Genomic DNA, 114,942 nt, shown 5'->3' with positions numbered 1-114,942 from the left:
CTGGTCTTGCTGTGGCAGATAACAGACATTCAACAGATTTCTTTTCCATATCCTGATCAAAAACAGGTGCATGCAGCCAAGTCATGAAAGAGCAATGAAAAATGCAGTGGACCAGTACATGCAAAGGTCCTAGGCCTGGATTTCCTCTGCCTTCTCTAGGTCTTCACTCTTCTCTCCTGCATTGCTACTTCCTTGCTTTGTGGGATCACTCCAGTCCACAGACAGATATTCTCTGGTGTGGTAGGCAGCCACCAAGATGGCCTTTAATTAGCCTTGTCTTCTGGTATTCATACCCTTTGTTAGCCCCCTCCCCTAAGTTGGCAACTCTAAGTTGGCTAGATTTAGTGACATGCTTGTAGCAAACAGATGGTGGCAGAGGGGATGGGCTATCCCTTCCAAGACTAGATTATAAAAAGATTGTGACTTGCCTTGAACATTTTCTCTAACTCTCTTGCTCTGAGGGAAGTCGGCTGCCATATTATGAGCTGCCTATGGCCCTATGGAGTAGCTTACAGTCATAGTCAATCTAACGGCCTACGGAGAAGCAAACCACACCACGTGAGTGAGCTAGGAAGCAGGTCTTTCCCAGGTCAGACCTTCATATGAGACCACAGTTCTGGCTAAGATCCTAAATGCAACCTCATGAGAGGCCTGAAGCCAGAGACATCCCCCAAGCCACACTCAAAATTCTTGACCCACAGAAATTGTGAGATAACAAAATTTTGTTGTTTTAAGCTGCTAAGTTTTGGAATAATTTGTTACATAGCAGTAGATAATGTATCTTGTTTCTCCTATCTTTGAAGGAGGATGAGGGCATTAGTGCTGAGCCTGGGGCCTGGGGTAGGGTGTGGGGGGGATGTAGGATGGTAGGGTTGATTGGGTCTGGAGTTAGGGGAGATTTTATTCTTCTTGGTTGTCCCGTGCTCCACTTGAGTTAGTGCTAGAAATCTTTTTAATAAAAATATTTTATTATATATACTTTACATAATAACAACAAAATAAACTTCTGTGTACCCACCACCTCATTCACTATTTTTGTTTTGTTAAATATTTAATCCTGTTGAAGGAATGTTTATAGTACAGTTTATGTACAGTTTAAAGAATAAAAACAATATAAGGATACCTATTTAAGAAAAAGAACATCATTGTTACTTTGGAAATCCCCCGTGTACCTGTCCCTGTCCCTTTCCCTTTCCCTTAGGAAAAACCAATATTCTGAATTTTGTACTTAGTTTTCCATTGATTCCCTTTATAAACCTGACTGTACAGTATGGTGGTCACTAGTGACAGGTGACAATTTAAGTTTAAATTTAAATTAAATTAAAATTTAGTTCCTCAGTCATGTTAGCCCTGTAGTTAGTGGTTACCATATTGGACAGCATGTTTAGTTTTGCATGTTTTTAAACTTTATATCAGTTGAATCATGCAGTTCATTTTCTTTTGCATCTAGTTTTGTTTCATTCAGTATTGCGTGCTCAGCATTCATTCATGTGGTTATTTATAACTGTAATTCATTTATTTTTACCATATGCATGGTGTGAATATGCCATGATGTATTTATCCACATTGGAATCTATTACTGATGAACATTTGAACTGTTTCCAGAGTTTTGCTCTTACAACTGCTACTATTATGGATGTGAGCATGAGTTTCTCTGGACTATATACCAGGTTAGGACTGCTGACTCTTACAGAATATACACCATCACCTACTCTAAATAATGCCAAATAGTTTTCTGAAATGTTATAACAACATACTGTCCAACTAGCAGCACGTAAACGTTCCCATTATTTATATTATCATCTATGCTTTTTAATTTTTTACGAATCTTGTTGGTATGAATTGAGAACTCATGGTTTCAATCTGCATTTTCCTGACTTTAAATGAGTTTGAGTATTTGAATATCTTTTCATATATTACCTACTTAGGTCTTTTATGTGTTTATCTTTGTCTTATGCATTTCATTAATGCAGCCACTCATCTTTTACTGTTTCCATAGTTTTGCCTTTTTCAGAATACCGTATAATACATACCTACAGTATGTAGCCTTTTCAGATTGGTTTCTTTTACTTAGTAATATGCATTTAACATTCCTCCATGTCTTTTCTTGTTTTAATATTTATTTTATTTCTTTACTTTATTTATTTTTTTGGCTGTGTTGGGTCTTAGTTGCGGCATGCGGGGTCTTCGTTGTGGCGCTCGGGCTTCTCTCTAGTTGCGGCGTGGGTATTTTTCTCTCTCTAGTTATGGCGTGCGGGTTCCAGAGTGCCTGGGCTCTGTAGTTTGCAGCACGTGGGCTCTCTTGTTGAGGCACGTGAGCTCAGTAGTTGTGGTGTGCGGGCTTAGTTGCCCCGCAGCATGTGGGATCTTATTTTTTTTATTATTATTATGTTTTTTTGTGGTACGTGGGTCTCTCACTGTTGTGGCCTCTCCCGTTGTGGAGCACAGGCTCCGGACGCGCAGGCTCAGCGGCCATGGCTCACGGGCCCTGCCGCTCCGCGGCATGTGGGATCTTCCTGGGTCGGGACACGAATTCGTGTCCCCAGCATCGGCAGGCGGACTCTCAACCACTGCGCCACCAGGGAAGCCCAGCATGTGGGATCTTAGTTCCCCGACCAGGGATCGAACCCTGCATTGGAAGGAGCATTCTTTACCACTGGACCACCAGGGAAGTCCGCCTCCACGTCTTTTCATGGCTTAAGAGCTCATTTCTTTTTTGTGATCAATAATATTCCATTATCTGGATATACCACAGTTCATCCATTCACCTATTGAAGCACATCTTGGTTGCTTCCAAGTTTTGGCAGTTATGAATACATTTGCTGTAACATGTGTGTGCAGGTTTTTGGGTAAACATAAGTTTTCAGCTCCTTTGGTAAATACCAAACAGTGCAATTGCTGGATCATATGATAAGAGTATGTGTAGGGCTTCCCTGGTGGCGCAGTGGTTGAGAGTCCACCTGCCGATGCAGGGGACACGGGTTCGTGCCCCGGTCTGGGAAGATCCCACATGCCGCGGAGCGGCTGGGCCCGTGAGCCATGGCCGCTGAGCCTGCGCGTCCGGAGCCTGTGCTCCACAACGGGAGAGCCCACGACAGTGAGAGGCCCGCGTACTGCAAAAAAAAAAAAAGAGTATGTTTAGTTTTGTAAGAAATTGCCAAACTGTCTTCCAAAGTGTCTGCACCACTTTTGCATTCCCAGTAGCAATGACTGAGAGTTCCTGTTCATGAGCATTTGGTGTTACAAATGTTTTGGGTTTTGGCTATTCTAATGGGTGTATTAGTGGTATCTCATTGTTTTAATTTGCATCTCCCTGATGACATGATGTGGATCATCTTTTCACATGTTTATTTGCCATCTATATATCTTATTGATGAGATGTCTATTAAGGTCTTTGGTCCATCTTTTTTTCTTTTATCTGTACGCGGGCCTCTCACCGTTGCGGCCTCCCCCATCACGGAGCACAGGCTCCGGATGCGCAGGCTAAGTGGCCATGGCTCACAGGCCCAGCCGCTCCGCGGCATGTGGGATCCTCCCAGACCGGGGCACGAACCTGTATCCCCTGCATTGGCAGGCGGACCCCCAACCACTGCGCCACCAGGGAAGCCCTGGCCCATCTTTTAATCAGGTTCTTATTGTTGAGTTTTAAGAGCTCTTTGTATTTTTTGGATAACAGTCCTCTATTAGATATGTCTTTTGCAAATATTTTTTCCCAGTCTGTGGCTTGCCTTTTTCTTTGTCTTTCACAGAGCAGAAACTTTTAGTTTTAATGAAGTCCAATTTATCAATTCTTTTTTTTATGGATCATACTTTTGGAGTCATTGACAAACCCAAGGTCATTTAGATTTTCTCCTATGTTATCTTCTAAGAGTTTTATACTTTTGTGTTTTACATTTAGGTCTGTGGTCCATTTTGAGTTAATTTTTGTGGAGGATATAAAGTCTGTGTCTAGATTCTTTTTTTTTTTTTTTTTAATGTGGATGTCCAGTTGTTCCAGCACCACTTATTTAAAATACTGTCTTTGCTCCATTGTATTGCCTTTGCTCCTTTGTTGAAGATCAGTTGACTGTATCCCTGTGGGTCTACTTCTGGGCGCTCTGTACTGTTCCATTGATCTATTTGTCTGTTCTTTTGCGAATATCACCCTGTCTTGATTACTGTAGCTCTGTGTTATGTCTTTTTTCTTAACTGTTTTTTTTCTTTTTGTCCACTCGGCATGTGGGATCATAGTTCCCTGACCAGGGGTCGAACCTGTGGCCCCTGCAGTGGAAGTGTGGTGTCTTAACCACTGGACCACCAGGGAAGTCCCACTATGGTATGTCTTGAAGTCAGGTACTGTCAGCTCTCCAGCTTTGTTCTTCTCCTTCAATATTGTGTTGTCTATTCTGAGTCTTTTTTCACTGTGTATAACCTTTAGAAGCAGTTTGTTGATGTCCACAAAATAACTTGCTGGGATTTTGATTGGGCTTGTATTGAATCTGTAGAGCAAGTTGGAAGAACTGCCATCCTGACAGTGTTGTCTTTCTATCCATTAACATGGAATACCTGTCCATTTAGTTAGTTCTTGTTTGATTTCTTTTATCAGTTTTGTAATTTTCCTCATATAGATCTTGTACATATTTTGTTAGATTTACACCTAAGTATTTCATTTTGGGGGGTGCTAATGTAAATAGTATTGTATTTTTAATTTCAAATTCCAGTTGTTCATTGCTGGTATATTCAAAAGAAATTGACTTTTGTATATTAACCTTGTATCCTGCAACCCTGCTGTAATCACTTATTAGTTCCAGGAGCTTCTTTGTCAAATCTTTTGGATTTTCTAATAGATTAACATATCATCTGTGAACAAAGACGATTTTATTTCTTCCTTCCCAATCTGTATACCTTTAATTTCCTTTTCTTATCTTATTGCATTAGGACTTGACAGTATGATGTTGAAAAGCAGTGGTGGGAATTCCCTGGCAGTCCATGGTTAGGACTTGGCGTTCATTGCCAGGGCCTGGGTTCAATCCCTGGTCGGGGAACTAAGATCCCACAAGCTGCACGGCGCAGCAAAGAAAAAAAAAAGTCCACTCTTACCAATTCTATTTAACATTATACTAGAAATCCTAGGCAGTACAGTAAAGCAAGATAAAGGCATACAGGGCTTCCCTGGTGGCACAGTGGTTAAGAATCCGCCTGCCGATGCAGGGGACACAGGTTCGAGCCTTGGTCTGGGAAGATCCCACATGCCACGGAGCAACTAAGCCCGTGCGCCACAGCTACTGAGTCTGCGCTCTGGAGCCCGCGAGCCACAACCACTGAGCCCATGCACCACAACTACTGAAGCCCACGTGCCTATAGCCCATGCTCCACAACAAGAGAAGACAATGAGAAGCCTGCACACCGCAACGAAGAGTAGCCCCTGCTTGCTGCAACTAGAGAAAGCCCATGTGCAGCAATGAAGACCCAACGCAGCCAAAAATAAATAAATAAAATAAATTTATTTAAAAAGTAAAGGCATACAGACTTTAAAGATATAAAACTGTCTCTATTCACAAATGCCACTGTCTCAATAGAACCCCTCCACCCCCAAGAAAATCTATTTTAAAAGCTCCTCGAACTAATAAGTGAATTTATAATAAGGTTACAGGACAAAATTCCTCTTTTTATATCTTAGCCAATAGTTGGAAACTGAAATTTAAACGTTTAAAATACCTATAAGAAAAAAGAAAAAGAAGTAGTAATTAGGTATAAATCTAACAAAATATGTGCATTGTCTCTGCCAAAAACTACAAAACACTGAAGAAAAAAAATCAAACACTAAATAAGTGGAAATATATTGTGTTTATGAATTGGATGAATACTGTTAAATGTCAGTTCTTCCCCAGTTGATCTGTGTATAGTTTTAACACAACCCCAGTCAAAATCCCAGCAGGACCTTCTTTTTTTTTTTTTTTTTTTTGCGGTACACGGGCCTCTCACTGTTGTGGCCTGTCCCGTTGCGGAGCACAGGCTCCGGACGCGCAGGCTCAGTGGCCATGGCTCACGGGCGCAGTCGCTCCGCGGCACATGGGATCTTCCCGGACCGGGGCACGAACCCGCGTCCCCTGCATCGGCAGGCGGACTCGCAACCACTGCGCCACCAGGGAAGCCCAGGACCTTCTTTTATAGATACGGACCAGCTGATTCTAAAATTCATATAGAAAGGCAAAGAAACTGGAATGGCCAAAACAATTTTAGGGGAAAAATAAAAGATAAAACTTGAAGAATTCATACCACCTGATTTCAAGACTTACTATGAAGCTACAGTAATCAAGACAGTGTGGTTTTGGTGAAAGGAGAGACACACATAGATCAATGGAACATAGTCTGTATGAAACCAGTCCTTTGAAAATTTTTTGAGACTTTACTGCCCAAATTATATGGTTCTATTTTCATAAATACTCTTATGTGTTATTTACAGTTGTATTTTATACATCAAATTTCACTGATTAAAAGATGTATGTTTTTTCACATTTAAACATCTCTGAAATCAGTATGCATCTGGCCACCAGTGGCATGGCGTAGTTTAACTGGCAGTGGCTTTTCTTTCTTAGTGGTACTTAAGATATAGCTTGCTTTACAATCAGCGGTGGCTTACAGTTGATGAAATTTAGTATGTTAGGTCAAGTTTTTTTATTGTTCAAGTCTTTGTACTGATGATTTTCCTGCTTTTTGTATCAATTATGAGAGAGGTATGCTAAATTCTACTAAGATTGTGAATTTTTCTTTCTCATTATATTTCCGCATTTTGCTTAACATCTTGACCCTGTATTATTGGGTGTATCCAAGTTTAGATGTGTTTTATCTTCCAAGTGAGTTAAATCATTTTTCATTTTATAGTGACCATCTTTGTCCAAAGTAATAATTTTTTCCTTTAAAGTCTATTTTGTTCAATATAAATATAGCTATACTGATGCTTTCTTTTGGCTAATATTTGGCTGGTATAACTTCTTCCATGCCTTTACTTTCAACCTTGCTGTATCCTTATATTTTAGATTTACCCCTTATATAAACAACATATAGCTGGATTTTGTTTTCTAATCCAATGTGACAATTTTTAATATTTAACTAATATCCAGTGCATTTTTATTTATTATCATTACTAATACACATAGATTTCTATAATTTTATTTTGGGCAATTTGTCCTGCCTGTTTCTTTTCTCTCCTTTCTTATCTTTTGGATTGATGAGTGTTTATTAATTAAAAAAAATTTTTTGGCAAGCATTTTTTCCAGATGTGATATTAAATTCTAAGAGTTGTCAGTTGGAAAAAATAATGCTCTAATGCTCAGGTTTTTTCCAAAACAAAGTATTGTTACCATAGCTAAAATCCTAAATTTTCTTTGGTCTGAATTAAGGTACCATTTATAAGCTTGTAAAAAAGGTACTACAGTCTGACATGTGTTATTTATGTATTCATACAATAAATATAAAAACATGGACTGGTTCCATCCTAAATTCATGATAGTGGTTTCCTTCAGGGAGGGAAATTGGAAGAGGGAAAGAAAGGTGAGGAATTTATCTGTACATCCTTCCTCTTCAGAAAATGATCTGAAGTAAAGGCAACAAAATGTTAACAGTTATTAATTATGGATTGTGCATGTACAGGATTTGATATGTTAAGTTCTGTAGTTTTCTATATTTTAAAAAGTTTGTAAAACTTCCGTGATTTTGAAATGGAGGTTGCCATCTAGTGGACACATTTAAATAGGACTTTTTTTTTTTTTTTTTTTTTTTGCGGTACGCGGGCCTCTCACTGTTGTGGCCTCTCCCGCTGCGGGGCACAGGCTCCAGACGCGCAGGCTCAGCGGCCATGGCTCACGGGCCCAGCCGCTCCGTGGCATGTGGGATCTTCCCGGACCGGGGCACGAACCCGTGTCCCCTGCATCGGTAGGCAGACTCTCAACCACTGCGCCACCAGGGAAGCCCTACATAGAACTTTTTAAACCTTTGATGTTGAGTGCAGAAAGATTCAATGAAAAAAGCTTTTCAGACTTTGTAACACATGCAAGACAGAAGGTACACTCTGGTGGCTAAGACCACAAACTTTGGAGTTGATCAGACCTAGGTCAGAACCCTAGTTTTGTTATTTACCATTTAACCTTAGGCAAAGTATCAAACCTCTCTGTGCCTTAGTGAGTTTGAACCCCAGACCCTCATTCATTTTAACAAACATTATAGAGCACTCCTTTAAACCAGGTGAGCACTGCCCTAGACTGTGGGGATACAGAAAAGCACAAAAGAGACAGAGTCTCCCCTTCACGTTTGATAAAGGAGTGTGTTGGGCGGGGATGTGCTACTATTTCATATTGAATGGTTAGAGGTTAGGCTTATATCTGAGATCCCTAGTTATTAATACTCACATAACTTTAGGTAAGTACCAATCTCACAGGATGACATTAATATCCAAGTTCCACAAGAGATATAACTCTGCCTTGTTTGTCACTCCTCCTAGTAATGCTTGGCATATAAAAGGCCTTCAATAAATATTTGCTGAATGAATGAATGTCATTACTTTTACAGTTTCTTATGCATAGTAGATATTCAATAAATACTAGATATTAAGGAAACAGTAAGGCTGTGTATGTTATATACATAGGTAACCCTAGATTTTTCTTTTTTTTCTTTTTTTGGCTGCACTGGGTCTTCATTGCTGAGTGCGGGCTTTCTCTAGTTGCGGTGAACAGGGGCTACTCTTCGTTGCGGTGCGCGGGCTTCTCATTGCAGTGGCTTCTGTTGTTGCGGAGCACAGGCTCTAGGCTTGTGGGCTTCAGTAGTTGCAGCACACGGGCTCAGTAGTTGCGGCACGTGAGCCCTAGAGCGCGTGGGCTTCAGTAGTTGCAGAATGTGGGCTTAGTAGCTGTGGCACACAGGCTTAGTTGCTCTGTGGCATGTGGAATGTTCCCGGACCAGGGCTCGAACCTGTGTCCCCTGTATTGGCAGGTAGATTCTTTTTTTTTTTTTTTTTTTTGTGGTACGTGGGCCTCTCACTGTTGTGGCCTCTCCCGTTGCGGAGCACAGGCTCCGGACGCACAGGCTCAGCGGCCATGGCTCACGGGCGCAGCTGCTCCGTGGCATGTGGGATCTTCCCGGACCGGGGCATGAACCCGTGTCCCCTGCATCGGCAGGCGGACTCTCAACCACTGCGCCACCAGGGAAGCCCATGTTGGAAGATTTTTTATCACAGTTTCAATTTCAGTGCTTGTGGTTGGTCTGTTCATATTTTCTCTTTTCCTGGTTCAGTCTTGGAAGGTTGTACTTTTCTAAGAATTTGTCCATTTCTTCCAGGTTGTCTATTTTATTGGCATATAGTTGCTTCTAGCAGTCTCTTATGATCCTTTGTATTTCTGTGGTGTCCATTGTAACTTTTTTTTTTTTTTTTTTGTGGTACACGGGCCTCTCACTGCTGTGGCCTCTCCTGTTGCGGAGCACAGGCTCCAGACGCGCAGGCTCAGTGGCCATGGCTCACAGGCCCAGCTGCTCCGCGGCATGTGGGATCTTCCCGGGCCGGGGCACGAACCCGTGTCCCCTGCATCAGCAGGTGGACTCTCAACCACTGCGCCACCGGGGAGCCCTGTAACTTCTCCTTTTTCATTTCTAATTTTATTGATTTGAGTCTTCTCCCTTTTTTTCTTGATGATTCTGGCTAATGGTTTATCAACTTAGTTTATCTTCTCAAAGAATGAGCTTTTAGCTTTTAGCTTTTTACTGATCTTTGCTGTTGTTTTCTACATTTCTTTTTCACTTATTTCTGCTCTCATCTTTTTGATTCCTTTCCTGCTATACTGTGTGTGGGGTTTTTTGTTTTGTTTTGGGGGTGTTTTTTTTTTTTTTGCTTTGTTTTTTGTTCTTTCTCTAATTGCTTTAGGTGTCAGGTTAGGTTGAGATTTTTCTTGTTTTTTGAGGTAGGATTGAATTGCTATAAACTTCCCTCTTAGAACTGCTTTTGCTGCATCCTGTAGGTTTTGGGTCATGTGTTTTCGTTGGCATTTGTTTCTAGGTATTTTTCGATCTCCTCTTTGATTTTTTCAGTGATCTCTTGGTTACTTAGTAGCGTATTGCTTAGCCTCTATTTGTTTGTGTTTTTTCACTTTATTTTCCTGTAGTTGATATCTAATCTCATAGTGTTGTAGTCAGAAATGATGCTTGATATGATTTCAATTTTCTTAAATTTACCAAGGCTTGATTTGTGACCCAAGATGTGATCTATCCTAGAGAATGTTCTGTGTGCACTTGAGAAGAAAATGTATTCTGCTACTTTTGGATGGAATGTCCTGAAGATATCAATTAAGTGCATCTGGTCTAGTGTGTCATTTAAGGCTGTGTTTCCTTATTTTCTGTCTGAATGATCTGCCCACTGGTGTAAGTGGGCTGTTAAAGTCCCCCACTATTATTGTGTGACTGTTGATTTCCCCTTTTATGGCTGTTAGCATTTGCCTTATGTATTGATGTGCTCCTATGTTGGGTGCATAAATATCTACAATTGTTATGTCTTTTTCTTAATCATTATGTAGTGTCCAAGGCATAATACATTTTAACTGGAGAAAAACACAGGTTTAACTAGTAACTTCAATATAATAACTGCTGAATGATTAAATGTATATGGTAAGATTTCCAAAGCTCTAAAACATGCCCATTCTTTATGCTCTATTCCAGCAGTCCCCAACCTTTCTGGCCTCAGGGACCGGTTTCGTGGAAGACAATTTTTCCACAGACCCTGGGGGGGATGGTTTTGGGATGATTCAAGCACATTACATTTATTGTGCACTGTATTTCTATTATTAATACATTGTAATACATGAAATAATTATACAACTCACCATAATGCAGAATCAGTGGGAGCCCTGAGCTTGTTTTCATTTGTCACTCACTGATAGGGTTTTGATATGAGTCTGCAAGCAGTTGATTTATTATGGTCTCTCTGCAGTCAGATCTGTCTGCTAATGATAATCTGTATTGGCAGCCACTCCCCAGCGCTAGTTTCTCTGCCTCAGCTCCACCTCAGATCATCAGGCATTAGATTCTCATAAGGAGCACGCAGACTAGATCCCTCACATGTGCAGTTCACATTAGGGTTTGTGCTCCTATGAGAATCTAATGCTGCCACACTAGATTCTGACAGGAGGCGGAGCTCAGGAGGTAATGTGAGTGATGGGGAGTGGCTGGAAATACAGATGAAGCTTCGCTCGCTGGCCCGCTCCTCACCTCCTGCTGTGTGGCCTGGTTCCCAACAGGCCATGGACCTGTACTGGTCCATGGCCTGGGGGTTGGGGACCCGTGCTCTGTTCAATAAAATTAAAGGGTTATCATATTTTATATGCTCAAGATGTGTTCCTGGGCAATAATGTATTTCCATCAATATAACAAATTAGTAAATTGATTATTTAAAATAGTAAATTGAACTAAGGAACTAATTTCTTTGGTCTGATGAATTTCTGAAGTCTAATAATTTCAGGTTTGTACTACAATCACCTTTAAAGTATCATAAGCCCCACACTGAATTCAAATTAGAAAAACATCTAGGAAGATAATTTGGTATGCATTTATGGAATCCTCAGTGGCTTGCCCATGCCTGTTACATATAGCTAAACTAGGTAACATTATCTAGTGAGCAAGGCCCTATACCAGCAATGTGTAGGCTGTGGAGAATTTACAAATATGTGTGGATGTCCAGTTGTTAAGGTACTAAGAGCTAGGCTACTGGAGCCAAACACAACACATACCCAATATATTATCTTTTAAAACACTCTGGATATAACCCACTGACCCCATACCGCCTAATATTCTTTAGCCTAATGGGTGACTATTTTGAGACTCAGGCTTTACACATGACAGGGATAGAAGTAATCCCACTGGTGATCAGACTTTATATTTCTTTACATAAACTGCTGCCAAGTCAACAAAATCCCATTTTAAAAGATGCTGTTAATGAAAAATTTTACTAGGATTAATCCCAAATTTATCTGTTAGGTGAAGATTTCTACATGACAGGCTCCTTAACCATGTCCTAAACACTTGTAGAACAAAATATTTAGCTATCTTCAGTTTGTTATAATTGGTTCTGACTGAATCAAAACATATAAACATATCCCCTTCTTAAAATAGGTAGTGTAGCCCAGATTTGTAAATTTATCCTCATTTTAAAACTAGAAATGCACTATAGTTAGTATAATTAAGACAATGGCTATCAGGAAGCTTGTCATTCGTATATCAAGCAATATATTTTACATTCGGCAAACTTAATTTTTATCAAATGTCCTTTAATTTCATAGACAACAATATGATACATATTGTATAAGAAGCACACAATAGTTTTGCAGTACAATTTCAAAGTGTATACAAATTGGAATACAGAGGTTAAACACTGGTGTGCTGACAGTATTTTTGAACTCTGGATAAACTGCATACAAAACTTACAATTCAAATATTAGCCAATCTGGAAACTTTACTTCCTATAATATAAAAATGATACTTTGAGATGCAAAATATTTTTTACTAACAAACTATATAAACATTTAAAATAATCATTAAAAACTCAACTTTAGAATTTATAAAGATTAGCTATAAAAATATATTGGCAGTCACATTTCTTATAAATGTACCATTCACTACATTACAAAATAGTCTCTCACATAAAATTGCCTTAGTAACTGTACTATTTTAGAATCTGATAAACCTCACATTAAACCAATGATAAAATCCTCTTGGAAAACTTTGGTATGCATCTTCAGAAGGTTTTTAAAATACTCTAACATCTCAAGGGCCTGTAAACATTCCATTCTATTAAAGCACAACAGAATAAGTAATGTATATTTAACTGCATACAGAATATAGAATCAAAAAACAATTTATTAAATATTTGTAGAAAATCACCATTCCCAGAGTAACCAAAAAACAAACCATTTAAAAGTATCAAGCTTTTAAACAATTCTCTTTCCATTCTGATAAAAAAATGTTACAAAAATCACCACACTCCATTCATGTACCTTAGATGCCTTTTAGGACAAGGCCTCAAAAATAGTTAACCCAGTCTCAAAAATCCTCTCAAGTCCAATAAACAAACTTTTAAAAACCCATTTAAGACCTGATGATAGAGCAAGTATACATAATCAGAACACATAGTTTATATATTTAGTTGTATATTAGCTTTTTTCTATTTGTAATTTAGAATTTATTGGCAGAAGTTGCACACACACACAATTGAAAATGGTAAATTTTAGGAAATGGTAAGAAATGCAAACCTATAGGGTAAATTGATTTATTTTTAAAAATCTGATTTATCAAATTTCATCTTATCTGCCATTTTTGGAATATGACAACTATTGTTATTTAGAAAATTTGAATTTGTGAAAGTTCATTTCTTGTTTCTTGAGTATGTTTAATTTTTACAGAGCTTCCAGTTGTGCCAGTAACCTCCTTGAGGTCTTTTTCCACTTTATCCTCTGTCACCAGATCTCTTGCATAAGATATTTATCTTTGAGTTGCAAAAGCCTAAATAAAAGCTTCATTTTTGACCTTTTAATTCATAAAACTCCACTAAAAAAGAAAAGAAATTCCGTCTAATTTTTAGGCAAGTCCACAAAATATGTTCTTTCTTAAGCATCAAACACTTTTATTAGAATAAAGATCCTTCAAAGTTTTCAGCTCTTCTATTAGAGTTTTATTTTGATTTTCCAGGACTGCAACTCGATTTTCCAGACATTTCACATATTCTTTCTTCTTTCTGCGACATTCTCGAGCAGCTTCTCTAAATGTAAGCATTAAAAAAACCAATGTTAGAAAAAAGTTCACATTCCTTAAATGGTAAATGCACTTCAGTAATCTTCCCTGGTCATCATTTTTTCCTCATTAAAAAAAATTAAGGTATAATCTATATACAGTGAAAAACACAATGATCTTCAGTGTAGAATTCAATCAGTTTTGGCAAATGCATATACCTGTATAACCCACCCACTCATCAAGACATACATTTTTATTGCCCCAGAAAGTTCCCTCATGCCCGTTCATCTCCCCAAGCAACTACTGTTTTGATTTTTATCACCATAGATGAAATTTTTCCTATTCTAGAACTTCAGATACCAGAGTCATACAGAATGTACTCTTGTGTCTCATCTCCTTTCACTCAGTATATTTTTGAGGTTTATCTGTGTTACTGTGCAGTGGTTTGTTCCTTTATATTGTTGGGCATATTCCACTGTATGAATATCATTACAATTTGTTGATCCATTCTCTTGGGCTGTTTTCTAGTTTTGGCTGCTATGCATGTTCTTATGCCAGTCTCTTTGTGAACATATGTCCCATTTCTCTTGGATAAATACCAAGAAATGAAATTTATGGGTCCTCTTATTCACTTTTGGCACATAGGCTCTCTAATTTTTATTTATTGAGTTTTAATTACAGACAGTGCTTTCATTCTCAGTTTTGTACATGTCCTGTTAGAATATTTCTATGGATTTACATTCAAGTTTTACATACATATAGAAGTAAAAAGTATTATTTTGAGTATTTTTTATACTATGGACTGTAGATATTATCTGCAACTTGCTTTTTTTACACATACTATTTTAATGATGTTTCTATTGATATACTGGTACACAGTTCTTTGCCATGTGGACATTTCATTGTTAATTAATTTTCACTTCCCTAACTACTAGTGTGATTGAGCATATTCTCAAAAATTTAACGGTCTTTCAGATCTGCTCTTACATAATTTGCCTGTTCATACCCTTTTCCATTCATACATTTTGCCCATTTTACAATTAGAAATTATTTGAAAGATGAACAACCTAAGAACTCTCAGTGCATTATACACAGTAACCCTTTATCTGTTTCTACATTATTTTCTAATCTACCACTTGATTTCTGATATTTTTATTTCTTAATGCAATAAATGCTCTTTTTTAAACTCTTTCTTGGCTTAGATTAAAATGTGATACACTATGTATTTCTCTCTAAATTTTATCTTAAAGATTTTATTGCTTAATTTTCACAGTTAAGTCTTTAATCCATCTGCAATTACTTCTGTATATGGTATAAAATAGGAGTCCAATTTAATTTTCCTCCAGATGTGGAGTTGTGTCAGTATCATTTCAAAAATATATTCAACATTTTTTCAGTTGGGTTGTACTTCTGATTAATTCAGAAGATCTTTATATTTTTTCAAACAAATCTGTTTGGTTTTGGTTAGATATGTTGCAAATATCTTCTATAGGTTTGAAGCTTATATTTTCATTCACTTTATCTTTTGATGAAAAGAAGTTACTCATTTTAATGAGGATTCATCAATTTTTCATGTTAATTATTTTGTGTTTATGTGTGTTGTTTTAAGGAATCTTCCTTATACTTGAAACCATGAGATTATACATTTTCATCTAAAAGTTTTTAAAATTTCATCTTTCATTCATTTAGTATGATTTTTGTGTATGGTGTGAGGAAGAAATCCAATATATTTTTTCACATATAACTAACTATCTTAGCACCATTTATTTGGAGTCCCTCCTTCCCCCAGTAATCTGCCCTACCAGGGTTTCATGTATTCACAGATCTGTTTCTGAGCTCCCTACTCTATTTCACTGGTGATTTTGTTTATCTCAATGCCAATATAACATGATTTGAATTACCACAGCTTTAAACAAAACTTGATATCTCCTCACCTTATTCTTGTCTGGAATATTTTGGCTGCTCTTGGCCCTTTACTCTTCTACAAATTTTAGTATCAACTTGTCAATTTCTTCAAACAACCTGTTTGGGTTTTGATTGGAACTGCATTGAATCTATGGATCAATTGGGGGGAAAAATAGTCATCTTTATAATACTGAGTTTCCATATCTATGGACATAGTATATTTCTCCATTTATTTAGATCTTCCTTAATGTCTTTCAAAAACATTTTACAATGTTTGTTTTCTGTAAATGTCCTGGACAGCTTTTGTTAGATTTATTCTCACATATTTTATTTATTGATAATATAAATGATATCTTTTAAATAATTATTTACCAAACTCTTTATTGATGATGTGAAGAAATACAGTTGATTTTTTTTTTTTTGCGGTATGCGGGCCTCTCACTGTTGTGGCCTCTCCTGCCGCGGAGCACAGGCTCCGGACGCGCAGGCTCAGCAGCCATGGCTCACGGGCCCAGCCGCTCCGCAGCATGTGGGATCTTCCCAGACCGGGGCATGAACCCGCGTCCCCTGCATCGGCAGGCAGACTCTCAACCACTGCACCACCAGGGAAGCCCTACAGTTGATTTTTGAAAACTGATTTTGTATCTAGTAAACTCATTACTTACAATAATTTTTCTCTAAGTCCATTTGGTTTTTTTTTTAAATCAAGCAATCGTATAAAAGATAGTAATAGTTTCTCTATTTTTTTCATTTAAATCCTTGTAATTTCCCCTCCCTTTTCCTGTTTTACTAAACTGGCAAGGGCTTCTGGTACAAATGTTGAAAAGAACTGGTTCTTTTTCAATTTCATATAGTTTGCAGATAGATCTTCCTGGATATTCTAAGCAGATGAATATATCTTTGCTAATAATAATAGTTTTATTTTTCCTCTCCAATTTTTATCATTTTTATAGTCTCTTGAGCTTTGATGATTTACAATGACATCCTTTTTTTAAAATACAAAAGACATACTTCTTTCCCTCTCTCCACTAGATTACTAAGACTTCACAAAACTTATTCTGTCGTCTGCTCTTTCTGCTGACTCTTGCTCCTGAAAGGCAGTGTGGGATTCCCTAAGACTTTGGACTCTAAAACTTGGACCCATGAATTTAAACCCTACCTCTATCAGTTACTAAGCAGTGTAACCTTGGTCAAGTAACAACTTCTCTAGGCCTCAGTTTCCTCATCTCAAAAAAATGGAAATAATTTTTTGTGACAGTTGCCTAAGGGGTTGGCACATATAATGGAGGCCTAATTCCTTGGGTAGTCTGATTTTTCAACTTATATTTGTTAGAACTCAATGTATGGGAATTCATTAGACCCTGTGTTGAAGTTGCTTTCTCCAATTGGGGGCACTAACGTTTTAAATTACAATTCTCAGCTTATGGATGTAGTACTTCTTGGGTCTTGACCTCGTGAAAAATAATCTGTGATCCAGTTCTCCAGCCTGCAGAGGCCCCAGGCTCTGTCCTGAGTCCCCTCTGCATACCAAAGCTATACCAATTACAAAGATCTGAATTTATCCCTAGGATATACAGGGGCTGCTTAAGTGCTTATTTAACATCATGGTCCTGGGCTTCTGGTTCGCATATCTAACCTCAATAGATTTCTCTTACTTTCTGCATGCTCATCCAGTCATTTAAAAGGATGGTTTTTATATTTCATCAAGCTTTTATTATGTAGCTGAGGTTACATTGTCAGAAAGAGAAGTCACACTCTAGTAATTTTTAACAAGCCTTTTGGGTTTCCTAGGTACACAATCATATCATCAGCAACAAGATACAATTCTTTTCTAATAATTTACATAACTTACTTCATTTACTTGTATTTGTTGGAACCTCCAAAACAACAGATGGTCCCTGCCTTGTTACCAAGTCATTTACAGTGATGCTTCCTCTTGTTTTTAGTAAAGAAACATTTTATCTTGAAGTAATGAAATGTATCCATCTGGTCCTTTTATGGTAATTTTTATTGCTCTAGAAAATTATCCTTTATTCTAATTTTCTAACTTACTGGAGAGGACCTGAAAATAGAACCTTATTATAATTTTAAAAATTTGTTGTATCTGTGGCTATTTACCCTTTTTTGTTTCTAATATAGTTTACTGGTGTCTTTTCTTTTCCCTTGAACACACTGCAGAAGGCTACCCATCATATTCTTTTTCTCAAAGAACTAGTGATTTTTAATGCCTGATGTATATGTAGTGCATATAGCAATGTTTAAAATACATTCAAAACAAACAAATGTTTCTGGGGGTTAAATGACTACTATATTTCATGATCAAAATTCATTTTTAAGAGCAATTCTGTATCCAGAAATATATTAGGTATTATGCAGAATCCTACTAATTCTTGCCTATTCTTACTCTGGTCAACAGCAAGCAGCAAATTATTATTTTCACTTAACTTTGTCATCTGAATAAGAACAAAATATATTGTTTGAAAAGTTTTGCTTAACAGTGCTATTCAAAGGACACAATAAAAATGGAAGAACTCTAGGTCATATATTAAATAAAGAAACTATGCAAAGGGACTCACTGATCCATTAGACATAATCTAAAACTCTTAAAATAATGTTGATATAATCCCCTCTCCTTGTTTCTAATATACAATCTCAGTTAATATCTGGTTATATTTTGAGATTTATAAAAACATTACCCATTCTGATAGTATAATTTTACTACCTACCTATTTTTCATCAACCTTATTTCTCTTTTCAGTTGGGGGTCATCTGTCTTAGTTGTCTGAGATGTAAGGGTTACGGGAGATGTCATCACCACGGTTTGTGGTAGCGAAGTAGCTGAAGGTGTGGTACGGATCTGATATGTCTGCATATCTCCTGATGCAGCTGTGTGGTCAAAAGAATGAGTTAATTTATAAGTGTCTTTGAAAGTACTTTGTGATGCTTTCCATAGATAGTTAAGCAAACTTACTTTGTACAACCACCTGGTTGCTGGGCACAAGTATTTGCTGTCCATCAGAGGTCTGTGCATACTGGAGAATTGTTGTACCTTGTTGAGTACTGCCTGAATTTGTCATGGTTAATGTCTGAAGCCCCTGTACTCCATCTGTGCCTGGACTGGCCAGCTGTAAGGCTCCATTTGGGGCAATGGCAACTTAAACCAAAGAGAGAACATAGCTAATATAAGGCTGTACAACACACTAATGACAAAGGATTGGCAAAAAAAAAAATTTGCTATTTATTAAAACAGGTTTAAATGCAATTCCACTTGATAACTGTTGACTACTTTGGGTGAGCTATATGTAAAACAAATAAAACGGCATTTCTTCAGAAAATTTTGTATTTCAGATGCACTAATCTTAAATTTAGTCTCAGACTGTACAATAACTGATTGGTCAGAACCCATTTGGGGCTCTATAGAGCATTCTATGCTAATTGTTAATGTTGTCACAGCAATTTTGGGCCATTAGAAGAGGCTACCACCGATGACAAACTTTTAAAGGAAAAATAAGTAGTAGGCAATATTAACATAGTTTGTAATTTTTATTTAAAAGCATTAAAAAGATTGTATTTTAAAATATTTTTGAATAGGTAAGTGTGCCTATGGAAGAAAATTCAAAAAGGATAAAAGGTTACATAAAGAAAAAGTAAATCCTCATACTATTTCTTAGCTCCACTCTCTAGTGGTGACCACTGTTTCTGATTACCCTTATCCTTTCCCTACTACCACACAACAAATATTCCCATATACTTTAATTTATAAAATGACTTTAGAAGTAAAGACATTAAAATTTTTTAGGGGCTTCCCTGGTGGCGCAGTGGTTGAGAGTCCGCCTGCCAATGCAGGGGACACGGGTTCGTGCCCCGATCCGGGAAGATCCCACATGCCGCGGAGCGGCTGGGCCCGTGAGCCATGGCCGCTGAGCCTGCGCGTCCGGAGCCTGTGCTCCGCAACGGGAGAGGCCACAGCAGTGAGAGGCCCGTGTACCGCAAAAAAATATATATATATTTTTTAGATTCAGAGATTTCTTTTAAACTTATACTAGGAATTACTTTCAATCTCCTTCCCTGCAACACACATTACATACATATATAAATATGTATATAAAAAGTCCCATTATCCCTATTTATTCCACTGTCCACTCCCCACCCCCCTCCTGAGGTAAACATTATTTTGGTGCACAACCTTCCTAATCTTTTCCTATGCTCACACAGATTGATATATAAATATCAAAATAGGTTTATTTACACACATTATAGATACACATCTTTTGATGTTAAATATATATGTTAATACAGAATATTTTCGTTTTTGCAACCTATCTTCCTGTACTTGCTTAACATGTGTATTTACCTGGTTGAATTTACTTCTTTGAAGAACTCAACTGTACTGTTCAATACAGTAGCCATGAGCCATGCGTGGCTATTTAAATTAACTAAAATTAAAAATGCAGTTCCTCAGTCTCACCAGCCACACGTCACGTGCTCAGTATTCACATAGTTTAGCAGCTACTGTACTAGACAATGCAAATACAGAACATTTGCATCGTCAAGTTCTACTGGATCATGCTGCCCTAAATATGACTTGTACTGTACTTACTTCAGTTGTAACATATGAAATATTAGCCCAAGTTTCTTTGTAGTTTTCATAATTCTAATTTTTAATGGGTTTAGAATAATAAACCATTTAATATATCATAACTTTTAACTTGCTAATATGCTGCCTTAAAAAATTTTTTTGGAAATAGCAATACATGTATATGATTAAAAAAAAAAATTCAGTTTTGTTTAAAATGAAAAGTGAACCTCCCAATTGCCTCTGCTCTCTGCTCCTAAGTTTCCTTCCTTGCAACCGCTATTCCCAGTTTCTTATGTGTCCTCACAGAAATATTCTACATATATTCTTAAAATCATAACACATTTTAATGAAAGCCTACATGCGCCAGGCCCTGTATGCCAGGGTTACAGTTGTGAACTTACATTCCTTGAGAACAGATCATAAATAAGCTAATCTATAATTATATACATTCTATAATTAAGCTACTATATTTTATGGCATTTATACGTAATTATAAAAAGTGAGGATGTAAGGCATGTGAGGATCTGGTGAAGAACGCGCAGGTAGTAGGGATGACACCTCCAAAGATCCTGAGGTAGAAACAAGCTTCATGTGTTAAGGAACAGCAAGAAAGTCTGTGTGGCCAGAATGGCATCAAGTGGTAGGAGATGAGATCAGAGTGGCAGGCAAAGCCAGATCCTGAATGTAATGCTTTGTGGGACCTATTCTAAAGTCACTGGAAGATTCTGAGCAAGAATGGTGTGATCTGACATTTTAAATAAATTGCTTTGGCTGAGATATGGAAAAGTATTAGAGCAAGAATGGAAGCAAGATGACCAATCGGATACTGCAGTAATTCAGATGAGAGAGTAGACTGAGGTGGTGGAGAGGATGACTGGAGATGGTGACAGGTGGTCAGATGGGACACCAATAAAACTTGAAGAACAGGGGTTAGGAGAGGAGGGAGAGATTATCTACAAACGGACACAGCACAAGTGAATTTCTTGGGGTGATGGAGTGTCTTGATTGTGGTGGTGCTTAGACAGCTCCATGCATTTGTCAAAACTCACAGACTTATACCCTAAAGTAAGTATTATCATTTACAAGCCGTGTATCACTTACAAGCTGTATGACTTCAGGGATATTATCTGACTCTAAGCCTCAGTTCCCTCATAAATTGATAACTGCCCACCTCACAACAAAGTTGTTGTAAGGAATAAATGAGATAATACTGAAAAAGAACTTTGCATTATTTCTGGCTCAAAATGTTATCCTTTAATAATCATCACTATTAAAGTATGACAGTTTACACACCACTTCTTCAAACAGAAAGGTTAGTTTTTGTGTGTCTATCGGGTGGGAAATTTATTCCTATACGTACTGTACTGTCCGGTGCTAGTCTGATAGATGGGAGTTGGAACAGACATAGAAGTGACAGTAGAAACTCCAGGATTTTCTCCGTCTCCTTTTCTGCCCCGTGTATCTTCAGAAGATAGGTCTTTCAAAATTTTTCTGTGAAAAATAGAGCTCTATTATTACTGTTGGTGATGAGGACAGCTTTACAAAGAAATTACTAAACCTTTTAAATCTCAGGTTAAAAATACAGTAATCTGGTAGACACCTAAACTCTTATGTCAAGGAATCCTTTGTTTAGCACATACTGTGTTTTAGCACAAACTAGACTTTGTTTATTAGCAGGCTGGTTATATTTTAGTTTATGACGACATGAAAAGAGACACTGAGCAAATACCCAGACAGAGTGCCTTTCAATATACAAGGCCCTTGTAGAGGTATAAAATGTCTCCTTCCCCTACAGGAGAGATGGCTCCATTGTGAGGTATTTCATTAATTAACAAAGTACTATTCATTTTCTAAATAGTGTCAGTGACCTTTATTAAAAAGATTAAATTTTGGACTTCCCTGGTGGTCCAGTAGTTCCAGTGGAACAATCCGTGCTTCCACTACAGAGGGCACAGTTCGATCCCTGGTTGGGGAACTAAGATCCTGCATGCCACGTGGTGTGGCCAAAAAATTAAAAAAAAAAAAAATACTACTATAAAGACTGGTGGTTGTCAAGGGGGAGTGAGGTGGGAGAGGGATGGATTGGGAGTTTGGGGTTAGCAGATGCAAACTGGTATATATGGAATGGATAAACAACAAGGTCCTACTGTATAGCACAGGGAACTATATTCAATATCCTGTGATAGACCATAAAGGAAAAGAATATGAAAAAGAAGGTATATATGTATGTATAACTGGGGGGAAAACCCCAGTTTTCCTAACTTTGATGGAAAGTACAAAAAAAATACTACTATAAAAATGCAGAGTTATCAGTGATAAATAAAATTGCTTATTTTAACAAGAAGTACATTTGATTCCACAGGCATCCCTCAGACTTGGTTAAAAAAAAAAGGGACTCATGGCAAGAATAAGGGGATGGAAAAAGATGCCTTGCTGAGAAGAAAGGTCTTCCAAAACACAGCTGGGGATGGAGGGAGCATAATTTTGTTTCTGGGGAAAAAAAGAAAAGGAAAAAAATGTTTACTCAAGAATTCTGTGTTTATTGTAGAAAAATCAGAAAACCTGAACTACTTGTGTGGAAACAATAATAAAAAAGAATCACAAAGGAAAAAAAAAAAAACCCTCAGCATTAAAAGGGATCTTTCTGTTATCTATGCTAACCTCCAGCCAGTGGAGGAATTCTCTAGCATTGCTAACAGCCTCTACTTCCAGGAATAATTCATCTACAACTTCCAAAAAGCAAACTATTCAATTTTTGGATGGTTAGAGCTCATCCTTATTTAGACTCAAAGCTAATTCCACCCAATGAAGCTAGAGAAAGTTAAGCTTTACCCTAATTGGGTTGGCCAAAAAGTTCATTCGGGTTTTTCATAACATCTCACAGGAAAACCCGAAAACCCGAATGAACTTTTTGGCCGACCCAATATATCCATGTCATTCTTTGCAATATTTGACAACTGCTACAGGTCTTCTTTATTGGAGGCCAAATAATTTTAGATCCTTCAGCTGTTCTCTTACCACACATTGAAGATCCTTCTCCAGCTTGGTCTCTTTACTCTGGACAGTCTTCCCAAAAAGACCTGCAAGTGTAGACTGTACTAACAGAAGTCCCACACAGAGAGCAGGAGAGGTGGCAGTCCTATAGGATTCTGTGTTAGCCATCTGTAGAATTGTCACAGTGGTTCCTAAACCTGCTTATGTACCAGAATCAGCTGGAGAGGTTTACTGAATTCAGATTCCCAACTGGTAACCCTAATGATTGAGTGGACAGAGCTCCAGAATCCATTTAACAAGCTGCCTGCATGGTCTTAAGCAGCCAGCCTCGCATGAGACTGTGGAATGCTGTGGCCATTTCTTTTTCAATTTTAAGTTATGAAACATTTTGAGCATAAAGAGAAGTACAGAAAATAAAACACCAATGTACCATGTACCAAGAACCATTAGATGGTATTTTGCCATGTTTGCTTTAGATATCTCATTTTTAATAGGAATTAACTTACGGATACACCAAAATGTCACTACCAATTCCTTTCCCTGCTCTTCTCCCCCCTCAAAGAGTACCATTATCTAAATTGTTGTTTACCATTCCCATATATATTACTTTATTTTTTACTATATTTTGAGATATTATTTGCCACTGTTTTGCATTCTTCCTCATCCTCCTGCCTCATTCTTGGAGAACCTTAGTCTTTTGGACTTCTCTTTATCTATATTCTTTCTAATGAGCTCATCTGTCCCATAGGCTTGAATACCTTGTGTATACTGATGACCCCTCAAATGATATTTCCTCAACTTCTCTCCTTAACTCGAAACTCCTATATCCAATTGTGTATTGAATACTTCCACTCAATAGGCACCTCAAACTTAATACATATCCTTCCACCGCCTGCAGTCTTACCCACGTCAGTAAATATCGACTGTTTTTCAAAAATTTTGGAGTCATTCTCTCTTTCTCACAACCTTTATCCAATTCATAAACAAATCCCATTGTCTCTATCTTGAAAATACATCCAGAATCTTACCCACCCTCATCACCTCCACTGCTACACCCCAGTCCATGCCACCGCCCTCTTGACTGAACAGTAGTAGCCTCTAACAGTTCCTCCTTTAGTCTACCCTTCCCTTGCTACATTCCATTCTCCACACCAATCATCAACAACCAGTCATCTTTTTAAAATGTCAGTCAGATCAAGTCACTCATCTGCAGTGGCTCCCTATCAGAATAAATGACACAGTCTACAAGGCCATAACTTGTCCCTGTGACCTCCCCAACCTCATCTCTGACCACTCTCCCCTTTATATTCACCATTCCCCCCATCTTGCTACCGGATTATCAATTTTACTAATTCTTTTTCCCCCAAAGAACCACCTTTCAGTTATATTATCTCTATTAGTTTTCTCTTTTCAAGTTCATTGACTTCTGCTCTATTTTTCTCCCCTGGCCGTGCCATGCATCTTGCAGGATCTTAGTTCCCCGGCCAGGGATCAAACCCGGGCCCCTGGCAATGGAAGTGCAGAGTCCTAACCACTGGACCACCAGGGAATTCCCTGATTTCTGCGCTTAATCTCTATTATTTCATTTCTCCTGCTTGCTTTGACCTTATTTTGTTTTTCCCCTAGTTTCTTAAAGTGTAAACTTGTTGATTTGAGACTTTCCTTCTTTTATAAGTTTTTATTTAATAAGGTAAATTTTCCTCTAATTATTTCCCACTGGTTGCAGCTCCAGATTTTGATATTTTCACTTTTCATTAAGTTCACAGTGCTTTCTAATTGCCCTTAAGATTTTCTGTTTGGTCCATGGATTATTTCTAAGTGCGTTAATTTCTGTATGTTTGGAGATTTTCCTGTTATCTTTCTTTTACTGGCTTCTAGTCTAATTCAAATATAAAAGAACTTTGCACAATTTCAATTCTTCTAAATTTGTTAAGGTTTGTTATGATCCAGGATGTGGTGTTTCTTGGTGAATGTTCTTTGTGCACGTGGATGAAGTGTTCTAAAAATGTCAGTTAGATCCGACTGGTTGATTGTATTGTTCAGTTGTTCTATAATCTTGCTGAATTTCTGGCTACAAGTTCTGTCGGATACTGAGGTAGGTGTACTCAAATTTTCAGCTATAACGGTGGATTTATTTTGCTTTCCAGTTCTGTAAGTTTTTGATACATGTATTATGAAGCTCTGTTGTTAGATGCGTACCTATTTAGGATTGTTATGTCTTCTTGGTGAACTGACTCCCTCTTTATCTCTGATAATCTTCTTTGCTCTTAAGTCTTATTTTGTTTGCTTTTGTTTTTTTTTTTTCAGTACGCGCGCTTCTCACTGTTGTGGCCTCTCCCGTTGTGGAGCACAGGCTCCGGACGCGCAGGCCCAGCGGCCATGGCTCACCGGCCTAGCCGCTTCGCGGCATGTGGGATCTTCCCGGACCGGAGCACGAACCTGTGTCTCCTGCATCGGCAGGCGGACTCTCAACCACTGCGCCACCAGGGAAGCCCTTAAGTCTTATTTTGTATGATATTAATATAGCCAATTTATATAGCAATAGTAGTAATGGCTTATAAGGTATGTATGTTCAGTATTTTGAAGAACTGCCAGATTGTTTCCACAGCCACTGCCCCCCTTACCAACACTTGTTATGGGTTTTTTGTTTGTTTTTGTTTTTTAGGCATCCTACTAGGTTTGAAGTCATATCTCATTATTTTGATTTGCATTAACCTAATGACAAATGATGTTGATCAGTTTTTCACATACTTATTGACCATTTGTATATCTTCTTTGGAGAAATGTTTATTCAAATCTTTTCTTCATTGTTTAACTGGGTTATTTGTCTTAACAACATTTAGTCTTCCAACTGATAAACATGTGATGTCTTTTTGTTTAGATTTTTAAAAAATGTCTCTCAACAAGGTTTTGTAGTTTTCAATACACAAGCATTATACTTCTGTTTTATATAATTTGAATTTATAAATTTAATTTCAAGTATTAAAGTATTTTATACATTTTATGTTATTTTAAATAGGACTGTTTTCTTAATTTTATTTTTGGATTGTTTATTGCTAGTGTATAGAAAACCAATTGATTTTGTATCCCACAACCCTGCTGAACTTATTTATTAGTTCTATTTTAGTGGATCCTTTGGGATTTTCTATATATGAGATCATTGTCGTCTGCAAACTTTTATTTCTTCCTTTCCAATATGCCTTTCATTTCATTTTCTTACCTGATTTCCTGAGTAAAATGTTAAGCAGAAATAGTGAGAGCAGACATCCACAGCCTTGTCTTGTGCCTGATCTTAGGGGGGAAAACATTCAGTCTTCCACCATTAAATATGATGTTAGCTCTGGGCTTTTGTAGATGCGCTTTATCAGGCTGAGGAAACTCCCATCTATTTGTTTGATGAGAATTTTTATCATTAAAGGGTACTGGATTTCATCAAATGCTTTTTTGTGTGTCTGTTCAGATGACTATAAGTTTTTTGTTTTTATTCTATAAATACGATGTATTACATTAATTGATTTTCAAATGTTAAACCAATTTTGCACTCGGATAAATCTTAATTATGGTGTATAATACCGTCTATATGTTGTTGTACTTGGTTTACTAATATTTTCTTGAGGATTTTTGTGTCTATTTATAATCTCTGTCTTTTAGTGAGTTTACGTCATGCTGTCTTAATATAACTACTGATATTGGTTGATCAACCATTTTATTATTTGCTATCTTTTAAAAAAATTCTGCATTCTTTTGGGTTAAGATTTTTCAAAACTCTAATATATCTATTGTGTATTTGACTAAATTTGTACAGTTTCTTTAGTAGCTGTTCTAGGTGTTACAGTATAGATGCCTAGTCTACTTATAGTCACTATTTTATCCCTTCAAGTGAACCTTAGAAACTTTACCACCATATTAAATCTCTTTATCCTCCCCCATTAATGTTATAGTTGTCTTACATATTAAAACTGCCTACACTGAAAACCCCATCAGACAGTGTCATTTTTTTCAACCATCAAACATATTTTAAAGAATTTAATAGGAGAGTAGTCCATTATATTTGCCCAGATCTTGCTGTTGCCTTTACTCATTCCTAACCTTCCAAGTTTCTTTTGGTCTTAACTTTCTTAGCAGTTATTTTAGAGCAAGTCTGCTGTCAATGATTTCTCTTAGTTTTCCTTTATCTGAGAATACTTAGTTCACCTCCATTTCTGAGGATTATTTTCACTAGATAGAGAATTCTGGATTAACAGTTTTCTTTAGCACTTTAAAAATGCTATTTCATTTCTTCTAGCTTGCACAGTTTTTGATGAGAAATCTATAATCATTCACATCATGCCCTTATAAGTAGTGTCATTTTTCTCTGGCTGCTCACAATATTTATGTATTTTTCAGCAGTTTGATTATGATACATGTCTGGGCAGGGATTTCTTTGCATTTTATCTATTTTAAGATTTGCTAAGCTTTTTCAATTTGTAGGTTTCACCGAATTTGGGAATATTTCAGCTATTATTTCTACAAGTATTTTTTCTGCAACATTTTTCTGTTCTATAACTCAAATGACACAGTTTAGATCTTTGGATATTGTCTCACAAGTCCCTGAGAACTAGTTACTTTTTCCAATCTCTATTCTTCAGATTGGATAATCTCCATTGAACTATCTTTGAAGTTGACTAACTCTTTATCTCTGTTCTCTTATTGAATCCGTCCAGTGAGGTTTTGTTTCTGTTAGTGTATTCAGCTCTTAAATTTCTATTTTGTTCTCTTTATAGCTTCTGTATTTTGCTAAGGGTTCCTATCTTTCCATTTCTTTCAAGAGAATTCACCCTTACTTGTTAGTTAGTTAGAACATTTCAGTAATAGCTCTTTTAAAGTTTTTGTCATATAATTCCAACATCTGGGTCATGTAGGAGATGGCATTTGCTTATAATCTTTTCCCTTACAAGTTAAGATTCTTCCAAGTTCTTTGTATGCCATGTAATGTTAGACATTTTCAATATTATATTAGACTCCTGTTTAAATCCTATGGAGAATTCTTGATATTCTTGTTTTAGCAGGCTATCAGCCTGGTTGTGTCCAAGTTGCAAGTTCTGACCAGCCTTCTGTGGGTCGAGGTTCCATCAATTTAGTTTTCAAAGACTATGCAGTGCTATTCAGATTTGGTCCATGTGTGTACCATGTTTGGAACTTGAGCTATGATCTGTCCTATGTATAGTTCAGTTCTCAAAGTCTGTATATGCTAGGAAAGTCCATTTTTATTCCTTATTTGCTAAAAATTTGAGTGGGTGCTGAATTTTATCAAATACTTTTCTGCATTTATTGAGTTCATTGTATATTGTTTCTGCTGATTCTCACTTACAATGGTTTATTTCTTTGTATGTTTGATGATTTGTGACTGTAAATTCATATTTGGTTGATCCTATCTTTGGTAATTCGGAAAGCTTAACTTGGGGAAACTTTGTTTCAGGCGCTCTAGCCTGCTGTAGGGATCTCAGCTTAACACAAAAATCTCAGGTTCGTAGTCCCTTCCTGCAGTAGACCTAAAGTAATGGGTGTACCTTGGTCTTCATGCTTGCTTCTGCTTCCCATTCTAGTTTCAGCTCGTGTATTTGTATGTATATGGTTTTATGTTTATTAGGGTAGGCTGATAAGACGTTTCTGTTATTTCCTATAAATGCACAATTCATTAACAAGTATTTATCTAGGAGCTAAATAACTGTTTTGTGCCAAAAGAGCCCCACTATTTGGAAATTAAACTTTTTATCTGTATTCTTTTGCCAGTTACCTCTAACAGTCTAAGGTAAGTCTAAAGGTAGTCGATGTAAGACTCCAGTAGACCATTCCTGTCTTATATATTTCTGCCTGATATATTTCTTTCCATTTGTTTTTAAACTACCCAAATTAATCAATCATTATTAGTATTATTCTAAAAAGTCAATGGTAACTTAAATGAATGTCTTGGTTCACCATTCTTTCTTATATTCACGTTCCTTTTGTTTGGTTTCATTTTCTTCTTCCTGACATGTACCCTTTAGTAATTTCTTAAATCAGTTTGAAATGATTTTAACTTCACCATTATTTATGAGTGATTGTTCAGGTGGGTATATAATTCCAGGCCAACTGTTACTTTCTCTTGGCATTTAAAGATTTTAGTCCATTGTCTTCTAATATTACCACTCAAAAATCTGTTGTCAGCCTAATGGTCACTCCTTTCTAGGTAATTTGTCTTTTCTCTGTGGAAGCTTTTAAGATCTTATTTTTATCTTTGGTGCCCTCCAGTTTTGCTTCATAAGATATATCTAGATGTAGGTTTAGATTAACTTACATGGTTGGAACCTTGCTTTCGAAGGCTGAGAAATTCATAATGGATTACTTTTTTTTTGGCCACACCGCGTGGTATGTGGGATCTTAGTTCCCTGACCAGGGATCAAACCCATGCTCCCTGCAGTGGAAGCACGGAGTCTTAACCACTGGACAGCCAGGTAAGTCCCTGGATTATTTTTTTATAGTTTCAAATTGAACTCATTTTAGTAGGCTTATTTTTCACCCCCCCCCCCCAAAAAATTCACAGACAAAATTTTTTTTGTGTATTCAGTAGAGTCCCAATTCCTTAACATGGTACCAAGGTTCTAAGTAATGTGGCTCCTGTTTACCTTTTCTTGCTAAACCACCCCTTCCTCCTTGTACCTTAAAATTGCCAATTCCCAGAACAGGCCAACCTCTTTGATATCATACAATCTACCTTTCATTACACACTGTTCCCTCAGCCTAAGAAGCTCTCTTCCTGCCTTACAAAACCCCTCCCTGCTCCTAGCTCTCAGAATTTATCAGATTGATGATGAACTAAATTACATCTTTTTTTTTTTTTTTTTTGCGGTACGCGGGCCTCTCACTGTTGTGGCCTCTCCCGCTGCGGAGCACAGGCTCTGGACGTGCAGGCTCAGCAGCCATGGCTCACGGGCCCAGCCGCTCTGCGGCGTGTGGGATCTTCCCAGACCGGGGCACGAACCCGTGTCCCCTGCATCGGCAGGCAGACTCTCAACCACTGTGCCACCAGGGAAGCCCTAAATTACATCTTTTATGAAGTCTTTCCTATTTCTTCCGTCAGGCAGGAATGAATACACCCTATAAAAAGTTCTCTCATAACATCGAAAACCTTACTGCATTTGTCTATGTGTTTCAAAAGAGCATTTCATCCTTTTCTGTCTCCCTTTCCTCCTACCATCTAGTCATCAGGTTTGGTCAGTTCTACCACAGAAGTGTCTCAGATCCAGCCATGCCAAAGATACCACACTACCTATATGAAAACACCCAGATTATTTCAAAAGCTTTCTGTCAGTTAGTTGTACTACTTCAGCTTCTGTTCATTCAACAAGTAATTATTAAGCATCTACTCTCATCTGGTCATTCTGCTAGGCCCTGAGGTGACAAAAAATAATAATGCACTGGCCATGCCCATAAATAAACTGGAATTCCAGTAGCATGAGATAAGTACTATAATAGGGGTTAGTAAAAAGATGCCACAGAAGAAAGACCTAACCTGGTCTTGGGAGGCTGAAGAAAAAGTAAACAGAGAAGGTTTCCAGGAGGAAATGAGGCCTAAAGTATGTGCAGAATGTAGAAGAATGTGTTTCAGCAAAGGGACACACACACAAGGGAAAGACAAAGGCTCAGAGCTAGGAAGCTAAGAAAGGGAACACGAAGTAGTTTAATTCTTTCATATTACTATTAAAGTTAGTAAATATGGATATCTAATACTTTGCCAGAAGATGAGTCTAAATTCCTCTTCAGCACAGCAACTTGGGCCCTTCAAAACCTTGCCCTCTCTTAACACTTCCCTTCCTATACAAACACATGCTCCTTCTTGATATAATTTGCTTTGCCAGCACCATTCCAACTCATATGGTAATATAACACATGCAGGGTTTGACACGAGTACTCACCTGTAAGATGGGCGCCGTGCTAGGATCCCGTGGGTTTTCTGTGAGGAGCCTATGCTGTCAGATGAGTCCTGAGACTCTTCACTTTCTGATAAAGATGATACCTGAAAAACAGAACTGGTTTTACTATGATGAACAAAGCAGGTAGAAAAAGAATTAAATTTAATTTTTACTTTCAGAAAAAATGATCTGTCTTCTGCCACCCAAATTCCTTTGTCATTAAATCTAAGGTCTAAAAGAAAGAAATAAAAGGAAAAGAGAAAGTTTATTTCAGGAGCCCAAACTAAAGGAACATACAACACAGCAGGCTTAGAACTAAGAAGAAAGTCTATCCCCCAAATAAAGCAATACTACTTCACTAGAGTTGTAAAGATCAGTCTCTATACTGATGCACATTATTCAGAGGTTTTCTTTTATCATTAATGCTGTCTGACTTGGATTTTGGACATGCTAACTTTGAAATGTTATCAGATATCCAACCAACATCTAATTATTAGATAATGAAATTGAGGAGACTGCTGAATATACAAGCCTGTGAGTCAGGGAAGGGGTCTGGGCGAGACATATATTGGAAGTCACAGCTCTTTAGATACTCCTTAAAGCCACAAGACTCAGTGAGCTCAATAAGGGGATAAACATAGGACAAAACCCAGGGACACTCTAGCAGTAAGAGGTTGGGAAGAACGGGAGGAACCAGCAAATGAGACCAAGAACAAGCCACCATGAGGAATAACTAAATGAGCAAGGTGTCCTTGGAAAACTAGCGAAAACAGTGTATCGAGGAAAAAAGAATAATCAACCATGTCAAATTCTGCTAGCAGGTGAAGTAAAACAAGGACTGAGAACAAGCATTAGATTTGGCAAAGTGGAGGTCACTGGCAAGGGCAGGTACAAACACATGCAACTTAAATATCTGTAATAATTAGCTGTATCTCACTTCACAGTTGAATGAGTTAATACATGTAAAGCACTTAGTGCACGGCACAGCGCAAGCACACAGTAAATGTTAACTCTTATTAATAATAAACCTATTAAAACTAGTTACTACAATAACCATATGCAAGTTTTAAGTTATAATATCTTACAATTGAGGAAACGAGTTATTTTCAATTTTTAAAATGTATTAAATTTCTCAGCATTTTTCTGAAGTTGCATTGTGACACCTGACTTCATCTTCATTAAAAAAAATAAACAAAACAGGCTTCTAGAACAGCCATAAATTCTCTACATTACTTACTCTCTACAGAAGGCCTTCCCCTAAACTATTTAGACTTAGATCTTAAATTTCCAGAGAAGCTTGTTTTACATTCTATAGTCTCCTTCAAAAACAAGTTCTAGTGTACTTCTACTTTTTTGTATCTTAAATCTTTGTCTTTAGATAGGAAAGAAAGATCACAATCTGTAATAATTAAGAAATAATCGCAGTAACAAATAATAAAGTAATAATTAAGGAAGATCTGTCACTTCTATATTTCCTCATGCACCACAGATACGCCATTTCTAATCTAAATATTAGCTGTTTTCCCTGTCTGTCCCTAAATTTACTCCAAAGCCTCCCACTGAACTCAACTCAAGTAAGAAAATCATTTCTAAAACTAAGAGATTCCTTATAACTAAGATCAAGTATTTCTCTTTAATAACAGCACTAATAAGAGTAAAATCTTCATATAAAAACTCAAAAATCCATGCAGCAGTCACCTTTCATATTGGAAAAAAAAACAAAAACAAAGACAAAAACAAAAAACACATAAAGATGCAGCTCTAGAGCTGACAACACTGCCAGACACTGTATACATTCAAGAGGAAAAAATGAGTTATACAGCTTTTCTTCCAGGATAGCTGCTTCTAAAAATGAGAGATAACCAAAGGCATTCTGAGACTCACAGGAGCCAGAAGATAAAATGGGGAGAAAGAGTAAAAAGAAAAGGAACCCAGGATGGCCTTTTCCTCCCTACTGTTATCAGGTGTAAATATGAAGGTAGATAGATGTAAATAAGAACTTCACTATGAGAGAACTTCTTTTATTTGATCACCATAGGGCATAAGGTAGGTACTTTCTTAGTTTGCTAAAATGCTCACATCATCACCCTTTCTTCAGAATTCTCTTTTTCATGAAGGATACCACTAGGATAAAAAGGTGCTTTCCCTTCAGAAAATCTTTCATTTCCTTAAATTCTAAGCAATAACTTCTTCCCAAAATTGCCTTATATTTTTACCGGGTAGTATATACATGAAGCTAGAAGTTCTAAAATCTAATTTCTAAGACAACTTTATTATCTTGTTTTACAATATTATAACTATAGCAACTTCAGTGTGTCCAGAAACTCAGGGTTCAAAAGTCCCCTCTCTCAACCACTAAGTCTTTGAATTTCTGTACCGTTTGCACGTGTGGTGGGTGAATTACAGAAGACTGAGCTGTCTGGATGACCCCCTGAACCTGTACTTGCTCTCCAGGAAGAGGTACAATTGTCACTGGCGCAGATCCTCTTAATGACATCTAAGAACAAATAAAAATTCAATTAACATAATATAATTATACCTGTGCACGTAAGAAAGCTGAGTTCTTAATACTGGAAAATACATTTCAGAGCTTATTATATTTAACCACATCTACTAATCACATATTAGGTATCTTCTGTGGGCAGGAGACTGCATTAGGGGGTTGAGAGTACAAACTAAACAAACAATAAGAGCTATAATATAAGCAGAGAAGTAGACAGCACTGTACTGTGGGAGCAAAGAAAGGGTGCTACTTCAGCTAGGTCTTGAAAGATATACAATTCCCTGAAGGTGTGCTTGGGGGACAGGGTTGGAAGGTATTTGGGGCAGAGGAACTGATTGTGTAAAAACATGGTGGCTCTTCAGAACATGTCATTCTGAAGATATCTGGTTAAAAAACAATTAAGAAATCAAGAATCAAAAAGTGAGAGAAATACCAACTTTGGGCAGTATCTTCAAAGAAAAATAAATTATAATTTCATGATTCAATTATTTACTTGAAATATTTTATTTCTGTGGAAAGTAGATGGGGTTTCATGGAAATACCACAATAAAATGCTAAACCAAGAAAAGCCCACCCGTCATCCTTCAAGACTCAGCTCAGGTTCTACCTATTCCAAGAAGCTTTCCCAGATATTTTCAGATCTCTCACCTTCCTCTAGACTATCCTGGTTCATACCATCCATCTTGGGCTTAAATCACAAAATAAAATCCAAGGCTGCTTCTCAAGTCCTGAAAATCACCTTTATGACTCTTTTCTGTGTTTGCATCAGGCCCCCAGAACAATGCCTTATTCCGTTTCATTGAAGGTTCTTTACCCTTTCCCAAGACTGGATTAAATTCCAGTCTCATTATCTCCCAAATGCCCAGGTCAGGGAAATATGTATATAAAACTTTATCCAAATATCAGAAAGGAAATGTAAAAAAACAGTACCTTTTAAAATCACACCTCCCCAAAATAAAATACTTAGGAATAAACCTGACCAAGGAGGTGAAAGACTTATACTCTGAGAACTATAAAACATTAATAAAGGAAACTGAAGATGATTCAAAGAAATGGAAAGATATCCCATGCTCCTGGATTGGAAGAATTAATTTGTTAAAATGGCCATACGACCGAAAGCAATCTAATGCGACCCCTATCAAATTACCCATGACATTTTTCACAGAACTAGAACAAATAATCCTAAAATTCATATGGAACCATAAAAGACCCAGAATTGCCAAAGCAATCCTGAAGAAAAAGAACAAAGCAGGAGGCATAACCCTCCCAGGCTTCAGACAGTACTACAAAGCTACAGTAATCAAGAGTGTGGTACTGGCACAAAGTCAGCCATATGGATCAATGGAACAGAATAGAGAGCCCAGAAATAAACCCACACACCTATGGTCAATTAATATTTGACAAAAGGGACTTCCCTGGTGGTCCAGTGGTTAAGACTCCAGGCTCCCAATGCAGGAGGCCTGGGTTCGATCCCTGGTCAGGGAACTAGATACCACATACGGCAACTAAAGATCCTGCATGTGGCAAGAAAGATCCCCTGCAACTAAGACCTGGCGCAGGACTTCCCTGGTGGCGCAGTGGTTAAGAATCCCCTTGCCAATGCAGAGGACATGGGTTTGAGCCCTGGTCCGGGAAGATCCCACATGCCGTGGAGCAACTAAGCCCGTGCGCCACAACTACTGAAGCCCATGCGCCTAGAGCCTGTGCTCTGCAACAAGAGAAGCCACCACAATGAGAAGCCCATGCACCTCAACAAAGAGTAGCCCCCGCTCGCTGCAACTAGACGAAGCCTGCACGCAGCAATGACGACCCAACGCAGCCATAAATAAATTAATTAATTAAAAAAAAAAAAACCTGGTGCAGCCAAATAAATAAATAAGTATTAAAAAGAAAAATCTTTGACAAAGGAGGCAAGAATATACAATGGGAAAGACAGTCTCTTCAGCAAGTAGTGCTAGGAAGGCTGGACAGCCACATATAAATCAATGAAGTTAGAACACACCCCCTCTCACCATACACAAAAATAAACTCAAAATGGCTTAAAGACTTAAACATAACACATGACACGGTAAAACTCCATGAGAACATAGGCAAAACATTCTCTGATATAAACTGTACCAATGTTTTCTTAGGTCAGTCTCCCAAGGCAATAAAAATAAAAACAAAAATAAACAAATGGGACCTAATCAAACTTACAAGCTTTTGCACAGCAAAGGAAACCATAAGCAAAACGAAAAGATAACCTAAGGAATGGGAGAAAATATTTGCAAATGATGTGACTGACAAAGGTTTACTTTCCAGAATATACAAACAGCTCATACAACTGAACAACAAAAAAGCAAACAACCTAATTGAAAATGGGCAGAAGACCTAAATACACATTTCTCCAAAGAAGAAACACAGATGGCCAATAGACACATGAAAAGATGCTCAACATCGGTAAGAGAGACATGCAAATCAAAATTACAATGAAGGGGAATTCCCTGGCTGCCCAGTGGTTAGGACTCTGTGCTTCCACTGCAGGGGACACGGGTTTGATCCCTGGTTGGGGAACTAAGATCCCACATGCCACATGGTGTGGCCAAAAAATGAGGTAGCAGCTCACACCAGTCAGAATGGCCATCATTTAAAAGTCTACAAATAACAAATGCTGGAAAGGGTGTGGAGAAAAGGGAACCCTCCTACACTGTTGATGGGAATGTAAGTTGGTGCAGCCACTGTGGAAAACAATATGGAGGTTCCTCAAAACTAAAAAACAGAATTAGCATATGGTTCTGCAATCCCACTCCTGGGCATATATCCAGACAAAACTTTAATTCAAAAAGATACATGCACCCCTATGTTCGTAGCAGCACTATTCACAATAGCCAAGACATGCAAAGAACCTAAGTGTCCATTGACAGATGAATGGTAAAGAGATGTGGTACATATAGACAATGGTATACTACTTAGCCATAAAAAAGAACAAAATAATGCCACTTGGAGCAACATGGATGCAAATAGATTATCATACTAAGTGAAGTAAATCAGAAAAAGACAAATACCATATGATGTCGCTTACATGTGGATATACGACACAAATGAACCTATGAAACAAACAGAATCGCAAACAGAACAGACTGGTGGCTGCCAAGGGGAGGGGCTGGGGGAGGGATGGAATGGGAGGTTGTGGTTAGCAGATATAAGCTTTTCTATATATAGAATGGATATACAACAAGGTATACAGTACAGCACAAAGAACTATATTCAATAGCCTATACCAAACCATAATGGAAAAGAATATATAAAAAATGTGTATATATATATATATATATATATATGTATAACTGAATCACTTGGCTGTACAGCAGTAATTAACAACACTGTAAATCAACTATACTTCAATTTAAAAAAACAAAACAAAACAAATAACAAAACAAACCAACCTTTATCCAGGTACTGAAACCTGCAGACTTTCAGCACAAACAACTCCATTCAACCTCCCTCACACACACTAAGAGACATGACCAAACTCTACCACAGCTTCTATCAGTTCAAGGCTGAGTCCCTAGGATGACCCAGCCTCCTTAAAATGCCTCCTAGAGAAAGCTCAATGCTGCCAAAATAATTAACTGTTTGTTCCAGCCAAAACCTGACTATAGGCCTTTGACCTCACTTTTCTTAGAGCACTTACTTTAGAAAACTTGCAGTTGTCAATCTCTGACCCTTGAGATAAACAAATCTTGTACAACCCAGAAATGTCTTTCTCAAGGACCTGGGAGTCATCCCTTCGCAATGCAGTTATCAAGAAGGATAGGGCCTTTGTCTACCAGTCTCTGTTGGAGGATGGGAGCCTAAATTTGATAAGCACCAATTAGCAAGTGGACACAAATGGCTGAATCACAGTGACCAACCTCTCCACCTAACATCTTCAGTACTTTTCCTTTAGCACACTCCAGCATTTTAAAAGGGACCCACCTTTTGTTTCAGCAGAGTTGAGCTCAATTTATGCTGGAGTCTCTCTTCCCTACTGCACTAGTCTGAATGAAATCTATCTTGCTGCCTTTAACAGGTGTCTGGCTCTGTTTCTCACTGACAGTATCCCAATATGGGGACACAGAAATTAATGAGTAAAAATAAACAGAATTCATGAATCTGAAGAGTCCAACTCTAGAGTCATCATTACACTCAGAGGTCCCCTTACTTTTCAGACCCTAACTAAAGCCACTCACTCAAATAATGAGGAGAGCTTGTGAGGGGGTTAATTTACATTTCTAAAAGGATAAAAGCAATCATTCCTCCAGAGTTTCTGGCAATCCTTGCCTTGTGATTTTGTGCAGACTGAGGATCTGGCAGGCAGAAAAGGAAAAACAGCACCAGATTTTGTTTTAGCTAGCAGTCATCACTTCCCCTTATTATCACTGTTCTAACCTCACAAAATGCTCATCACTCAGGGTCCCAAAGCCTGGTGTCTTCCCACTGCCACTCTCAAATGTGATCATCTAAACCCTGAGATCTTTCTCAAAGAAGGGAAAGAGGGACCTGCTGTTCCCCACCCCCCAATTTTAATCTGCAGTTGAAACACAGATGATTGCCTCCACCTGTTACTTTTCAGCGCTGTCTGAGCCTTCTGCAATGATAGAAATGTTCTAAATCTGCACTATCCAATACAGTAGTCAGTATCAAGCATTTGAAATGTGGCTAGTATGACTGAAAGACTGATTTTTAATTTTGTTTAACTGTAAGTAATTCAAATTAAAATTGAAATATCCACTTGTGGCTGCCATACCGAACAGTGCAGTCTGAGATCTTAGAGCTGTAGAATGTGCTAGTACACTATAGCACCACCCTCAGAACCCCTCTTAGGAGATGTTAGAAGAAGTAGAAAAGGATTTTTTTTGGAGCTGCTCTGATTAAATTGGGAGCTGTAGGACTAAGGCCCCCTGATTGCCTCTCACTCCACAGGGTAGCTGAGCTCACTCTTATTCAAGTGACTGGGCAAAAATTAGCATTCTCCTTAGCTCCCTAATTAGGGGATCCCTGGACCACAAACACTTGGGTGAGGGAGGGTGGGGAGTTAGTAGAGTGGCATGGGAAAAGAAACCTCTATTTAACAGAGTTTGAATCCAAAGTCTTCTAAATCCAGAAAGGCATACAGATTTTGGAGTCAGACAGGCTTGGGCTGATTTTTAGCTTAAGGAAATCATTTGCTGCTCTGTGATGCTAAACAAATTACTTAACTTCCCAGGACCTCAGTTTCCTCCTTTGTAAAAAAACTAATAATATCTTTTTCAGAGTTACAGTGAAAATTAAATAATAAGTTAAAAACAAAAGGGGTGTTAAAAAAATTGTGTACACACATACAATAAATAACAATTTAGAAAATTTAAACACTGAATGGTCATTTGATAATATTAAGGAATAATTTTTTTAGGTGTGTTAATGGTATTGTAGTTATGTTCTTTAAAGGAGTTCTTATATTTTAGAGATACATACTGAAATATTGAAGGCTGAAATGATACCTAGAATTTGCTTCAATATAATCCAGTTGGTGGTGGGTTAGGGGGGACAAGGAGCCGTGCTGAAACAGGGTGACGGGAACCATGATGGCTTAACCTAATAATCTCTTCTTCTGAATATGTTTGAAATTTTCTGTATTAAGTATTTTGAAAAATACAATACTGAACACAATAATGGCTGGTCCTGTGTCGCTCCAGAGCCCAGTGCTCTTTCCAAGACATCTTATCCCTCCTGGTACCACTGACTTTTAAAACCTCTCACACTCTGTATGTTCTCAATTTGCTTCCCACACAACAAGTTTATTTGTTTTGCCTTTTCATTTCAAGGAAAAAGGAAAAACAGACTGTTTTGACATTTGGAATGATTTTTTACTTACTTCAGTATCAACTATGGCAAACCCTTAAGCCCAGGGTATCCTGCACAGTTATTAATGGAGTGGAGCCGTTATTTCAAAATACAAATGAAAAATAAAATGAACCAGAGCTGTACATCTTTTAGTTTATTAATGTAAAGATAATTTAACTGTAATTTTGTGGTTTTAATTTTTTCGCCCCATAGTTAAGCCTACGCTGTACTTGCCCCAAAATGTCACTACTTCCTAGGTCTCAAAAGATTCAAATGATCCTTGGACAGAGAGGATTTATACATGGTAAACTGACCAAAGTAAAGAATTCATACTCAACAGCATGCTTTCAGGAAAGTGTATCTCCTATACTATTATTTACTTCTTATTTTTCTTTAAAGTATATATCTGCTTTTGTAAACTCAAAGTACTTAAAAAGAAAACCTTAGGGCTTCCCTGGTGGCACAGCGGTTGAGAGTCTTCCTGCTGATGCAGGGGACGTGGGTTCGTGCCCCGGTCCGGGAAGATCCCACATGCCACGGAGTGGCTAGGCCCGTGAGCCATGGCCCTTGAGCCTGTGCATCCGGAGCCTGTGCTCCGCAACGGGAGAGGCCACAACAGTGAGAGGCCCGCGTACTGCATTAAAAAAAAAAAAGAAAAAGAAAACCTTATTTCACTATGATAAATAGAAACTAGTATCACTTGCTGTAAGTATATGGTAACTATAAAAATAAATATAATGAAAACAATGCTGTTACTAAATATATTTTTTAACTTAAAAACAGGGTAAAATTTTAGATGCTTCATATTTCTTCACACTTCTCTGTCCTCTGCTTCTTATATTCTAAAGACTCTATAGATTCTAAATCACCAAGCCAAAATCTGAAGTACAGTGAGAACAAATAAAAGAGTAAACAAAATCACCTATCAAGGTAGATTTGAACTGCTCTCAAAGGAGAGGGGGGAATAAGAGGCCAGATTTTTCTCTAGGTAAAGATAGGGGACCTCCTATTAAGCTGGGACTTTCAAAGGGCCACATCATCAGGGTAAGGTAACAAAAGGAAAGTTGTCTAGGTATGGAGGAGGGAAGGGCTGAAGAAGATGTAACTAGCTCTCCAGCAGACTCAGAGCCCAATTAACATCACCTAGGTGGTACAAAAAGACAAAAAGAGCCTCAAACCCTGAAGGCGGTTCCCCAGGCACCTGGCAATAGTAAATTCTTTCTAGAGAAAGGCACACTCATCCTTGGCCACAAAAAATTCCCCCAGTTTGTCAAGATTAATGGACAGTAAAGAATAAAAAATAACCACAAGGCACCAGGAGCAAGATGCAAAAACAGCAGACAGCACAAGCAGACCCAAGTGATTTTTAGATATTGACATTATCAGACATTATGTTTACTATGTTTAAAGAAACAGCAGATTATGTTTCAAGACAAGCTTGAAAATGTCTTCAGTAAATAGAAAACTACGGTCGATTTGAAAAAGAACCAGATTTTCTAAAAATAAAGATATAATACTTGAAATTTTAAAAATCATTGTTCAGGGCTTCCCTGGTGGCGCAGTGGTTAAGAATCCGCCTGCCAATGCAGGGGACATGGGTTCGAGCCCTGGTCTGGGAAGATCCCACATGCCGCGGAGCAACTAAGACCGTGCGCCCCAACTACTGAGCCTGTGCTCTAGAGCCCGTGAGCCACAACTACCAAAGCCCATGTGCCTAGAGCCCATGCTCCGCAACAAGAGAAGCCACTGCAATGAGAAGCCCATGCACCGCAACGAAGAGCAGCCCCCACTCGCCACAACTAGAGAAAGCCCATGTGCAGCAACGAAGACCCAACACAGCCCCCCACCCCCAAAAAAAGTCATTGTTCAGATATACCAAACAAAGCTAAAGGGAAACTTAGTGAGCTGGATGACAGGTAAGAAGAAATTATCTGAACTGCAATACAGAGAGACAAACAGATGGAAAATATATGACAGGTTAAGAGATACAGAGAATAGAGTGAGAAGAACAAAGAGTAGGATACAGGCAAAATGTGAAGAGATAATGCCTGAAAGTGTTATAAAACTCACGACAGACACCAATCCATACATTCAAGAATCCTAGTAACTCCCATGTGGAATAAATAAAAAGAATTCTACACCTTGGGACTTCCCTGGTGGCGCAGTGGTTAAGAATCCACCTGCCAATGCAGGAGACACGGGTTCGATCCCTGGTCCAGGAAGATCCCACATGCTGCAGAGCAATTAAGCCCGTGCACCACAACTACAGAGCCTGTGCGCCACAACTACTGAGCCCGAGTGCCATAACTACTGAAACCCACATGCCTAGAGCCCGTGCTCCACAACAAGAGAAGCCACTGCAACAAAGAGCAGCCCCCACACAGCCAAAAAAAGAAAAAAGAAAAAAGAAAAGTCTACACCTAAACACAACACAGTGGAACCTACAAAACAACGAAAGGTAAAAAGAAGACTATAAAAGCACCCAAAAGAAAAAAAACAGATTATATTTAAAATAGCAACAGTCCTGTTTTAAGCTTACTTCTCAAAAGCAACGATGGAAGACAGAAGCCAGCAGAATATTTTGAATGTGCTAAAATATAACTTAGAATTCTATGCCCAGTGAAAATACCTTTTAAAAATGAAAATGAAATAGGTATTTTCAACAAATAAAAATAGAGCAGCAGACCTACATCAAAGTAAATTCCAAAGCAGTGGTTCTCAACCAGGAATGATTTTTGCCCCCCAGGGACATCTGGCAACACCTGGGGACATTTCGGGTTGTCATAATGGGGTGGGGTGGTTGGTACTGACATCTAGTGGGAAGAGGCCAGGGGTGCTGCTAAATATCCAACAATGTACAGTCCACCACAACAAAGAATTATCCAGCCCAAAATGCCTGTAGTGCTAAGGTTTTTCTAAAGCAAATACTTAAAGTAAAGAAAAGTAATCTCAAATGGAAGCTGAGACATGTAAGAAGGAATGAGGAGCAAAGAAATGATAAGTACGTGGGAAAAAAACAAATAATGATGAATACATAAAAGAATTATGATGTTTTACGGGATTAAAAGAGAAAAAGATAAAATTAAATCCTAACAACAGTGACAAGTTAGAGGATAAATGGGAAATAAATGTTTTAAAGTTACTGGAATGTTTGAGAGGAAAGGTATTAACTTTGGACTTTACTAAGTAGGCATGCTATAATTAGAAAAATCACTAAAAGTAGTAGCTGGGTTTATGTACAGTCCAAATTGATACAAGTGATGGCAGGATGGAATGAGAAGAAATAACTCAAAAGAAGACAAGAAAGGAGAGAAAAAGAAACATGGAACACGTGGATCAAAAAGTAAAAAATAAGATGGTATGTCTAAATTTATATGTATGAGTAATTATGTCAACTGTATATGGATCAAAGCTCTGTTAAAAGTCTAGAAGACTACAATGGAATACTATTCAGCCATAAAAAAGAATAAAATCTTGCCATCTGTGACAACATGGATGATCTTGAGGGCATTATGCTAAGTGAAATAAGTCAGACACAGAAAGACAAACACCACATGATCTCATTTATATGTGGTATAAACAACAACATCACAGAGAGACTGGTGTCTGCCAAAGGCAGGGGGTGAGCAAAAAGCACAAACTTCCACTTATAAAAACAATTACTGTACTGCCTATTTGAAACTTGCTCAGAGTATCTTTTAAAACTCCTCATCAGAAGGAGAAAAGTATTTCTAACTATGTGTGGTGAGGGATGTTAACTGGACTTACTGTGGTGATCATTTCCCAATGTACACAAATATTAAATTATATTGTACACATGAAATTAATACAATGTTGTATGTTAATTATACCTGAAACAAACACAACAAAACAAAAACCACAATGAGATACTGCAACACATTCATCAGAATGGTTACAACTTAAAGAAACTCACAATACCAATTTCGGGTACTTAAATGTATCAACAGTGCTCTCATATACTTCTGGTGGTGTTGTAAATTGGTGTAAGTTTATAAAATTGTTGGCAGTATCTACTATAACTGAACATTTGCATATCCTATGACCAATTCATGGGCAGCAGAGACATGTACAAGTGTGTACACTAAGCACAATTCACAATATCTAAAAACTGAGGGGAAAAAAGTCTAGGAAACTAGATCTTTTTTTTTTTTTTAAATCTAGTTATATACTGTTAACAAGAGATACACCTAAAACATAACCTAAGGACACAAAGTTTGAAAATAAAAGCACAGGAAAAAAAGATGCCATTAACATACTAAATTAAAGCCAAATTAGTATCAAATTAGACTCTAAAGTAAAAAGCATTTCTAGAAATAAAGACACAAAAGGGACAATTCTCCAGGAATATACAATTTTAAAATCTAGGGACTTCCCTGGTGGCGCAGGGGTTAAGAATCCGCCTGCCAATGCAGGGGACGCAGGTTCGAGCCCTGGTCTGGGAAGATCCCACATGCCGTGGAGCAACTAAGCCCGTGTGCTGCAACTACTGAAGCCCATGAGACTAGAGCCTGTGCTCCACAACAAGAGAAGCCACCGCAATAAGCATGCGCACCGCAATGAAGAGTGGCCCTTGCTTGCCACAACTAGAGAAAGCCCGTCCGCAGCAACAAAGACCCAACACAGCCAAAAAACAAACAAACAAACAAAACCAAACCCAGTAGAACTCTTTAAAAATAAATACATAAAATCTGCATTCATTTAATAACATAGCCTCATAGCACACTTTCAATCACACAGCATAAATTGAAGGACCACTAGGCAAAATCAGTCCACAATTATAATGGAAGATTAATGCAATGCTCTCAAATTAGTCATAGAACAAACAGACAAAAAGTGATAAAGATGCAGAATATTTAATAACATGACCAACAAAGCTGAACTAATAAATACACAGAACTCTGCATCTAAATGCAGAATATACCTTCTTTTCAAGAGCACAGTAAACATTTTAAAAAATTTATCACAGATTCTATGATAGCAAAGTTGTATTGCAAATTAGTTTCTAATTTATTAATTTTATGACCAAAATCACACACATTCTATTATTTCATGGGAAGAGATATCAAGAAACCACAAAATTGCTTCTCAAGAGAAAAACAGGGAATTCCCTGGCAGTCCAGTGACTAGGACTCGGTGTTTTCACTGCCGGGGCCTGGGTTCAATCCCTGGTTGGGGAACTAAGATCCTGCAAGCTGTATGGCACAGCCAAAAAGAAAAAAAGTACTCAAAATTATATCATTACTTAGAAAAATGCACTTAGTATGAAAATTCTGAGATACAAACTCAGTTTTCTTTTTTTTTTTTTGGCTGCACTACATGGCATGTGGGATCTTAGTTCCCCGACCAGGGATTGAACCCATGCCCCCTGCAGTGGAAGCGCAGAGTCCTAACCACTGGACTGCCAGGGAATTTCCTGAAACTCAGTATTTTTTTTAACAAATTCACCAAAGTTGGAGTCTTATTACCCTTAATGATAGAAACTTGCTGGTCATGCTTCCTCCAAATAGTTGTATGTGATATAATGTACCAAAGTTTCTTCTAAGGTTTAATCGTTCTTCTTAGTCCTTTTACCACAAAAACCTCCTTCATCAACAGAGAATGCTACTGTGTGTACTCATATTTGCTTTGAAAAAGCTCATGTATACTCAAGACCTCTTGGGTTTCCAACATTCAGACATTTTCAGTGACCTCACTAAGTCTATCAACACATTACAATACTATTTTGCTACTACGTACTATACTTCAGTTGTAGATTAGAACATTCACTCTATATTCTGCGGAACATTCATCTCTTACCACAGACTGTTAAGTGAGACCTCTCATGTTAAACCCCTCCATATATACTGATTAACTTAAAATTAAGAACCTTTTGGTCTATTAGTTCAGTCATTACTTTCTGTAATTTGGGGCTGTAATCTAATAGTTCCATAGGCCAAGTCCAGAGTATTATTAACACTACAGACACAGTTATTATAATAACTGTGATGTATCTAATGTCTACTATAGGTAAAATTTTTATTATAGCATGATATTTGTAAATTATATCTACTCTCACATCCCACTGAAGAAATTAGCTATTCCTTATAAATACATTTTCTCATACTTTCTCAAGCTAAGAGTCATTCCATTATAACAAAATATCTCATTTCACACTGTCTGCAAAATAAATGGATAGATGAAGAGAAAATCTAAGCTGTTCATAACTCTTAATCTGCTTTCAAAATGAAAGAATGCAAGTGAACCACTTTCTTACACCATATACAAAAATAAAAAAACAGATTAGACCTAAGTGCAAGATCTGAAACCATAAAACTCCTAGAGGAAAAGAGACAGTAAACTCTTTGACACTGGTCTTCGTAATAGTTTTTTGGATCTGTCTCCTCAGGCACGGGCAACAAAAGCAAAAATAAATAAATGGTACTTCATCAAACTTAAATACTTTTGCACAGCAAAAGACAATATCATCAAAACAAAAAGGCCGGACTTCCCTGGTGCACAGTGGTTAAGAATCCACCTGCCAATGCAGGGGACACGGGTTCAAGCCCTGGTCTGGGAAGATCCCACATGCTGTGGAGCAACTAAGCCAGTGTGCCACAACTACTGAACCTGAGCTCTAAAGCCTGTGAGCCACAACTACTGAGCCTGCATGCACAACTACTGAAGCCCGTGTGCCTAGAGCCTGTGCTCCACAGCAAGAGAAGCCACTGCAATGAGAAGCCCATGCACCACAACGAAGAGTAGCCCCCCACTATCCACAACTAAAGAAATCCTGCATGCAGCAATGAAGACCCAGTGCAGCCAAAAATAAATAAATTAACTAAAAAAAAAAGGCAACCTACTAAATGGGAGAAGATATTTGCAAATGATATATCCAATAAGGAGTTAATATCCAAAATATATAAGAACTCATACAACTCAATACCAAAAAAAACCCAAACAATCCAAATTTTAAAATAGGCAGAAGACCAGAATAGACATTTCCCCAAAAAGACATACAGGATCGCCAACAGACACATGAAAAGATGCTCAATATCACTAATCATTAGGGAGATGCAAACCAAAACCACAATGAGATATCACCTCACATCTATCAGAATAGCTATCATCAAAAAGACAACAAATAACAAGTGTTGGCAAGGATGTAAGGAAAGGAGAAACCCTCATGCACTGTTGTTGAGAATGTAAATTGGTACAAACACAATGGAAAGCAGTATGGAGGTTCCTCAAAAAATTAAAAATAGGACTACCATATGGCCCAGCAATTCCACTTCTGGGTATTTACCCAAAAAGAACAAAAACACTAGTTCAAAAAGAAATATGCACCCCTATGTTGATGGCAGCATTATTTACAACAGCCAAGATATGGAAGCAACCTAAGTGTCCTTCGATAGATGAATGGATAAAGAAGATGAGGTACGTACGTGTACACACACACACACACACACACACACACACAGGAATATTAGCCACAAAAAAGAATGAAATCTTGCCATTTGCAACAACGTGGATGGATCTAGAGGGTATTATGCTAAGTGAAGTGAGACAGAGAAAAACAAATACTATATGATTTTACTTATATGTGGAATCTATAAAAACAAATAAAATGAACAAACAAAAGATACAGACTCATAGAGGAGAACAAACAGGTCTGCCACAGGGAGGGGAATGAAAGGTTGGGCAAAATAGGTGAAGGGGATCAAGAGGTACAAACTTCCAGTTATAAAATCATATGATCACACCAACTGATACAGAAAAAGCATCTGATAATCTAACATCATTTCATGGGAAAAATAAAAAAACAAAAAACCTCTCAGAAAACTAGGAATAGAAGGGAACTTCCTCAATCTCACAAAGAGCATCTATACAAGACTTACAGCTAATGTCAGGTTTAATGATGAAAGAATGAATGCTTTCCCTTTGAAACTGGGAACAATGAAAGGATGTCCATTTTCACCACTTTATTCAAGATAATTCTGGAAGTTCTAGCTAGTGCAATAAGGCAAGAAAAAGAAAGAAAATGCATACAGATTGGAAAAGAAATAAAACCAACTCTATTTGCAGATGACACGACTATACATAAAAAATCCTAAGGAATATTAAAAACAAACAAAACCCCCCAAATCATCCCTCCTAGAACTAATAAGAGAGTTCAGCAATGTTGCAAGGTACAAGATCAATAAACAAAAATCAACTGCATTTCTATGTCCTTACAACAAACAAGTGAAATCAAAATTAATACAATATCATCTACAATAGCTCCAAAGAAAATATGCAATATTATTTACAACTGCTCCAAAGAAAATGAAATACTTAGGTGTAAGTCTAACAAAACATGTATGGGATCTGTATGTTGAAAATGACAATATGCTATGGAAAGAAATCAAAGGAGATTGAATAACTGGAAAGATTTACTATATTTGAGGACTGGAAGAGTCAACAAGATGTCAGTTTTCCCCAAACTGATCTACAGGTTTGCAGACATAGACAAGCTTATTCCAAAATTTATATGGAAAGGAAGAAGACCTAAAATAGCCAAAACAATTTTGAAAAAGAAGAATAAAATGTGAGGAATCATCTTCCTGATGTTAGGGCTTACTATAACATGGTAAGACAGTGTGGCACTGACAGAGGGACAGACATATAGATCAATGGAACATAACAGAAAACTCAGAAACAGACAAATACGCCCAAATGATTCTGACAAAGGTGCAAAAGCAATTCAGTGGAGGAGAGATACTCTTTTCAACAAATGGTGCTGTAGCAATTGTACATACATAACAAAACCCCTCAAATCTATACAAAAAATACCTTAAAATGAATTGTGGACTTAAATGTAAAACATAAAACTTTTAGGAAGAAACAGGGAAAAAAAATCTTTGAAATTTAGTTCTAGGCAAAGAGCTCTTAGATAACATCAGCACAATCCATAAAAGGAAAAATTTATAAATTGGACCTAATCAAAATTTAAAACCTTTAGCTCTGTGAAAGACCCTATTAAGCAAATGAAAAAGAAAAATTATTCTTCTATTCCCCATACGATTCATACTGGAAACATCGAAATAAATTCACCTAGATTTCTAACTCTCTATAGAAAAATCTTTCTTTTCTAAAAAGTAAAATCAATATGACCAAGCACATCCAAAACATTAGATAGATAATCACCAGGTAAGAAAGGATTACCAAAAACACTGGTGCGCAGGCGTGCACACACATTCTTAGCTTATCCCTGGACAAACCCTTGGGCTAAATTCTCATGTCAAAAATATGAATGGAATGAAAATCAATCTGTTTTAAAAGTGTTCTGGAGCCAAGCCTATTTGTTAATTTCTTAAATTATCCTCATTTATCATCATCCACTGCCTGGAGGCAACAAAGGACTGTGGTGATTATAAAGTCTGCAGTTGTAGTGGACACCATGATGCAACAGCCAGAGATCCCCTTTTCTCTGGTAAAAGACTTATTCCCCAGCTGCTGGAAGACAGCTGCTGACAGTGTTCAGTTGTCAGCCCTCTTTGGAATTGCCCTGTCTGATGAGAGTCACTCTGCCTGAGGTCACACATACCCCTTCCCGGGTCAGTCAAGATCCAATGCCTGGTGCATGCAGGAATATAAAGGCCTGGCTGGTCCCTTACCCCAATTCTGAAGAGCTATCTCAGCTTCTAATCTCCCTATAGGGTCAGTTGAGGTCTTCACTGAGACCGAATCAAAGTCCAACTTTTCCCTCTGTTCAATCCTGCTTCCTCTATTCCTTTCTTTCCCTTCCACAGGTGGCAATCCCAAGAGGACCTCCTAATAAACCTCCTGCATGCTAATGTCCATCGCACTGTCTGCTTCTCAGGAAACCCAAGCTGTAAGAGAAGTCAAACTGCTGGAATTCAAATCATGTCTCTAGCCTTACTAGTTGTGTGACCTCTAAAATGGGGATTAGAAAAGCACAGTAGGTTGGTAAGAGGTTTGAAGGCATTAAAACATGTAAAATGCTTACAATACACTTGGCACACAGTGGATACTCAATAAATGTTACCTATTACTATCAACATTGTTCTCCCCATTCACACATAGTTAAAGTACACAAGTTTCTCTACGGTATGAGAATTACTGAAAGTTAGGAGCTGGAAAAGACTTTACAGATCACCAAGTCTGATGCCTTTATTTCCAGATGCTGAACATCAAGTCTAAATAAGTGGGGACTTCCCTGGTGGCGCAGTGGTTAAGAATCCACCTGCCAATGTAGGGGACACTGGTTCGATCCCTGGTCTGAGAAGATCCCACATGCCTCGTGCACCACAACTACTGAGCCTGCGTTCTAGAGCCTACGAGCTGCAACTACTGAGCCCATGTGCCACGACTACTGAAGCCCACACACCTAGAGCCCATATTCTGCAACAAGAGAAGCCACCGTAATAAGAAGCCTGTGCACCGCAAGGAAGAGTAGCCCCCAATCGCCGCAACTAGGGAAAAGCCTGTGTGCAGCAACGAAGACCCAACGCAGCCAAAAATAAATAAATAAAACGAATTTTTTTTAAAAAGTGATTTAATAAATAAGTTAAGTGACTTAGTCAATGTTCCAGAGTCACTAAGTGACAAAACCAGGATTCAGACCAGGTCTTAAGCAAGGTTGCCTCTCAATCTATATATACTTTGCAATTAAATGAAATTCATCAAGTACTGAGTCCCTCCCCTTCACCTTCTTGCCATAATTGAACCTCTGCTCTCCTCTGGAGAACACTGCCTCTCTCCTGCACTCATACCATGAGCCTACAGACAGAGTGGGTATTTCCTTTGCTCTTCATTGCTACTTCCAGGCCACTGTCCCAAGTTCTACCTGAAAACTCCCAACTTTGAGGCTCAGAGCAGTAGACTGTCCTTGTGGCAGTCATGTCCCCTCATTTCTTTAAGACTTTAGCCCCAGGATCACTCTATTCTCTCCAATACTATTCCTGATATAATTTGTGGTGATTTCAGTATGCAACATCCAGTATCCTTCCATGTCTGGGCCAGTTTTTGATTCCTCTCCTCCAAAGCCCTGTCTTCTACCCTTCTTGGCCACCCACTCCCATTGTCATACCCTACAGGGTTTCTAAACAGGCATTTGGGGCAGGACAATTCTTCCACGTGCAGGAACATCCTGCTCAATGAAAAACATTTAGCATCTCTAAATTGCCCATTAAATGCCAGTGGCAACCACCATCCCTACCCCCCTACATATTTCTAGGCATCTCAGTGGGGAAGCAGTACCACTCCAGTTGAGAACTACTTACCTAAACCTTATCATTACCAATAACCCCTCCTATAATCTCAAATTCAAGTATCCCTCTCTCTGAGTACCACCTACTGCCAACTCACTACACCTCTACTATTTGGACTCTCAAGTTCTTGGACTCCACAGGAACTTATAATCCATCGAGTCTACTATCTTTTCCCTGCTCTTGACCCCATCAAGTCCCCACTTCTTCCTTATACAGCTTAAATTTCATGGTCCAGCATTATAATCACTGTATCACATAACCTTCAATGTCCTTGTCTTTTTTTGCTTTGCTGTAGTCTCTGGACTAAACAGCAAACTGTTAACTCACATACTCTACGCCTGTAACCTGTATGCAAGTACCTGAATCTGACTGGAGAAAGACACACAACTGAACTTCATGGTCACACTTTACATTCGTGATCAGTAACCTCAAGTGGACTGTTAATGCTCTCCAACAATCCTACTATATATCCCTAGTCCACTTACGTTCTCAAAACATTTTATCTGACTGAAAAACAAAGAAGCTATCAAAAGAAAACTTTCAGGGTATCTCATCCCCAATCTACCTACCTAACCTGTATTTGATTGCTTTCTTATTATGAATGAGGTACCTATGCTCATGTAAAATAAATTTTCCACTTGCAGACTAATGCTCATCCCCGCCTCTCCTGAAGGACATCATCCCAGATTGTCCTTTCTATATGTCCTGTGTCATCAAATATTATTGCATCACTCCCACTGGTATACAGACAGGCTGTTAATTCCTCCCATCATAAAAAGTAATAATAAAAATAAAACTTCCATGACTTATAAAACCCCCTCCAGCACTTCATTTTGTAGATCCCTTTGCAGCAAAACTCCTCTCTACTCATTTTCTCCCCTCTTTTCTTTTTCCCATGTTCTCTTAGATCTAATTAGATTTTTATCCCCACTTCGACTGAAAACAATTCTTGTCAAGGTTGTCAATGAACTCCATGTTGCCAAATACAGTCAACTCTTGTTATTTGTGGTTATGTTATATGAAGCTGCCATGTACACTGAATTAGCAAATGCTGAACCATTGTTCCTAGGGGAAATACAGGGTTAGGTTGCTGCAAGCCTCTGGGCACAATATTTTCATCAACCAGTTAACGTATAACCTTGTTTTAAGTGTGTTTCTGTTTAAAGACACCTTATTTAATACAGGCATACCTTGTTTTATTGCACTTCACTTTATTGTGCTTTGCAGATACTGCATTTTTTACAAATTGAAGGTCCGTGGCAATCTTGCTTAGAGCAAGTCTCACTGAAGGCACAGAAAGTTAGCACTTTTTAGGAATAAAGGTTTTTTTTTTCCCTTGGCCGCATGGCTTGTGGGATCTTAGTTCCCTGACCAGGTATTGAACCCAGGCCCTCAGCAGTGAAAGCTGGACCACCAGGGAATTCCAGCAATAAAGTATTTTCTAATTAAAGTATGTACATTGTTTAGACAGAATGCTGTGGCACATTTTTTTAATTTATTGATTGATTGCTGTGTTGGGTCTTCGTTTCTGTGCAAGGGCTTTCTCTAGTTGTGGCAAGCGGGGGGGCCACTCTTCATCGTGGTGTGCAGGCCTCTCACTGTCGTGGCCTCTCTTGTTGCGGAGCACAAGCTCCAGACGCGCAGGCTCAGTAGTTGTGGCTCACGGGCCTAGCTGCTCCGCGGCATGTGGGATCTTCCCAGACCAGGGCTCGAACCCGTGTCCCCTGCATTGGCAGGCAGATTCTCAACCACTACACCACCAGGGAAGCCCTATGGCACATTTTAATAGACTACAATATAGTATAAACATAACTTTTATATGTAGTGGAAAACAAAAAATTTGTGTGACTTGTTTTATTGCAATATTAGCTTTATTTTGGTAGTCTGGAATATAGTACTGTTAATTCATTAACATTGAACTTATGGCCAACAGCACTACAAGTCACACCTGAATGAAACTTATCTAACACATGTATTTTCTACATAAGGTACATCACAGCCTTCTTGCACTTAACACTTAAGCACTATGCTTAGAGGCCATTTTAAACAGCAACATCACCAACAAAAAGCACAATAATGTGAAAAACACAGCACTAACTAGACCACAAAAAGGAGAATTGTTTATAGTATGAGACCTAAAATTGTAAGACAGAGTATTGCATTGTTCGAGCTCAACTGAGAAAGTGACTCAAATTTTTCACTCCTCCACACATGTCCACTAATGACCACAAGAGTGCATACTGATTTTGGGGTTACAAATGAATTTTATCAAGTAGGTGAATTTGCAAATACAGAATCCTTGAGGGACTTCCCTGGCAGTCCAGTGGTTAAGACTGCACATTTCCACTGCAGGGGGTGCAAGTTTGATCCCTGGTCGGGGAACTAGGATCCTGCATGCCACAAGGTGCGGCCAAAAAAAAAAAAAAAAATCCTTGAATAATGAAGATAGACTATATAATAGTTACTGTTACTCTTCATTTGACCTATCAGCAGCATTTTACATAGTTGATCATCACCTCATTCCTAATTTCCATGATCCCCATTTCTCTTGATTTTCTTTTTACTCCTTTGGCCATCCCTCTTCAATCTCCCCAACCCCCAAATGTTGGAAAGTCCCAGAGTCAAATCCATTGACCTCATCTCTGACTACACTCACCCCCAGTAATGTCATGTAGTCCCATGACTTTAATTACACTTATGTTAAATATTTAGATATTGTCCCACAGCTCTCAGATGCTCTGTTCTGTTTTTCTCCCCACTTTTTTTTCTTTTTTCAGTTTGGATAATTTTTGTTGGCCTATCTTCAAGTTCACTGATTCTTTCCTCAGCTGTGTCAAACCTACTAATAAGCCCAAAAACATAATTCATCTATGTCACAATTTTTATTTCTAGCATTTCCATTTGACTCTTTCATACAGTTTCTATTCCTCTGCTGAAATTTACCTCCCGTTCATACATGTTGTCCACTTTTTCCACTACAGCCTTTAATATATTATTATTATTTTAAATTCACTATCTGATACTTCTAACAACTGAGTCATCCTGAGTCTACTGATCATTTTTACTTCTGACAGTGGGTGATTATTTCCTTGCTTTTTTGTATGTGCTTCATAATTTTTGCCTGAATGATGGACATCATGTGTAGTAAGATAGTAGAGACTGAGGAAACAGTATTCATGCCTAAAAATGGCGTGGTAGTTCTTCACTACTTCTTCTACTAGGCTTTTAGTGCAGGTGGTGGCTGGGGGAGGGATGAGTCAATCTATTCAGGAATTGAGCAGGGTTTGGGTTTTGTTATGATTACCTTAAGTACACTACCGGCTCTAAATTCCTCTAGTGTGACCTTCTGCTTAGGGTGGGGCCTGGTTTGCCAGAGGGTTTTTCTCAGTGATCCTGCTCCACCCTCAGCTTTAGGCTTTCTCTGTGCACCTGACCCAGAGTGTTTCTCCATACTCTTAGCCATCCCCAGGGATAAACTGCTATTGCTTTACTTGCTGGAGGAGCTGAGGGGAGACAGAGAAGTTGCTCTGTTATCCCGGCCTAGTCTCAGTCTCAGGAGGTAGGGCTTTCTCCAAGTAGTAGGAAAACTAATGGTCTGAACCCAGGAAAGTTTTCTGCCCTTCCCTCAGGGTTTATGGATTTTCTTTTTCTTTTCACTTCTACCCACACTGGAAAATGGGGTTTATTCCCTTCCCCCAGTGGCTTAAAGCTCTTTTCCACAGGGAAGAAGGGTCCAGGCAGGCCTGTACCACCTAGAGAGGCTTTCTCTTGTCTCCCTTGCTTCCCCTAATCTTTCTCATGAGCAACTCTTGGGGATCCCTGGAGTGGGTGTTACCTACCCTGTGTCTGCAGCTCCCAAGGGTTCTATGTTCTCATACTAGCCTACACTTAGACTTTAGCAATTCAATAAAAATTTAGCTAAATTCTTCTCTTTTTTTGACCATTTTTAATTTCTTTAATGTTGTATCTACTTTATTTATTTTTATTCTTGGCTGCATTGGGTCTTCGTTGCTGCCCACAGACTTTTTCTAGTTGCGGTGAGCGGGGGCTACTCTTCATTATGGTGTGCAGGCTTCTCATTGCGGTAGCTTCTCTTGTTGTGGAACATGGGCTCTAGGTGCGTGGGCTCCAGTAGTTGTGGCTCTCGGGCTCTATAGCGCAGGCTCAGTAGTTGTGGCACACAGGCTTAGTTGCTCTGCGGCATGTGGGATCTTCCCGGACCAGGGCTCGAACCCGTGTCCCCTGCATTGGCAGGTGGATTCTTAACCACTGTGCCACCGGCGAAGCCTCAATTTAGCTAAATTCTTATTTCCCCCTGTATGACAGCCCTGCCTTCTTCCTGTGCTCTGCTACTGCTACGGGTGAGCCATGCCCACATGCCACTACTAATTGTGTTGAAAGAAGTTATGATTTTTGTATATTATGGCTTACTCTTGTTTTACAGTGGGAGCAATATGCTTTCCAGCTTTCTACGTCCTAAATGGAAGCCAGAAATCACCCAATGAGTTTAAATACCACCTATATATCTACAATGCCTAAATTTACATTTCCAGTCTGGACCTCTCCCCTGGACTCCAGACCATATATATCCAACTATCTATTGGACAAATGTACTTGTATGGTTTGGCAGACAAATTCTAAGGTGGCCCCTATGGTCCCCACCTTCTGGTGTTCATGTCTTTGTGTAATCCTCTCCCCTTGAGTGTGGGACGGATCTGTGGCTTGCTTCTAACCAACAGAATAAGGCAAAGATGATGGGACGTCATCGCTGTGATTATGTCACATTTTATGGCTAAGGAATGGGCTATCATTCCCTTGATTATATTATATAAGACTCTGTCTTGTCAGCAGACTCACTCTCACTCTCCTGCTGAACTTAAAGTAGCAGGCTGCCATGCTGTGAACTACTTACTGGAGAGGGCCAGGTGGCAGCGAATTGCAGGCGACCTCTAAGAGCTGAGGGTGGCCTCCAGCTAAAAAAATTAAAGTTCTCAGTCCTACAGCTGCAATAAAATGAATTCTGCCAACAACCTGAGTGAGCTTAGAAGTGAATTCTTCTCCATTCTAGTCTCCAGATAAGCCAGCCCTAGCCAACATCTTGATTGCAGCTTGTGAAACTCTGAAGCACAGAACCCAACTAAGAGAAATTTTAGGATAATAAATGTGTGTTGTATTGTTTTAAGCCACTAAATTTGTGGTAATTTGTTTTGCAGCAAAGAAAACAAATAGTATCATAAATTTAACATGCCCAAAAGCTAAATTCCTGATTGCCAACATCTCCCCAAAAAGAAAAAAAAAAATATGCCAGTGTTGTCCATCTCAGTAAACAGCAACTCCATTCTTACTGTTATTCAAGTCAAGAACTGTAGAGTCAATCTTGACTCCTTTTTCCCTCTACACCTACATCCAATCCAAAAGCAAACACTGGGGGACTTCCTTCGTGGTGCAGTGGATAAGACTCTGTGCTCCCAATGCAGGGGACACAGGTTCGATCCCTTGTCAGGGAACTAGATCATCCCACATGCATGGTGCAACTAAGAGTTCGCATGCCACAACTAAAGAACCCACCTGCCACAACTAAGACCCGGTGAAACCAAATAAATAAATAATTTTTTTTTTTTTTTAAAAGCAAACACTGTTGGCTTCACAACCAAATTATATCCAGAATCTAACTTTATCTCACCACCACCACTAATACCACCTTGGTCCAAGCCACTACTGTCTCATGCACAATCAATGTAACAGCCTCCTAACTGGTTTTCCTACTTCCACTCTACAAAGCAGCCAGAGGAATCCTATTAAAATATCAAAGTGCTTTCTCTGTAAAATATCAGTCAAATCAGGTTTTTACTCAAAAACCACTCCCAAGGTTCCTTATCTCACCCAGATTAAAAGCCAGAAATCTTACAGTGGCATACAAGGCCTACATTATCTGGCACTCTCCCCTGCCATCCCAAACCTCTCTGCCTCATCTTGTATCCCTCTCCCCTCATTCATCCCTCTCCTACCACACTGGCTGCCCTGCTGTTCCTTAACCATGCCAAGCACATATCAGTCTCAGAGTTTACAGCTGTTGGTCCATATAATTGAAGAGGTATTTCCACAGATACGACTTCTCAGACCACCTTACATAAAAAGGCAAGTCCCCATCCCCATCAACAACCCCCTATTCCTCCTACCCTGCTTTATCAGCCTCCACAGCACATATTACGAACTGATACATTTTATTCTCCCCAACACTAGAATGTATGTTCCATGAGAGCTGAAACTTTTGTTCACTGTTATATCCCCACCTTATACTGAATGACTGAATAAATATTACTGTTATTAGATACTTCTTCCTTACAGAAGTTAGCGTCTAATAAAGCAGTCAAGCCACAAGAATTTGGATAGCAAGTCAGTGACATTATTTTTAAAAATCACTATAAAATTATTTACCGCCTAGAAATGTACTTATTCTATCTCTGTAAATATGCTTCTGAGGAAACCTGGAAAACATTCACATCTAACCAACATAACTGAAATGTGTAAGTAAGCCAACTGAATTAAAACATTTCTGTGAAGGGCCCTATTAACAGAAGGTAAATGAAAGACTCTATCATTGTTTTTCCAGTACCATCTAGGGAAGATATCATTATTCTTCACAGATATAGCCAAATAACAGAGAAGGATACATCAAGCTTGAAGGATTAATCCTTTAGTTGCTTGGTTCTCTAACTTTTTCATCTCAAGACCCTTTTATACTCTTAAAAATTACTAAGGACCCCAAAGAAATTTCATTTATGTCAGTTTTTAATCTAATACTTACATTTAAAATTTAAACAGAAAATCTAAAACTATTTAACAGTTCATTTAAAAACAGCAACTGGAGAAAGCCCGCGCACAGCAACAAAGACCCAACACAGCCAAAAATAAAATAAATAAATTTATAAAAAATAAAAAAATAAAAACAACAATCATAAATCCATTACATGTTAACATAAATGATATATTTTCACTAATATGACTAAATATACCCCCCCAAATTCGTGACAGAAATGACACTGTTTTACACTTCTGCAAATCTCCTTAATGTTTGAGTTAATAGAAAACAGTTGAATTCTCTTATCTGCTTCTACATTAAATATTTGCCATATGTGGTTTTGTTGAGGTATATGAAGAAAGTCTGGCCTCACTCAGGTATGTAGTCAGAAAAGGGGGGGGTGTTTTAATTGTTTTTCCAGATAACTATGGATATTCTCCTTTGAAACCACATTAAAACTTGACAGGTTGTAGTTTCTTAAAGGTTGTCTGCAATGTACAATTTGAACTCTGTGTATTCTGTTAACATTAAAATCCATTGGTGTATCTTGCATTCTGAATGGATCTTATACCATGCATGATTTTGTAACACAATTTTGTAACGAAAAAGTTGGTAGCTACTGGGAAGCTGTCAAGTTCATGATGGTGAATACAAGTTATCCAAAATTCTAATTTTTACTTGAAAGTTCAAATCCTGTCACTGGCAATACATAGTTTCAGTTGTTTTCCCTGAAGTGGGTCAGGTGCATGGATCAGACAATTTGAAATTTTAAAAATATCACCAGTTCCGCAATATGCATGTCTGTCAATTTAAATTCTCTAATGAATATGCCTATTTTCCAGTTCAGCAAAAAGATTTCCTTTATATCCACAATACATCTGTTGAATTGAAGATGGTTTGCCTCCTGAAACTATTAGTCTCTATTTCAAGTCAGCCCAAAGGGCCAAATAATTTTTCATTTGTCTTATGCAGCAACAAAATTAGTCTGAAAAAAAACCTAAAATAATCATGTACCGCATAAAATAAACTCTACCTCCCCAAGTTTTGAGAAGTATATACATGTTAAAACACTAAATATGCTGTAACAGAAAATAAAACTGAATGATCTTGACAAGATATTTAAATCAGATAATTCCTTCCTTCCATACATTTCAACATTTTACAGGTTTTTTTTTCTCTTTTGCTTGGTTCTTTTTTTGAACGTTAGTAATTGGTGATCTGCAACAACAGCTTAATCTGCATAACAAATATTCCTAACTGGCTCAATGTTTTGGCTGGTTCCTGCCTTACCTGTTGAGGAATATGAGAAATATGAGCTCCCTGAACTGTTGAACCAGACTGAGGTGCTGTCTCTGAAGCGTTATTCTTGTGAGAATCTTCCATAATCAACTGTAAGGGGAAAAAAAAAGTTAAAAGATGCTTTCTAACTTCATTTTCAAAAAATCTTAAGACATTTCTTTTCTTAATATGCATACTTTTTAAGAGGAACAAAACAGGCTTTTCTATACTAAGGGCTGAGCTCAATTATCCAGACTCATGTTTTCACACCTTTGCTCTGGGTGTGTAGTGACCTATGATAAGAGCTTTTAAAATGGAAAATAAAAAGTGCTACAGAATATGGATAGTATACTCTATAGTTGCTTAAAAATTGGTAACTTGGTTACCTCCACGGAAAAGAATTGGTAGCTACGGTACAGAGAGAGAAAAGAGATTTTCCTTTAAATTTTTTGAATTTTGATCCACATGAACATGTTTAAATTTAATAAATGGTATACATAAGATAGTCTTCTGTGCAGGAACACAAGCATTCTTTTCTTTTTTTTTTCCTTTAAATTAAAATAAATTTTTTTTTTTTAATTTATTTTTGGCTTTCTTGGGTCTTCGTTGCTGCGTGCGGGCTTTCTCTAGTTGCAGCAAGCGGGTGCTACTCTTCGTTGCGGTGCGCGGGCTTCTCATTGTGGTGGCTTCTCTTGTTGCGGAGCACAGGCTCTAGAGCGCAGGCTCAGTAGTTGTGGCGCACGGGTTTAGTTGCGTTGGCAGGCGGATTCTTAACCACCAGGGAAGCCCAAGCATTCTTTTCTACAGTCTACGGAACAGTTTTTCTTTTCTTTTCTTTTTTTGGCCTGCAACATGTGGGATCTTAGTTCCCGACCAGGGACTGAACCTGTGCCCCCTGCAGTGGAAGTGCGGAGTCTTAACCACTGGACTGCCAGGGAAGTCCCCTAGGGAACAGTTTCTAATTGCATACATAGTTTAATATAGAGAACTTATTGAGCAAAGGTTGAACAGAATAAATAAATAAATGAAACCATAACTAAGGAGTTTCTGAAGATCTAGATGATCTAGATAATCAATTGCAGGACATGTAGGCTGGGTAAGAATGAGAATAAATGGGTTATGAGAGATGGAATATGTCAAATAGGAGAACTACTTAGAAAGAGGCTGGTAAAAGATTTGGGTAGAATTTAAGGTTTTTCTAATTATGTGAAAAGACATAAAAAGAGAGAGGGCCGGCCAGCAAACAAATGAAAAGATGCTCAATTTCACTAATTATTAGGGAAATGCAAATCAAAACTACATTAAGATATCACCTCACACCCATTAGGATGGCTAATATTTTTTTTAAAAAAACCAGAAAGTAAGTGTTAGCAACGATGTGGAGAAACTGAAACATTTGTGCACTGTTGGTTGGGAGTGTAGAATGGTGCGGTCACTATGGAGAACAATATGGTGGTAACCCCAAAAATTAAAGATAGAATTACTATACGATCCAGCAATCCCATTTTGGGGTGTATATCCAAAAGAATTGAAAGCAGGGTCTTACAGAGATATTCGTACACCTATGTGCATAGAAGAATTATTAACAATAGCCAAAAGGTGGAAGCAACTCAAATATTCATCAGTGGATGAACGAATAAACAAAATGTGATATACACATACAATGGTATATTATTCAGCTTTAAAAAGAAAGGAAAGGAAATTGTGACACATGCTACAACATGAATGAACTTTGTGGACATACGTTAAGTAAAATAAACCAGTCACAAAAAGACAAATTCTGAATGCTTTCACTTATTTAAGGTACTTAGTAGTCAAACTGATAGAAACAGTAGAATGGTGCTTAATAGGGACTGGAGGGAGGGGAGATGGGTAGTTGTTTAATGGGTATGAATAAGTTCTGTATATTGGCGCCACAATAATGTAATGTACTTAACACTACTGAATTGTATACTTCAAAATGGTTATGATAGTAAATTTTATGTGTATTTTACCACAATTCAAAGAATTTTTAGAGAGAGAGGGGGCAACTAGGTACTTAGCCCTTAGCATCATTAATTTAATAATTGTGAAGTTTAAGCCTGCATATTCTTTCTTCTCTTTTTTTTTTTCCGTTTTGGACAGCAGAAAATAAATTCATTCTTAACTCTGGATTGATGCTACTGTTTTTAGCCATTGAGAAAAGGTATAAAATCACCTCAAACATAAAGTGTTTCTAATGCTTTTCCCTCTAAATATGTCATGAGCCTTTTTTTCTAACATGGAAAATATAGAACAGAAAGAAAAAGGATGATAAAAACTTAATTATAATATTGTCTAATTTATTTTCAGTCTTCTCTTTCCACAACTTTTAAAAAATCATAAACATACTGTACATACAATTTTGTATCCTGTTTTCATTTATCACAAATATTTTCTAGGTTTCAAATAGAAAAATATTTAAATGCTACATAATATTCCATCCAGTGAATGTACATAATTCACATTTTTTTACCAAACAAAACAATACTGAGATTAATATGTTTAGCATATAAAGCTTTTTCTGTAATTAAAATTATTTCCATAGGATATATTCTAAAAATGAGAATTACTTGGTTAAGGAGTATGAATATTTAAGGTTTTCTGAAAGAATTATAGTCCACCAGAAGCACATGAGAAAGCAATGGGAATTTTTTTTTTTTTTTTAAGAATTCAGGGTTTTTTTTTTAAAGTCTTTATTGAATTTGTTACAGTATTGCTTCTTATGTTTTGGTTTTTTGGCCCCGAGGTATGTGGGATCTTAGGTCCCTGACCAGGGATCGAACCTGCACCCATTGCATTGGAAGGTGAAGTCTTAACCGCTGGACCGCCAGGGAAGTCCAGTGAATTTTTTAGTCATGAGTAACCTGATAGATGGAAAATGGTACATTGTTTTACATTTCTTTAATTCTCTATTAGTTATGTGAGCTCTCTGTTCATATTATTTGTCCATCCATCTATCAGATCTTGTGTTTTCCTTATTACCCTATATTATTTCTTCATATACATTTTATTTCTTTCATTTTGATACAAATGTTTCCAGTATGATGTAACTATGATTTTAAAACTTTAAATTTTGACAAGTTCATCTAGTGTTTCCCTTGTTTGAACTGCTTTTAAGGGAACTGCTTGAACTGCTTTTAAGCTATATATAGTCCCTTCTTTAGGAAGAGTGCGGTGATTTTTAATCTGCACTAAGAGAAGTGTAATTCCAAAGACTAAACATACAGACAGCATCAAAGGTGGAATTTTATACTTTCTACATACTATCGCTACTGAAAATGCCTTTTTAAACACTCCATTTCAGAAGACATAAGAATATAGAGCAGAGAAAAAAGAAAAAAGATGTAGTGCTAAAGCACTGAAAGAAACTATAAAAGATTTTATAATACCTTGTTAAATTACTGAAAATGATACTTTTCTGTTTCACTGTGACTCACTGATTTTCCCCCATAAGAATATTATTAAGAAATTTTATAACTAATGGAAACTAACATCATCAACAAAACATCTGACATTTCATAGTAAAAGCCACTACAGTCAGCAAATAACACTTTGGACAATTACTACAACTATATTTCCTACAGAAAAGAAGACAGTCTATTTTCTGGGGTTTTTTTTTGCGGTACTCGGGCCTCCCACTGTTGTGGCCTCTCCCGTTGCGGAGCACAGGCTCCGGACGCGCAGGCTCAGCGGCCATGGCTCACGGGCCCAGCCGCTCCGTGGCATGTGGGATCTTCCCGGACCGGGGCACGAACCCGCGTCCCCTGCATCGGCAGGCGGACTCTCAACCATTGCGCCACCAGGGAAGCCCTCTATGATTTTTTTAAAGAGGAATTAACCAATAAGTTTTTTTTTCCAAAATGAAAGCAGCCTTTATACCTTCGTCTCATTATTAACAATACATACATAGTTTTTTAGTGATGTTATCAGAATGTAACCTTTATTTGCTTACTTTTTAAAGCTATTATTCCTAAAATTAAGGTTAAGATTAACAATCTGTTAAAAACTTGCTCAACACAGAATTTTATGCATACATTTTCTGTAAAAATAAAGTAAGCCCCAGGCAGCAGATGGAAGCTTAACATGAAACAATCCCAAGTTGGGCAGAATCACAAGTGGGCAGTGAAACACAGCTTCAAAAGTACCATCAATGGGGTAGTTCCCTGGCAGTCCAGTGGTTAGGACTCGGTGCTTTCACCGCCGTGGCCCCAGGGTTCAATCCCTGTTTGGGGAACTAAAATCTTGCAAGCCACACAGCGTGGCAAAAAAAAAAAAAAAGAATCGAACTGGATTTCAAATGAATAAAATAAACAGACTGAAAGAAGAAAAAAAAGTACCATCAATGGGAATGAATTTGGGGAGCTAAATCACAGCAGGCTGCGATCCTGCTGACATATGAAGAATGTTAAAGTAAAGGCATGGCACTTTTAAGAAAGCTTGTTAAGAAAGGAACATATGCTAGGCACTAAACTAAGAGTTCTTTATATATCATCACCTGGATTCTTTATTATTATGTTTTTGGATTCCCTATTTTAGAGATGTGTAAACTGAGGATCAAAGGAATTGCCATTTCTGTGGATCTCACAGTAAGATGTGAATGCAAGATCTGAAGCCAGAACTGTTTTAAGCCAAAATCCATGTTCTTTCATTCCACACTGCCCCTCTTCCAAGAATACCTTCACATCCCCAACTTGTCCACCTGGCAAACTCATTTTCAAAGTTTCATCCCAAGCATTATGTTCCCAACTGCTCTAGGTCCTTCCTTAATGCTTGTTCCACTGTGCCTTGCAGATATTTCTAATGAGGTTACTTAACATTCTGAACTGTGTTTATAGGCATGTCTGTTTTCCCCAGTCTTAAGGTGCCTAAGAACAGGGCCTCTATCTTGTGAATGTATGCTCTGTGCCCAGCAGACTGTCGCGTATGCAGTAAAATAGTAAACATCAACAAATACAGTTTTCTCATCTGATGAATGAAGAGGGTCTTAAGTTTCTCCACCTACAGATGATGTAGAAGCCTGCGGGCAAGAAGTCTCTTGCTCAACATTTCCACAACTTAACTCACAATCTCCCCTCAAAATTGCTATTAGTCATACTGAATTTGTTTCAGATCTTCAAATGTGCCTGCACTGCTTTCTCTCATCTTCAGGCTTTCACGTATGCTATTCCATCTGCCAGAAACACTATTCCTCTTCAAGCGGCCTATTCCTGTAAGTTATAGTTCCAGGCAAACTTTCATGACTCCTTTAGACTGGTCTAGGAGCTTTGGCTGTATCCCCACAGCACATGCTTCTCCCACCTTTCATGGCACTTATTATCACAGTATAGTAATGGCCTGTTTTCTGTCTCTCTACCAGAATGCAAGCTCTAGGGAGTCAAAGACCACTTCCTGTTCCCAATATAATACCTTGCACTTAACTACTGCTGAATAAATCAATGTGTTTAGTTGGGTTTACCTACTTAAAACTGATAGAAATAATGGTTAACAAAATATCTTTAGACAATTACTCCAGCCTAGCTTTAGGAACAGGAAAATTCAGGCACAACACCCTACTTTAGAGCTGAAAATTCATTAGTATAAATAAACGGGATGACATGTGAAAAAAAAAAAGCATTTTTTGAAGGTACTACCACCTACTGGTGATACAGTAGTACTGCACAGATGTAGCACAGACGAAGCCGAACCTTAAAGAACAACTGCAAATAACAGACCTAACATACTCGTCTTAGCAACACAGTAGTGATTCTAATTGAGACACCGAGTAAACTGCATATTATAAAGTCTATAGGAAAAACAGCATTTTAATAAAACTGCATATTTCTGTTGGTAATGACATTTTCAGGATAAAACGAATTTTGCGAACATAAGCAAACATAGTGTACAACCTCTTAACCACAAACGAGGCCAGTTTGACAGATGCTTGCCAAATCTATGCTGAATAAGCCTCAGAAACGTAAAGGCTCCCAATGACTATTTTAGCCCATTACGCCTCAAAAGCTGACAAAACAACTAGTGATTAACATCTACAATAATTGTAAAGAGATCAAGGGGGACGCTCCACGGCGTAGTTGACGCTATGAAATACCATGCTTACTTTTGTGATACAGGAGAAAATCAAAGAGAACGTTTGCTCAGTTTGATCGTCTGTCCGGGCGTAAACAGACGAGCTCTGTCACTCCACACTCCCCTTCCTCGCCTGCCGGCTGCACCTTTCCGTGATTGTTTAGGGTGTGTGTGATTATTCTACGTCTCCCCACTCGACAGGAAGCTCCCAGAGGATAAGGGCTGGCTCTGCCCACACGGCGAGTGTCCTGGGCCCCGCACCCCGAGGGCGCCCGGCGCGCTCTGCGGGGTCCCGGGCGGAGATAACCGGTCGCGGGCCGCGCTCGGCGGAAGACGCGCGGAGGCCAAGGCCACGCCGCCCTCCCCGCGGCTCCCGCCCCAACCCCGAGACCTTCGACGGAGGGCGCTCGCCTTGGGCCACAGAGCGGCGGCTTCAGAGGCGAAAGCCACCCTGCGGCAGGAGGTCTTCGGTTTATTTTTCATTGGGGGGGGCAGCAGGCGAGAGGGAGGAAGGAGGAGACCGTCGACTGAACGGGCACCGGGGGCCAAGGCAGGAGAACCGGAACCGCGGGCAGCCCCTCCCCCTTCCGCCGCGCGCCCTCCGCGCCCCTCCCCCACCTTGGCCGCCCCGCGCGACCCCCACCAGGCGCGCAACCCGGCTTGGCGTCCCCGCCGGCGCCGCGCCCCCGCGCCCTCCCCTTGCCCGGGGACAGGGGAGCCCGTCCCACCCCCGCCCCCCCGCTTACCTGTGGCTGCCGCCTCGCCGCTGACCGGGGCGGGAACTTCCACTCCCCCCTCCCAGGTGGATCCGAATTCACTACCCACTTCCCCACCCCCTCACTTGGCGGGGACGTGCCTCTTTCTCGGGGGTCAGGCGGGGCGGGGAGAATCAGTGTCACGTAACAGCTAACTGTCCTACGCTACCGTTTCCTCGGCAGTCAGGGCCGCCACTGGCGGCATGATCTACACCAGGCCGGGGGCGGGGGAGGGAAGGGGGGCAAAACTGAGCAACTTAGCGTGGGGGGTGAGGTTAGGGCCGTCCCTCCTTGCGAGCCGCCGTCCTACGTCACCGCGTTGCGCACGTGACGCGCCGCCATCTTGTTCCGGGGCACTCCGGGGTGGCGAGTTAGTATCGCGGAGGTGTTATTCTGGCGAGAGCGGGGCGTAACAGTTACCTGCGGTTCCTTTTTACTTCAGGAGCTCTGTCCCCACTCCCACACGTGTTTTCGGAGGCCAGCACCTGCTCGGGGTGTCAGGAGACCGCTCGGTGTGGGGCAGTTTTCTTCGGTTGGGGCGTCGCGCTCAGCCCCTACTTGCTGTGGCCTAGAGGTGTAGTCCTACCCGGCCTTGACCCACGCCTGACCTGCCCGCCTCTTGTAGACAGAGTGACTTGAAGCTTGAAGGCTTGTCCTCAGCTTTTCTTACCACCCAGACTAATGTTAATCCCGGAAATCTGCGTTAAGAGTTTTATCTTTCAACACACATGAAAGGATTAAAAAGCCACACCCACATGGTACTCGTAGGGTTAGTGTGTTAGTGGGATTTAAGTGTGTCACGCTGAAGCACAGATTTACCCCAGCTTTTAAACTAGAAAAAAGTTACGTACTATCGAGTGTCGTAAAATAAAATCACACCGTCATTTTAATACATTACAGAAACTTTAAAAAATATTATTTAATGTGTGTCTACCTTTATGGAGAAGGGATTATGCATTATTCTGAATTTTTTTTCTTTATTCATTTCCTTGCAAAATCTTTGATGGCTTTCTAGTGATAATAAACAACAAATGATAAACCTTTCAGTTTGCTCTTGATAGAAAGTTCCAGAATTTTTCTGAAATTTTACTAGTTTGAGATCTCCAAGTAAAACTGATTTAGTGGATAGAGCCGTTCCTGGTTTGACCTTTAGGGCCAGATAATGTGATTTAAAGCTCAAGAGTTACTCTGTGCCCGACTGTCCTAAGAACTCACTAATGTTTATCCGTTGTCGTTCACTGACTACCTATTAAAACCTACAATAGGCAACTGCCCTTACTTTACATTTTTGATTAGGCAAATCACCCAGCCTCTCTTAAGTGTCTCTTCTTATCAAAGTTGGGAAAAGTGTAATACTCATCCCATATCCCAACATTATTTAAAGAATCAAAATGTCATATATCACAGAAAAGCAAAGTGCCCTATAAAGGTAAGGTGTGGAGAAGAGATTCTCAGACATCGGCCTTTCATGATTAACAAAGTCCAGCGACAGTCGTTCTAGAATCCAGAATATTAATGGCTGGGAGGCTGGTTCTAAGTTTATTGTTCTTTTCTTGTTCGGTTGTTTCTTCCTTAGAAGGCAGAATGCTTAACAAATGTTGATCAGGACAAGAGGGATGGGGAGACTGAAAAACGTCATCAAAAGAAATTAAATTACCGAAACCTTCAAAATGTGCATGGACTGCTCCTTCTTTAGTTCCTCTTCCACCCATAAAGTATCTTAAGTCTAAATCAAATATTATGCTGTGCAACACTGCCACTCACAAGTATTTCCACCGGCCTTGTTTCTCATGGAAGTGTCACAAGCTGTACCTACTACTCTTCTGCAACTTGAGGAATAAATGAAGATGAAGAAAAAAAAAAGTCTTGGTTATGATGCACATAGTTCTATCCAAATAGTAAGAGTTTTAAAAACCAGATGGACAGTTCTTTGACTTCAGAAGGGAGGAAGTAGTGTGAAACAAAGAAATTTAACTTTCAATTACCTTTCAAAGGTAACTTTTAAAATAAACTGGTCAAGCCAGTGGTGACACCTCATGGGCTCTCCTGGAGTACTGTTTTCTAGTTAGGAGAGAGGGACATTATAATGAAACGGGTTTAACAATACTACCTATCCCATGGAGTTTTGTAGACTGAATGAGTTTAACATCTGTAAAGTTAGAGCCAATGCCTGACACAGAGTAAGCACTAAATAAATGTTGGATATTAGTATGGAAGATACTGCAATATAACTGCTGGAAACTTAGCTAAAAACATGAGTTGGCTGCACACCCTGAGAAGCCTCATGGGTTAACAAAAGGACTGAGCTGGAGTGGAGGACTTGAGAGCTGTGAAACAGTATCTGGAACAGGGTAGCTCTCAAAAGGCAGAAATTATTTAAAGCTAGTAAATGTAGGCTTTGTGGTCTAAAAATAGGCTTAATTTTTTTGCTGTTGTTTTGTCCTTTTTCAATACTCAAGTCTAAGCTCGCAGGAAAACCTAACTAAGGGGACTTCCCTGGTGGCACAGTGGTTAAGAATCTGCCTGCCAATGCAGGGGACATGGGTTCAGTCCCTGGTCTGGGAAGTTCCCATGTGCCACGGAGCAACTAAGCCTGTGCGCCACAACTTCTGAGCCTGTGCTCTACAGCCCGCGAGCCCCAGCTACTGAAGCCCGTACGCTCCAGGGCCTGCGTGCCACAACTACTGAAGCCCATGCCGCCTAGAGCCTATGCTCAGCAACAAGAGAAGCCACCGCAGTGAGAAGCCCGTGCACTGCAATGAAGAGTAGCCCCTGCTTACCGCAACTAGAGAAAGCCCACGTGCAGCAACAAAGACCCAATGCAGCCAAAAATTAAAAAATAAATACAAAAATTAAAAACCTAACTAAGGATAGGTCCTAAATGCCTGCAGGAATTGTATGAACTACAATCGTACTGTTTCAGCTAACACTCCTAAAACAGAGCTGTCCCAGATAACTTAGCTCTGAAACTTTGCTGCTTCATCTTAACTATGCTTGAATTGAACTCCTAGAGCTAGTCTGTGAGGCCCTTGGAGTAGTGGACAACTACAGGGCTGTCCATCTATCCCTCCTCCTTTTTATGGAAACTTCTCACAGTCATCCATATCTTACCAACAGTGGGCACCTGACCCAAGCTGGGCCATCAGAGTCTCCCCTATGGAAATTTGTCTTTGGACAAAAATTAGTCTTTCTCTAGTTAAATGATCCTAAAGCTTAGGAGCTTTGTAATGAGCCTCTTCCATCTGTGAATGATGCAGATGAGCTGAGAGCTACCCAGTGGCTTTGTAGGCCCCAGTTCTAGAACCTGCTGCCTGCCTCAGCCCTTAGGTTCCATGAGCCACCCTTTGTCATTCTAATGAATAGCACTTTTCTATTTAAACTGGCTTACTTTGATTGCTATTATTTCTAGAATCCTAACTAATACACCTGGATACAGGAGAAATTATTTCCATGTGACCTCTTCCCTTTCTGTGTACCTCACCACTACCCCTTAAATCCAACCTATCATTATTTCTTGCATTGTGAATTGCAGTAGACTCCTAGCTGGTTCCACTAGAAAAATCCTGCAATGGACAAGTACTAGTTATTGTGCTAGTTGGAGTGTATGCAATCAAATTATTTACCTTCAAGATTATGATTACAGAGTTGTAGCAAGACAGCTTGGAAATGAAATTCAGCTTACTGGAGGAAACTTCTTTATGTTGGTCAGAGCAGCCTGCAAGTATCATGCCGCTTTGTAAGCCCCCAGGTAGTGATGCTGAGTGAGGCTCAGAGGGCAGGATGGTCAAATTCTTATCCAGAAAAGGTAAGTCTATTCACATGAGAACAAATCACTAGCCCTTCTAGGATGGAGGAAGCCTAGTGTTGTCAACTTACTATCAAGTGGCCAATTAGTCTCCTAAATAAATAGTGCCACCTTGGGAGCTCAGTGTTGGTCTCTGTCAATACTTATGTGAAGATTCAGAGACAGCAGTAGCTACGTCAGCCTTGGTAAGTGGGAGTCCGTGCCGTTGGGCCTCTGCATAGCCTCCATCTCTACCGCTGTACCTATTCCATTCATGTGCTTATTGTGCCAATACTGAGATGGCCAGTATGTGGCTGACATCAACCAGCCACGTCATTCTGTCTATTAGGATGTTCAGTGTCTCTTCCATGGTGAATTCTTTTTCATGGGCATTGATATATGAAGCAAAGATCTTCATCACCTGCCTTCCCTCCCCTATATCCATCCATATACCTCTACTCCAGACCTTGCTGCAGCCAATCTTCCAGTCTTTTTCCTTTTAAGACACTGACCAACTGGCCAGGCCATTTGCCACTGCCCATGAGTTCATATATATTCTCACTTTGAGCCACTTCTCCTTCCACACAAAATGGGTGATCACATTAATATCTGCCAATTGGGAAGATTTCCACTGCAACTGCCTTTCAAAGTTACCCCTGAAAATGGTCAGAACCCACCTATAGCCAAACAGGCTTTTTACACCTGCTTCAGCTGGAGCCACCCCCATGCACCACTATGGCCATAGGTGTGAGCTGAGTGAAGAACACTTAGGTGCAACTGCAGTGGGTAACAGTGGGTTCTGGGTTGTCTCTGCACGCATATTGCTTGTGTCCTCCGATTCTGCTTAGGCTTGGTCCTAGGTGTAATGTTCCTGTCTTATGATGTCTTGGTGTTGGGCCCATCTGACTTTACGACTTGGTGCATTTGACAGAATCCAGTCAATGATGGCCAGTTCCAGATGCATAGTCACTTGGGGTCCCCTGGTCAAGTTTTCCGTCTCTATCATGGCCCAGTAGCACACCAGTCGCTATTTTCAAAAGGCTTACAATTCTCTGCTACAACTGGCATATTCTTGCTCCTGGATTTCAATAGCTTGCATTGTGATTCTCCTGCTGGGTCTTGCCATAAACTTCCCACTGCTTCTTTTTCCACGACTGTCACCTCCATGGAATCTGTAATATCATATGACTCCAAACCTTACTTAAAGCTGTCACCTGGTATTACTTTTTCATGGGCATTATTACTAGGCAGAGCAGTATTACTAGGCATAGAATGTATTGTCCCCAGAACCTGAAGAGGCCTGCTTACCAAAGAGTGTGCTTCCTTCTTTGAGAAAGGGGATGCAAGAATTTGTTTTTTTTCTGTCTTAGGGGATATGTCAGCACGCCCCTGACCACTAGACCTCTGAATCTTTCATAGAGTTTATTTCCCATCCTCTGGATTGCGTGCAGCTTACCAAGACCTTCAGTGTACTAACCACTTCTTGTTCTGTCTGTCTGATCAGAGTGATGTCAGGTAATGTAATTCTGGGGCAAAGCTATAAATGTATGTTCCTGTCCCTTCTATGTGAATGTGAACTACTTCTGATTCTTTAAAAAATTAAAAAAAATTTAGATATAATTGACATATAGCATTATGTTAGTTTTCAGATTCAATATATGTGTATATTACAAAATGATCACCACAATAAGTCTAGTTACCATCCATCACCACACATAGTTGCAAATTATTTTCCTTGTTATGAGAACTGATTCTCTTTCTTCATTGGAAGACAAAAAGACACATTTGTCAAATCAATGGCTACATACCATGTACCTGAGACCTTATTAATCTGATCTAGCAAAGATACAAGTACAACAGCTATAATTGGGTCTACTATCTGGTTGAATTTGCAGTAGTGCACTGCCATCCCCCAGGATCCAAGAATTTCTGCAGGGACCAGACTGGTGAATTTAAACAAGGACCAACGCCTCTGAATCTGACATTCTTATGAATGGCACTAATCTCCACCATTCCCCCCCGAGATGCAATATTAATATTGTTATTGTTTTATTAACTTGGCTGGGTTGGGGACAGTTTCAGAGGTTTTCCCATTTCTGGACTTTCAATTCTATTCCACTGATTGATAGGTCTATCCTTATGCCAGTATCACACTCTCCTTATTATAGCTTTGTAGTAGGTTTTGAAATATGGACGTGTAAGTACTCCAACTTAATTATTCTTCTCCAAGATTGTTTTGACTACTCTGAGTCCCTTACATTTCCAGATGAATTCTAGGATCACTCTATCCATTTCTGCAAAATAGTCAGCTGGGATTTTGATAGAGATTGCATTGAATCTGTAGATCGATTTGGGGAATATTGCCATCCTAACAATATTAAATCTTCCAATCCATAAACATGGGGATGACCTTCCGTTTGTTTAGGTCTTTAGTTTCTATCAATAATTTCATAGTTTTTAGTATACAAGTTTGTACTTTGGTTATAATAAGTAATATTTTATTCCTTTTGATGCTATTTTAAATAGAATTAAAAAATTTTTTTTATTTATTTATTTTTGGCTGCGTTGGGTCTTCATTGCTGCGCGCGGGCTTTCTCTAGTTGCAGCAAGCAGGGGCCACTCTTCGTTGCAGTGTGCAGGCTTCTCATCTTGCTGGCTTCTCTTGTGGAGCACGGGCTCTAGGCGTGTGGGCTTCAGTAGTTGTGGCATGTAGGCTCCAGTAGTTGTGGCTCGCGGGCTCTAGAGTGCAGGCTCAGTGGTCGTGGTGCATGGGCTTCGTTCCTCCACGGCATGTGGGATCTTCCCAGACCAGGGCTCGAACCCGTGTCCCCTTCATTGGCAGGCAGATTCTTAACCACTGAGCCATCAGGGAAGTCCTAGAATTGGTTTTTAAATTTCATTTTTGGAATGTTCGTGGCTAGTAAATAGAAATATCTTTTTTATTGATCTTGTATTCTGCAACCTTGCTGAACTTGTTTAATAGTTTGGGTGTGTGTATTCCTTAGGATTTCATATATACAAGTCATTTCATCTGGGACTAGAGATAGCCTTAATTTTTCTAGTTCAATCTGGATGCCTTTTGTTTCTTTTCCTTTCCTAATTGCCTTTTATTCAATGTTGAATAAAAGTGGTGAGAACAGACTTTCTTGCCTTGTTCCCAACCTTAGGGAGAAATCATCCTGTTTTTCACTATTAAGTGTGGTGTAAGCAGTGAATTTTTTTTATAGATGGTCTTTATCAGATTGAGGTTTCATCTTCATGTTTGAAGGATAGTCTGATGAGTTATAGAACTGGATAGCTTTTTTTTTCCTTCCAGCACTCTAAATATATCATTCTATGTTCTTGTGGCTTCTGTTATTACTAATGAGAAGTTAGCTATTAATTGTATCATTGTTCTCCTGTATATAATGTGTCACTTTCCCTTGGCTACTTTTAAGACTTTTGCTTTATTGAAGTTTAGCTGTTTGCCCTTGATCATGTTTAAGTGTGGTTTTCTATATACCACTTGGGGTTCCTGGAGTTTCTTCAGTTTGTAAATATATGTCTTTCCAAATATGGGGAGCTTTGCCACTATTTCTGCACATTTTTAAATTTTATTGTTTTGGCCGCACCGTGTGGCATGCGGGATCTTAGTTCCCTGACCAGGGAGTGAACCCATGCCCCCTGCATTGGGAGCACGGAGTCTTAATCACCAGACTGCCAGGGAAGTCCTCTGCACATATTTTTTTTTTTTTTTTTTTTGCGGTACGCGGGCCTCTCACTGTTGTGGTCTCTCCCGTTGCGGAGCACAGGCTCCGGACGCGCAGGCCCAGCGGCCATGGCTCACGGGCCCAGCCACTTCGCGGCACGTGGGATCTTCTCGGACCGGGGCACGAACCCATGTCCCCTGCATCGGCAGGCGGACTCTCAACCACTGCGCCACCAGGGAAGCCCTGCACATATTTTTTTATGTCCCATTCTCTTTCCCACCTGGAACTCCAAAGGACTCTAAAGCTTTCTTCATTATTTTTTTCTTCAGTCTTTTTTCTCTTTGTTCTTCAGACTGATAATCAGTCATCAAGTCCACTTATTCTTTTTAAAAAATAAATTTATTTTATTTATTTATTTTTGGCTGTGTTGGGTCTTTGTTGCTGCACGCAGCCTTTCTCTAGTTGTGGAGAGCAGGGGCTACTCTTTGTTGCGGTGCATGGGCTTATTATTGCAGTGGCTTTTGCTGCAGAGCACAGGCTCTAGGAGCGTGGGCTTCAGAAGTTGTGGCATGTGGGCTCAGTAGTTGTGGCGCATGGGCTTAGTTGCTCCGCGGCATGTGGGATCTTCCCGGACCAGGGCTCGAACCCGTGTCCCCTGCATTGGCAGGCAGATTCTCAACCACTGCACCACCCAGGGAAGCCCCGTTTATTCTTTATTATACCATCTTCAATCTGTTGTTAAGCTCATTAAGTTCCTCAATTTTTCATTTCAATATTGTACTTTTCAGTCCTAGAATTTCCATTTGATTCTTTTTTATAGTTCCTATTTCTCTGCTAGATTCCCTATCTGTTTATCCATTTGTGTATATTTTCCTTTAAGTCCCAGTATGTATGTGTGTATATATATATATATATATATATATATAATGGCTGATTTAAAGCTCTTGACTACTAATTGCAACATCTGAGTGATCTTGCAGTTGGTATCTATCAACTGATTTTCTTTTTCCTTAAGTATGAGTCATATTTTTCTGTTTCTTCAGATTTCTAGTAGTTTTATCATTGGGATGGATTATACTCTTTTACAGAGTGATTTTTATTCCAGAAGGCAGTTAATGTGAGAGGGCTTAACTTACCATCTCGTTTTCCTCTGTCATGGACAATGGCTGTAATCTCTGCTTAACTCTTTCAGCTTCTAGCTGATGCTCTGTTTCACCAGGAACTCTGGGTTTTTCTCCACATAATTTAGTTTAGCTATTAGTCAAAGATTCTGACAGATTCTATATGCAGATTTGGGGACTTACATCTTCTGAGGCTTTCTCCCTGCATAGATTTCTCACCTAACTACTCTCTGGCTGCTCTGCCAACCTGAAACTCTGTCCTTTTACACCTTAAGCCAATAGGGTGTGGCTCTCTACCACTTAAGCTATTTGGAGTTATGGGGATGTCCTCAGACACAAAGTCACAAACACACAAATGTCACCTATTGCATTTCATTTTTCAAATGTAGTTATTTCTATCTTTGGGAGGGTTAATCTGACCAAGTTAACTCCACCATTATCATAAACTAGAGACATATGCTATTGATATTTATATGTTTATCTTGTATTCAGCAATCTTGCTAAATTCCTATTTGTTTAAATTTGTAGATTCTCTTGTATTTTCAACACAGACTATCATACTGTCTACAAATATTAATGTTTTTCTTCCTTTATATCCAATTCATATAGCTCATTCTCTTTCCCCTAATTATGCTAGCTATAATATTAAGTACAATGCTGAATAGAAACAGTGATAGACAGTAAGCATCCTCAACATAATCTTGACTTTCATGGTAGTGCTTCTGAAGTATCACCATTAAGTATTTTTTACTGTAGTTTTGTAACAGATGATCTATCTATCAAAGAAGTCTTAATTTCTCTTTCTGCTATTCCATTGTTAGTTTATAGAAATGCAACAGATTTCTGTATATTAATTTTGTATCCTGAAACTTTACCGAATTCATTGATGAGATGTAGTAGTTTTCTGGTAGAGTCTTTAGGATTTTCTATGTATAGTATCATGTCATCTGCAAACAGGAAACTATCCTATTTACCATCACATCAAAAAGAATAAAACACCGAAGAATAAACCTACCTAAGGAGGCAAAAGTCCTGTACTCTGAAAACTAGAAGACGCTGCTTAAAGAAATTGAAGACAACACAAACAGACGGAAATATATACCATGTTCTTGGATTGGAAGAATCAATACTATTGAAATGACCATACTACCAAGGCAATCTATAGATTCAGTGCAATCCCTATCAAATTCCAAAGGCATTTTCCACAGAACTAAAACAAAAAAATGTTTATTATTTTTTTTTAATTAAAAAAAATTTTTTTTGGTCACGCCATGCAGCTTGCTGGATCTTAGTTCCCTGACCAGGGATTGAACCCAGGCCCACTTCAGTGAAAGCGCTGAGTCCTAACCACTAGACTGCCAGGGAATTCCCCAAAATTAAAAAAAATTTTATGGAAACACAAAAGACCCCAAATAGCCAAAGCAACTTGAGAAAGAAAAATGAAGCTAGAGGAATCAGGCTCCCTGACTTCAGACTATACTACAAAGCTACAGTAATCAAAACAGTATGGTACTGGCACAAAAGCAGACATATAGATCGATGGAACAGGATAGAAAGCCCAGAAAATAGACCCAAGCACCTATGGTCAATTAATCTACAACAAAGGAGGCAAGAATATATAATGGAGAAAAGTCTCCTCAATAAGTGATACTGGGAAAACTGGACAGCTACATGTAAAAGAATGAAATTAGAATGTTTTCTAACACCATATACAAAAATAAACTCAGAATGGATTAAAGACCTAAATGTAAGAATGGATACTATAAAACTCCTAGAGGAAAACGTAGTCACAACACTCTTTGATGTAAATCACAGAAATATGTTTTTGGATCCATCTCCTAGAGTAATGGATATAAAAACAAAAATAAACAAATGGGATCTAATTAAACTTAAAAGCTTTTGCACAGCAAAGGAAACCATAAACAAGATGAAAAGACAACCCTCAGAATGGGAGAAAATATTTGCAAACGATGTGACCCACAAGGGATTAATTTCCAAAATACACAAACAGCTCATACAGCCCAATATTTAAAAAAAAAACAAAAAAAGATCAACCCAATTAAAAATTGGGCAGAATATCTAAATAGACATTTCTCCAAAGACATACAGATGGTTAATAGGCAAATAAGATGATGTTCAACATTTCTAATTATTAGAGAAATGCAAATCAAAACTCCAAAGAGGTACCACCTCACACCAGCCATAATGGCCATTATCAAGAAGTCTACAAATAATAAATGCTGGAGAGGGTGTGGAACCTTCCTACATGGTTGGTGGGAATGTAAATTGGTACAACCACTATGAAGAACACTATGGAGGTTCCTTAAAAAACTAAAAATATAGTTACCATATGATCCAGTGATCCCATTCCTGGGCATATATATCCAGAGAAAACTATAATTTGAAAAGATACATGCGCCATAGCAGCACTATTTACAATAGCCAAGACATGGAAGCAACCTAAGTCTCCATTGACAGATGAATGGATAAAGAAGATATGGCATATATATACACATATGTATAATGGAATATTGCTCAGCCATAAAGAAAATGAAAAAATTCCATTTGCAGCAACATGGATGGACCTAGAGATTATCATACTGAGTGAAGTAAGTCAGAGAGAGAAAGAAAAATATCATATAATATTGCTTGTATGTGGAATCTAAAAATATAATACAAATGAGCTTATTTACAAAACAAAAACAGACTCACAGACATAGAAATCAAACTTATGGTTACCAAAGGTGAAGGGGCAGGTAGGGATAAATTAGGAGTTTAGGATTAAAATATACACACTACTATATATAAAAAATTGATAACCAACAAGGACCCCTACTGTATAGCTGTATAGCTCAGGGAACTATACTCAATATCTTATAATAACCTATAATGGAAAAGAATCTAAAAAAGAATATATACATATATATGTAACTTAATCACTTTGCTGTACACCTGAAACTAACACATTGTAAATCCACTATACTTCAATAAAAAATTTTTAAAAAGTCTTCTTCTATTCCTTGCTGTTTGAATTTTTTCCATTAGTCAATGTTGAAGTTTACCTTTTTTTCCTCCTGAATCTATTGAGATGAGATAATCATATGGTTTTCTCTTTTAAGCTGTTGATAAGAGGTATTATATAAACAGATTTCTCTAATATTGAACCATCCTTGATTTGACCCTCTTTGATTTTCATGTATTATTTCTTATACACTACTGGGTTTGGTTTGCTAGTGTGGAAGATTGAATTTTCCAATATAATATCTCCAGACATATACACAGAGGTATCTGCCAAACCACATGCTCCTTTGCAATGTGACTTTGCTTCTCTCTCATCAAGATGTAGAGTCATCTCTCTTGCATCTGGGCTGAGCAGTAGAATGCAACAGAAAGAACATGCATGCCTTCCAAGAGTGGATGAGACATTTACAGCTTAACATGATCCTCTTCTGATGATCCTTTTCAGAACCCAATTGCCATGCTGTAAGAAGTCCAAGCTATGAGGAAAGGCTACATTAAAGTGCTTCGGTCAACAGTCCCAGTTGAGTCCAGTCTTCCAGTTATCCCAGCCTGGGCTTCAGATATGTGAGCAAAGAAGTCTAGATGATTCTGGCCCCAAGCTTTTCAAATCATCCCCCCCAGACATAAGAGTTCTCATAGCTGAGGCCAGACATTTTGGGACAGATATAAGACGTTCCCACTGTGCCCTAATTCATGATGCACAGAATGTATATATGCATGACTTTGTTTTATGCCACCAAGTTGGGGCAGCGTACTACATAGCAGATAACCAAAACAGCTAGATTTTATAATTTTGCATCTTTTCACAAGTGAGATTATTTAGAATTTTAAAACACTGCCTTAAGTCTGATTTTGGTATCAAGGTTATACTAACTTTGTACGATGAATTGGGTGGCTTTTTATTTTATATATGAAAAAAGGATTACCTGTTCCTTGTGGGTTTGGTAAAAATCAGATTTTTCTACTTCTTGAGTGAAATTTTCAAATCGCATAGTTTCTAGAAAATTATGTTTCATTTAAAATTCAAATTTACTGCAATATTATAATAATCCCTTAAGATTAAAAAATACTGTAGCTGTAGTTATATTCTCCTTTGTGTTTCCTACTAGTTTTTTTTTTTTGTGTGTGTGTGTGTGCATGTGCATACACAAGTTTTACTAGAGATTAGGTTATTTTTAAGAAATCAGCTTCTGGTTTTGTTGAACCTTTTACATTTCCTTTATTTATATTTATTAATTTCTGCCTTTCATTATTTCCTTCCTTCTACTTTTGTAGAGGGCCCTTTTTTTAGTTGAATACAACTATTTTATTTTTAGTCTTTGTTTCTATGAGTTTCATGTAAATTTCCCTCTTACATCTGCTTTTTAGGAATTCCCATTATTTGCAGATTCCATGTTTCTTGTCAGCTCTATCATATTTATTTTAGAGATTATCTCAGAAATGAATATTCATCTCTGTAGACTGAGAATGGAGGTTCAGAGAAGTGAAGGAGGTCATCAGTAGGCCTCTACTAACTTCCTACTATCAGGATCTTGCCTCTTTCCAGTTTTATTTGAAAAAATGTGCTTCCTCCCCTTAAAGGCTAATCGTTCCACCTGTTCTCTGGATCCCCACCCCTCTTACTTTCTCAGTGACCTTGTTTTGTCCATTATCCCTCATTGCTTTATTTGGAAACTTTCCCTCTACTCAGGAATATTTTATTTCTTCCGTCTTAAAAATAGTCTCCCTCAATTCTACGTCCCTCGTTTAACTACTATCCCATCTCTTTCCTTTCTATGTGTAGATACAGCTTCTAAAAAGAGTAGCCTCTGTTCGGTCACACTTCCCATCACACCTCTCTGGAACCAGTCTTCTGCCTCCTGCCCCCATAGCTGCCACTGCTTCTGCTCTGACCAAGGTTACCAGTGACTGCCTGGTTGCCAGATACCACAGACGCTAGCCAGTCCGTTTTCTCAGCTTCATTGTAGCCTTCGGCACTGCTGGGCACTCCCTCCTCTTTAAAACTCGTCCTTCGATTTCTATGCCCAAGCTCCTTCTTGGTTTTGACGCTATCTCTCCAGTCATTCCTTCTCCCTTTTGTGGATTCTTCTTCCTCCCCCAGGCTTTGAATGCCCGTGTTCCCTACGGCTCCATCATTGGGCCTTTTCTCACTCTACATGATCTTTCTTGGCACTATCATCCATTCCATGGCTTCAACTACCACTTTTAAAAGAATGTCTCCCAAATGTGTATTTCCGGGCCAGAGCTCTCGATGCAGAGACCTAAATATTTAGCAGCCTGTTGGACCTCCACAGTACCTCAAATGAATGTGACTAACATGGAACACAGCATCTTCTTTCCCAAATCCATTCCTCCTTTTTCCCTATCTTGGTAAATGACTCCACATCTACCTAACTCCCAACGTCAGAAATCTACGAGTTATTTTGGATTCCTCCTTCCTTATCGATTGACATCTTACTCTCTCCCAAGTTTACATGCATTGTCTCTGGTCTCCATCCTGTCACTGCGTTGGTTAAAGTGCTTTGCTCTATCACTGCAGTTTCTGCAAAGGCCTCTCAACTTATCTCCCTGTCCCAGGTTTTACCTTTCTTTCCCTACCTGTACCAATCCATTTTCTACATGACTACCAGAATAATCTTCTATGTTGCAAATCTGATTATGTTATTTCCTTGCTATAAACACCTCATTGGCTCTCTTTGGCCTTCTGGATAAAAGTCCAAAATTCTAAGCTTGACACATTAAGGCCCTTAGTGATCTGTCCTTGGCTCAGACCTCCACAGATTGTTATCTTTTACTTTTCTCCCTTTAAACCCTACATCCTAATAATAAATTGCAGTTTCCAGAATATACAACTCTGCCTCCCCACTTGCTGCCTTTATTTGGCTATAGCTCATCCTTCAAGACTCAGTTCAGATGTTACCTCCTCTAGCCCGAATTCCTCATTATCCTCCCTCATCATTGGATTGGGTGCCTATCCTACCTGCTCCCACAGTCCACCTCTACTCGCAACCCTTAATATAGTGTACTGTTTTCCTGTATCTTCTTGAGGGCAGTGACTTGAGTTTCTCTCTCTCCAGCTTCAGCTGTTATCACAGTGACTTGTGCCTAGTGGGTAGGCACTCAATAAATGTGTATTAAGTTAAAAAAAAGTTCTCAGCTGCCTGAATAGCTTGGACTGTAATTCAAGGACCAGTTTCAGTGTCTGAGAATATGCTCAATTTGATAAAAACTTCCATCAAGTTTCTTGAAACCAGGAAATGGGAGAGCAAATGAGATACTACCTTAGAAAAGCTGAAACCCAGTCCAATTACAGATTTAAAAAAAAAAAAATAACATGTATGATCAATAGTTTAAAACTACCAAATGCTACAGGGGTAGGAGGAAAACTAAGTTATAATTGGTCTGGACAAAAGGCTTATTAGTTTTCAAAATGACTCTCTACTGTTCCTCAATCTGGCCTCCTTTTATAGAACTGATTTGCTATAACTTCGGATCTTGTGTTCATTTTCCTTAGTCCTCTCCAGGTATCTTTGGGTCTTACCATCTGAAGTTAAATTTAAAATTTATTAATTCCAATTTATCAATTCTCCCAATGTGTGAAGCATTAAACATAATCAGGCATCAATATTTATTAACACAAGACAAAGGAAACACATTCAATGAGTTAATAGAACACTGTCCAGCCAGATGTTAAATTTAAAAATGTATATCTAGTCTAATTTCAAATAAATAAAAAAAAAACTTTATACATAATTACACAGTACTATAGTTTGAATCTGACACTGGTAAATATCTTGACAAAAAATAAACAAAACAGCATTTAGGACTAAAAAATTATTCTTATATCTTTACACTCTCTTCCTCTGGACAAATAACATGTCCCATCTACATAGACCTAAACCAGAAATGTTGAATGAATGATAAAGAAAAGGCCTATTGTGTATTTGGAGTACTGCAGCTTGCTCCAAATACTCTTGTTTTTACACGAAAGCAGACAACAAAAACAACTCTAAGGCATAGATCATGTTGGAGTTCGAGGGTGAGGTGATAACTCCTCATTGCTTCAGTCTAAAGATTCCTGGATATTCAAGGAAAGTAATTTATTTGGCCAAGATATTGAGCACCATGCCTGGGGCACAGACCTTAACAAAAAAGCCTAAGGCCTCGGGCCCTTTGTTGATTCAACAAAAGCATTAAGCAAGCATTGCCCAGGGACTAAAGTTAAGGAGATACTCCTATGACCAACAGACAGGCAATGGTCCCTAAACAGCCTGAGGCAGCACAACTTCAGGAGGACCTGGTATGGGGAAAGCAGGGGCCCTTTATGAGGCAGGAAGGAAATAAAGAGTGTGGATTCACTGATGCCCATTAGCATGCTGGTCATTCCCAAGGTCTCACTGATGCAGGAGATGGCATTTGTTCTGAGGAAGCCCCTTCCTGATCTACCTCGTTACTTCTGCTGAGAGGCAGAAAGAGTTTCAAAAACTTTCAGATGAATAGGTTTCTCTTATCTGAAATGAGGGCTTGCTATTCTTTAGTCCCCCCGCCCCCACCCCCACTCCCCACAGGCATAAAAACCCAGACACAATATGTTCCCAAGTTTTGGCCAGGCTGTTTCTATTAATAATGGCCTTTGGGGCCTCTCTTAAGAGTCGGTTCTACCACAAAGGTTCTACTTAATGTGGAAAGACTAAGAGCGTTGTGTCACCAAGAGAAAGTTTTCTTACCAAGTCTGCAACAGACTAGGCATCAGATCTGTAGATGATCCCACAAACACCTCTAAACTAATGACTGACTCTCTTCCCCTTCCAGAGGATACTTTACCAGAGTTACTGGTGAAGCTCCCAAAAGACACATCTTAGCATCTTAGTTTTCTCTCCTCCACCAGCTTATTCTGGCTTTGGGGGATAGGCAAAAGATAGATAAAGCAGCCACAAGGCAGAACGCAAAAAAAATAACAATAAATCAGAGGCCTGAGGAACTTCAAAACTAGATAATCAGCCCCTAAATAACTGGGAGTTGGCCATACCATGAGATTAACGGAATATTTTATTTAAAGGAATGAGTATAATCTGCACTGTCCAGTATGGTAGTCAACAGCCATGTGTGGCTACTGAAAACTTGAAATATGGCTAGTCCGAATTGAGATGTGCTTAATACACACTGGATTTCAAAGACATAATATGAAAAAAAGAAAGTAAAATATCTCATTAATAATTTTTTATATTGATCCCATGTTGAAGTGACAGTATTTTTCATATATTGTGCTAAATAATATATTAAAATCAATTTCACCTGTTTCTTTTTACTTTTTAAAATGTGGTTACTAGAAATTTTAAAATGACAGACGTGGCTCACAGTATATTTCTAGCAGACACCCTAACTTGTGTAATGAGAATTATGAAAGCAACCCATAGGACAGACTCTGCCTTACACCTTCTTCTTAGAACTTGTGGATTACGGAGATAGAAGATCCTCAGGGTCCCTTGCTTTGATTAGTGAATCATTAAAAACTGTCTTAAGAAAATTACTTTCCAAATAAGCAGGCTGTTTTCTCTGCTAGTCACTGGATTTCTTACCCCAATGCAAGTGCTTTTTTCCTGCACATCCTAGAACCTCTCCCATCATGTGTAAGTTAACGTCATCCAAAATGTTGAAAAAGAGATCTGGAACTGGAAAATGTCTTGAGGTCTTCCCTCTGCGGAGAACGAGTCGGGAGGAAAAGAGGGTTATGTAAAAGGGAGGCAATAAAGTGGCTTTGAGTCATGAGACTGTGTAAGGGCAGCCCCCCAGGAGTGCTGCCGTGGCGAAGGGTCTGGTCTTTGCATTATAAACCTTATTTTCAGGGTAATTACAAGTCTAAAAAATTGTTTAAAAACATATTTAGTTTACATGATGTTACAGTGGGGTAAATAATATGTATTATTAAAATAGTCTAAATAAATATTTACACAATAGACCAGAGTGGGTCAAAGAGAACCATTCTGATTTAACAAGTTAACTCTGTTCACTTTGAGTTTTTTTTTTTTAATTTTAAAAAATATTTCTGTAAGAAAAAAATAATAAAATTCAACTATATTCAAATATGTGAAGTATCAGACCAAAGAAAGGAAACCGAGCCAGAGGCCAAACTCAGTCCCAGGCTCTGTCCGCTTGGCCTGGGCACCACAGTTATTTCAAAAGAGTTTCTTGCATACATCAGACTTCCCCTATTTCAGCATAAGCCTGGCTACTTTGGCAACCCAAATCGGTCAGTTCTGAGACATGCAGTTACGAGGCCTTATGCCTTCGCGTGACTATTGATCCCACTGCCTTCCCAGCCTATTGCTCTTGTTCTTAAAATCCCTGCCCTCGTGAACTGGAAGAACAGAGGATGCTCTTCAGTCCTCAGAAAAGAAAAGCTAGATGTATAACTGCTGACACAGTATACAATGGGCCTGGAAAAGAGGAAATTCGAAATTCTTATGCAGTCATTCTAAACGTGAAAGACGGTTTCAACACTGGGGGCCGGAGTGAGTTATTCCGGTTCCTTAGAACTGGGTGGGATCTAATGAATCTTAGCTTTTCCTAACATTTTGATTTTTCAGCTGAGATTATTCAGTTTGTAGAAACAGGCTGAATTCTTAAAAGCTTAAGCTGATTCTGGGAATGCAAGCTTAAAAAACAAACATAGGCAGCTTCAGTTTATAAAATACACCAGCCAACAGAGACACAGTACAATGTGCAGCAAAACCTGCAAACAATTTGCACTTTTTAGTCACCTATTCAATTACACTGCATCCAGAGAATACAGAGATTCTCTCAAAGTAGAAATGTTTCTACTTTAGTTGTTACAACTATACAAGCCAATTCTTCAATTTTTAGCTGAATTATGTGTATTCTTATTTACATGTTTAAAACACTGGTCAAAATGTTTTACCATCAAGAATTTTATATATATAAAGTAATTCTCATATTCAGTGGGTTATCTGATTTGCTATGGGTCAACTGAAAGTAAGCCAAGTAGTTCTGTGTTAACAAAACCCGCAGAATGTCTAACTATGGTAAAATGGCAAAATACAGTACAGAGCGGGGAACTGTGTAACTCAGACTACCCCCATCACATGAATTCATTAAACTCCCTTACAAAATTCTAAAACAGCATTAGATAAAAATACAACTATATACAACAGATGAAAAAAATGCAACATGGATGTAATTGCTTTAGTAACGTGCTGCTCACACTACGTCAAAGCTCATGACCAACAGACTGTTAATATTTTTTTCATTTGCTACCACAGAATTCCCCTTTCCTGTGTGTCACGTGATTGCAGAATCCCACAGGATGAGATGAAGGATATAATGTAGCCATCTCAGCTTATTTCACACCATATGAAAGCTTCCTCCTAGTCACGGGTCTTTGGTCCTGTGGTTTTGCAGGATGGCCCCTGCAATCCCCACAAGGCTGGTTACATGTTATACGCCACATAGATGGGGTCCAGCTGGTCAGCGAGGAAGCTGTCACGGAGGTGCATCCTCTGCTTCTCTCCTCTGGAGTTGATGGGGATAACGCCTGGGTCCACCACAACTACGACGCCCACGATGAGGTAATGCTCCTCCAGGACGACATTTGTCACTAAAGGAACCAGATCTAGGGCCTCCTGTTCAGAGCCACACAGTTCCACAACCACCACGAGCAAGTTGGTCCATGTGAACACGGCACTGAAATTTCAATGACATTCAGTTAACATGTCATCTCTTACAGTGTCTGCCCAAAGACTTATCCCCATTTTCCCTGAGAACTGCCTTCTCGCTTGGATCCAACCAGAAGGCTCTCAGCCACGTCTTTAATACATGACCTTGCCCCTACGATCACAGCTGATTAGCTGAGCCATTTAAAATCTCTTGGGAGCTACTGGGCACATACCCTGAGAAAACCATAATTCAAAAAGAGTCATGTACCAAAATGTTCATTGCAGCTCTATTTACAATAGCCCAGAGATGGAAACAACCTAAGTGTCCATCATCGGATGAATGGATAAAGAAGATGTGGCACATATATACAATGGAATATTACTCAGCCATAAAAAGAAACGAAATTGAGCTATTTGTAATGAGGTGGATAGACCTAGAGTCTGTCATACAGAGTGAAGTAAGTCAGAAAGAGAGAGACAAATACCGTATGCTAACACATATATATGGAATTTAAGAAAAAAAAATGTCATGAAAAACCTAGGGGTGAAACAGGAATAAAGACAGACTTACTAGAGAATGGACGTGAGGCTATGGGGAGGGCGAAGGGTAAACTGTGACAAAGCGAGAGAGAGGCATGGACATATATACACTACCAAACGTAAGGTAGATAGCTAGTGGGAAGCAGCCGCATAGCACAGGGAGATCAGCTCGGTGCTTTGTGACCGCCTGGAGGGGTGGGATAGGGAGGGTGGGAGGGAGGGAGACGCAAGCGGGAAGACATATGGGAACATATATATATGTATAACTGATTCATTTTGTTGTGAAGCTGAAACTAACATACCATTGTAAAGCAATTATACTCCAATAAAAATGTTAAAATAAAAAAAAAAATCTCTTGGGAGTTTGGAAGTGGGAATGAAAGTTGTTAGCTGGTCACCTGAACTGAGGACACGTGGACTGGAACGTTCTGGGGTAGCAGGTGTGCAGAGAAGTACAGAGAATGGCTCTTCAGGGAGGAGAGAAAGAATGAAGTGGATGCCCACATGGCTCTAGAAAGGGAGAAGATGGTGGTTCCTGATGGCCTTCCCATTCCTTGTTTCTACCTTTCTTGAGATCCAGAGCTGGTCAGAGACTTCTAGGAACCTCTGAGATAACCAGGTATTCTGTCCATGAACTCTCTTTTGCTTAAGTTGTTTTGAAGAGAATTCTTGATATTTGCAACATAAGAGCTTTGACTAAGATTATTATCTATATTATAATACCAAACAGGAAGGGAGTTGGCCTGGCCTCATCTGAACTCAGTGCCCCATACACGCTCTCTCCTATTGTGCTATAAGGTAGAAAGTTGCCTTACATTCAGTGGGGTTTGCTGGGTTAGAAGGTATGACCTGACTTGTGTTTTGCAGTGTTGAACTGCTTTGAAAAACAGATTCAGTCCTTAAGAAAAATGTACACAATATCTGGTAGCATCAAAAGTCAAATGGTTAAAATTAGGGGGTAACCATGGCACCCAACTTCTCTGCATTGTTCAGGTCTGTTCAGAGGAGAGACTCTGACAAAAGCAAGACAAAGAAGCAACTGGAAAGCATGAACAAACCATTAAAAGAACTGTGGCTACTTTGCATGAAAAAAAAAAAAAACCTGAGAAGGACACACCGACTTAAACATGTATAAAAAGAAACTGGATGGATTCTGTACTGTTAAGAATCCACGATGAAAGCAAATAGGTAAAAACTACAGAGTTTTAATTTTAAGAAATTTGTAGTCAACGTTGAGGTCGGATGATCCTTTGTCAGGGATAATGTAGGGGGAATTCCCGCACTAAGAGGGAAACTGGACCAGATAATAACAACAATCCTTTTCACCTGCTTACCATTTGATAGTTTACAAAGTACATTCTCACTGGATCCTCCTGATAATCAGGAAGGAGCAGAGGAGGCATTTTCAGATGAGGAAAGCAGCCTCTTTCCTTGGGAACGCTGGCAGCGCTGGGCCTTCCAGCTGGGTCTTTTGACCTGAAAGTCATGGTTCTTCCCACCACCCTCTACCGACTTTCTAGAGGCGGATGATCAGTTAGGTCCCTTCCAACGGTAGGCGCCTACCATTAAAAAGGACCCAGCCCCACCGCGAGTCCACGGAGCCTGTCTTAGCAGACGGCACACTGCCAGACAAAGATCAGTCCGTTTATTTTCCGGCTCCCCTGGAGTTCCATAGCCGTAGGTGGTCTGCTACAGACGGCTGACTACAGAGCAACTTTAACTGGTATTGCAGCTGAGGGGGAACCTATGCTGTGCAGGGGATTTACCATTCGGCCATGCTCCTGTGGATCCGAGACACCGAGGTCTCGATGTCAATGGGGTGGTACCGCAGGCCTCGCAGTTCCAGTGTCTCGTCCAGAGCTCCCACCACGTACAAGGCATCGTGACGCTCTGATGGGGAGAGAAAGAGGAACCTGGTTCATCAGATGCACTGAGTGTACTACATCGTTGGAGTTAAGAGCACAGGGTCCAGACTGCCTGCCACGTCACCTGGCGCCACCACTCACCAGCTCTGTAACGTGGAGCAATTAACTTAAATCTCTGAGTCCTGCTTCCCCTCTGTGAGACAGGGGTAATAATAAATGGCTGCTGTGAGGATTCAATTCATATAAGGGAGTTAATATGATGCCTGGTTCACTGTAAGTGCTGAAAACATTAGCTATTGTCATTATTATTATTACCACGTGCCAGGAATTGTGCCTAGTGCTGCGGAGACAAAGATGATATAACATGATTCCTGCTCTGAAGATACTTACTGTCTAGTGAGGGAAACACACACACAACAGATGTCCTATGGATGGACATCAGGTGGGATGAGGTCAGCCCAGCGACCTGAGTGTGCACTAGGGCGCCCCCCTCCCCGAGCTCAGCTCAAGGGTTCAGAAAGGGAAAAGCTGAAGCCATGCTGAGCTTTTAAGGATAAATAGGAATTAGCCAGATGATGGCTGGGGAGGGGAGGAGGGGAGAGGATTTGAGATGGAAAAGAAGTGAACATATGTCATTGTTCCTAGACATCTTCTAGGACTCCACAGAGACTCTAGTCCTGGTTATTAATAGGCTTGTAATCCAGCAGGACGTTGCAGAAATCTTTTTTTAAAGATTTTATGCACACACTGCATACACAAGGCTACGTGGTTTATGTCTATATAGATACTGAAAAGAAGAAGAGAGATGATTTAGCCAGGTCTACAGAACGTTGTATTTTCAGGAAAAGGAAGATTTCTGAAAAATTTAGCAAAACAAACTGCTAGGAGCTGTTGGAGAGAGAAGGATGAGGAAGGCCAGCAGAGTCCCATCATACAAGAGCTGAAGACTGTAGTAACAAAAACAACGGAAAGAGTAGCTAATGACTCTCGAGTGTTTTCTATGTGCCAGTCACTGTCCCAGGCACCTGAAGGCATTATGTCATTTAATCTCACATCATTTCCACAAGGCAGGAAACGTTATCACTCCCATTTTCCAGGTAGGAAATTGAGAGGTTGAGTGAGTGCTCAAGGTCATACAGCAAATGACAGAGCTAGGCTTCAAAACCAAGGCACCTGGCTAGGGATGCTTCCCTCACCACCAGTATGTTATTCTACTTCCCCGTGAAATATGGAGACACTCTGGAGCTGGTCAGTGGGGAACAGATGCAAGGGGCGAAGGAGAAATGACTTGGCTCAGTTCCAGCTGTTCAAGTCCAGTGAGTGATCTGTGTCAGTTCTGGGTGTGGATGATGCAGTCGGTGCTGGGTATTTTAAAATGGCCATTCATGCCGTCAGGAAGGTTGAAGTCACGGCTTCACTGTGGCTGCCCAGTGGGCAGAGGATGACTGGGGGCTGCTTACACGAGAGCCCTGCCAAGCAGGCTCGTGTCCAACGTGAGCCGCCGAAGGGACAGAGGGCTTCGGCAGGCTGGCTCCTCTGCACTGCCTCCCGCTCGCAAGGCTTAGGAGCAAGGGACTAAAGATGGAATACCTGTCCCAGGAGCTTGCTGAGGGCCGAGTCCTGCCAGAGGCATCTACCCATCACCAGGCACATCTCTATGACTGCCTGGCTGAGCCAACCCACAGTTCAGGGATGCTGACACGGGGCCCCAGTGCTTATTTCCTGGGTCCTCTTTGAGGGCAAAGTCTTACTTCAAATGAATACAAATTCGTGTATGGGTTCAAGAGTCGGAGAAGGGAATAATTCAACACACACACTCCACATCCAAAGGCAGGCTGCGGAAGGCCAGCCCGTGCTAGGGGCTGCAAAGCGCAGCAGGACGGGGGTGAGGAACTGCTGAAGATACCTCCGGTGGCTGCTGTGAGCTCGGTCCGGCGGACAAAACCCAGGTATCCTGTTCGAGCCCACAGGGTCTGAGCAGGATCCCCAAAGCTGAGGCGGGTGTTGAAATGGTCAGCTTGAAGAGTCTCACTGTCATAGATGGTGTAATAGCCACTGGCTGTATGGGGACTGTTCACCCAAATCTACAACAAGAAAAAGCACTGGTCACATTTCGCCAGAATCAATTCAGTTCTCTGGGACAGATGATTTTGGCTTAATTAATTAATTTTGGATGCAATGGGTCTTAGTTGTGGGATCTTTTAGTGGCGCCATGCGGACTCTTAGTTGGGATGGGATCTTAGTTACAGCATGTGGGATCCCTGACCAGGGATCGAACCTGGGCCCCCTGCATAGGGAGCACAGAGTCTTACCCACTGGACCACGAGGGAAGTCCCTATTTTGGTTTTTTAACTTCATTTTTATAGTAACAACACAGCTGCAACAATAAAGGCAGCTGTCAGTTATCAAGTGTTTACCATGTGCTGAACAGTATTATATGCCTTACCTCCATCAACCCTGACATATATGACATGACAATACAGTTTGTACTACCGTTATTCCCATTTTACAGATGGAAAAAAAAAAGGAGTTAAGTAACTTGCCTAAGATGCAGAAACAAGAAAACCTACACCCAAGCCTGGGTGGCCACAGAGGCCGTGCTCTTAACCTTGAGGCTACATTGCCTCCCTGGCTCATTTCTTTCTTTCTTTCTTTCTTTTTTTTAAAAATAAATTTATTTATTTATTTATCCTTGGCTGCGTTGGGTCTTTGTTGCCGCGCACGGGCTTTCTCTAGTTGCAGTGAGCAGGGGCTACTCTTCGTTGCGGTGCACGGGCTTCTCATTGCTGTGGCTTTTCTTGTTGAGGAGCATGGGCTCTAGGTGCACGTGCTCCAGTAGTTGTGGCACGTGGGCTCAGCAGCTGTGGCTCACGGGCTCTAGAGCACAGGCTCAGTAGTTGTGGCATACGGGCGTAGTTGCTCCGCGGCATGTGGGATCTTCCCGGACCAGGGCTTGAACCCATGTCCCCTACATTGGCAGGCGGATTCTTAACCATTGAGCCACCAGGGAAGCCCTCCCTGGCCCATTTCTCAGCCTCTTTCAGAGTCTCACAAATGCATCAAGGGATCATTTCTATGCTCTGAAACTAAGTTACGAAGACCGCAGGAAAATACTACAGGCTATTCGAATTTACAACGTAAACACAGCAATAGCCGACGATGGTAACAAAACTAGTATTCACTGTGTGACAGGCACTGTTCCAAATATATGACAGATACAGGTATTAATGCATTTAACTGTCACACAATCCTACTAGGTGGGTGCCATTATTACTTATGGTCGAGGAAACTGAGGACCAGAGAGGTTAAGTAACTTGCCGAATCACAAGAAGCTGGTAACTGGCAGAGCCCGGGTCATCTGCCTCGTGCACCCACAACATTGCTCCCAGTGAGCTATGAAATGAGATATCAGTGTCTCTCAGAGATATGGGGGAAGAAAAATTAAGTCTTAAATATTTTTATACTAATACAAAAATGGATACATTTTGGAATAAAATATGTATAAATTTTAAAAATTTAAAATTTGTGGCTCCTTTTAGTTCCACTCCTTAATAGGTGGGAACAGGTGGGATTTGCCCATTTTCTTTTTCAGTTAAGGGTATGTCAGTGGACCAATCTGGGACTAGTTCTAGTTTGGGTGCCTAAATCTTCACTCCATCTTGGTCTCAATTTCCCCTCTGTCCATTTTAGTTTTGAGCCTTACAGAGAAAGATGAAAACTCTCGAAAATTCACCATGAGGGAAAAGCTATATCCACAGTTTCCTGACTTCTAAAATATGAACCCTAAAGTCTTTCACTGCTGACTCTTCAGAGTAAAGGGGAAAATTATACATACCTCTCCCAGGTGAGAGTCTCCAACAGGCCCTTTGGTCTCTGGATTAACAATAACTACTTTCACTCCAGGTAAAATCTAAGAATCAAAGAGAAAACACAAAGACGGGGTTCAATTAAATCTAATGACCTATAGGAAATGCAGTTCCCCGCCCCCATCTCTTTAGTGAGGTGAGGGAGTGTACAAAGGCAGGAGCGGAGACGGCGCTCATGGGATTGTGCTCAGTGGAGACAGAGGTATAACAAGATTCAACCTCAAAAATAAACTGGGGGGCTTCCCTGGTGGCGCAGTGGTTGAGAGTCCGCCTGCCAATGCAGGGGACACAGGTTCGTGCCCCGGTCCGGGAAGATCCCACATGCCGCGGAGCGGCTGGGCCCGTGAGCCATGGCCGCCGGGCCTGGGCGTCCGGAGCCTGTGCTCCGCAACGGGAGAGGCCACAACAGTGAGAGGCCCGCGTACCGCAAAAAAAAATAAAAAATAAACCGGGAGAACTTCCCTGGTGGTGCAGTGGTTAAGAATCCACCTGCCAACGCAGGGGACACGGGTTCGAGCCCTGGTCCGGGAAGATCCCATGTGCCATGTCTCAGGGCAACTAAGCCCATGCACCACAACTACTGAGCCTGCACTCTAGAGCTCATGCCAGAATTACTGAAGCCCACACAATGGAATGAAGAGTAGCCCCCGCTCGCCACAACTAGAAAAAGCCTGCATGCAGCAACGAAAACCCAACACAGCCCCCCCCAAAAAACCCAAACAAACAAACAAAAAAACACCCCACAGAAAACAAAAACTAACTACTTCTACACACAGACCATCTTCCCAACGGTTAACAGAACAAATTACCTTTCCAGACTCTGAGAGGAGCAAACTCTGGGGGGCACCCCGTTCCACAAGACGAACCCTGCAGAAAAACAATATTTACAACGTAAGAGCCTTAAAAAAAAAAAAAAAGACCGCACCGCATCTACCACAGCTATATACACTGCCTCCCCAAACCTCTAATCTATCTCTCCTCACATCAGAGCAGAGTTTCTCAAACTCAGCATTACTGACATTTTGAGTCAGATATTTTGTTATAATTCTTTGTGAGACATTATCCTGTGCACTGTAGGATGTTTAGCAACATCCCAGGCCTCTACCCACTAGGTGTCAGTAGCATCCCCTTGTTGTGACAATACATATGTCTCCAGACACTGTCAAATGTCCTTTGGAGGACAAACTCTCCCCAGGCTGAAAATCACAGCACCAGAGACGCTCTGCCTGTGCAGCCTGGGTCACTGCCACGGGCCACACTGTGAACACAGCCCAAGTCAGTGGGACTCAGGAAAAGGTCCCAGAGCCCTCCGCCAGGAGCTCCCCTTGGCGTATAGCTACGATTCACCTGTGAGCTGATAAGGAGGAAGGCTTTGACTCCTGGGGCTCAGATAAAGTGTTGTTTCAAAAACCCTACTCTGCCTCATTTATTCTGTCTGTCTCAGTTATTTTTAAACTTCCAGAGCAAAGAGTCTATCCATTTTAGTGTAATTTATGTCAAATGTTACAAAATACCAGTGTTGCATTTTAATATTAAAGAACAGTGCAGCAACTGTGAGAATTAAAGCTTTCTTCTTATAAATGAAAACCTTATTAGGTATTAATAATGAAAATGAATTTCTTCCCTTCTCCCATCCCCCCGGAAGACACCAACAAAAGGAAGGAGTGGGGAGAGCTGACTTTCTCGAGGCTCAGGACTTTTCCTGCTTAGGAACGCTAACAGAAAGTAAGCATAACCAATCTACTGTACCTGTCATGTCTTAATGATTTCAGATCTACATACACAGTAGTTGGATCAGGCCCTGAGGTTCCCTAAAGAAAAATAAATGTATTGTTTATTTAAAATTAACTGAATGGTATTTCCATATTTTACATTTTCAAATCAAGAAATAGATAATTTAGTCACATACATGAAAAATCCAAACTCTATTTTGAACGATGAGGCAGGGCTATAATGAAAGACACTCCTGGCCCCGCTTTCTTCTCATCTTTCTTTCCTTTCCTCCCCCAGGAGAGTAGAGTAGGCTGGGGGCCGAAGCAGCACTGAAAGGTTACCAGGCTGAGGAGGGTCCTCACCCCTGGACTCAAGGCAGGGATGAGACAGACCAGCATCCATGGGACTCTCAAAACCAGCACTGGCCCAAGCTGGCAGCAAGGGGCCCACAATGGGCTCCAAAGTTGAAGCGTCATGATGCTGCTCCAAAGTCATCCGACCACAGACACAGAGGACCTGAAAGTATCCACCCATTTACGCCACCTTCTTTGTCTCTCACTCTTGTCCATGTCTGTATTTGCCTTACGAGCTTCCAAGCTACATAAAATCAGACTCAGTTCTTTTCTGTTATTTCAGCCTCTTTTCTGTTATTTACCCACCAAGATAACACGGCAAAATTGCCATCTGGCTGGAGAAAAGAATGCAGGCTTATTTGTACTTCTTTTGCAAAAAAAAAAAAAAAAAAAAAAAAAAAGGCGTAAAAGATGGAGGAGACAGAAAACAAAGGGTAACATATAAATAAAATTCAAATAGGACTCAGAAATCTTCTCGACTCATCGTCTTGGACCATAAAACCACTAGTTAGAGTAAACATTTACATTAGAGCTCAATTGCTGGGCACAGCTCCAAGTGCTTGGCACCTAGAAACCCAGTGGTTCTACAAACGACCCTGTGAAGGACGATGCTACCATGTTCGTTCTACAGATGGGCAAAATAAGGTACAGTGAAGTCCAAATAAAAAGCCCAGAGGCCTACAGCAACTAAGTGGTAGCCTGTGCTCTGAGCCCCCCACACAAGCAAGATTTCATGATAGTCACCTGCAAACATATCACTACATTGACTCTTGATCCAAAAGTGGTGCTGACAGCCCGAGGGGACAGACCGATGTCCTTGAAGAGCTTGGAGAAGGACTGCTGGAGAGCAATGCGGGGCCGCTCCTCAGCCACCACCACACACGTCCGGATGCAGGAGAGGTTGATTCCCCTGGTCTGTAAGACACCACGCACAGGAGCTGAGGTCAGCAGAATCACAGAAGTGCTGAACAAGCAGGGCCACTGCTCTATCTCTTTGGTCAGGAAAAGCCAAGGAACTATGTGTTCTCACCTCAGACACCCAGAGAAAAGATATGCCTTTTCAGAAAATGCCAAGGAATTCCACTAAAGTCATTACCCACTGGTCAATATGCTCATTCTCTATTTCTTTCCTCTTTCACCTAAAAATCTTAGGTTTTCAGCAATATATTTTTAATCCCTCTTTATTTCTGTACCTTACATTTCTCTCTATTTCAAATGCAGAGATGGGACTGAGAGAAAAACAAATTTAGCAACACAGATATCTAACCTCTTATCTCTTTTTTTCATTCTTAAAGTCACATTTCTCTACTAAAGAAAATTCAGTGTTTTTTGACTCTCACATGCCAGTTAGACATATGATCGTGGGATACACTCATGAATGAGCGACCTTATCTCTGGGGCAGTCGTCAATCTCTGAGATTCTCAGGCTGCAAATTCTATTGGGAAAAATCCTCTTGGAGGTCACAGTTTCTGTTCATCTTCACATAAAGTCATTTCTATTCAGCCTCCTACCCAGTTTTACCTTCTTCTCCACAATGTAAGAAACAGATTAAACTCTGAAAGAGTGCATTAAATTAGAAACTGAAAGAGATAAACTTCCTGAGGTTTACAAACACCTGTTTGCCTAGAAAAAAAGCAGGCAGATATGTCTGGCCAGCCCAAGGTGGGGTATCATCACGCCTGGCCCATTTCTCTCAGGACTGTCTCCTGGTTACAGCTGCTTCTTACCTTCAGCACCTCCACTTGGTTTCCAAGCCCCTTGGTGCAGAGCTCCATTACTGAATAGGAGCAGAAAGTGTCTCTTATTTTGTACTGGCTGACCGTGGAGAGCCAGAGGAAAAGGTTGTTTTCCAACTCCATAGGAGGAATTAAGATGGACTGGTGACCTGAATAGACACTGCAATGAAAAAAGGCAAGAGCTGACATTATCAGTTCATCCTAGAACACCATCAATTCAGCAAATATTTACTGAGCATGAAGGACAGGGTTGGGTCATATTAGATATAAAGGTCTAAGAATCAGCCTTGTTCCTGTGCAACTCACAAGATACAATAACTACAGAATAAAGCAGACTGTGGAAGGTGGTAACTGAGATGTGAATAAAGGCCATCACGATCATAGAATGACGAGCAAGTCATTCAAACTGGGCACGCAAGGGGCGGCAGGTGTTTCACTGAGTCGGCGACAGTTGAGCTCGGGCTTGAAGAATGAGTAGGAATTTGACAGTGGCTGGAAAAATGGGGAAGCTGGTGAGGGCATTCCAGGCAGAGGGAAGAGCATATGCAAAGGCACGGCAATATAAAATTACATGGTGTGTGTGAGGTTGTCAGAAATAGGATTCCAGAGTGAAATACTAAAGCACAGAATGCCTGGGGAGTTGTGAGAAGTGAAGCCAGAAGGGTCAGGGCCAAACTGTGAAATCACTGATCTATTATTATATGAAGGAGTTTAGAATTTACCCAGCAGGCTGTCACTATAGCTTGAAGCTGGGGTAAAGCTAGTTACACGGAGCGGGTATTGGAGACACGAGTCACTGAAGGCTGAGAGACAGTTAGGAGAGGCTGCAATAATCCAGGTGAGAGAGGATGAGGGCTTGAACCCTGACAGTGCACCCAGGATAAAAAGGAAGGAATGTCAGAGTCCTGTATTGTATGTACAATCTCCAGCCGTGAATCCTCAACTTCCTAAACCTTGAATATAGACCAGAATAACTAGGAGCCCAGGAATCCTGTATTAAAAAAAAAATACTGGAATTGTGGTCTCCACCTCTGGAGATCTAGGTTAGTATGTCTAGGGAAGCCCCATTAATTTTTATTTTCACAGACCCCTAGGTGATTCTTATGTAGAGATAGATAGGTTTAAGAATAATGGAGCCAAAGGATCTGACATTTAATTGGAAGTGTGACATAAAGATATAGAGTTGAAGATAAGGCCCAAGTTCCTAGTGTGGGCCCCTAGGTGGATGACCCCATCCTAAGAAGAATGGGGACACAGAAGGAAGATGTTGAATTGAGGCATCTGTGAAGCATTCATGAAGATGCCCATCAAGGAGGTGAAAATGCAGGCTGAGATGAGGTCCTTTGGGAGGAGAGTAGAAGGAGTTGGGATCTGCTATCCCACAAGGAACAATGTGGCCAATGTGCTACTTTCCAGCCACATGCTGTCACCCATCTCATTACATTCCTTCCTGCCAAGGCTAGGGGGTGCATTCTGGCAGTACGACATTTCACCCAAGTGTCATCCTTCTACTTGGCTCTGCTTCTAAATTGAGGATGACAGGATGGAGCACAGAAGAGGCAGTAAGATCACTGCCCTTTTGTCTGAGGCATAAAACTAATAGAAAGAGGGAATACAAACAAACCAGACAAACATCGAAGATACATTAGATGCACAAATTCTGGAAAGCATCAGCATTTTATCGAAACTTTACCAAATTAAGGGAGCAAACGGAAGGATGAGATGCTCACAGCCCCAAAGATATTCCCATGCATTCTGTTTCTTTGCTTTTCCATGCCTACCTGCAGAGACACCAGAGTGCAAAGCCAAGTCCACAGTAAGGGTCAAGGCAGATGGCGATCTGCCGAGAGGAATACAACTCACACTGGAGCTTGATGGCTCTACAGAGAGCATTGACCGCAGAGTGGGACATCTGGAAGGTAAGGAACATGGAACAGGATGGAACTGGCAACCCAAAGGCAGAAAAGCAGCTCTAATGAGAGTTTTGAGAAGCTTACATTCCCTCCAGCTCCTCAAAATGATGTATATTTCTCATTGCTTCAAAAAGCCTAATCTAAGTCTAACCGAAGGGTAAGTCTATCTGTTAATTTCTCAATACTGAGTTTTATGAAATACGAATCTATGACTTCATACTGGCTTGAACTAACTCGTGTTATCTGTTGGCTTCTATGCTAGGTTCAGAACACTTCATAACACAAATTCCTTGGGATAACTTATTCCGGAAGAGCCAATGCTTTTATTTAAATATAGCAGTGGCCCTTGATTCTCTGCCTACTGGTCTCTGGTACAACCAGCTGGCCTCTCCATCTGAAGTCCCTGGGGCAGTGGTCATCTCTATTTTTTGCAGCCCTGGCACTTTACCAGCATCCAGTGAGAGAGTAAATATATCCCGACTACTCTACCTTCACTCCCGTAAGCATGCCAGTTGTGGAGACACTAAAATCAAGGTACGCCAGCATCTCAGGAGTGGGTGGTTTGTACAGCTGAGGTAACCTTTTCCTGGGTAGATCATCTGCAAGGAAAAGAAAAAACCCGATGTCAATCAGACACGTTGACAACAAGGTCCTACTGTAAAGCACGGGGAACTATATTCAATATCCTCCGATAAACCATAATGGAAAAGAATGTGAAAAAGGATGTATATATACGTATAACTGAGTCACTGTGCTGTACGGCAGAGATCAAACACAACATTGTAAATCAACTGCACTTCAGTAACATTAAAAAAAAATCAGACACGTTGGAACTCGGAAATCATTGCTCTTCAACCGGTCTTCTGTGGCTTTGCTATGGCCTCACTTAGCTTCTGGGATTTGCTAAAGCTGAGGCTTCTCGTATTTAACCAACTGGCTCACATGTCACTCCGAGAGGAGGGTGGGGGTTGAGGGCACCAATAGACATATAAACAAGGAAATTACATCAGGCAGATGTATTTACTAGACGATTAGAGAGGGGTAATATACCATAGTAGCTGAAAACACAGGCTAAAGAAGCGGACCGCCAGTGTTCAAATCCCAGCTCTGCCATTTCTCAGTGATGTCATCTTGATGTTATTTAACCTCTTTGTGTCTGTTTCCTTATCTCTAAAGTGGTAATAATACCTGCCCTCCCAGAACTGTTAGGAAGTTAATTCATATAAAGCACTTTAAGACAACTCAAGAAGCTTTACTTGTTGTTATGCTGGTTTCAAGTTAAAGTTCATTATTTACAGTTTAGTACACGTCACAGTAACCATGGACTGCTTTAAAAGTTGGACAGTTTTTCTCCAAGGTAACATGACTGATTTTAAGAATGATCATCTAGAATTGGGAATTATTTTCCTTTGCTCTTTTATGATAACCTCTCCCTTCCCTCCAAATTTGCTTTATAAGCATGTCATATCCAAAGATATCAAGGATGTCTCTGGCCCCAGCCATGCCTCCTCAATGGCTCCTTTGGCTTTCCAGATCAAGAAACGATTCTGACTCTGACTTTTCAATCTCTGTATCATTGGGCACTCATCTCTGGTCAAACCAAAGACTTTCTCTATCACCTTCAACCCACCTCTGTGTAGGGAAGGGCCACTCAAGTACCTAAAGAAACCTTTCTGTTGTCTGTATCACAGACCACATTCCAGGTCTTCCTGAAACATGACTGAGTCCAGTAACCACAGTAGATCTGTCTACATCATTAACACCAACACAATCCACTTGTGTTACATATTATAAATGACTTCGTCTATATCCTTAAGTAACATATGTAAAAAAATATAGCTCAGCATCTGGACACAATAACCATAAATAGATGTCATCCCTGCATTTAAATCCACATAAATGTCCCTGAGGTGGACACTACGTGATACTTACTGAAAACTGGTAGGGAGGAAATAATGATTAAGGGGCTGGGAGGGGAGCCAAACTGACTGGGTTTGAATTTCAGTTCTGCTACTTACTTAACCTCCCTGTGCCTCAGTCTTCTTATCTGTAAAATGAGGCTAAAACTGGCACCTATCTAATAGGGTTGGTAGAAGGAGGAAATTACGTAATACATGTTAGATGACTGCCACATGGTAAGGGCTCAATAAAAAGTCAGATGTTGTTATTACTATGATTGTATGCTGGTGCTTTACATTATGTCACTTAATCTTCACGACCCCATGAGGTAGTTACGCCTAACAGAGGATGAGGATTTACACCTGTCTGCCCAACTCCAAAACCCACACTCTCCCCTCCACCACCATCTCCAGCTATCCCAATGTCTTACCCCCTTCTTTAGTATGAACACCATCTAAAATTCATACACTTTATGGTTTTCAAAGTATTTTCATATTATGTTGCATTTGGTATTCTCAATAAATATGTGAGTCGGGCCAGGGTAGGTAGTGTTTTAGGAAAGGGTCATCTCAGACAAGGTTATACAGAAAATAAGGACTGAAGCTTGAACCAGAACCAGGTCTTCTGAATCCTAGTGCAATGCTGTTCCAACTCTATCACATCTGGAAGTCAAGGGTCAGATCCTCCCCATACTTTATGTAGCCCAACATGTCTATGGTCACATCTGGCATCAACACCTAATCACCGTTTGACGATGCCAAGAGTAACAGCAAGTCACGTTTTGTCGCCAGAGTTCTGGCACACTGTGATCTGCTTCTCTGGATCTGGATGTTGCAGTATCCAGTCATTTGGTAACTCAAGCTGAGTGGATATTAAGTTTTGCCTCTGTCTTAGCAGGTGGAATGGGCTGCAACAGAAGAGCTGTGTAAACACCTTTGGTATGAGAACCTAGGAAATCTCGGGGAGTGAATGTTCTTGCCCCCTCAGTGCCTCTGGAGAAATCTCCCTTTCACCTGTGTCAATGATCGTTGGCCACGTTTTCACATCCACAGCTGCTGCTGCCTCTCGGGACCTCAGTAACCTCATTAGGGTCTGTGTGGTGAGAATGCAGGCTGCTTTGCTGACCTAGAAACAAATGGACAAAAATAAGCACCACAAGGCTTAGCCCCGTGTAGCACCATAGGCTCTGGCTGCTGCTAAAAGCAACTCGCACATCATACTGGGACGGGGCAGTACCAGCTTTTCAAAGAATATACACAGGACAGTGGAGGTCAGTGTTCCCCTTACGTTTGTCCTGAAAAATGCGTAACACTGAATTAGAATGATGGACTTGTTCATAACACAAGTTACTGTTTACAACAGTGATTCTCAAATATTCCATGGTTATAACCTCAGTATGGATCCCCAGATCTCTTGATTTCATGAAGACCATAATAAAATAAAAACATGGACTTCGTAGTACTCAGGGAATGAGAGGTGTTGGAGGATCATCTCTGAAGGAGGTAGTGTTTGCAACAGTCCAGGGAATATGGTGAAACACACCGGACCTAGAACATACCCTGGACTTGAGGGACTCTGTGCACTCAGAGGAACGAGCTCTTCCACACACCCGCACATGGAAACTCATGGGGACCAACTTCCCTCACCCCGCAAACTGTGTCAGTGGAAGGAAACTCCCCTCCCTGCTGCTCCGGCCTACTTTGCAGAATATAACCAGGGCATTTTGCCAAACTGAACTTTGTAGTAAAATCATCTGTGGCGAATGCACCTTTTATACTGCAGGCTCCAGTTGGGGATGGAGCAGCAGTTCTTAGAGAAACAAATGTTACATAAATTGGAACTTTGTAACTCTTTGCTTTAAAGTACATTAGGATATGATTAGAATAAGATTTATCTTACTTTCCTACTATAGTATACTTTAATACTATACCAAGCGAATTTATAAGACTAACCCCCGCAAAAGTGACCTGACATGGGGAGAATTCAGTTTGGCATTTAAAATTACCTTGGTTACTGTGCAGAAAAAATATTAGGACTTTTCTAAGAAGAGGGAAAAAAATAAGTTTCATGGAGAAATACTAATGACAGCTTCACTTCCTTAATGTTCATGATAAAAACACAATCCTGTATCTCACCAAAAACTGCTTTCCCCACATTCCTTCGCTGGAAAATGCTGGTCACTTTGATCAGATAAAGGAAAAGGAGGTAGTTTGCAGGAGACAGATTTGACTTCCTGACTCAGTTAGACTGGAAAATGAGTAAGGATGCTTAGCTGTCTGACTCTGGGTTTTATGAGATGAGGACAAGGCAAGTTATACCCGGCACTTACATCAACAATCATGCGGACGGTGGGCAATGTGGCTGTGAGGTTCTGAGCATGAGGAGGTCGGACGGTCACAGGTATGCACCCGGCATACAGGGAGCCGTAGAACGCAGCGATTAACTCGATGCCTGCAAGACAGAGCCACTTAGCTGCCTGGTTTGTCACCGAGAAAGCAAAAGCCAGAGCTTCCAAAACCAATTTATTTATTTATTCCAAAACCAGTTTATTAAATCATGTGCCAGACGGGTTCATTAGACCGTAATTTAACAGAGACATTATTGGAAGAAATTTTTTAAATTTAGAAGAAACTGAAGGTAAAGAAGGATGCATATAAAACAACTTAAAAAAAAATATAGAGAAGCCAAGAATAAATAACGAGAAAGGAGCTCAGAAGTAAGCTCTTGAAAGATACCTGACGAAGGTATTTTGACATCATTACTTGATATTACCTAGGAGAAATAACTGCAAAAATTAGGGCTGCTCCACTTTGAAGATAAAAGAATGGGAAAAGGAGAGATGAGGAACACCTGAGCTTTCTTTCACTCTTTAGAAGGCCGCTATGTGAATAGCAATTGGACCCCCGAGATGTCACTCCCCCAGTGGGTGCAGGTTTTAGGGAGGCAAGGCATCACTTGATACGAAGCCTCTGCAATATCAGGACTCGAAGGGTGGCCTCCTTGGGAAGTGCTGTGGTCCATCACCATGATTAATTGGTAGATGGAAGACAATCTCCCAGGAACAGGGAGGAATTCCTTTACCAGATGACCTTCTAAGAAATCTTAGTATCAATGTAAATAAAAAAGCAAAGTGAGAATCACAGTAAAATGAGGTAAAAGGGATAAAAGACCACAGAAGGCTGGATTATGAGTTAGATGGTCGAAGACTAAAGAAAGGGACAACTGAAATATTTCACCTAAAATTTTTAATATTTACACCAAACTCATCAAGTAATTCTGAGTCCCTCTTTTCTTTAACTTTATTTTTGGCTGCACTGGGTCTTCGTTGCTGCGCGTGGGCTTCCTCTAGTTGTGGCAAGCGGGGGCTACTCTTCGTAGTGGTGCACGGGTTCTAGGCATGCGGGTTTCAGTAGTTGTGGCACTAGGGCTCAGCAGCTGTGGTGCATGGGCTTAGTTGCTCCACGGCATGTGGGATCTTCCCGGACCAGGGATTGAACCCATGTCCCTTGCGCTGGCAGGCGGATTCCCATCCACTGCACCACCAGGGAAGTCCCTGAGTCCCTCTTGATGTAAAGAGGTTGCTGAATTAGAGCGTGGAAGATGAATGCAGTAATAATCGAGGGACAGTAAGCACGAATTACGATGTGGAGAATGTGAAGTCAGAGTTCACACACAACGTGCTTTTGAAAACTGGGCGAAAGAGTCCCGTTCCTGAGCACTCCTAGAAATAAGGGTCTCTTTTGAGTGTTTCCAAAAGTCAAGAAGTTGTCATTCACTCATTCAATATTTACCATAGTGCCAGGCACTGAGCTAGACAGTGGAAATACAAGAGTAAATACAACAGACTCGGTCCTGGCAGAGCCCTCACACTGCACAACTCTGAGAGGAGAGGCCTGTTCCCGTGACATGAGCCTGTGCGCACAGTCCACGTGGTCACGTATAGCAGCCCTGAGCTCCTGTCCTCTTAGAGTCTGTAGTCTAGCAATGGAGCTTGTCTAGTCTACCAATCCAGCACTTACCAGGTGGATAGAGTAATACAACGTTGTCTCCTGCATTTAGATGTCCCTTGTCACCAAGAACTGCTGCAATCCTCTCTGCTCGCTTATGAAGCTGAAGGCAGCTGGCCGTGCACACCGTAGTTCCCTGTTAATAGAAGAAAGTATAAGCAGGTTGACGCTCAGTAAGGAAAACAGTAACAAACAGAGCCAATTTGACATTATATGGAAGGCTTGTGCCTTGCTAGATTATCTGTAGCAAGTTATCAAGTTCAGTGAAAATTCCCCAAGCACCAAAAGACGTGTGTGGTATTCCTTTTCTTTCTCAATGTTTGAAGGTACTTAGGGACTAACAACATTAACTTAAATCAAACGTATGTATTTACAGTCTCTCTTATTTAAGGTAGCTTTAAAAATACATAGCAATTTTGTATTTACATGAAGAAATAAGAGAAGAGGAGAAAATAAAAGAAATGAAAGCAGGACGAGGGCATGAGTGAGGTCAGGGCGCTGGCTATGTGGTCAAGTACACTTGCGTAAAACACGAGTTTGGCTCTGAGTATTCTAACAGCAGAGATGTAAACAAAAACACGAACAGTGAATTAACAAAGGTTAGCAGATTAGAAGATAGCCAATTATTCCTGGTCCTGAGAATAATTTCTCCTGCGGGTCTTCATAAATATCCTTATTGTCCAATTCAAGTTTCACCGAGCTGGGCTTTTTGAACCCCTGTGCCTTTGTAAAATATAACACACGAGTGTGAAAGTGCATAAGATATGAACGTGTAGCTTAATAAAAAATTATAGGGCTTCCCTGGTGGCACAGTGGTTGGGAGTCCACCTGCCGATGCAGGGCACGCAGGTTCGTGCCCCGGTTCGGGAGGATCCCACGTGCCGCGGAGCGGCTGGGCCCGTGAGCCATGGCCGCTGAGCCTGCGCGTCCGGAGCCTGTGCTCCACAACGGGAGAGGCCACAGCAGTGAGAGGCCCGCGTACCGGTTAAAAAAAAAAAAAAGAAAAAAGAAAAAAGATATATATATAAAACAAGCATCTGTGTAAGAACCAGCCTGATGTGAAAAAGACCACTGCTTAAAAGCACCCCCATGGGTGCCTTCTCCTTCCCTCCATAGGGGACCACTATCGTGACTTTTTAATGTTAGTGGCTAATTTCTTTTTCTTTATATTTTTACCACCTATAAAATATTTGATTTTCATAGAGTTGTGCTGTACATATATATTTTTGTGATTTGCTTCTTTCTCTCAACATTCTATGAAGCGTCATCTAACCTCTCATGTTCATTTGCTTTTGTTGCTGCACAGTATTTAACTGCATGAACATACCACAATTTATTCATCCATTCTACTGCTGATGGACAATTCATTCTAATACATATATCCTGGTGCATAAATATGTGAGTTTTGGTCAGGTATAGCCCTAGAAATGGAATTGCTGGGTCAATGGGTATGCCCACCTTCAACTTTACCAGATAAAACCAAACTGTTATTTGTCTGTATCGTGCCAATACCACACTGTTTTAATTATTGTAACTTAACTTTAAAAAACTCATGATAAAAACAAGTTTACTGAGCTGTTTCTTTTAAAAATAACTTTTAAATTTCATTAATATAAAGTAGTACAAGTTCAATATAGAAAATTTGGAAAATATAGATTAGTAAATATGAGATGTAACCACTATTAACTTTTGCTGTATATTTTCCTGGTTTTTAACAAATGAGTATGTATTATATATAAATTCACATGCAACATTAAAAAAAAAAAAGATATACTATCTTATGCCAGAGGCTGTACAGTGCATTGGGTAAGAATGTGGGCTCTGAAGCTAGTTTGGGTTCAAATGAAGGAGCTAATTTCCTAGTCCTACCACTTAGGGCCCTGCGACCTTGGGCAAGTGATTTTATGTCTCTATGCCTCCGTTCCCCTAACCTTAAAATGAACTATGAAATGGAAAGCACCCAGGACAGGGTCTTCAGTAAGTACTCAATTATTATTAAAGTTTTATATCCTACTTTTCCTACTTCCACATTATGACTATTTTCTGGGTCATCAACTATTCTATAACATTATTTTCAATGACTGCATAGTATTTCATGTTTATATGCCATAATTTATTTAGTCAATTGTCTATTGTTGGACATTAAGGTTATAACACTAAAATGAATATTCCTTTGGCTAAAATCAGGGTTAAATTCATAAGGCCATTTCTTACAATAGCTCTCTTTTTGGTCCTTGGTACGGCAGTAAACTAAACTTCAGTAAGAAGCATTTTCTGGGCATAAGGGAACAATGTTGTATGGTTCTTAAGCTTTCTGGTGGCCTGGGCTAATCCAAGGTAAAATGTTAGAATATGCAGAAGAATAGATGGACTACATGTCCTTTAGTCATCCATATATATTATTTCTCTACCCAAGAAGCAAATTTCAACTTACGTTCACTAACAAATAGATGTGAAGTATGATTTGACAGGGCCATAAGTTTAACTGTAGCCAAGCTTGGGAGTGGAGTGGGGAACAAGCTGGATTGACATCTTCTTACTGAAATGGAAGGACCCTAATCAATCCATGGGCTTGAAGAGAAGCCCACTTCATGCAGAGGTGGAGCAAGGAAGTCCCAAAGTTTTCTACCATGGAGTAATGGTTCTTAAGATTTTAACTGACTTTTCACTAAGATGCACAACATATTCCTCTCAGGTTCTATCACTGCATAAATTCTCAAAGCTGTGTATGTGTGTGTGGGGTGTGTGTGTGTGTGTGTGTGTGTGTGTGTGTGTGTGTGTGAGAGAGAGAGAGAGAGAGAGAGAGAGAGAGAGTGAGAGAGAGGGAGGGAGGGAGGGAGGGAGGGGGGGGGGGGGGGGAGGGAGAGACTATCAGAATCCAGGACCTGGGGCAGAAGGCGGCCATCTGGGTAAGTCCCCTAAGGGGCTCCAATAGGCCCTCCAGTCTTCCCCCTGCTGGTGACAAATGCTGTTCTATGCTGTGGTCACAGTACTTTCAGCTTCAGACTCAACCATTAAAACAAACAAATCTCAACAGACTCCCCTGGAATGCATAACTTAAAAAATACAATATTCTGGCGAACCATCCATTAGAAAGCAATAGTTAAACATACTCTTGAATAATTTTCAATTTGCTTTTTATGTTAGCAATAAATAATTTAAGTATGTACTAGAAACAACTGGTTTTTAAAATGTTGATCTAAAGTCATTTTATTTCTGGTGGAAATCAAAGAATTAAAAGTCAAACTGGGTTAAAAATTACATTGACACAATGCATTCTGTCTATCTGTAGATTATGTAATTACATGGTTGTCCTATGGTTCCTATCAGAGCTGAATAAAGACAACTTGATTGTGACAAAAAAGAGACAGTATTGAATAACACTCCAGGAGGTCTCATTTCAACCTTGAAATAACTGCACAATTTATCCTCATATATCAAAACGAGGAGAAGGCAACAACTCCTTCCTCTGAGTTGGCAATAGAACTTTTCTGATGAAAGAAAGAGATCAAGTGTGCCTAAGATACTCTCACAATAGCCAGCTGATTAGACATACAATTGCATTCTTAATACCTTGGCATTTAACAGCATGAAGAGTACGTGGTCAGGAGTTGCCTGGGCTCGCCACTGTAAGATCTCCGCCAGAAACTGGTGCTGAAGTCATAAAGCAGAAAAAAGAATCATAGTCAGCAACTTTTAAAAAGCTGGACAATGCATCTGCCATCTGTTACCTGAAGCGTAGGTTCTGTCCTTGACTTGTTTGTAAAAATCAACACTTCTGGAACACTTACCTTCTTCACTAAATCATTCTCTTCAATTTGCCCAAGATCCCTTCCTGCAGCTTGTGCTATGCGTTTTCCTGCAACCAGATTCCCAACCATCACAGAAGCAGGGCCTACGCCTGTAAGTAAAAGCAAAAATCAGCTCTCTGGAGATGGCGATTCAAGCTACATACCACCCCCACGCCAGCCCCAAGCATTTCCAGACTGACCAAAGCTGGTTCAAACGTTCATTCAACCAATACCGACTGAGCACCCTTCTAGGCACTGGGACAAAGTAGCAAACAAGACATACAGCTTGTATTCTAGCGGGGAAAGGCAACCAATAAACACATACACAAATAATGTCAGGTAGCAGGAAGTGCTGGAAAAAAAGAAAATAGGACCACAGGAGAGACATGGATTGGGGGGGTGGAGGGACTGTGTAGAGAGAGAAGTTTTCACTCCGAGGAGGTGACAGTTGGTTGCATTGGTTCCTACTGATACATTTCATCTGTTCCAATCATGGATAAAACCCTAACAGGGGCTTAACAGTAATAAATATCTGGTCTGAAAAGAAATCTGCCATCTATGAGGACTGAGGGTGAGTTCATCAGGAAAATCAGAAGGGCTTTATTTTAAGTGAGCAATGAAATCCAGATTGTAGGACATTCTACAAGACAACTGGCCTGGATTCTTCAAAAAGGTCCGTGTCTTGAAGACACAACAGATTTGGGAGCTTTCAAGTTAAAGGACATGACAGCCAAAAGCAATGTGTGACTTTAGATACTGGATTAAAAAAAAAATCAGCTACTATAATAAACTGGTGGAGAAATATGAACATAGATTGTGTATTATTAAATGATAGGATTATATTAATGCTAACTTTCTTTTTTCTTTTTGAGGTACGCAGGCCTCTCACTGTTGTGGCCTCTCCCGTTGCGGAGCACAGGCTCCGGACGCGCAGGCTCAGCGGCCATGGCTCACGGGCCCAGCCGCTCCGCGGCATGTGGGATCCTCCCGGACCGGGGCACGAACCCGTGTCCCCTGCATCGGCAGGCGGACTCTCAACCACTGCGCCACCAGGGAAGCTCAATGCTAACTTTCTTAATAGGATAATGGCATTGTGGCTGATTAGGAAACTTTTAGGAGAATGTTTTTGTTCTCTAGAGATACACTGCTGAAATATTTGGGGGTGAACTGTCATGATGTCTGCAATTTCCTTTCAAAGAATTCAGTTAAAAAAAAAGTTAACAGTTGCTGAATCCAGGGGAAGGTATACGGGTGTTCATTACAGTATTTTCAACTGTTCCAGAGGCTTGCCACTTGGGGAAAAAAAAGTGAAAACTCTCCCTTTCTCAAGATAAAAAAGGAAAACTCTCCCTTTCTCAATAATGCTAGGGCTTTGTATGCCTTTCCTGATGGTCACTTAAAGATTAGACTCCAACGTATGAAACTAAGACGACGGCTAAAACATAACAAAATTTATTGCCAGCTGAGTTTTGAATAATGCTGATGCTATGCTTTGATTAATATTAAATAACGTTTATTGCCAAAATCTGTTGACTATGAATGTACTGAAATAGCTGGAACAAAATCACTTAAATCACGGAATCACTTTTAAATATGTGGGGAAGCTGGGTAAAGAGTATAAGGCAATTCTTTTACTATTTGGCAACTTTTTTTGTAAGTGAAATTACTTCAAAATGAAAAGTTAAAGAAAAATTTTAAACTAAAAAAAAAAACACACCCTAAGGGTAAAGAACTCCAATACTCTGCTAAACAGTTTTCATCTACAAAGTGTATGTCCACTGAAATTTTAAGTACTGGGTGGCCAAAAGGTTCGTTTGGTTTTTTCCGTAAGATGGCTCTCTAGTAGTGCTTAGCTGTCTTTAAGTTCATTCCAAACAATTTTGTTAGACTGTATTATGACAGCTGTCATATCAGTGTGCATTTAAAAACAAACTTATCAAAATTGGTGAATTTTTGTGTAGCCATTTTAATATTGAAGATAGAAGGAAAAACAACATTTTCGGCGTATAATGCTTTATTATTTCAAAAAAGGTAAAAACGCAACTGAAATGCATAGAAAGATTTATGCAGTGTATGAAGAAGGTGCTCTGACTGACTGAATATGTCAAAAGTGGTTTGCAAAATTTAGTGCTGGAGATTTCTCACTGGACGATGCTCCATGGTTGAGTAAACCAGGTGAAGTTGATAGCGATCAAATCGCGTCATTGAGAACAATCAACATTATACCACGCGGGAGATAGCTGACATACTCAAAATATCCAAATCAAGCGCTGAAAACCGTTCGCACCAGCTTGGTTACGTTAATTGCTTTAATGTTTGTGTTCCACATAAGTTAAGCAAAAAAAACCTTCTTGACTGTATTCCTGCTCACGATTCTCTACTGAAATGTCATGAAAACGTTCCGTTTTTAAAACAAATCGTGATAGGAGATGAAAAGTGGATACTGTACAATAATGTGGAACAGAAGAGATTGTGGAGCAAGTGAAATGAACCACCACCAACCACACTACAGGCTAGTCTTCATCCAAAGGTGATGTTGTGTATATGGTGGGATTGGAAGGGAGTCCTCTATTATGAGCTCCTTCTGGAAAATCAAATGACTAATTCCAACAAGTACTGTTTCCAATTTGACCAGTTGAAAGCAGCACTCGACGAAAAGAGGAATTAGTCAGAAAACGCATCATCTTCCATCAGGGTAACGCAAGAACACATGTTTCTTTGATGACCAGGCAAAAACTGTTACAGCTTGGCTGGGAAGTTCTGATTCACCCGCCGTATTCACCAGACATTGCACCTTCAGATTTCCATTTATTTCGGTCTTAACAAAATTCTCTTAATGGAAAAAGTTTCAATTCCTTGGAAGACTGTAAAAGGCACCTGGAACTGTTCTTTGCTCAAAAAGAAAAAGGTTTGGGAAGATGGAATTATGAAGTTGCCTGAAAAATGGCAGGAGGTAGTGGAACAAAATGGTGAATATGCTGTTCAATAAAGTTCTTGGTGAAAATGAAAAATGTCTTTTATTTTTACTTAAAAACTGAAGGAACTTTTTGGCCAATCCAATACAATATGCAAAATTCTTTCCCAAGAGACTGCATAATACGTTAACAGATATATTATGTTGGAGACAGCCTTTTTTATATAGGCAGGACTCAGACTACATATGACTGTGTAAGTTGCCCATTCCTGGACTCACAATGTAAAGTTAATAAAGGTGTGACGTTTTAAAAAGTGAATTTTTCAGAGTAATTTAAAATGACAAAAATAATTCAGCAGTAATTTCTTGAGGTCCTTCTGTGTGTATTTCTTAAGACTATGAGTCAAAGAGTGAAAAATTACTGAAAGCAATAACATCTACGAGGCTAATTGCTGATACTGTGCTGTACCTGTAATATGTCTTCTTATTTTCTCCACAAAATTCTGTAAATTTCCACTGGCAAAGACTGCTAGTCATCAAGCCCTAGTCTCCTCTTTTTCCTTAAAAACACAACCCCCAGTTTTTAGCTGGGCAAATGCCTGGAATAAAGACTATATTCTTTAGTGTGGGAGAATAATAGGTAAGAGTAAGTAATATGTGCGATTTCTAGAAGATATGTTTAAAGGGGAAGGGTATTCCCTTCTTTGTCTTTTTCTCCCACCTGCTAGCTGGAATGTAGAACTGATGGCTGGAGGTCAGGAGCTTAAATGAACCCTGAGGCAGTATGCTAAGGCTGGCTGTGGCAGATTGTTTGATTTTCTTACAAGTCTTCCTTGCTGTGATTACATGAGAGGAGTATATACCTCTCTGCTCCACTGACTTTGGGCATGGTCTGACTTGTTCTGGACAATAAAATGTTAGGAAACATGAAGCAAACAGAAGCTTTAAGTATGCTTGTATGGTTTGGCTTGCTTCTTGCTTTTGCCATCTGCCTTGAGGAAAATATGGCACAGGGAGCTGCTGGTCCCATGATGAGGACACACATGGAACAGGTCTGAACCCAACCTACAGCCTGGAGCCAAGCCAAGGCCAGAGGATCCCAGCCAGGTTCAGCAGATCCACATTCCATGAGTGAAAAATAAATGCTTCTTACTTTAAACCACTGAGTTTTAGGATTATTTGTTATGCAGCACATCTATAACAATAGTTAACTGATAACAATGCCAACGCAATAAGATGGGAAGCTGGACCAACAGTGACTGAGGGTTCCTAGCCAGTTCCATCCTAGCCTTGGACTGCCTAGCTCTGGATTTCTTTCACTTGAGAAAGAAAAAACTTGCCTCTTGTTTAAGCAGCCGTTATGTTCTTCTGCAACGTGCAGCCGAAACCAGTCCTAACACATTCCCATTCTTTACACGATAGCTTAACAGACATCTCAATGAGATTTTTGTCACTGGGCTACCTTAACACCGTTTCTATCTTCCTTTTCCTCTCCTTTCCTTTTTTACCTCACTCCCAACCATCTCCATGCTCCTGTATTCTTCTTAAACCCCATCCTCTCATGCTATCCCCACATCATGTCTGTTCCACCTATGCTACATTTTCAAGCTGCTTTGGTCTGACCCATACACATTCCACTAAGATCTTAGCAGGCCATCACAACAGACAGCAAAAACACAGAATCCAAACCTAATGCTTTCATCAGACAGGTGGATGCTATGCCTATGAGGGCTTAGGAATAAACCTTTTATATAGGTTTCATCATTTAGTAAAACTGGGTGAAATCTGGCTAGCAAAAGCAATGTTTTAAGCAACTACTATGTCTCTGAGTTGCATCCTTTAAGCATCTACTGAAATCAAAGCTTTGTTAAAGGAATTCTAGATTAAATGCTATTTAAAATAGGATTTTACTCATATGACAAATGTAGGACTTCAGTATAACAGAATACAAGATGGAGGATTTGTATGTTTTACATATCCATCAGATACGTAGGCAGGAAATATGAAGATACTTCTTTTTATATATTTCTTGATTAGTACAGACTTGATTCTAACTGCCCCTTTAGAATATTAGCCTCCATAAACTGTCATTTCCACTAGCAGAAACTGATAAATATCATATATACTTTAGCTCTATATACACTGTTACTAAGATAAGGTTACTTGGCGAGTTGACAATAACGTCTATATAACCAATGTGATATGATCTTCGCCACCAGACCACTGAAGTAATAACTACTGCAAAGCAGAGCAGATTAACATTGTAATATCCTAATAAAAATATCCTAGAGAGTCAGAGGCTTACCTTTTATTTTATTATTGTACATCATATTTACCTTTCAGCAAAAGCGGTCTTAATGGAAATATGATTAAATGCCATACTTCCCTTTGACTTCCTAATCTTCCCACTATGTATATGTGTGTGTGAGTGTATGTGGTAGCAGTGGGAACTGTAAAGGCCAGATTTTAGCTCTCATGTGTTTCCAGGCATACAAGAAACTGGGAGGCTCTCATTAACTTCTCAATTAAAATGAAAAAGCATCAATAAAACTTAATGACTTCATGTTGGATTGAATAGATTTTTTTTTTTTTTTTTTTTTTTTTTTTTGCAGTACACGGGCCTCTCACTGTTGTGGCCTCTCCCATTGCGGAGCACAGGCTCCGGACGCGCCGGCTCAGCAGCCATGGCTCACGGGCCTAGCTGCTCCGCGGCATGTGGGATCTTCCCGGACCGGGGCACGAACCCATGTCCCCTGCATCGGCAGGCGGACTCTCAACCACTGCGCCACCAGAGAAGCCCTAAATAGATATTTTAACATGACTGACCATCAATCACTTACTCCTGCCTTTAGTCTCCTACTCATTAGCCCTACAACCCAGGTTTGTTCAGAAATTAGGCAAAATGGTGAAATTGACTATTTGGTTTTTTCTTTGTTTCATATGGCAATTCACATACTTCTATTTGCATCTTGAATTCATAGGAATATGGCAAATGCAAAACATGCTATTTATCTCACCTCTGTCACTAACCAGCTATATGACTTTGGGCACAATTCTTAACTTTTCTGAACTTTACTTTCCACAGCTGAGGGCAAAGCTCTAAGATCATATTTGTAAAATGTATAGCTAATATTTGGCTTTTAGTAAGCCTCAGTAAATACTAGCTATTCTTATTATCAGAACCTTCCATTACAGGACTTGCTTTATTCTACCTCCACCAGTGGGATTCTGATCACCTTGACCCCATACCTTACATCCTGGGAAAATGGACACTCTACTGAGAATTACTCAGAAGACTGAGCCAACAGTAAACCTGGAAAAGCTAGTTTACAAAATCTCACTCCTTCCTGCTTTTGGTCAGCTGATACGATTCTCATGTTACTTACTAATCTTTGTAAAGTCCAACTCTAGAGAAAAAAATCATGCTGAGAGAATTCAGCTTCTTCAAGTTACAGTTTTAATGTCATGCCTTCAAAGCCAGCATTCTTACCTGGTTGCTTTTGCCGGGGTTTTGGCAAATTGGTCACGCATGTATGTGGGCACATGAGGATATTACAAGGATGTAGCGATCCCTCCAGAAAGAGCTGTTTCGTCTGAGATATATGGATCCCTCCCAGTGGAGTTTTGGGCAGAGTATTGGCAGGCACCAGAGCAAGACAATAAACCCCCACTTGATGAATGCTATCGATTGCCTAGAAAAATACAAACAAAAAAAATGCTCAGTGAGATTAATTTTATGACATTTGACATCCTCCTAACACAATGCATTATTCTACTCTAAGAGTTTTTCGTGTTTTATTTTATTTTTGGCTGCTTGGGTCTTCGTTGCTGCGCGTGGGCTTTCTCTAGTTGCGGTGAGCGGGGGCTACTCTTCGTTGCGGTGCGCGGGCTTCTCACTGCGGTGGCTTCTCTTGTTGCGGAGCACGGGCTCTAGGCGCGAGGGCTTCAGTAGTTGTGGCTCGCGGGCTCTAGAGCACAGGCTCAGTAGTTGTGGTGCACAGGCTTAGTTGCTCCGCGGTATATGGGATCTTCCCGGACCAGGGCTCAAACCCATGTCCCCTGCATTAGCAGGTGGATTCTTAACCACCACGCCACCAGGGAAGCCCTAGAGTTTTTCTTTCTCTCTCCATTCTAGGTCTAGAATCTGGTAGATTATTAGTATCCCATACATCTAAAGGTACCTAATCCTTCCAGTGATGGCAGAGTGGTGAGGTACTGGCCAACCCAGTACAATCTAAATGGACAGAGGTGGATACTGATTTGCAAGCCTCAGTATGTTCTCTCTTGATTGATAATGTCCAAAACCTAGAAATTTGTTTCGGTTCGTTTAATATTTTAGCTGTCCAACAAAGCTCAATTAAACAGAGGCAAAATATTTTTATTTTTAATTTTTTTTAATTTTAAAATTTATTTATTTTTAATAAATTTATTTAATTTATTTATTTAATTTTGGCTGCATTGGGTCTTCGCTGCTGCGTGTGGGGGCTACTCTTCGTTGTGGTGCACGGGCTTCTCATTGCAGTGGCTTGTTGCAGACTTCAGTAATTGTGGCACGTGGGCTCAGTAGTTGTGGCACACGGGCTTAGCTGCTCCGCGGCATGTGGGATCTTCCCGGACCAGGGCTCGAACCCGTGTCCCCTGCATTGGCAGGCGAATTCTTAACCACTGCGCCACCAGGGAAGTCCCAGTATTTTTATTATGAACAAAACAGAAGCTCTGTAAGTAAGCCCTTGCTTAAGTGGTTCACCAGATTACTAGGCAACCCCTTTGCAAAACATCCAGGTGAGGCCCACCGCACACTGAGTCCTGGAGGCCAACAGCTCCCTCGGCGCACCCCTGTTCCCAGCCACGCACCTGTGCGCTCACTGAGTGTCAGCTGTGCCTGCTTCAATACCTTTTACAGCTGCTGTTCTTGTTACTGTGCTCATATAATTAACTATTATATCCACTGATAAAATATGAATGCAAAATAGGAAGAGTTATGCTTTCTAAAGACTCATTAGAGGTGAACTCCTACTGTTGATAGGAATGGACAAGTTAATTCTAAAAGGTAAGTTTCTTTTCAAATACTCACGTTCTGGTCTAACTTAAAGGAAATGAAACCAGAAACCAATGCTTTTGGATGTAGTTTATGGAAGTAAGCTGACCTGGAACTCAAACTGGTGTAACTCACACTCACACGCCTCTGCGTCAAATAAAGGCACACTTGTTATGTTTTGTGTTAAGATTTAATACTTGAAGAATTTCTCATTGTTATGGTTTTCTGCTTCAATCACCTTTGAAAACTAACTGACCAACCATCAATACCATTTCTAAACATGCCAGTTGAGAGGGTTCTTTTGTACTACCCACAAATCTTACTGAAAAG

General features: G+C 39.8%; 2 protein-coding genes across 8 annotated transcripts in view; both read right to left on the bottom strand.

The window, feature by feature from the left end:
* Positions 1–12,223: 12,223 nt before the first annotated feature.
* Positions 12,224–65,939, bottom strand: ATF1 (activating transcription factor 1). Of its 5 annotated transcripts, XR_003791083.1 has the most exons (9): positions 65,680–65,904; positions 58,862–58,960; positions 33,530–33,649; positions 31,156–31,256; positions 21,588–21,718; positions 18,620–18,802; positions 18,375–18,534; positions 15,678–15,797; positions 13,655–13,771 (listed from the first exon to the last, which is right to left on the bottom strand). XR_003791083.1 is itself a non-coding variant. In XM_029205101.1 (8 exons), exons 2-8 carry the CDS (start codon positions 58,952–58,954, stop codon positions 13,627–13,629), a joined length of 933 nt encoding a protein of 310 aa, XP_029060934.1. In that variant the 5' UTR covers positions 58,955–58,960; positions 65,680–65,904; the 3' UTR covers positions 12,224–13,626. The 5 variants fall into 5 exon arrangements, 4 of the variants coding, with proteins under 4 accessions (XP_029060934.1, XP_029060935.1, XP_029060937.1 ...); XM_029205101.1 differs by lacking the exon at positions 15,678–15,797 and having other exon boundaries at positions 12,224–13,771; XM_029205102.1 differs by lacking the exons at positions 15,678–15,797; positions 65,680–65,904 and adding an exon at positions 64,965–65,172 and having other exon boundaries at positions 12,224–13,771.
* An 18,537-nt stretch (positions 65,940–84,476) lies between these two features.
* DIP2B (disco interacting protein 2 homolog B) overlaps positions 84,477–114,942 on the bottom strand; it is a 235,370-nt gene continuing 204,904 nt past the window's right edge. For all 3 annotated transcript variants that reach the window (XM_029206503.1, XM_029206504.1, XM_029206505.1), the window contains 16 exons: positions 113,065–113,266; positions 106,661–106,770; positions 106,443–106,523; positions 102,882–103,005; positions 101,192–101,313; positions 99,876–99,987; positions 97,453–97,562; positions 96,832–96,962; positions 95,042–95,210; positions 94,058–94,228; positions 92,997–93,058; positions 92,057–92,114; positions 91,217–91,291; positions 89,288–89,465; positions 87,283–87,406; positions 84,477–85,004 (listed from right to left, as the gene is read on the bottom strand). In XM_029206503.1, the coding sequence (XP_029062336.1) occupies positions 84,752–85,004; positions 87,283–87,406; positions 89,288–89,465; positions 91,217–91,291; positions 92,057–92,114; positions 92,997–93,058; positions 94,058–94,228; positions 95,042–95,210; positions 96,832–96,962; positions 97,453–97,562; positions 99,876–99,987; positions 101,192–101,313; positions 102,882–103,005; positions 106,443–106,523; positions 106,661–106,770; positions 113,065–113,266 (2,082 nt within the window). In that variant the 3' untranslated portion in view covers positions 84,477–84,751. The remainder of the gene's footprint in view (positions 85,005–87,282; positions 87,407–89,287; positions 89,466–91,216; positions 91,292–92,056; positions 92,115–92,996; positions 93,059–94,057; positions 94,229–95,041; positions 95,211–96,831; positions 96,963–97,452; positions 97,563–99,875; positions 99,988–101,191; positions 101,314–102,881; positions 103,006–106,442; positions 106,524–106,660; positions 106,771–113,064; positions 113,267–114,942) is intronic.

Source organism: Monodon monoceros, unplaced genomic scaffold, assembly GCF_005190385.1.
Source record: "Monodon monoceros isolate NGI ecotype Baffin Bay Population unplaced genomic scaffold, NGI_Narwhal_1 Super_Scaffold_6, whole genome shotgun sequence".
Classification (NCBI taxonomy): Eukaryota; Metazoa; Chordata; class Mammalia; order Artiodactyla; family Monodontidae; genus Monodon; species Monodon monoceros.
Note: the sequence above shows the minus strand (reverse complement) of the source record. Positions and strands in the feature narration are given on the sequence as shown.

Excerpts from the sequence above, each read along its gene's own strand:
- ATF1 (XM_029205101.1), bottom strand. The coding sequence starts at position 58,954 with ATGGAAGATTCTCACAAGAATAACGCTTCAGAGACAGCACCTCAGTCT. Across the intron at positions 33,650-58,861 it reads TTTCTCATATTCCTCAACAG|ATGTCATTAAGAGGATCTGC; the intron begins GTAAGGCAGGAA and ends ATTTGTTCTTAG. Across the intron at positions 13,772-18,374 it reads ATAAGGTTGATGAAAAATAG|AGAAGCTGCTCGAGAATGTC; the intron begins GTAGGTAGTAAA and ends GCTTACATTTAG.